General features: G+C 36.7%; 3 protein-coding genes and 5 long non-coding RNA genes across 21 annotated transcripts in view; 5 read left to right on the forward strand and 3 right to left on the reverse strand.

The window, feature by feature from the left end:
- Positions 1-7,089: 7,089 nt before the first annotated feature.
- On the forward strand, positions 7,090-8,744 carry LOC141631466 (uncharacterized). The gene is made up of 4 exons (XR_012537637.1): positions 7,090-7,154; positions 7,325-7,418; positions 7,517-7,602; positions 8,394-8,744. It is a non-coding gene; the product is annotated as an uncharacterized LOC141631466 (long non-coding RNA).
- Positions 8,745-12,577: 3,833 nt separating this feature from the next.
- On the forward strand, positions 12,578-21,580 carry LOC141630866 (uncharacterized). Its single transcript, XR_012537558.1, has 3 exons — positions 12,578-12,610; positions 21,261-21,393; positions 21,470-21,580. It is a non-coding gene; the product is annotated as an uncharacterized LOC141630866 (long non-coding RNA).
- A 2,553-nt stretch (positions 21,581-24,133) lies between these two features.
- On the forward strand, positions 24,134-107,888 carry LOC141633909 (vacuolar fusion protein MON1 homolog). Of its 3 annotated transcripts, none has more exons than XM_074446253.1 (5): positions 24,134-24,192; positions 105,731-106,018; positions 106,106-106,197; positions 106,286-106,350; positions 107,433-107,888. In XM_074446253.1, exons 1-5 carry the CDS (start codon positions 24,143-24,145, stop codon positions 107,526-107,528), a joined length of 591 nt encoding a protein of 196 aa, XP_074302354.1. In that variant the 5' UTR covers positions 24,134-24,142; the 3' UTR covers positions 107,529-107,888. The 3 variants fall into 3 exon arrangements, with proteins under 3 accessions (XP_074302354.1, XP_074302355.1, XP_074302356.1); XM_074446254.1 differs by lacking the exon at positions 24,134-24,192 and adding an exon at positions 86,975-87,054; XM_074446255.1 differs by lacking the exon at positions 24,134-24,192 and adding an exon at positions 93,130-93,197.
- On the reverse strand, positions 25,348-27,522 carry LOC141633911 (uncharacterized). The gene is made up of 3 exons (XR_012538664.1): positions 27,099-27,522; positions 26,638-26,711; positions 25,348-25,580 (listed from the first exon to the last, which is right to left on the reverse strand). It is a non-coding gene; the product is annotated as an uncharacterized LOC141633911 (long non-coding RNA).
- On the forward strand, positions 56,726-59,187 carry LOC141633908 (vacuolar fusion protein MON1 homolog). Its single transcript, XM_074446251.1, has 6 exons — positions 56,726-57,208; positions 57,304-57,383; positions 57,460-57,531; positions 57,635-57,674; positions 58,838-58,939; positions 59,035-59,187. The coding sequence occupies exons 1-6, from the start codon at positions 56,789-56,791 to the stop codon at positions 59,170-59,172; spliced, it is 852 nt and encodes a 283-aa protein (XP_074302352.1). The 5' UTR covers positions 56,726-56,788; the 3' UTR covers positions 59,173-59,187.
- On the forward strand, positions 63,837-66,149 carry LOC141633910 (uncharacterized). The gene is made up of 3 exons (XR_012538663.1): positions 63,837-63,955; positions 64,032-64,123; positions 66,061-66,149. It is a non-coding gene; the product is annotated as an uncharacterized LOC141633910 (long non-coding RNA).
- Positions 73,741-94,175, reverse strand: LOC141633913 (uncharacterized). The gene is made up of 3 exons (XR_012538665.1): positions 93,796-94,175; positions 86,848-86,992; positions 73,741-73,814 (listed from the first exon to the last, which is right to left on the reverse strand). It is a non-coding gene; the product is annotated as an uncharacterized LOC141633913 (long non-coding RNA).
- Positions 107,889-142,299: 34,411 nt separating the features above from the next.
- Positions 142,300-144,179, reverse strand: part of LOC141633388 (uncharacterized) — a 9,141-nt gene continuing 7,261 nt past the window's right edge. For 4 of the 12 annotated variants that reach the window (XR_012538168.1, XR_012538167.1, XR_012538166.1 and 1 more), the window contains 2 exons: positions 143,005-143,114; positions 142,300-142,546 (listed from right to left, as the gene is read on the reverse strand). Coding sequence is in view for 6 of the 12 variants with exons in the window: in XM_074445874.1 (XP_074301975.1) it covers positions 142,427-142,546; positions 143,005-143,133 (249 nt within the window). In the remaining 6 variants the exon portion in view is untranslated. Of the gene's footprint in view, positions 142,809-143,004; positions 143,134-144,179 lie in introns of all 12 variants that reach the window. The other 8 variants (XM_074445874.1, XM_074445873.1, XM_074445872.1 and 5 more) reach the window with 5 other exon arrangements.

Here is a 144,179-nt window from a genome sequence, read left to right on the forward strand (position 1 = left end):
CGGGTTCAAGATTGTCAACATTGAGTTCAGCTGGCAAGGTCAAGGGTATTCGAAAAATGACTGTGGTGTTTTCATGATGCTACATATAATGTTCTACCTCGGAAGCCCTTTTCAATGTGACCTCGGGAAAGAGGATGCTATGAGTTTGTACCGTCTTGAGATTGCCGCAACACTCGTCCTCCTCCTGTGACATTAACGCTCGGAGAAGATATCCTGACGAGGTTGGTTTTTTCAAAACGATTGCTGGACATCCGTTGACAAGAAAGTTGAATGCTGTTAAGAGGAAAACAGATGGTGACATAGGGCCGGAGTCCACAAAACGTGCTCGCGTAACTGAATTTGAAGAGCCCGTTATGGAGGTGACGCCTGTTGCCATGCGCATTCCATCTGGTAAAGCGCTATCCTCTGTTAAGAGCCATCCCCGTGGAAAGGGGGACGGGTTGGGCTGCTCTCTCGACTGTGGTAGAGGTGGTCTCAACACAAATGTGGTGTCGAAGCTGCTCCGGGGCAATCAAGCGTTAATCAAGGATATTAAAAATAGGAGGAAGCATGTTGCCGACTATTGCTTCTTAGATGACCACACTTATGATGAACGGTATGTCAAGCTGGCTTAATTAACTACTTCTTTATTCAAGGATACTCAGATTATTTTTGACATTTATTTTACTTTAATTAACGACTTCTTTAATATTACGAGTGCAGTGAACAAATGTCCGGTACACCGTCACGCAACGCTTCGGAGAAAAGACATTATGTCCTTGATGCCTGAAAACCTTATGTCGTTAAATGTGATCGAGTGCTGGTCGATTTTGATGAACCATTTGGAGAAGGAGGAATATGGCGACCAAAAGAGGATGTCATTCTTTGGTATACGTCACATGGTAATTCCATTTATCATTGCATAATATTTATGTCCACTTCTATTACACCTTTGTTACTTAGAATGACACTTTTCTTAATTACGTTGTTTTAATGTGAATGTTTCACTTTAGTTCTTTTAATCCACAAAAGTGTCATTCTAACCTTGTGAAGTGTAATTTTAAGGGACAATAGTGTAATTTTGGGTGACAATGTAAACACATTAATCATGTTCACTATTGCCTTTTCAAGGATTTCTTATTCACGTATGCTCGGGACGTTTGAGCAACCAGGCACACAATCGACAAAGAACTATGACGACTGTACGGATCCGGGACACCTTCATCGCCGATGCTGACCGCACCGTTAACTTGAAAACAGACTTGCTATTTGTCCCGTTCTGCATTGACGACCATTTTGCATGCGTATGTATCAATCACAAATCAAATACAACGACTTCGGACGGCAAAGGCATTCTGACTTGAAGAAGTCGCAGTTTGGCAAATCAGCGCGTTTAATTGTAAGTTATTGTCGATCGCTTTCTTCCGAATGCTATCTTTTTTGTTCAATCGGTTTTATAAGGTAATTATGTACATTTGCGGTCTAAGCGCGGTGAGTGATTATTTAGAATCACGGGAGAAGGAAAAGAAGAACACTAGGGCACGGGAAATTCCTAATTATGTGTTGCGCCAGATACCTTTCACCGGGATGTCACCAACTCTCAACCAACCGTAGTCCGGTCCTGCTCACCATGATGGCGATGCTCTTATACGAGGGTCTTCCTTTTCAACATGAAGATCTCGAGAAGAAGAAATCACGGCGCTATTTGGTGATCCAGGTTTGGTAGCTACCCTCGTTCGGGCGGACATGAACATTTTGCGCGAAGGTGTGCTCGAGAAGGTCAAAGCTTTTGTTAGCACGAAGGACAAACTGTGGAAGGTATTACAACAGAAGCGTAGACAGCCCCGTGCCAATGTGAAAAAATAACAACCTTAATTTAGTAGTTCTGTTTTTGTGGGAATATTCCCTTGGCTATTTAAACACTTATTTCATACTTTGTATTATTTGCAGATGTTAGCAAACTTAATGTAGACAGTTAGTTTTTGTGTAAATAATCTTACGACATTCTATAAAAGAATGCCTTTTCCTCTCAAGCAAGATGCAGCCACAACTGTCTTTCAATGTATCTACTTCAACAATATAGAGTAATATGTTAGTTAAATCAGTCAGAAGAAAGTGTGACTGTAATACACAAAAGTGTAATTCTAACAGGCCATATCAGTGACAGATTTACCTTACATTACATAAAATATAAATGTAATTTTAAAAGGCAAAAGTGTCATTTTAGTAGTTTTATTTATGAAAAGACAGTAATGTTGTTTTACCTATCTGAAAGATGTTGCAATAATAACTATGTGTACTTTGAAGAACATAATTTGTCATAATAGTCAAGAGTGAAAATTTCAATGTTCTGAATTTGCACATTATAACTGTGTCGTCTAATAAAGAATACTTCATCAAAATACATTCTAATACCAACGGCGACCGCTTGTCTTCTGGCGGTTTGATGTCTAAACACAATACGAAACATCATGTTGTAGCTCGTATTTTGTGTAGACATCCCAAAAAATTGTACTACTTATTACGTCTTAAATTGATTATTCTAAGATGCCTTCTTCTTCTTCTTCTTCTTCTTCTTTGTCTTCTTCTCCTTCTTCTTCGTCTTCTCCATCTTCTTCTTCTTCCGACGAGGTTTCTGACGATTGCGAGACTGGCGGGTGCTCTGCGAATGGGTTAGGGCAGTTCCTTTTGTCATGGTTAGCTAATCGCTTGCAATTTTTACACATGCGTTTTGGCTTCCTTGCCAAAGCAACTGCTTTTTCCTTTTTCGACAACATTCTCTTTCCGCTCCCTTTGTTCTTGGATTTCTTAGGCGGCAAAATGGTTATCTCCTCACTAGGAGAACATCCAAGAATTTTCTCCAACTGTTGTCATTTATTCAATGGTGATCCTAATGGTGAGAGTTTCTCCTTAAACTGTCTAATTAGACAAGAGAAGTTCTCGACATCATTTTTCAATTTGCCCATGAGCAACCCAACTGTCTGATGAATCTCCGACCACATTACTGACATCGCAATCTGTTTTCCATCTATTATATCAACGTCCTCAGTTGCTTCACCATTACAATCGAACATTTTAGACAACCTTGCATCTTTACACCATCTTTTAAAAATACATTATTCTGGAATAATCTTCACTCCGTTTGATGAGTAAATCCATATGACATGCCGGCAAATAATGCCTTTCCTCTCAAGCATTCTGCAGCTACAAGTGGCTTTCAGTGTATCTAGTTCAACATTATAAAGTAATATGTTAGTTAAATCAGTCAGATGAAAGTGTTACTGTAATACACAAAAGTAGCATTTTAATCAATAAAAGTGTGATTGTAACGGATAAAAGTATAACTTTAATCAATTTGTAATTTTAACTACCCAAAGTGTAATACTAATCAATAAAAGTGTAATTTTAACGGATTAAAGTATAACTTTAGCAACCCAACGTATTATTTTAACAACCCAACGTATAATTCTAACAACCCTAGGTGTAAATCTAATCAACAAAAGTATAATTTTAACGGATAAAAGTATAATTTTAGTAAACAAATGCTCTGAGAATGATACCTGGGCAGTATGTGACCTCATAATTTCTCTCCCTGCTTGCATCTCTTACAGTGGTCACTTCTAAAGAGCCACACTCAGTGAATCCTCTACTTTTACAAGTACCAATTGAGCACTTGGCCTCTTCTTTAAATTCCTCGAATACTTTATGACCGTACACTTCCGCCCGTGCACTTCAATAGCTAGATGCGTTGATATTTCAGGAAATTGTGGTCTCATTACAGTTGTCAACTCTGTTTACGTGTGTGTCTTTCTTTGGTCCATCGCAATGTCAAAACGCATCGTAAACTCAACTAATGTTCCCGACTTACTCTCAAATCTCTTAAAAAAACTATTTTCGCTCTCTGATCTTTGGATTGTCCTCATAACACCTCCCATATCTAGGTCCCTACAATGAGCCATAACCCACTGCCTCCTTTTAGCGTACATTTCTTGGAACCAGTCAATGTTATTAACATTGTGTTCCCTGCCAATTTCTTCCCATTTTGCATCGAATTCTGCCGCTTCAATGTCTTCATCCCATATTATGGCATTCAATTTCTTTAGAAACACTGAATAATCATCTCTCGCCATTCCATACTTGCTTGGAACCTTGTTCATGATATGCCACATACAATAGCGGTGGCGTGCACTGTCTTGACACCAATGGCACCGCTTTAAGAATACCAAGATCATCTGATCGGTGATAATGTACTTAGGCTCTTTGCCACCCATCGCACCCGAAAAACGGGTGAACACCCATTTAAACGAGTCCGCATCTTCATGAGCAACAAGCGCTCCACGAAAGTGACCGACCGTTTATGATTATCAACCCCCGTGAAAGGTGTGAATGACATGTCATACTTATTGGTGGAATACGTCGGATCGAATGACACCGCATCCCCAAAACCGAGTAGTTCCTTCTAGCGATCCCGTCGGCCCATATAGCTTTACTAAGGCTACCGTCAGAATCAACATCATAGTCAAAGAAGAACCCTGGTCTAGTAACAGCCAATTCCTTAAAGTGGTCCACGAACATCTGACCGTCCCGTTCATGAATGTAGCATTTCACATCCCTGTGAAAGTTCTTAAAAGAATTCAAACTAGCACCGATGTTTTCAAACCCATTAACATGTTCCTTCGAATTTTGTAAGTCTTCGTAGCTCCTATCTTCAGCTGTTGATTAATGACAATCTTTTAGATGTACAGATTTTAATCATCAAAAACATAATTAAAACAGATACAAATATATCAGTTCAAAAAAAGAAAAGTGTAATTTTAACAATAGAAAATGTAATTGTAGACTCAAAAAGTGTCATTTTAGATGACAAAAGTGTAATTCTAACAAAATAAAGTGAAATTATAACATAAACAAGTGTAATTTTAATCAAGAAAAGTGTAATTCCAATCAACTCAGCCTTGAATTATAAAGGATTATCATTTTGTGATAGTCTGTTATGTTGCATGACAACTTTTGAAACTCTCTATCTCTTACTGATAGAGAAAACAGATACAAATGTATAAGTTCCAAAAAAGAAAAGTGTTCTTTTAACAAGAAAAAATGTCTTTGTAGACGCAAGAAGTGTCATTTTAGTTGACAAAAGTGTAATTCTAACAAATTAAAGTGAAATTATAACATAAACAAGTGTAATTTCAATCAAGACAAGTGTAATTTTAATTAACTCACCCTTGAATTATAAAGGATTATCATTTTATGATAGTCTACATGTTGCATGCCAACTTTTGGAACTCTCTATCTCCTCGGGCGATACGAGTTCATGGTTGTGCCCACTGTGGAATCTATCAATTCGTAATTCCCCCTTCATCAAGAACAGCCTAATCCTCGCTTTGCAACCAACACGCCTGACTTTGTGTCTCCTACCTGAGTCCTGCCCGCCACTATACTCCAATTGTCCCTTCTGTTTGAACCCCTCCCGGTTGCAAACCAACAGTTTAGATTTGATCTCCCCTCCATGCCATCTCTTAGTCGTGTACTTACGCACATCAAAACCACAAGCAACAGCATAAATTCTATAAAATGTCACTGCTTCCTCTATTTCCAGGAATTCCTGACCAACATAGGGGGTGAACTTAGCTTCAACATCTTTGCAAAATTCTTCTTCGTTCGGCTTTTGTTTTCCATTGTGCTCAATATTATCTGACAATAGCGTAATAATTATCAATTGTTTTCATAACAACTTAAAGTAACCCAAATTATATATTTCTTAAAATTACACTTTTCGTAGTTATAATTACACTTTTGCCTGTTAGAATTATACTTTCTACTATTACAATTATAGTTTATAAACTTGCAGCTTTTCTGTTACAATCAACCCTTTGGTTGTTAAAATTACACTTTTCTGTGTTACAATTATACTTGTTTCTATTAGAATTACAGTTTGAAAACTTACAGAAATTGTCTTTTGCAATCACACTTTTGCCTGTTAAAATTACAGTCCAATCTGTTAGAATTATGCTTTTTATTATTACAATTACAGTTTCAAAACTTGCTTTTCTGTTACAATAAACCATTTGGTTGTTATAATTACACTTTTGTATGTTACAATTATACTTGTAATTATTACAATTACAAATTGAAAACTGACATATTTTGTCTCTTACAATAACACTTTTACCTGTTAAAATTATACTTTTATCAGATATAATTACAGTTTTATAAGTTATACTTACGATATTGACAATTTCAATTTAAGATACAAATATTACACTTTTGAAATTCAATTCTACCATAATAATTACAATAATACTTTGGTGGCTTACATTCACACCTTTTGCAGTTAAAATTACAATTTCATCGAATTCACTGTTATAAATTTCAAGCCTGACACTATGATGTTGAACTTATTATTCACAGAGTTTAACTTCCATCATGGAGAAGTTTAACTTATTATTCACAGAGTTGATATTGAACTCCATAATGATGGAGTTCATGATAAAACAGTGGATTTACAGATTTTACATAATAAAAAACAAGCTTAAAAAATAACCTAAAATACACTTCCTCATCATATTTAAAGAACTGTTAATATCTAACCTAATGTTTTCATAACAATATGATATATAAACTAACATGAAGAAAATAAAAAAAAACAATCCAATAATTACCATGGCCAAATGGAACCATTTGCAAATCCGTCATTTTTTACGTTGGACGTTGGTCTTGTTGTTTGTTTCTCAGCTTCGAGGATAATAATGGAAGATGCTCAAGGATAATAATGGAAGATGATCAAGGAAGCTGATAAAGGAAGATGGGAAATGAAGAAAGTAGGATTTGCTCTCAATTTTCGCCAGTCTGATGAGTTTTTTTTTGCAAATTGTGTTTTGGTGGAGTATGTCTAAGAAATGTGTTGAGGAAGGTTGTTGAGTGATTATGCATGTGTTTGTGTGTGCACAGTGGGTAATAGCAAATTGTACTAACACAGCCCTTCTCTCTCCTGCTCACCCTATTTCCTTTTTTTTTCACGCCTATAATGGGCTTAAAGTGGGCAAATCTCCACTCTCCATTCTTCTAATCCAAGGGCCCACAATTTTCTCATACTTAATTGAGTTTTCAGATGTTACTTCGGATGATGAATTAGCTTCTTTTTTGTTGATATTATTACCCAAATGGCTCTTGATGTGAATTTCTTAATTTGTTTGATTTTGCCCAAAATTGTGCTTTCGCCGTAATTATTGTTTTTAGTATGGGCTAGTTATATAATATTTTCAAAACATTTTGACGGCTTTCTGAAATGGTTTTCTCTGATAGTTTATTATGGAGGTTTTGAAATGTAAATTTTGAATGCCAGGATGAGCTAGAAAACATGGCATGGAAGATGCCTGGTTGCCACCATGGAGGTTCTGCTTTGTTCAAACTGATGGTGGATGCTACTTAATCACAAGGTACGGACCTGTATCTTAAATGGTCCTTTTGCTTTGTTAATTTTGTTGGAGACAGTCATGAGTGTGGGAGTGAGCTCATGAATTATTTTTTTTTGCAGTATAGAGGACATCTTTTAAAGGATGGCGGTGCAAGTCAAATATAAAACTGTCATCTTCATTTGCACCTTGGTTTGACGGGTTACAGGTTACTCTCCTTCTCTCTAGCTAGCTTTATGCCAATTGCTTTGCATATTGAGTACAATTTTAAGTTTCAAACGTTCATGTGAATTGTGTTGTGTATGGACATTCCAGGATACGCTTAGTTGATTGTTGAATGACATCAGTTAAATGAATATGTGATGGTATATCCTTATCATTAGATGTGTGTGTGGTGTTTACATCCGACGAGTAGAGCCGTTGAGTGTCTATCGACTACTGTGTCAATTTACATTTCGCCTTCTTCAGTTTATTGTATTTATACCCTCTCTAGATGATGAAGGACTAAGAGTATACGATATCACTTGTTCTCTTTCTTGTTGATACCACATTCAGTACTAGAATTGTTTCAGCTGACAAACTGGCTGAGGTTTCAGCCTTTACGTCTGTACTATAGGTAGTTAAATTGCCTCCCATGTTTCTGTAGTGTTCTCTTAGTGAGTGGTATTGTTTTGAGGGCTGTTCTTCTACTAACAAATGCTCTTATTTAATTCATATAGGACATTCATGGGGACCAATCTAAATGTGTTATGGAAAAAATTTCTAGTTCAATCAGAAGGTAGCTTATCAATGGTTCTTTTATTTGATGCTCCTGCTGTTAGGACTAATGTGAAAATTTTGCACATGTTTGTAGTTCTATACTTCTGATTGTTACATCTTATAGTCTTGTTTAATTATTCTAATTTGGTTTCAAGATTAGTTTAATTTGAAACTGGGACTTCCCATTTTTTTCATACACTAACATGCCCTTGCTTGTTTGCTGAATCCATCTCCCCATAGGTTATTACTCGGTTAAAGAAAAAGGTGATGGCCTCAAAGACCTTGCACATTTCTCACGTCGAGGCTCTTCAAAATTAATGGTGTACGTTTGCACAAAGCAAGCACTGATATTACATGGGAAGAGATGTCGACTTTAACATCTAACAATCCCCGGTGCATTGAAGAGGTGTATGTGAACAAGGGTTTTATATTCTTGATCTTCATAATACATCACGTCCCCGCATTCATTTTTCAACCATGTATATGAATTTGGCTAGAGAAGTTTCGGCTAGTAGATGTTTAGAGATCATTTAGTATAGATTAGCTTAGTAACTAAGACGTTTGTGAGATTTTGTATACATTGGATTGTATTTGGAAAGTTGTTGGGTTGAATGAAATTTAATGTTACTTTACATGTTATGTATTGGTGGCTGGTTGGATTATTGTTGTAGGTTTTCAAGCTTTTGTATTCGAATTGTTAGTTTTACGGGATTTTCGGCAACAATTTTTTGTATATAAAAAAAACATTAATTGCATCCGTTTACGATGACAAATGCGCAAATGGTTCTTAAAACAATTTATCAATTGCATCGCTTTTTTGGTAGAACTCGACGCAAAAATAAAAGCAAATGCATCGGTTATGTGAAGAACTGACACAAATAACAACTATTTGCGTCGGTTGTAAGAGTCTATTGCGTCAATTCTACTAATACAATCGACGCAAATGACACCTTTTTGCGTCGGTTTTAAGACACAATCGACGCAAATGTTAACTTTTTGTCGGTTCCAAAATAGACGCATATCAAATACGACCCCTCGATATACGTCAGTCAAAAACAGACGCAAAAGGCCTTTTACAACTGACGCAATAGGGGTTTTTTCCATTAGTGTAATATGTCCTCATCTAAATCAATTGGTGAAAATTTTGTTTGCTTCCATTGTTAGCATAATTTGACTTTTTGTTAAATTTAATAGTTTTCTATTACCATACCATGGTAACGTAAAACAACGTTTTCAGCGGTGCAATAAAATATATACTACTAACTGACATTATTATACTAACTTGGTAACCCAACTATTTTAAAATATGACATAAACTACTAACTGATGTTGTCACAGATAATACTACTAGGTGCCCGTGCATTCTATGTAATAGAATCAGAGATATTGCGAGATGTCTATAAGGAGCAAATACTCTTAATTGTAAATAGTCAAGATAAAATTATGTTGTAAGAGATCTAACATTTTCTTTCAACGCACTAAATATATATAATTATGATACCTGCTGTTTTTTTTGTAACATCATTCAGTTTTACGTAGTTGTAAGATAATTTGCAAAACTCATAAAGATATGTCTCCGTTATTAAGGGTTCATATTGGTGAGCTCCACCATGTTTATAAAGAAAGCGTTTTGTATTTAATTAAAAACTGGTTGTGCCTGTGACAATGAAAAAGCTAGCGACATACTTAGGGGTTGTTTGGTTACCCCTTCTAAAACACATGAATTGTAAAATAAGTGGGTTGTTTGTTTACCCAAAATCCCATGAATTAAAGTTCCATAGGAATTCTAATTCCTCCATAATTGAGGAAGTTGCTTACTTAGCTCCCCCTAGGTAAGTGGTAATTCCTATGAAATTCACTTCCCACATTCCAACCAAACAAATTTCCTCAATTTCATAGAAATTGCAAAAACATGTGAATTAGTATTTTCTTGGAACTCCAATTCCGGTTGTGAACCAAATGACCCCTTAAACTATATCACTTGATGTTATAATATTTGATGACAAAACTTTTATACTAAAAGTACTAATAATTTATCGGTTATCATCTATATCAATCACGATTTTTTTTCCATCAATGACAATATAATAGGACTTTTCTATCAACTTAAAATATATTTTTACAGATAATCCTGCCCCGTGCATCGCACCGATGTAAACCCTAATTTGTCTTCTCTCTCCTTAACCCCCAATCATCAGCACCAACCAGCACCACCACCACCACAACAATCTGATGTTGTTGATGAAGCCACGGCATTGCGCGATCAAACTTCAATTGAGGAGACTGATCATGAATCGGTACCGAGTAGGGCGTTGAATTATCCTGCGAGTCCTACTAGTAGCGGATACGCTGCCGAGAGAGGTAGCAGTAGTAGTCCTGCTAGTACCGCTGGTGAGATTGAACAAGAAGACGGCGATGATGATGATGATGATGATAATGATAATGGCGTTGTTAATGGCGGTGTTGATTCGGGATCACACTCTTGGACTCCTGGTAAAAGACATCAACATGAGGTATCAAATTAGTACTACTATTCTATTGTTTATATCTCAAATGTTGAGGTCAACAACACTAATTGTATTGATTGTTGTGTGCGTTATGACAATCAGGATGATGCTTCGCTTTCCTGGAGGAAAAGGAAAAAACACTTTTTTGTTCTTAGTCATTCTGCAAACCTATTTATTCCGGTTTTCCTACTTTTCGACTACTACTTCTTTTGAGTTTTGCAACTCCGGAGCTACTCTTAAGAATTTTATTGGTGTAGGTATGGGGATGAACATAAGTCTGGCGGCTTTTTCCGAACTTTGCAGGCTATCATTTCCTTTGTTGAAAATGGGTCAGCTTTACTAACTAACTAACTTCTCAATGTCTCAAATTGTATTTGTATAAACTTAATTAATCTGCTCTTTCTAACTCATATCATACCATTTCCTTTTCTTAGGGTGATCGTGTTAAGTTGGTTCTACTGAAACCACCGATTTCTCTCTTCTCATCTCCACTGCTTTTTTCTACTCTATGCTTCTTTTTATTCTTTCGGTTTCGTATAAAAAAAATGGAGGGAGGATTCATCACTACTTGTAAGAAAATAAACTCAGAATCGGACTCTTCCCTCATCATGACTTACCTTGTCTACCACACCATTTTTCACCTGCTATGCAGTCTATATATCAAGTGGAAAACACAAACTCACCATCGCTTTTAAATATAAAAAAAATGGAGGGAGGATTCATCACTACTTGTAAGAAAATAAATCTGAATCGGATTCTTCCCTCATCATGACTTACCTTGTCTACCACACCATTTTTCACCTGCTATGCAGTCTATATATCAAGTGGGAAAACACAAACTCACCACTGCTTTTGCATCTACTCACGGTTTTTCTTTCCGGATGTTTTGAGTTGTGGTTACTGGTTACTATTGCTATTTGCTACAATGTGTTACACCTGTTTAGGACACATGTATGATTTGAGATTTCCTTGGTACGTAGTGTCATAGTGATGTGTGAATGTTTCCTTTGACAATTTGGTGGCATATCTAGAAGGATGGGGAGCTTACATAGTATTTAAGGAATTAAGGGCAAAGTGTTCTTGTCGAATTTAGGTCTTCTTTTCTAAAACATTGTATGGTTGAGGTGTAGCAATATGGTTACTTCCCGTTGTGCTAAAAATGATGTATCATAGTGCAAGGAATCATGTATTTGTTTCTGCACTTCTTTTGTAATTAGGTTGCCACCTTTCTTTACCTGTAAAGGGTCAGCTACTTTATGTACTCACTTCATTACTCATCAACAAGAAGTTGAATTTCCAATAAAAGGCACTTGTCCAAATTCTTCTACCGTGTATCATTTAATTGGACTTAATTGTTTTTTTATATCTTTGCCCGAGAATAAATTAAAATCGTGATGCATGAGCTCAAATTTGTTATGGAGTTTTTGTACCAAAATATCTATACTTTTTCACATAGAAACTTAGGTCGTACTTAGAGTCTTAAAGTTTGATATAGGCATATAGCCAAGCCAAGTGACGTTAATGACATTAACAGTTCTGATGGGTTTGGAAAGAAACCTTTTGTTCATAGCATGTTTCATTTACGGCCTCATTGAATCATGCCTAAGTCCTAACCTTATACAACCTGTTCGGTAGTTTTTCTTGTTAAGGGACCTATCTATTTGGTCCAGATTAGGCTGTCACAGGAGCCATATGATTCTTTGAGGGGGCAATTGGAGCTACTTTATGGTCAGGTAAGTTTCCTTTCCTCCTTTTACTAACCTCATATTGCTCATTCTATTTATCATGGATTTGGAGTCGAGTTAAGCCTCGACATTTTCTCGGGATGATGATTCTTATTTTGACAAAGTCAGTGAATAGATGTTTTGAGAAGAATCCAAAGTTTGATATGACGCCTTTGCTTGGTGGAATGATCTTTGTTTTCTCATCTCTCATCCATTCTTTCAGTTGGTATGTTAGCTCCTAGTTATTTTCATCTTAATATTTTACTCATGCAACATAACTTATGTGTGATTCCTCTTTCAATTTAGTCGTTAATTAGGCACACGATATATTATGGAAATTATGGAGCTTTCTCTGGTATGTGCCGGCAGTGACCGATATTAAATGACGTACTTGAAATGGGTGTCGATTTTGGTGTTAATTAGCCATCAAACTTCTTTTAATTCTTTGTATTCATAGATCCGTTTCTTTTTATTTCTTTTTGTCCTAATACCTTTTGAAGTATGGATTATGACCGACTTTGAACGTGATCTTTGGAAAGTTGAAATTCTTGATACATCGAAAATGAATCACTAAAAAGCTTAAAACTAAGAGTTGTCATCTTCTAGAATAGAGCCCCATTTGCGCTTTCGACGTATACACAGTGAGTTCATCGAATGAGCTTGTCCCCCAAAACAGATTATATTATTTTGTTGGCAAACAGTACTTTCAGTTATTTTTATGAATTTTATGAACATTGTTGGAGTCATACCAGAAATTTATGGATCCAACCGACTAGTATGGGCGTTGGGCTTTTCTTTAAACCAATTGAGTCTCATTTTTATTGCAGTTTCTTGATTCTAAAGCTTTTTACAGTTTTTATTTTGTTTGTAAACTAGTTGAAAAGCCCGTGCGATGCACGGGGCTCTCATTAGGATTAGCCCTCATTAGGATTATCTGTAAAAATATATTCTTAAGTTGATAGAAAAGTCCTACATTGTCATTGATGGAAAAAAAAATCGTGATTGATATAGATGATAACCGATAAATTATTAGTGCTTTTAGTATAAAAGTTTTGCCATCAATTATTATAACATCAAGTGATATAGTTTAAGGGGTCCTTTGGTTCACAACCGGAATTGGAGTTCCAAGAAAATACCAATTCACATGTTTTTGCAATTTCCATGAAATTGAGGAAATTTGTTTGGTTGGAATGTGGGAAGTGAATTTCATAGGAATTACCACTTACCTAGGGGGAGCTAAGTAAGCAACTTCCTCAATTATGGAGGAATTAGAATTCCTATGGAACTTTAATTCATGGGATTTTGGGTAAACAAACAACCCACTTATTTTACAATTCATGTGTTTTAGAAGGGGTAACCAAACAACCCCTAAGTATGTCGCTAGCTTTTTCATTGTCACAGGCACAACCAGTTTTTAATTAAATACAAAACGCTTTCTTTATAAACATGGTGGAGCTCACCAATATGAACCCTTAATAACGGAGACATATCTTTATGAGTTTTGCAAATTATCTTACAACTACGTAAAACTGAATGATGTTACAAAAAAACAGCAGGTATCATAATTATATATATTTAGTGCGTTGAAAGAAAATGTTAGATCTCTTACAACATAATTTTATCTTGACTATTTACAATTAAGAGTATTTGCTCCTTATAGACATCTCGCAATATCTCTGATTCTATTACATAGAATGCACAGGCACCTAGTAGTATTATCTGTGACAACATCAGTTAGTAGTTTATGTCATATTTTAAAATAGTTGGGTTACCAAGTTAGTATAATAATGTCAGTTAGTAGTATATATTTTATTGCACCGCTGAAAACGTTGTTTTACGTTATCATGGTGTGGTAATAGAAAACTATTAAATTTAACAAAAAGTCAAATTATGCTAACAATGGAAGCAAACAAAATTTTCACCAATTGATTTAGACGAGGACAGATTAATCATCAGTTCCTATAACAAAAAAGCAACAAAAGCATTCTGGCATTTGGTATTTAACTATATCAGTTGTATACTAACATTCAGAGATATAGTTGAATTATAGAGTTGCCGTTCTTATTGTCTTAGCACCATCTATTTTTTACCGAAATAGTCTTTGACTACTTATCCTTAAAAACTCCATGCAAAATATATAATATAACATCTTAATTTGGTAAATTATGAAAACTTCTTTGTAAACAATGTCCTTCTTGTGGCCTTGATACATTTGGTCTCTATCATCGATGTAGAACCTTAATCTCTCGTATTACGTTGTTCTTAAAACTACATAAAGGTGGCCATTAATAAAAATTGGTTTCAAGTAGGTAAATTTCAACATGATTTAGTGACTGTCCCTAACTCTTGTTTATTGTTATAGCGTAGTATTAGAGCCGACAAACAATGACACGACACGAAAACACGACAAGAATCCGACACGAAATTAACGGGTTTGAGTTGACATTTAACAACCCATTTATGTAAGTTTGTCGACAAGGACACGACACGAGATTTAATTGGGCTAAGTTTGGGTTGAGCACTCTAGACACGAACCCGACACGAATAACCTATTTACTAAATTAATCCCAAATTTTCTTGATCCTCACATAAATATACTTACACTTTCCAAATATGACATGACACGAAAATACGACACGAAATTAACGGGTTAGGGTTGAGGTTTGATGACCTATTAATGTAACTGGATTGACACGATCACGACACGAGATTTAATTGGGTTGGGTTTGGGTTAAAGAGTTCGTGATCCGTTTAAATGTGACACCTCAACCCGACACGACCTGATCTATTTGTCACATCTATGTAGCATGGCCTCAACGTATATTGCCTCTGCTTAAAAACGAAAAAAATCTTTGTATCTGAGGAAGTCATTACTATCCTCGGGTTTAGTACCTTTTGCCGACTTTGGAACCCGTAAGTATCTTCCCTTCTACTATGAATTTTCCAGGGCGATTGATAATAAGACAGGTCCCGTTAGAAAATTCTCTTACGGAGTTAATGTTCCGCTACAACGTAACCGACATACCACACTTGGTAGAGCATACTATTATGAGTTATATTAAAAAAATTCATCATGTATACTCTCTCCCCTTCTTAAACTCTTCCGCCTTGCTTCTTAGAGGTCAAACTTTTATAACTTTGACCATTAATATGTCGAAAATTATGATCAAACTTCCGCATTAACAATTGTGTGGAAGCAATACTAAGATCATTGCGAAGAGGATGAAATACATTTAGTGTGAAATTCCTAAAAGATAATGAATCTTACTCTCAAAGTCTACACCAACTAAAATACCCGACCAAATCTCGCATAATGAAAACAAAAGCGACACCTAAAAGTAAGGATGCCAAATGGGGGATAAGACATGACGAATGTAGGCCTTCTCATACCCGTATTTAATAGAAAAATTACATGCCCCTACTTGTCGCAAGTAAAAATTTCAAAACCATAACCGCTTTCGTTCCATTTAAATGTCATATACTCGTCTATTCTATAACTTTCTCAAATAATTCTGATATTATTTTCCCCATATATAACACCCATGGTTGGCACGATTTAAAATTCAGTTTGAGTCTAAAACTTTATTTATATTCGATACATTCAAGATAAATGCGATATAGTTGGGCACTTGTGATAGATTTTCCTTTTTTATCAAATTAATTTGCTTTTTCTTATTGTAGAGTTAACAATCATTTTTATTCTTATGTAGAAAGCTAACATTTAACTCCGCCTGTGAGTGTTTTCGGGCATTCGCTGCCGGTCCCAAGCCCGGATAAAGGAGGAGGGTTGCGGTAGGCTTGTGGCAGCCAGCATAAAAACTTAGTCACATTTTATGGACATGAATCGGAATTTGAACATCGTTGGGCGTCTCCTCGAAGCGGCCGCACTTCTTAGACCCTGGTGTAGTGAAAAGTATGTGAGGGTTGCTAGGTCGTCGCCCGGAAGCGACGCGCCATCTTTACATCTGGGGGTGGTGTCAAATAGGCAAGGGTGCGCTACATCTTCTAGACCCCGGTGTAGTGAAAAATATGCAAGGGTTGTTAAGTCGTCGCCCAAAAGCGGCGCGCCACCTCGAAGTATGGGTGTGGTGTCAAATAGGTTTGGATCTAGGAAGCATGGTCAAGAGCGGGTAAAGAAATCAGGACATGTCTTTAGGAAGGGTAGTAGGTTACGGTTTGGTACTTGGAATGTTGGCTCTTTGACAGGGAGATTAGCTGAGGTAGGGGAGGTTATGAAAAGGAGGAGAGTGCATATAATGTGTCTACAAGAGACAAAGTGGGTCGGAGATAAAGCAAGGGTGATAGCGCCTTGGGGTTATAAGCTTTGGTACACGGGTAAAGACAAAAGTCGTAATGGAGTGGGTATTGTCATTGATAAAGATTACATTGATGATGTGGTAGAAGTATCGAGAAAGAGTGATAGGATTATGAGTATTAAGCTTGTAGTCGGGGATGAGGTGGTGACGGTTATAAGTGCTTACGCACCTCAAGTAGGTTTGGATGCTTCGTTTCGACGAGCCTTCTGGGAAGATTTGGAAGAGGTTGTAGAACGAGTCCCTATTGGAGAGAAATTGATCATTGGTGGTGACCTCAATGGGCATGTGGGTACTAGTCGAGTTGGCTTTGAGAACATTCATGGGGGTTTTGGGTTCGGGGAGAGAAATGAAGCAGGAAGTGACATATTGGATTTTGCTTTGGCATATGACTTGGGTATAATGAACACTTGGTTCGAGAAAAGACATTCTCATTTGGTGACTTATAGAAGTGGAGGTAATGCTAGTCAAATTGACTTCCTTTTGGTAAGGAATGTGTGGAGGAAAGAGTACACCGATTGCAAGGTCATACCCGGGGAAAGTGCCGTAACACAACATAGACTAGTGGTTCTTGATTTTCGGGGTAAGAGAGACTTGAGGAAGAGAAAGATAATCGGTGAGGCACGGATCAAGTGGTGGAAGCTAAAGGGGGTTTGGATAAGGTTGGAAGTAGCGATATTTGGTCGGATTGCGAGGAGAAAGATATTGATGCAACGTGGGATAAATTGGAGCACGTTGTAAAGGATTTGGCGAGGGAGGTGTTAGGGGAAGCTAAAGGGAATAGACCATCAAGTAAGGACACATCTTGGTGGAACGATGTGGTGAGACAAGCGATAAAGACTAAACGTGAATGCTATAAGGTTCCGGGGAAATGCATGAGTGATGAGAACTTTGAAAAATACAAGGAGGCTAGACGAGCCGCTAAAAAGGCCGTACGGGATGCGAGGGCAAAAGTTAACCAAGAAGTGTATGCCAGGTTGGACACGAGAGAAGGAGAGAAGGATATATATAAACTGGCTCGCATAAGAGACCGAAAGACGAGAGATATTGGGAGAGTTAGGTGTGTGAAAGATATGGACGACAAGGTTCTGGTTCAGGATAACGAGATAAAGGCTAGATGGAGTTCTTACTTTGATAATTTATTCAATGGACATCAGGAACAAGGTTTTGGGGATGTAGAGGTAACACAAAGCATGGTTAATCGGGAATTTGTGCGTAGAATACAAAAGAGTGAAGTTAGAAAGGCGTTAAGGAAGATGGGGTCAAAGAAAGCTGAGGGACCGGATGGTATACCCATAGAAGTTTGGAGGTGCTTCGGGGAGAAAGGGATTGAATGGGTGACCATGCTCTTCAACAAGATTTGGAGGAGCAACAAGATGTCATCGGCTTGGAGGAAAAGCACTCTTGTCCCTTTGTACAAGAACAAAGGTGATGTCCAAGAGTGTTCCAATTATCGGGGAATTAAACTTATGAGTCATACAATGAAGTTATGGGAGCGGGTAATCGAGCAAAGGCTTAGGAGATATGTAGACATCTCGAAAAACCAATTTGGATTTATGCCCGGGAGATCGACTATGGATGCGATTTTTATCATGAGACAGTTGATGGAATACCATCGGGACAAGAAGAAGGATTTGCATATGGTTTTTATTGACTTGGAAAAGGCATATGATAGGGTACCAAGAGAAGTACTTTGGTGGGCTTTGGCAAGAAAGGGTGTGTCGCGAAAATATATTGACCTCATAAAGGACATGTATGAGGGGGCTAGTGCAAGTGTTCGCACTAATGTTGGGAGAACGGAAGAATTTCCTATTACCATCGGGGTGCATCAAGGTTCCGCACTTAGTCCTTTTCTCTTTGCTATAGTTATGGATGAGTTGACAAGGGATATTCAGGACGACATCCCTTGGTGTATGATGTTTGCTGATGATATTGTGTTGATTGATGAGACAAAAGAGGGGTGGAGAGAAAGTTGGAATTGTGGAGGCGGACTTTAGAGACTCGTGGGTTCAGGTGAGCGGGGAGTAAGACTGAGTATTTGAGGTGTCAGTTCACTAAGGTGGCGGGGTTGAGATCGACAGAGGCGGGGAGTATTATTTTCGATGGGAATGTTGTTGAGGGTTCGGATTTCTTCAGATATCTAGGATCTATTATTCAAAAAGATGGGGAGTTAGACGGAGATGTGGCTCACAGAATTAAAGCGGGATGGTTGAAATGGAAGAGTGCTTCAGGATTTCTATGCGATAAAGATATGCCCCAAAGATTAAAGGGAAAATTTTATCGCACGGCAATTAGGCCCGCCCTACTTTACGGCTCCGAGTGTTGGGCCGTGAAACATTGTCACATTCAAAAGATGAGTGTGGCGGAGATGCGCATGTTGAGGTGGATGTGCGGACATACAAGGAAAGATCGGTTAAGGAATGAGGTGATTAGAGAAAAGGTAAAAGTGGCGCCAATAGAGGACAAGATGATGGAAAACCGACTAAGATGGTTTGGCCATGTAAGAAGAAGGCCTATGGACGCACCAGTTAGGAGGCTGGAGACTTGGAGAACAGAAAAGGTCCCTAGAGGCAGGGAAGACCGAGATACATGGCCGAGAGTGATAGAGCACGATATGAGAGTTCTGGGGCTTGAGGAGAGTATGGTGACGGAGAGGGCACAATGGAGGGAAAGGATACATGTGGATTTTTAGTATTTGATGTTTTTTTGACAGATTTAGTGTTTTTTTATTTATTTAATTTCAAGAAATTAATTTATTTATTTTTCTCTCCTTTATTACACACTTTTTCAACAACCACTTTCTTATAGATTTTACCTGGTTCATTCCGGATCCTTAACTCTATTTCGGTTTTTAAAAATCGTTTTAATCTTTTCTCTCGATTTAAATTTTAAGTTTTTATAAAAGAAAGACGGAATTCGTTTTTAAAACCCCTAAGTTCAGCTTGACTTTCCATTACATTTTCGTTCTCCCTTTTTGTGTTTCATCTTCCCTTTTTTTTATTCGCATTTTGAGGCGTGCGTTCACCCATGGACGGTTCGAAAGGATGATTCATGTCAGCCGACCCCAAATCATTTTGGGATTAAGGCTCTGATGTTGTTGTTGTTGTAGAAAGCTAACATTTATTTTGAACCAATTACTTATTTATTCCGTTCCTCGTGATTTTGGAGTATATATGTACCTTGTGTTACAATGCCTAATTGTTAATATTTATTCTGAACCAATAGCTATAATGGAGATTATAATATTAAAAATGGAACTTGAGATCAACTACTAACAATAAGGTCAAAATAAGTAAATATTGGCAAAAAAAACATCAAGAAGTAATTAATTAGATATGAGGTAAGGTCGAGAGATCATGAAAAATCACATATTTAGGCTTTATTTCAAAGAAATTAGCTTTTGAGCAAAATTTGATTTATCTTAATTTTTTGTAACTATTTGATATATAAATTATTTACCAAAATAAGAGGAGCATTTGAGAAATAAGTTACCTGTTTTTTTATTAATTCAATTTATAATATTAAATACAGAGAACTTATTATGTCCTTTTATATCATTTTACCAAAAAAATAGCTACCTTTCGGGCACTTTGGCTTAATCAATTAAATTATGATCTCTTAATTTTCGATTACCTTTTAAGATACATTTTTAGGTTTCATTAACTGTTCGATTAGTATGACAAATGAAATTTAAGATATAGTAGAATTAATTATATTTTACTCCTTTTTGAAATCCACATTTTAAAAATTATTCCCTTTTGAATTTTTTTGCTAAAATTACTCCATTAAGTTGCATTTTTTTCTAAAACTGCTTTAAAATTTCAATTTATGACTTATTTTCCCTATTTTGAACTCTCCCTCCATTTGTCAACATAGTTATACCTTTCAAAGTATAAATTGGCTAAGGCACAATTGGAATAAGTTCAAAAACAGACGAAATAGGTCACTTAAATTGGAATTTTGAAGTAATTTTAGGAAAAATGCATTTTCGAGTAATTTTAGCAAAAAAATTTCAAAAGGGAGTACGGTAATTTTAAAAATGTGAATTTCAAAAGGGAGTAAAATATAATTAACTCGATATAATATATGAATAATGTATATAATAATTAATAATTAATATATCATAAAATTGGTTACATTGTGTATTTTGAGTATCACCTATTTATATTAGAATAATCTTATTATTAAAATAAATTTAATCTACTTGTATTAGGATAACTTTATTAAAATATTAAGAAATCTACTTTTATTAGGATAATTTTATTAAATGTGTTTCGAAATCTAGTCTTGTTAGGAATTCTAAAAAAGTTGGACTCTCTAATATCGCTTGAAAAGTTTCTGCTTTATATATATATATTGATGATTGATTGATGTATTGATTGATTGTTTATTTATTTATTTATTTATTATACATGCAGAGTGTTTCCCTCCCCCTACATGGCTACATGTCAACTTTTCATCACTAATTTGTTCCTTCTACTAATATAAGAAGAAAGAATCAATGCATAGTCCCCTCTATAGTCTATCTTTGAAATCCCTTATTTTGCGCGCTTCATTATCTAGGAACCCTGCTACTTTTCTTCATGCCTACACTTGCCTACCTCTAGCTTATCCTACACGGCAAGCTGCAGGTGCTATCTTGCAAGATGTTGCTGATTCAGAGGTCTTATTTGCAATATTTATGTGCAAACACAAGGTTTGCTATATTCCTTGACTACTAGCTCTTTTAACATAGATTTCACTACCATAGAACTTACTATTTGAGGTTGCAGGTCGTTAGCCTCGTTGGAGCACAGAAGGCATCTCTTCATCCAGATGATATGCTGCTTTTGTCGAACTTTGTGATGTCATCCGAATCATTTAAGTAAGCACCTCTCAGATGTGATACATTATCGTTTGAATGTGCATGTTGCTTAAAGAATTAAATTAGCTATATCTTAAAGTAAAAATGGAGGGTGAGGAAGAAGAGGGAAGGAGGGAGGGTGAGGGGGAACCAACAACTTACTTTTTTCCAACCAAATGACTTGTGGAAAATCTGAATTATTAATAGGGTAGGAAAGAACCATGCTTCAAATCATTTCCTCCCCTTATCCCAAGTTTTAACCCATATCTAAAATAATGAAAGGTGGTTCCCCCCCCCCTCTTCTCTCTCTCTTTATTCCGTCTCTCCAGGCACGCCTGTCGTATTTGGTTCAGAGTTTTCAAGAAACAAAATATCTAGGATTCTAGGTTACCAGGTTCGCTTAGTTACCTACAAAGTCGTGAATTGATTTGCACGAGTTACGAATCCTAATTGCGTTGAGTTATGGTGTTTGTTTATGTTTTTAGCCTATGTTACTTCGACTCTTCACTTTTCGAATCGTACCCGTGTCGACACGACATGGATATGTGTATGGATTACATACTCCAACACTTCTCCCAATTACCCAGGCTCGCACCACAAAAGTAGAGGAAGAGAGTCTTATAAGGCATTTAATAGTATATTTAATTATTTTAAGTCTTGTTCGTCAAACTTCTTTCATTTATGCTCGGAGATATTGGAATATTTCTGATTTGGAAGTGTCTTTGCATTATAGACGTGTCCCCGCACCGGTATCCTCGTTTTTAGGACAGGGTCCTCGTGTCTTAAAATTGTAGTCATGCCGAACTCGATACTTGGATATGTACTCGTGTCCGACACTTGTAGCCAAGTCAGAGTAACATAGCTTTTACCAAATTATGCTCCATTTTGAGGGAATCGCATACGCCCTCTGTTTCTTTGAAATTTCCCCATTTTCTAGTTTTGAACTATGCTTAGAATTGCCCATTTCTATTTTGAGTATGGTTATTAGGGGTGTAAATGATTCGAGCCGGCTCGACAAGCCCTCGGAATCGGCTCGGTCAAAGCTCGGCTCGTGCTCGGTCAAAACGAGCTTGAGCCGAGCTTGGCTAAATTTATAGGCGAGCCCGAGCTTAGCTTTCGGCTCGGAAGCTCGTTTAGGCTCGTTTATAATTTATTTTTGTAAAATTTGTAAAATTTAATATTAATGTTATTTTAAATTATATGTTATTTAGCCATTTATAACATAATATTTTTTAGTATTTTATAATCTTATTTGTTTTTTAAAAATATTTATATTTAGTTAGATTCAAAAAGCGAAAATGTGAATGTGAAAATAATATAAAGACAAAACAAGCTCGATTCGAACTCGAGCGGAGCTCGAGCTTTTTCCGAGCCGATCTCGAGCTTCAATTTTTTAGGCTCAACGAGTTTTGAGCCGAGCCCGAGCTAAAAACTTCGAGCCGAGCCCGAGCCCACCCGAGCTCGAGCTCAGTTCGGCTCGTTTACAACCCTAATGGTTATGTCATGTACTCATGTGGGTAAAATGTCAAAATTGTGCCACTCACTCACATTCCATAATACTTGGCCAAGATTATATGGTTAGAGGAGGAGCTCTAATAGTTTTTGATTTATACCGAATGGGTGGAATATGCTCATCACCGAGTTAAGTCCGAATCTGTGCTTTGAGATCCCTTATGTAAAAATGCTAGAGTTTTGTTATAGCATAGATTAATCTATTTGACATAGTCTAAATTGAAAGGACTTGTCATGCACTCATGCTTACTCCTCACCTTTTCACGGCTGATGGTAATCTGAAGTTTAGTGTTTTTTTGTCCATTGATTTAGCCTGTAGCCTTCACAAAAATGGACATCCCGACCCGAGTGAGATATGTCTAAGGTCTGCTTTTCGTTACATGTTGAATAAGAAATTTTCATTTGTTATTTTTAACCTTCTAAGTGTTTACATTTTCTTCGACCGTGCGGGACATCGAGTCTTTCTCTCAATTTCCACGCCAAGATATAATCCTATGGCCTTTCTATATGCATATGTCCATTATTTGGATGTGAGTAGCTTACTTGTTTAAGTGAAGGCTTGATTGTTTGCTTACATTCACAATGTGTTCTGTGTTTATGATAAAAAAAATTGAGGTTTGCATATCCCATGGTCTGGATAGTTTTAATTAATATGTTCTTTTGTTTCCAAAAAAGTTGACTCTTGGATGAAATACCACATAACATAATGATCGATAGAATCATGTCATGTTTTTGCCCATTAAATTAGCTTAATTTTCTAGTATCCTGTTCTGACGTGTAGTCAGTTGCCTGTTTGATTGTTTTTGTATCTTGGTCTCTTGGATATTGTTTACTCAGGCAAAATACTAGACACAGTTCAGCAACAACTAGAACATTACCCCAATGCCTCAATGACTCCCGCAAATTGTGGAGTAAGGGTTTGGATGTACGCAACCTTACCCTTGTGTAAGCTACACGAAGACGTTAAAATAATTCAACTGTCAAATTTGAATTCTCTCATTAGCACGTAGTAACGTTTTTGACAGGTGATTTTCTTCTACGTTGACAGTAATTCTATCGCACTGGCTTGTGGCTGGTCAATACATACTTGATGTTGCTTACAACCAGTTCTGATGCCTTTTATCATCTTAAAGAATGCAGGTATGTCTGCTGTAAATCTTATATGTAGTTGTGATTGTGATGTCCACAAATTTCAAGTACATCCAGATAGAGTCGTTATATGGAACATGACTTTTGTGCTAATTTTCAGTTTTATTGCTATTGCTATGGCTCATAGGGGGTGCCTCTCGATTTATGCTATTTGACCGAGGCCTTCTCTCTAATTTTATGTACAATCCATATTTTTTTGGTCTCTGTTGATTGATGAGACGAAAGAGGGGGTGGAGAGAAAGTTGGAATTGTGGAGGCATACTTTAGAGATTCGTGGGTTTAGGCTGAGCAGGAGTAAGACTGAGTATTTGAGGTGTGTCACTAGAGTGGCAGGAGGCGGGGAGTATTATTTTCGATGGGAATATTGTTGAGGGGTCAGATATCTAGGATCTATTATTCAAAAAGATGGGGAGTTAGACGGAGATGTGGCTCACAGAATTAAAGCGGGATGGTTAATATGGAAGAGTGCTTCAGGGTTTTTATGCGATAAAGATATGCCCCAAAGATTAAAGGGAAAATTTTATCGCACGACAATTAGGCCTGCCTTACTTAACGGTTCCGAGTGTCGGGCCGTGAAACATTGTCACATTCAAAAGATGAGTGGCGGAGATGCGTATGTTGAGGTGGATGTGTGGACATACAAGAAAAGATCGATTAAGAAATAAAGTGATTCGGGAAAAGGTAAACGTGGCGCCAATAGATGACAAGATGATGGAAAATCGACTAAGATGGTTTGGCCATGTGAGAAGGAGACCTATGGACGCACCAGTTAGTTAGGAGGCTAGGAGGCTGGAAAACAGAAAAGGTCCCTAGAGGTAGAGGGAGACCGAGACAGACATTGTTGAGAGTGATAGAACACGATATGAGATTTTTGGGGCTTGAGGGGTGACGGAGAGGGCACAATAGAGGGAAAGGATACATGTGAATTTTTAGTATTTGATGTTTTTTTTACATACTAGTTGTTGTCTCGCGCGCTTCGCGCACGATACCCCAAGATATTATTACTTGGGAAGTATTTGTCCGACAAAGTAGATTGAAATTAGTAATTTTTGGGTAACACCATAATTAATTTGAAACTGGTAGAGCGTGGAACAGTAATAGGAGAAGAAAAACTCGGTTGATGGCTTATAAGCACATAATAAACAAACGGTTTTAATTGCATAACAAGGATTATAACCCATTAATCTCCTGAGAAAACAAAAGCGTCACAACAAACTAAAGCCAACAAATGAAAATATATTTATTTACATCCAACAACAAATTTTTTATCTAATCTCTGACCAAGAAGTAACAACAGGGGTCTTCTATCTTCAAGCTATAGAACTTCCAAAACTGTTGATCTTGTGCGTAGGAGGATAAAAGTACATCGAGCATGACTACTGCATTTATGAAAGAAAAAAAAAATTAGTAAAAAACAGAATATCAATCGATTAAAATCTGGCAAAATCATCATAAGCAAATCTATAACTAACGTTACCGCTTCAATTAACGATTGAACAAAGAGATTAAAATGTGAATTATTGTCAAGGAAACAAGAGTTAAAATACTTAATCGCTCCTTAATTTGGTAAAAACTCTCTCTCTCTCTCTCTCTCTCTCTCTCTCTCTCTCTCTCTCTCTCTCTCTCTCTCTCTCTCTCTCTCTCTCTCTCTGCCATGAGTTTCACACATTCACCCTTTTCCTCTTCCTCTTGCTCCTCTCCATCTTAGTCGCATATGCTCACTTATTTATCGTTCTTCCCTCGTCTCCTCTCTTACTCTTCCCCTCTCCTCATTTGTTCACAAATTCATCCCTTCTCTCCTAATCACTCCCCCTCTCCATTCTCCCTCTCACTTAATGATTCACATATTCACCCATTCCTTTCTTTCTCACTTAATGATTCACATTCACCAATTCCTTTCTCCCTCCTCCCTCCATATTCTTCTCCTTCTTTTGTTTACTTTATCGTTTTATCTTTCTTCCTCCGTTCCTCCTCCCTCATATCCTCCTCCCTTTCCTTCTCCTACCGCTTTTAAGTATTTTTACTATTTAGCTTAAAAGTATAATATGCAAAGGCTCCCTAGTTAGGTGAGAGGTATGTTAAGAGTGTATTCAGAAGGAAATATCAAACAAGGTAAAGAACCACAAAAAGTTACAAGAGTACTGATCTGGACAGCAGAGAGCAAGTAAGCAGCTATGGTAAAACAGACATGTTTACAGCATATTAAAAAAAATGTCAGGATGATTTACTATGTCAAAATCTAAATCGGTAAGGACTAACAAAGCATAATCAAAAACGTGATTCTCGCTGGTTAAAATACTCCTCACAAAATGCAACATTATACTCCCTACGTCGCAAGCATTTGTTGACCTTTGATTAAAATACTCCTCACAAACAATAGAAAAGGTAACAAAATGATTGGGACGGAGGGAGTATCTCAAGTAGAGTAGGCAATACCTCTGTAAGCACTCTTACAAACTTCTGCAATTTCACACGAGAGTAGCATGGTCTTCATGCAAGATGAAATGTTTCTACAAAAGATATAAAATTGGCTTAAAGATTTTGTTATCCATACATGCCATAATCCATTCACATTTAACACATATCGAATCAAATATCCTGAACACAACACTTACATTACTCGAATGTCTATTCAAACTCTTACCACCCCAAATTAAGGAATACAGGTGATTTCAATCAAACCTAAAGACAACATCCAAAAAATCACTTCTCCGACTCAGTTAATAATATTTATAAAGTAGTTCATATCTCCTCGGAGATAGACACTAAATGGTGGATGTTCATGCAATGGACTCTTTAGTTCATATCTCCGACTCAGAATGATGCCTCATGCTCACCTCCTCGCCATTAGTGAAATAAAAAATAGTCATGCCAAACTCAGAGCTAAAGTTACATACTTTTTGCAACATCTGGTGAAAGCGGTAGAGGCTTTTTCTCAACGACAGTGATAAACTGCTCAGTCTTGTGGTCTTGTGTTTATGCAGAGAAGCGACAATTTCTCTACTTTCAGCATCACCTGTTGGAGCCTTTCAAGCCAACCATCTGTTAAAGTATGCAAAATAAATGAGAAGGCCCAATTCAAATATTGTCGATCAACTACAAAGGTTAAGCTCCTTTTTCTTTGTTCCCTCATATTCTAAAGAAAAAATGAACCCCCTTGCCCCAATCGTCAGAAATATGCAGAAATATGCAGGTGCTAACAATGAACAAAAGGTTTACAGTCTATAGCTCAACGGAGCAATCTTAAGCACAATACATTGCCCTTTCATTGTAACAAAACAAAAAAAAGAATCTGCATAGATTCTTTAACCGCGAAAGTAGTAATTGACCCCCATAACTTTGCCTAATCATGAGATTAAGCCCCTTAAGTTTTAATTGGAGTGATTAGGCCCCTTAACTTAGATACAAAGTGAAATCAACCCCCTACCCAAAATCTCATGAGAAATTGATATCTCATACCACAAATACAAATATTTAACCTACTACATAATCAAATTACGGAAAATAATACAAATAAAAAATTATAATATTATTTAGAAAAAAAATCATATCATGGAGAAAATGCTAAAAATTTAGAAAATAAAATGAAAATTCTAAAACCTCTGAAAAAAGTTATATATATAATATATATATATATATATATATATATATATATATATATATATATATATATATATATATATATAGAGAGAGAGAGAGAGAGAGAGAGGGGGGGGTTCTCATGTGTCCCTCATATCATATGAGTCCCTAAGTCCTTATATGGGCCTTTGGATGGAAGGGATGGAGGGATGAGATTACATCTCATTGAAGGGTCACAAATCTCCCTCCCTAATCCTTGTATAACTCCTTCTAATCTTGTATAACTCCTTCCTTATTCTATCCTCCCTACTCACTTCCTCATTATTCATTTTCTCACACTTCTCTCCTCCCTCATTCTCACTCATTTTTTTTCTCTCATCCTCTCAAAACAAAAACAAATAAAAAAAAAACCAAAACAACTCCCACATCCCTCCACCACGACCCTCCCTCAACCACCCCGCACACACGCCGCCACCTCCTCCCTCCTTCATGCCTCACTGCCGCCGCCGTCTTCTTCTCCTCCATTCAATTTTTTTTTCTTTTTTCTTCACAGATCCGCCGCCACCTCCTCCCTCCTTCATGCCTCACTGCCGCCACCTCGTTCTTCTCCTCCATTCAATTTTTTTTTCTTTTTTCTTCACAGATCTGGGCCATGCGTTTTTCTGTTTTTTTTTCTTTTTTCTTCAAATAGTACTGTTGTGTACAAGGTGGGTGCTTGTTAATTTTTGTAGTAGATGCTAAAAATCATATCATGGAGAAAATGCTAAAAATTTAGAAAATAAAATGAAAATTCTAAAACCTCTGAAAAAAGTTATATATATATATATATATATATATATATATATATATATATATATATATATATAGTATAAGGATCACTAGAGTCCTCTTAGATAGTTTGAGTCTCTAAGTCCTAATATGCACCGTTGGATATGCTTGATGAATGGCTGAGATATCATCCAAAAAGTAGAAAATAGTACACTAGTAATAAATCATAGTAATTACCTCTCTCCTAAAACCCACTCTCCCACGCCACTTTTACTGCAACACCGCCAACATGCAATCAAACATCAGTTATCAAACAGTAAACAGCTGAAACTCCTCTTTTCCCACAATAATTCAAAATCCATCTTCTCTCTAAAACCTCCCTATTTCCTCTCTATTTTATTTTCATCTCATTAATCTTCATCTCGCCATAATCCAAAATCTTCATCTGCTTATTCATATCGCCATCCGTGCTTTGATTTGTTTCCCTGCAACATCCACGTTTATAAGGTATTTTTTAGTCAGTTACTCGTTAATCTTCATTGATTTCTGCAATTTTTTATTCAGCTTTACTCGATTTATTAGCTAATTTGTTGCTTTTATTTTATTTAAATTCATGTTTATTTATGCTTAAAATTTGATTTCAACTTTTCAACATGCAATATCTCATTGCTTGATTTACCCACATTATCAAGATTAATGTTTAATGATTGATATTTGTTTTTTGCAATTTATTAATTTTGTTTTATATTTTGTTTATACGATATTTTTGAATAGTGTAATTTACAAGATCAATGTTTTATGATTGATACTTTTTTTTTATGCTATTTATTAATTTTGTTTTATATTTGGTTTATTGATATTTTGGAATAGTTTGATTTTATCTTTTTGTTTGTCTAATTACAAGGGGAAATTGTCATTCAGTCTCACTTTTCATTGTTTTATTCAGTACGAATATGTGATTTTATTCATTTGTAATTTGTAACTCTGCTTCTTTGTTACTGTAACTTCAGCTGGTATTTGTGTAACTTCAAATGTTCATTCACAATTGTAACTTTCCTGCTTAGTTTCTGTAACTCTAGCTGTATTTAGTGCAACCTTGATTAATGTTTTATGATTGATCCTTTTTTTTGGGTTTATTCATTAATTTTGTTTTATATTTAATTTATTGATATTTTGGTATAGTTTGATTTTAACTCTTTGTTTGTCTAAGTACAAGGGGAATTTGTCATTCAGTCTCACTTCCATTGTTTTATTCATACAAATTTGTAACTCTGCTACTTTTTTACTGTAACTTCAGCTGGTATTTGTGTAACTTCAATTAGAACATCCTCTATTTACTATCTGTAACTCTACTGCTTGTTTTATGTAACTTCAAATGTTCATTACACTGTGATTATTAACTTCAAATGTTCATTTACAATTGTAACTCTCCTGCTTAGTTTCTGTAACTCCAGCTGTATTTAGTGCAACTTTGAACTCCCCATTGTTTCATTTTAAATAAATGATCTGTGTAACTTCACTTATATTGTCCATAATTTCAATTCATTATAGTAATGAACAATTGTTGTAATTGTAACTGTAATGTGTAACTGCACCAGTTAATTGACAATCTGTAACTTCAATGCTTTGCGACTGTAACTTCAGCAGGATTTTGTGCAACTTCTATATTCACATGCTCTATTTTTTAATTGGCAATCACACAGTGTAACTTTACTGAACAATATTTGTAATTTCAACTGTGTAATGTGTAACTGCACAACTTAATTGACAATCTCTAACTTCATTGCTTTGTGACTGTAACTTCAGAAGGATTTTGTGCAACTTCTATATTCACATGCTCTATTTTTTAATTGGCAATCACACAGTGTAACTTTACAGAACAATATTTGTAATTTCAACTGTGTAATGTGTAACTGCACAACTTAATTGACAATCTCTAACTTCATTGCTTTGTGACTGTAACTTCAGAAGGATTTTGTGCAACTTCTTCATTCACATGCTTTATATATTAACAAATGCTTTGTTTTGCAATTTAAGGACACAATTTCGCTGATTTTAGTCACTCTTTTCTGCAGATGTCTAGTGATGAGGAAGAACACGATGGTGAAAGTGAGGACGAGGAAGAACAAATCATCACGGTCGCCTGCCGCCCGTCGAGGCTTGCAAAAATAATTGGGAAGCTGAATGCAGCTCAGATAGGTGCGGTGAAGAGAATTGGATTTGGTGGTTTGCTCGAGCTTAAGTTCAAGAATTTCCCACTAGCAGGAGTTCTGGAATTTATCGATGCCTTCAATGATGGCTCATATGTGTTTAGGGCCTCCCAAACCAAAGAGTTTATGTTGTCGAAGCATGATGTTCATGATTGTTTTTTGCTGCCGTCCGGACCCAATCCTCTGCCCTTAGTGCCTACTGGTTCACAGAAGGGGTCAAAGTCCCCTGAGAATAAGGCGTTGAAAGCTCGTTGGCGAGAAGCTTACAATGTCAAGAAAGCTTCGAGTTCAATTCCTTTAGGCAAGGTATTCGCTCAGCTTATGGCTATGACATACGCCGACGACAATTTCTGTAGACTATTTGTTCTGTTCAGTATGTCCTCATTCCTTGCCCCGACCTCAAACAATGGTATTGATCTAAAGCTTCTGAGGGCCACTGAAGACGTTAGCGCTTTCCAGCAGTATGATTGGTGTTCGTACGTGTTACAGAACATGGTGAAAGCCGGGGAAGATTCCAAAAAGGAGCGTACCAAATTGATTGGGTGTATCCCATTCCTGATGATCACATACTTCCAGCGTTTTGATTTCCGGGGCGATATTTGCAAGCATGATCTCCCACTCATCAAGCACTGGGATGAGAAAAGGATTACGGATAGGTTAAGTGGTGAATTGCTCTTTGGTGGTTTGGGGCGTCGGACCTTATCTAAGGTGAAGTATCCGCGATGTACGAACTCCGTCCATTGTTGCACCCCAACTTCAGTTGGGTTCGACATCCTACTCATCACTTGAAAAGAACTTTATTCAGATACAAGTCCCCCCAAGAGTTGAGGATGATCAACAATTGAAAGTTCGGGCTGTGGACGTAAGTTTTTTTTGTATGCTATTTGTAACTTTAGTTCACATATTGTGTAACTTTAATCAGTGACAGTATAACTTCACTTCTGCCCCCTACTATTACCATTTCTTACTGCCTTGAAAGAATCATTATATTAGCACCTAACACATGCAAGCTTTTCAAATGTAGGATATACACGAGGTTTATTTAAAGTTGCAAAGGAACTCTATGGTGTTCTATTCATGGTTCGCAGATGCAATTTCAACGATCAAAAGCGCAACTACCGAACCCATTGGCCCAGTCCCATCAAATTCAACTCAAGAATTCTTTTGCGGTGAAAATATTCACTTGTACATCGATGAAGTAGAAGAAATTGCTCGACGACTGAAAAAAAGTGTTGCTAATGCACCTGTATTTCATGAGCATCGGTCAGAAACCCAAAAGAAGCCTGTCGAATTTGATGTTTCTACGCGGCAAGTAAGTGAAGTACTTCGTGATCTCGCTAATGAAGGAGGTTCGGGAGATTTAGTTGTATCTGCTGATAAGGATAGTGCCATTGAAAATAATGAAACTGATGTTAATGTTGCTGGAGAGTTGATGGTGGGAGTGGTACGTGATAATACTGCTGAAAAGGTTGAAGATTCTGCTGGTTTAGTTCAATCCAAACCGCCTAGCATAGATTTGGAGCAATCAGGAACTGAGTTTATGGCCTGGACTGATCGCCAGCTGTTGGAGGAGACGCAGTACACTGCGGCGGAATTGGACGAGGCTTTCCGTATAGCTGATGGAGCTGCAAGTAGACATGCGCAAGACGATCAACCTCCTAATCTTGGCCCTACCCCTGATGATGTCTTGGCAACGGAGTCTAAAGTTCCTGGAGAGGCTGAAGATGCGGCTGTGAAGTCGTCGCAATTTTCTTTAGAAGAAATGGAGGATGCCTTATACTCCACAGCAGAAATTGTAGATGTTTTAAATGGTGCGAGGGCGGCAGAACTGCACGAAGAACCAATTCCATCTGATGTACACTCTGCCACGGCTACTCCTCATGTAGTTACAGATAAGGAACTTGATGGCGTGACTGCTGAAAATGTCGATGCGCCTGTCACCGTCCCAGAATGGTCTGTATCTCAAATCCCAATGACTTCAACTGAATGAGGCGCTTTGTGGAGTAAACGAGACTGGAACTGTTGTGGTGAAAAAGGGAGTCGTAGTGGATAATAATGATGGAATTAGAGGGGAGCATGGTGATACGTCTGCCAGCAAGAGAAAAGTTGATTCCGACATTTCGACTAGGACTGCTAAACGACACTGTACAGGACAGACCTCTGTGAATACCCCTGAAATCATGGTCTCTGTAAGCCAATCCCCTGTCATAGCGGGGGCGTCATCTGTTGTTAGGAGTCGGTCTCGTGGTAAGGGTGATGGGCTCGGCTGCTCCATGTGGTGTGGGGAGTCTGAAGTTACAGTCGTGGTTGTCTCCAAGTTTCTACGCGCTAACCAGGCATTAATCAAGGATCTGACGGAGTTGCGTAAGCATGTGGCAGACTACTGCTTCTTAGACGACTACAAACTGGAACATAAGTAAGTTCTCTTAACTATGTTTAAATTAATAAAAAAAGGCAAAGTACACTAATGGTTTCTATATCTGATATATAATAATGGGTGTTAATTGATTATATTATGTGTTACACACAGTGAACCACTAGTGTGCTATACGGATCTTACTCAGCTTAACCGGGCCGATATCTTGTCCATGCTATCTGAGACACCAATGTCAGATGCGGTTATCGAGTGCTGGCCCATGTTGCTGAACCGGTTGGAGGCAGAGGACAATGAGCTCCAAAGGATGTCTTTCTTCGGCCTACGTCATATGGTACGACATTAGTTTTCAATTTTCATATACATGAGTTGTTATGATCGCATTTATCAATTGTCCGTGTAACTTGATAAATAATCAGCTCTAATTCTATTTGAAATACATCTACAGGGCATTATCAACGAACAGTTGGAAGCATGTGATTCTGACACACAGATCAATACAGTGGCTGATAGGATGTATGAGGTGTGGGACGTTTTCATTCAAGATTGTGGAAACGTATTCAGTTTCAACGCGAATTTACTGTTCCTACCTCTAAAGGTTCACGGTCATTTCGCTGTGTATGCATCAACTACAAATCGAAATGTTGATTTGCTTGACCATAAATTTTACCCTGATTGGACGAAGTCTGACGTCTGCAAAGCTTGTAAACTAATTGTAAGTTGACTTTCAGTTTACGACTTTTTAATATTTAAGTCTATTTTGATAAAATAATTTGCTTATATCAAGGTTCTTTGTGGCAGGCTGCCCACATCAGTGACTATATGGATTCTAGAGGTGTTGCTCGAGGAATTGATATTGCTAATTTTGAATACCGCCAGATCAAATTTGTTTGGCAGGAGAAGCCGATAAACACGACTGAATCTGGTAATCCAGTTCGCTGCATCCCTCATACTAGCGGATATCAACGACCTCAGAGAGGGAATCATTACGAAGGTGAATGCTTTTATTAGAGACAAGGAAGATATATGGAATGATTTGCACCTCTCCCGTCGAATTCAGAAGTGTTTGACCAGGAAATAGAACTACCTGAATATGGGGTATTGTGAATAACTGAATAAATCAAGCTTTGATGAGGTTCAAGAATATTTAGCCTGTGTTTGTATTTTGTTCATTTTGTGTGACTTTGATTCACAGGCTGTGTAACTTTTTGTCAGGAAGTTTTAGTGAACAATTATGTAACTTCAACTCTTAACCTCTGTAACTCCAAGCTGATCCAGTGTAACTCCCAACTGAAGTTGTAATTTGAACCTTCAAAAGTTTTAACTGAAATATGTTTATCTTTACTTTGTGTTTTTTTGGTATAACTTCAAGTATAAAATGGCTTACTTTGGTCTGTAACTTGTAACAAATTTTTGAATCAAAACCTCGTCATCTGTGACCTAAAATCTACTAACTTTCATTCGGGGCTTTTGGTGTAACTTTACCTCACAAATGTATAACTTTTGTCGCATTTTATGTAACTTCACCTCACAGTTTGTATAAAATTAGTGAAATATGGTAGTCCAGTGTACATGATAAAATAGAACAAAAATCAAGCGTGTCAAATATAACACCAACTCGTTCAATGTAACTCCAACTAATTGTTTTAGCATTTAGCCACTGAATGTTGATTAAAGTTCAATACTGCTATAGCTGGATTACAAACAAAATGTCTTTCCCCATTGTTCATTCTCCTTCCGTCTCACCATATTGTTTACCTTTTATCAAAATACTCCTCAACAATAAGGCTAAAAAGTGCAAAAAATTTGTTGAGACGGAGGTATTACTTCATTCACTACACTACGGACTGCCCCTCTTCTTCTTCCTCTTCTTCTTCTTCTTCTTCTTCTTCTTCTTCATTAGATGTATCCTCAGATGGTGATGATGGGGGATGCTCTGCGAACGGGTTTGGGCAGTTTCTTTTGTCGTGGTGAGCCATTAACTTGCAGTTATTACACATTCGTTTCGGCTTACTTGCTTTTGCAATTGCTTTCGTCTTACTTGACAACATCCTTCTGCCGCTCCCCTTGTTTTTGGATTTTTTAGGTGGAAATATTGTTATCTCGTCACTGGCCGGACAACCAAGTAATTTTACCATTTCCTGTTGCTTATTCAATGTCTCCTTGCATGGTAATAACTTATCCCTAAATTCCCGAATTAAGCTGCACATACTCTCAACTTCAGCTTTGCCCAGTCCACGAAGTAATCCAACTGTGTCGTGTATTTCTGACCACAACTTCGTCATCTCAATTTGCTTTGCATCAATGATATCAATATCATCGATGAGTTTACCACCATAGTCTAACATGTTGAAGCGAAGGGCATCACTCGTCCATCTTTGAGCAACATAATCCTGTGGTATTGTTTGCAACCCGTTGGATGAATAAATCCATATTATATGTCGACATAATAATCCTTTTCTTTCAAAGTTTCTGCAGGTGCAGCATGCTACAAAATTTTCTGTCGAGTTCAAACAATTGTCACATAAATATTAATATGTGTAACTTCTAAGGCAATATGTGTAATTTCATAGTCTATAGTGTGTAACTTCAGTACTCAATATCCTCTGAAACTTATCTTTTCTATTAAACGATTACTGCAACTATATTAATACCTGGGTTGTACTGAACCTGATCGCTCCTTCTATTGCACGCATCTTTAACGATGGTCACCTCTAGCCCATCCTTCTCGGTGTAACCCCCGGTCTTACATGTGTCGATAGAGTACTTCACCTCTTCCTGAAATTCTTTGAAAGTCGCATGTGTGTACACTTCTGCCCCGTGACGCTCTAAAGGCACATGGGTAGCAATTTTTGGAGACGAGTGTCGGTTATCATTGTCAAGTTTCTTTTGTGTATGTCGTTGTTGGTCCATAGCGCTCTCAAAACGCATCCAGAACTCAACGATCGTACCTGACTTTGACTCAAACCTCTTAAAATAACTATTTGTGCTCTCTGATCGTTGTGTCGTTCTCATGACAGCCCCCATGTTCAAGTCCCTGCAATGCGCCATTACCCACTGGCTCCTTTTACTAAACGTTTCCGTAAACCAATCATCGTTGACAAGCCCATGTGTTTCCATTAATGCTGACCAACCAATGTCAAACTCTGTGGCTTCTAAATCGTCGTCCCATATGATGTCATTCAATTTCTTTAGAAAATCCTTATAATCTACCCTGGTTACCCCGAACTTTGACGGCACCTTGTTCATGATATGCCACATACAAAACCGATGGCGCGCTCTCTTGAAAACAATGGGGACAGCCTTAATAATGCCCGCATCTTGATCGGTTATAATGTACTCGGGTTCCTTCCCTGCCATAGCAATTAGGAAACGCTTGAAAACCCACTCAAATGATTCATGGTCTTCATGCGCAATAAGCGCCCCACAAAATGTAACCGACCGTTTATGGTGATCTACACCCGTGAAAGGTGTGAAAATCATATCATACTTGTTCGTGGAGTAAGTGGGGTCGTACGATACTGCATCACCAAACATGGCATAGTTCCTTCTAGCTTCTCCGTCAGCCCAAATAACTCTGCTAAGGCTACCATCAACATCAAGATCATAATCAAAGTAGAAACCCGCCCTAGTTTCTGCCATCTCTTTGAATCGGTCTATGAACAATTGTCCGTCCCTTTCATGTATGAAGCATTTAATATCTCGGTGAAAGTTCTTGAAATCAGTTAGAGTTGCACCAATATTCTCGAAACCATTTAAGTGTTCCTTACACATATTGTACGTCCTAGTTGCTCCCAGCTTCAACTGTAAAAAAACAATACTATTACTTAATATTGTAACTGTACTGCATATCTGTCCAGTTAAGCTATCTCCATATATGTAAACTATGCACAAAAAATTGAGTACTAACCCTTGAGTTATATAGGATCAGGTGCTTGTGGTAATCTGATATGTTTCGCGACAACTTCTGAAACTCTCTATCATTAACCGAGATTAGCTCGTGATTGTGCCCCTCGTGAAATCGGTCTATTAATAATATACCATTCTTCATAAATAGTCTAATTCGCGCCTTGCACCCGACCCTCCTAATTTTGTTATTCCTGTTTGTTGTAACCGTAACACACTCGCTGCTTTTCCCCTTGCTATGTTTCTCAGTACACTCCTTCAGTCCATGTGTGAATCCCTCTCGGTTACAAACTACTAGCTTAGACTTTATTGCACCATCGCGCCACCTCTTTGTTGTGTACCTCCTCACATCAAACCCACAAGTAAGTGCGTATATTTTATAAAAGGTCACGGCCTCCTCGATCTCAATAAACTCTTGACCGACGTATGGTGTGAATTTGTTTTCCACTTGCCTACAGAATTCATTCTCCTTGTCATATTGTGTTCTTTCACCAGTAGAGGAATCTGTGAAAAAACAAGAATAAGCTAAAAGTTGTACAATAATGTCAACTAAAAGTTGTACAATAATGTCAGCTAAAAGTTGTACAATAATGTAAGTTGAACATTAATGTAACTTCTGTTTACAGAGTCTGTAACTTCATTTACTGTATATTCAGTTCTACGACATTTTCTGAAACTGTGATTCGAAGTTACAGTCAAATTTCTTAATTTGTGTAACTTCAATTACAGAGGTCTGTAACTCTAACACTATATTCACCAAATTCAGTGAAATCTTGCCTGGTGTTGCACTAAGTTATGCGAAACCTGTTACTGCAACTATGTTTTTCAATGCCTATCACAGACTTTTAATAAAACTGTGTAACTTCATTACACTTTCTGGGTAACTTCAATTATCTTATGTGTAAGTTCAACCATGACAATGTACAGCATTAGATTAGCACAACATTCATCTAATAATAACGCCTACCTTTATTCAAAAACCACAAACATAACTCAATTTTAAGCAACGTCGTCTTCAAATCCATAGTCAAAACTCAATATCAAAATAAATAAAAATATTGATTAATTTGCAAAACAACTCAATAAATACAAAAAAATAACATGTTGATGAAACAAATAATCTGATTTTATTAAACTCAATTCAGTTACATAAAAAACCTACGAAAAACATACCATTGACGACTTTAACTATCTGCATATCCGTCATTCTTATCGACTTGAGGAAATTAAAGATTAAAGTGGTTCGTTATGTGTAATGAAATACGACTTCTCTGATTTTTAAGAAGTTTTCTTGGTTTTTCATGATGAATTTGATGTGATTTTCTAATGCTTTGAAATGAGAGAGAATGAGGGAGCCATGCAGAAGAAAAGAAAGTTTGGAATGAACACAAAAGCCAGTACAACACCGTTGTCTAACAAAAAATAATACCCTGGACATTTCTTTTATCCATCGACAATAGAACGTAGGTGTACCAGGTTTTCTACTTGGGGAAGAGTAATATATAAGTTGCTTGCTTCTCTCCTACAATCACACTTTTCCTTTTTTTTTTTCCAATAAAACTCCACTTTTTCCCCTTCATCTCAACCATTGATTCTCCTAATCCAATGGCATATAGAAGGACTTAGGGCCTCAATATATATGAGGGACTCATTTGAACCTTGCTATATATATATATATATATATATATATATATATATATATATATATATATATATATATATATATATATATATATATATATATATATAGTAATAAGATCATCTAAGTCCATGTCTTACACTTGAGTCCATGAGTTCCATTGTCTACCCTTAGATCATGTTATTGAATGGCTTAGATTAAAAGTAAAAAACAACTAATAATATTATTCTAATGGCTAAAATAATTACCTCTCTCCTCCTACCACTCATAGGGTATTAGCATGCATGCAGGTTGTCAATCAAAGCCATCACTCACACACGTCCTACAAACTTCCCCCCACTTCTCATCTCTCTATTATTCAAAATTAATTTTCCCCAAAACAATTCCCCCAATTAAACGCCATTCATTTCAAGATTTAAATCGCTCTAAAAATCCCCCAAATTTATCGCTTTTTTGCTACCTTATTATCGTTTTTTTTCTCCATTTTCTTTGCTCACTTGCAAACTGCCATTGTCGTCCTTTCAATCACTTCAGAAGGTAATTTTTTTTTGGGGTTTTTATAGTTTTATGATTTTTTTCTGGGTTTTTAGAGTTTTATTATTTGTTCTCTTCATTTATTTAGACGTTTTTTTAATTTATTGGACATTGTTATGCTATTGGATCAGTATTTGATCACAAGATACTTTGTCACCATTGTTGATGTCTTTGTTCTATTTGATCACTATTTTTGGTTTCTTCATTTTGATTAGCCAGTTATTTTTAGCACATTTAGGACATGTAGGACAGTTATTTTTTATCACTGTATTTTGTCAACTAACGTTTTGAGCATATATGTTCATATTCATTAAGATTAGTCATATTTTTTGGAAAAATCCTACTTTTGTTGCTTACAATTACTCTTTCTTTGTTAAAATTACGCTTTATCCATTTTTTGTTGGAGAAATCCCACTTTTGATTACCCTTTTGTTAGAATTACACTTTTGATGCTAAAATAACACTTTATCTTTCTTTGCAATCACACTTTTCTTTGCTAAAATTACAATGTAGTCTATTAAAATAACACTTTATCTTGTTAGAATTACACTTTTCTCATAAAATCACACTCTTTTAACGTAAAAATGTCATCATTTGCTGTTAAAATAACACTGTATTTTGTTAGAATTACACTTTTGTAAGCTAAAATAACACTTTATTCTACAAATCCCACTTTTGACCCTTTTGTTAGAATCACACTTTTGTTGCTAAAATAACACTTTATCTTTGCTACAATTAGACTTTTGTCACTAAAATCACACTTTTTTCTGTTAAAATGTCACATTTGTTTTTGTTAAAATAACACTTTATTTTGTTAGAATTACACTTTCCTCTGCTACAATTACACTTTTGTTTGTTAAAATAACACTTTGTCTTTGCTACAATCACACTTTTCTTTTCTTTGATAGTTTTACATTTGCTGTTAAAATAACCATTTATTTTATTAGAATTACACTTGTGGCTGCTATAATTACACTTTATCTTTGCTACAATTTTAAATTTTCTTTTTGTCTTATTTTTTTTTTGTATGTAACAATTAATTTTGAGTAATGTTAACGGATGTCGGGTGGAAATGAGGGTAAATCGTGCAAGTCCAAAAAGCAAAGGTGGCTGTTAAGTTGAGTAAGGAGCTTGTTGTTGCCAAACCAGCCAAACCAAACCAAACCAAATGAAACCGGACCACGAAGAAAATAGCAAAGGTGGTACATCAAGTCTTGTGCCGAAGTGAAGCAGCGGTTGAGCTCGTTGAAAAGCTTAATGATGCACAATGAGATGCGATCGGAGGATTGGTTTCGGTGGTATTCTGGAGCTTAAGCTCAAAACATATCCGATGGGTTATGTTAAAGATTTTAAAGCATTCGATGATGAATCGTATATTTTTCGGGCCAAGGATAAGGAGTTCATGGTCACCAAGCATGACGTGTATGAAGTATTTTTATGTTACCACTTGGTCCTAAAACTCTTGATCTAGTACCTACGGGCCGAAAAAGGATTCTCAAGCGCCGGAGAACAAACAATTGAAAGATAAATGGCGAAAAGCGTACAACATAAAAGGGGTTAATGAAGGCATTAATTTAGGAATTGTCTTCCAAGATATTTTAAAAAAATATACAAAAAGGAGGTTCGCACTTCTGCAGTGTTTGTTTGTTCTCGCTCGCAATGTCATCATTCCTAACTCCAACATCATACGATGGGGTTGACTTCAAGCTTTTGAGAGTGTTGAAGATGTGGACTCGATTACGCAATCACGATTGGTGTACTTATGTCTTTGGAAAATTTGGTGAAGGTCACGGAATCTTGGTGAAAATAAAAAGACGCTGCCGGGTGTATCCCTTCTTAATGATTACGTACTTTCAACGTTTCGATTTCCGTGGTAAGAGTTGTCGCCACACCGCCCCTCATTAAGCACCTTTGGGACCGTGGCAGACGCTTTCGACGACTACATGGTGAGCTTGACAAGAACCGTTTGGGTCGGCTAACTTGGTCCGTGGTCAAGTATCCTCGGTGCCTTCAAAAAGAACTGTTAAGCATTGGTGGGGTGCCTAATGACGGTAAGTGTTGGCCATTGGAAATGTGGTTAGTGATGCGGCATTACAAGTGACTTCAACTTCAGACAGGAAGAAGTTCATCGAGATTGAACTCCCTTCTGGTGTTGATGATGACGAGGAGTTGAAAGCTCGGGCTGTAGATGTAAGTGCTATTTTAATGTTTTAAAGTTACTTTTTTTTCACTACAATTGTAATTGCAATATTAATCAGTAATTGCTTAAATTACAAGGTTGTCAGTTAAAATTATACTTTTTAAAGTTAAAATTATACTTTTGTATGTTACAATTACACTTTTGTCCGTTAAAATAATACTTTTTAAAGTTAATATTTTACTGTTGTAGCTTACAATTACACTTTCGTCCGTTAGAATTATACTTTTTGACCTTAGAATTACAGTTGTTAAGGTTAAAATTATACTTTTGAATGAACACTTTTGACTGAACAATTGTCCAATTATCTGTATTTTAATGTAGGATGTGCATGAGCTTTACTTGAAGATGCAAAGGAATGCTCATCTTCTATTCATGGTATGCGGATGCGACCATGACGCTCAAAAGGTTAACAGGAGGGATGAACCATCCTAGTGACCTGTCAATAAGCTACACAATGCACGCAATCATTCTTTCAAAGCCAAAGGATGAAGGATTATCTTTGTGGAAATGCGGGTGATAGGCTGAGCGAATAAATCGTTAAGTGAAATCGGACTGTTCGCAATAAAGTCCAGGTGATCGATGTCGAATGATGAGGTAGATGACGACGGTCTGCAGCGACATGTTGATGACGATGATGAAGAGGAGGACAATGGTGATGAGGACGAGGGAGATGACGAGGATGTTGATAATGTTGACGATGAGGAGGATGGTGATGATATGGAGGATGATGGATCCGATAATGAGAAAGAGGTGATTTGTAGATGTTGGTACAGAATAGTGAAGGCACGGTGGCCGCCTCAATTGTTTCGGATGAAGCAGCTAGTGAGAAAGCACTGGAGGTGTCTACACAACAGATAATGGAGGCCGTGCAATTTTACGGCTCGGCTGAATTTACGGACTCTGCTCACGGAGGCGAGTACGATAAGGACACCGACGTGGATGTTGGTAGTACTCGTGAGATTTCCGTTATTTACAGAAGGAGGAAGGTAGATAGAAAGCAGGTGGTTGTTAAAGAACCACCAAAATTTGACCGGGAAAGTCTGGAAGATATATATTCAAAAGAAGAGCTTGATGAGGCTGAGAAGAAGTTCTATGCGAATCTGCGGTACACCAAAGGAAGAAGAGCAGGCGATGGATCTGGACGTGCATGTGGCCGGGGATAGTGAGATAGCTGACAATAAGAATGAGGCCGAAGAAGAAGCGGCGATGGATCTGGACGTGCATGTGGCCGGGGATAGTGAGATAGCTGACAATAAAAATGAGGACGATGGGCCCACCGACGCTGATCCACCCGTCACTCAACTGCTGATTTCGTCTGCGGAGATTATTGAAGCAGACCGCCGAGCAGAAATGTCGGCCAGAGAAGACCATGGAATTGGAGAGGTAAGAGAATTGGTGAATGTGGCCTCCGACGCTACGGGAGCGGTTGTGCATGTGAGTGAAGTTACGAATGCCGAGGCGGACAAGGATGATGACAAGATTGGGAAGGGTAATGCTGAACCTGGTCTCCAATGTTCAAGTTCAATAGTGGTTTCTGCAACACTAGACGATGCTGTACAAGTGGACTCTAAATCTTTGGAATTTAGTGGGCACGATGCTGGGAGACCGAGAAGGCGGATAATGCTTTGGCGGAAGTTCGAGAACACGGAGTTCCCCCCCCCCCGCCACTCGGTTCTGTTCTCTCTTCTTGAGATATGTGATGCGGAGCGCGCAGCCGAACAACATTATCAAGAGGGTGCGGAAACGGCGGAGGCGCAACCACCGACGAGCGGTTGTTAAAGGAAAACGAGCAAAGCGGAATATGTATATGCGTTGCGGCAAAGGAATTTATGGACGTAGAATGGACAAGTCTGTATATTCTTCTCGCGGACGTAAACGCTATTCGAGGAGCACCCAATATCTGTGTCCCATTTGTAAATAAGGAGGGTTGGAATAATGATGAGCCAAATTTGGATATAAGTTCTCGGACAGGTGGTAGAGAAGGTGGTGGATGGGGCTGCCTTTGAAGGATCACGGAGGTAATGCCGTGGATGAAGTTATTTAGTTAGAATTACATTTTTCTCTTTTAAAGTTACACTTTTGTTATTTACTGATAACACTTTTTTGGCTTAGAATGACACTTTTCTCTGCTGCAATTAGACAATTGTTAGTTAAAATCACACTTTATTCGGTTAGAATTACAATTTTCTCTACTAAAACTACACTTTTTAAGTTAAAATTATACTTTTGTAGCTTACAATTACACTTTTGTCTTCTAGAATTAGACTATTTTTAGTTAAAATTACACTAATTTGTGATAAAATAACACTCTATTTTGTTTGAATTATAATTTTGTCTACTAAATTATACTTTCTTCTCGCCACGATTACACTTACTTACCGATGATGAAATAACACTATTTTTATTACGGATCGGCGATTGAGGATGTTGCCGGAAGTCTTCGGAAGGACTATCGAGAGAAGAGAGGTAACTTGGTGACGTAGTACCGAGGCGGAGAGAACGCCGACATTCCTATCCGGTCCGTCGTCGTCCTCACGGTGATCTGAGCTACCATCCTTTTTTACTTCACTCGAGTGAGCCCTTACCATGCATGGATCACGTCATTGAGAACCTTGGGTGTTCTCTTGATTGTGGGGCACCTAATCCTGATTTGTGCTTTGCGGCGAGAAACCTAGCATTGATCGGGAGCTCCTAGTGCCAATGTTCATGTGACGAAATATGTGATTGACTATCGTTCAATCGATCGGACGCGTTTAACGAGTTGTAAGTGTATTATTCTTTACAAGAGGCTCTTAACATTGCTAATTATATATATATTTGTTGGCTAATTACATTTTTTTGTTGTAGGGAACGATTGGTCCAATTCAGCGAGTTTTATTTCATTACCCGGGAAGATATTGCAACTTTGAACCCTCGGGAGCAAATCATGACCAATGTTATTGATGGTTGGTGCTTGCTACTCAACCACATCATGAAACCTTCGGACATATCCCGTTCTTTCTTTGGACTAAGTCACACTATAAGTTAAAATGTTACCTTTGTGTGTTAAAATTACACATTTGTCCGTTAGAATTATACTTTTTAAAGTTAAAAAGTTGGTTTTGTATGTTAAAATTGCACATTTGTCCGTTAAAATGATACTTTTTGCCGTTAGAATTACACTTTTGATTGTTTAAATTATACTTTTACCATCTCCCTTCTGAGTTTATTCTAACACTTTTTTTGGTTAAAGGTTCACTTTATTTTTATAAAATAGCTCTTTTAATTATCTGTTCACGCATTTAACACTTTTCAAATTACGATTGCCCCGAAGGTATATTTGGGACGCTCAAAAGCTTGGGAAAGTGTTGAACAAAGACGAAGACATTTATGGTGGGTTGGGATGCCTCTACTGAAACACATCGTGCACCATTCCAGCAATCTGATACGGACATGGTAGGTAACAAAACATGTAATCTTGTCTCATGGTTTTTAAGTTTTCCTTGTTACGATCTTAGCGACACACGGTGCATCTTTCTCCCGTTTTATCGGCGGCGACGGTGATCACTACAACTGCGTGTGCATCAACTTTCTCACCGAGCAGATTGACTACCTCGACAACCGCAAGTACGATGACCCAATAGAAACGCTCCCTTACGGAGGGATAGCGCGTATTTCCGTAAGTGTCCGATATCCAAAAGTCAACGAATTTTAGTGGGTCGTACTACGTTAACTCACAGCGTTTTTTCATGTCCTGGCAAATATAATGGGGAAGTATTTGGTGTCTAAAGGGTGTCTAAGGGGCAAAGGTCAGCGGGTTCAAGATTGTCAACATTGAGTTAATTTGGCAAGGTCAAGGGTATTCGAAAAATGACTGTGGTGTTTTCATGATGCTACATATAATGTTCTACCTCGGAAGCCCTTTTCAATGTGACCTCGGGAAAGAGGATGCTATGAGTTTGTACCGTCTTTGAGATTGCTTTGCAACACTCGTCCTCTCGTGACATTAACGATGATCGAGAGAAGATATCCTGGCGAGGGTTGGTTTTTTCAAAACATTCTTTGGACATCCGTTGACAAGAAAGTTGAATCTTGTTAAGAGGAAAAACAGATGGTGACATAGGGGTAGGAGTCCACAAAACGTGCTCGCGTAATTGAATTTGAAGAGCCCGTTATGGAGGTGGCGCTGTTGCCATGCGCATTCCATCCGTAAAGCGCTATCCTCTGTTAAGAGCCATCCCCGTGGAAAGGGGGACGGGTTGGGGCTGCTCTCTCGACCCCGTGGTAGAGGTGGTCTCAACACAAATGTGGTGTCGAAGTCGCTCCGGGCAATCAGCGTTAATCAAGGATATTAAAAACAGGAGGAAGCATGTTGCCGACTATTGCTTGTTAGATGACCACACTTACGATGAACGGTCTGTCAAGGTGGCTTAATTAACTACTTCTTTATTCAAGGATACTCAGATTATTTTTGACATTTATTTTACTTTAATTAACGACTTCTTTAATATTACGGAGTGCGGTGAGCAATGATGCGGTACACCCGAATCACGCAACGCTTCGGAGAAAAGACATTATGTCCTTGATGCTGAAAACCTTATGTCGTTAAATGTGATCGAGTCTTTGGTCGATTTTGATGAACCATTTGGAGAAGGAGGAATATGGCGACCAAAAGAGGATGTCATTCTTTGGTATACGTCACATGGTAATTCCATTTATCATTGCATAATATTTATGTCCACTTCTATTACACCTTTGTTACTTAGAATGACACTTTTCTTAATTACAGTGTTTTAATGTGAATGTTTCACTTTAATTCTTTTAATCCACAAAAGTGTCATTCTAACCGTGTGAAGTGTAATTTTAAGGGACAATAGTGTAATTTTGGGTGACAATGTAAACACATTAATCATGTTCACTATTGCCTTTTCAAGGATTTCTTGTTGCGTATGCTCGGGACGTTTGAGCAACCAGGCACACAATCGAGGCAAGAACTATGACGACTGTACGGATCAGGACACCTTCATCGCCGTCGGCGTGACCGCACCGTTAACTTGAAAACGGACTTGCTATTTGTCCCGTTACGCATTGACGACCATTTTGCATGCGTATGTATCAATCACAAATCAAATACTGATCGACTTGCTGGGGCGGGCAAAGGCATTCGACTTGAAGAAGTCGCATTTGGCAAAGCGGTAGCGTTTAATTGTAAGTTATTGTCGATCGCTTTCTTCCGAATGCTATCTTTTTGTTCAATCGGTTTTTATAAGGTAATTATGTACATTTGCGAGTCTAAGCGCGGTGAGTGATTATTTAGAATCACGGGATAAGGAAAAGAAGAACACTAGGGCACGGAAATTCCTAATTATGTGTTGCGCCAGATACCTTTCAATGGGATGTCACCAACTCTCGACCAACCAGTCGGGTCATTCACCATGATGGCGATGCTCTTATACGAGGGTCTTCCTTTTCAGCATGAAGATCTCGAGAAGAAGAAATCACGGCGCTATTTGGTGATCCGTGGTAGCTACCCTCGTTAAGCGGAGACATGAACATTTTGCGCGAAGGTGTGCTCGAGAAGGTCAAAGCTTTTGTTAGCACGAAGGACAAACTGTGGAAGGTATTACAACGAGCGTAAAGCATTTAGTGCCAATGTGAAAAATAACAACCTTAATTTAGTAGTTACATTTTTGTGGGAATATTCCCTTGGCTATTTAAACACTTATTTCATACTTTGTATTATTTGCAGATGTTAGCAAACTTAATGTAGACAGTTAGTTTTTGTGTAAATAATCTTACGACATTCTATAAAAGAATGTCTTTTCCTCTCAAGCAAGATGCGACCACAAGCGTCTTTCAATGTATCTACTTCAACAATATAGAGTAATATGTTAGTTAAATCGATCGGAAGAAAGTGTGACTGTAATACACAAAAGTGTAATTCTAACGAGGCCATATCGGATGTGATTTACCTTACATTACATAAAATATAAATGTAATTTTAAAAGGCAAAAGTGTCATTTTAGTAGTTTTATTTATGAAAAGACAGTAATGTTGTTTTACCTATCTGAAAGATGTTGCAATAATAACTATGTGTACTTTGAAGAACATAATTTGTCATAATAGTCAAGAGTGAAAATTTCAATGTTACGAATTTGCACATTATAATCGTAATAGTCTAATAAAGAATACTTCATCAAAATACATTCTAATACCAACGGCGACAGTTGTCTTCTGGCGATTTGATGTCTAAACACAATACGAAACATCATGTTGTACCTCGTATTTTGTGTAGACATCCCAAAAAAATTGTACTACTTATTACGTCTTAAATTGATTATTCTAAGATGCCTTCTTCTTCTCCTTCTTCTTCTTCTTCTTCTTCTCCTTCTTCTTCGTCTTCTCCATCTTCTTCTTCTTCCGACGAGGTTTCTGACGATTGCGAGACTGGCGGGTGCTCTGCGAATGGGTTAGGCGGTTCCTTTTGTCATGGTTAGCTAATCGCTTGCAATTTTTACACATGCGTTTTGGCTTCCTTGCCAAAGCAACTGCTTTTTCCTTTTTCGACAACATTCTCTTTCCGCTCCCTTTGTTCTTGGATTTCTTAGGCGGCAAAATGGTTATCTCCTCACTAGGAGAACATCCAAGAATTTTCTCCAACTGTTGTCGTTTATTCAATGGTGATCCTAATGGTGAGAGTTTCTCCTTAAACTGTCTAATTAGACAAGAGAAGTTCTCGACATCATTTTTCAATTTGCCCATGAGCAACCCAACTGTCGATGAATCTCCGAGCCACATTCCCGACATTTGCAATCTGTTTTCCATCTATTATATCAACGTCCTCAGTTGCTTCACCATTACAATCGAACATTTTAGACAACCTTGCATCTTTACACCATCTTTTAAAAATACATTATTCTGGAATAATCTTCACTCCGTTTGATGAGTAAATCCATATGACATGCTTACGCAAATAATGCCTTTCCTCTCAAGCATTAAACTACAAGTGGCTTTGATGTATCTAGTTCAACATTATAAAGTAATATGTTAGTTAAATCGTCAGATGAAAGTGTTCTTTGTAATACACAAAAGTAGCATTTTAATCAATAAAAGTGTGATTGTAACGGATAAAAGTATAACTTTAATCAATTTGTAATTTTAACTACCCAAAGTGTAATACTAATCAATAAAAGTGTAATTTTAACGTATTAAAGTATAACTTTAGCAACCCAACGTATTATTTTAACAACCCAACGTATAATTCTAACAACCCTAGGTGTAAATCTAATCAACAAAAGTATAATTTTAACGGATAAAAGTATAATTTTAGTAAACAAATGCTACTGAGAATGATACAGGCGTATGTGACCTCATAATTTCTCTCCCTGCTTGCATCTCTTACAGTGGTCACTTCTAAAGAGCCACACTCAGTGAATCCTCTACTTTTACAAGTACCAATTGAGCACTTGGCCTCTTCTTTAAATTCCTCGAATACTTTATGACCGTACACTTCCGCCCGTGCACTTCAATAGCTAGATGCGTTGATATTTCGAAGCGTATGCATTACGATTGTCAATCTGTTTGTGTGTGTCTTTCTTTGGTCCATCGTGTTGTCAAAACGCATCGTAAACTCAACTAATGTTTCTGACTTACTCTCAAATCTCTTAAAAAAACTATTTTCGCTCTCTGATCTTTGGGTTGTCCTCATAACACCTCCCATATCTAGGTCCCTACAATGAGCCATAACCCACTGCCTCCTTTTAGCGTACATTTCTTGGAACCAATCAATGTTATTAACATTGTGTTCCCTGCCAATTTCTTCCCATTTTGCATCGAACTCTGCCGCTTCAATGTCTTCATCCCATATTATGGCATTCAATTTCTTTAGAAACACTGAATAATCATCTCTCGCCATTCCATACTTGCTTGGAACCTTGTTCATGATATGCCACATACAATAAGCGGTGGCGTGCTTCTTGAACACCAATGGCACCGCTTTAAGAATACCGACATCCCGATCGGTGATAATGTACTTAGGCTCTTTGCCACCCATCGCACCCAAACGGGTGAACACCCATTTAAACGAGTCGCATCTTCATGAGCAACAAGCGCTCCACAGAGAAAGTGTGACCGTTTATGATTATCAACCCCCGTGAAAGGTGTGAATGACATGTCATACTTATTGGTGGAATACGTCGGATCGAATGACACCGCATCCCCAAAAACCGAGTAGTCCTTCTAGCGATCCCGTCGGCCCATATAGTTTTACTAAGGCTACCGTCAGAATCAACATCATAGTCAAAGAAGAACCCTGGTCTAGTAATGACCAATTCCTTAAAGTGGTCCACGAACATCCGACCGTCCGTTCATGAATGTAGCATTTCACATCCCTGTGAAAGTTCTTAAAAGAATTCAAACTAGCACCGATGTTTTCAAACCCATTAACATGTTCCTTGAAATTTTGTAAGTCTTCGTAGCTCTATCTCCAAATTTTGATTAATGACAATCTTTTAGATGTCTGATTTTAATCATCAAAAACATAATTAAAAGATACAAATATATCGAGTTCAAAAAAGAAAAGTGTAATTTTAACAATAGAAAATGTAATTGTAGACTCAAAAAGTGTCATTTTAGATGACAAAAGTGTAATTCTAACAAAATAAAGTGAAATTATAACATAAACAAGTGTAATTTTAATCAAGAAAAGTGTAATTCCAATCAACTCGGCCTTGAATTATAAAGGATTATCATTTTGTGATAGTACATGTATGTTGCATGACAACTTTTGAAACTCTCTATCTCTTTTGATAGAGAAAACAGATACAAATGTATAAGTTCCAAAAAAGAAAAGTGTTCTTTTAACAAGAAAAAATGTCTTTGTAGACGCCTTGAAAGTGTCATTTTAGTTGACAAAAGTGTAATTCTAACAAATTAAAGTGAAATTATAACATAAACAAGTGTAATTTCAATCAAGACAAGTGTAATTTTAATTAACTCACCCTTGAATTATAAAGGATTATCATTTTGTGATAGTCTGTTATGTTGCATGCCAACTTTTGGAACTCTCTATCTCTCGGCGTACGAGTTCATGGTTGTGCCCACTGTGGAATCATCAATTCGTAATTCCCTCTTCATCAAGAAACGACCTAATCCTCGCTTTGCAACCAACACGCCCGACTTTGTGTCTCCTACCCGAGTCCTGCCCCACTACACTCCAATTGTCCCTACATTTTGAACCCCTCCCGGTTGCAAACCAACGGTTTAGATTTGATCTCCCCTCCACGCCATCTCTTAGTCGTGTACTTACGCACATCAAAACCACAAGCAACGACATAAATTCTATAAAATGTCAACTGCTTCCTCTATTTCCAGAATTCGACCAACATAGGGGTGAACTTAGCTTCAACATCTTTGCAAAATTCTTCTTCGTTCGGCTTTTGTTTTCCATTGTGCTCAATATTATCTGACAATAGCGTAATAATTATCAATTGTTTTCATAACAACTTAAAGTAACCCAAATTATATATTTCTTAAAATTACACTTTTCGTAGTTATAATTACACTTTTGCCTGTTAGAATTATACTTTCTACTATTACAATTATAGTTTATAAACTTGCGACTTTTACCATTACAATCAACCCTTTGGTTGTTAAAATTACACTTTTCTCGTGTTACAATTATACTTGTTTCTATTAGAATTACAGGTTTGAAAACTTACGAGAAATTGTCTTTTGCAATCACACTTTTACTGTTAAAATTACAATCCAATCTGTTAGAATTATGCTTTTTATTATTACAATTACGATTTCAAAACTTGCTTTTATTTACAATAAACCATTTGGTTGTTATAATTACACTTTTGTATGTTACAATTATACTTGTAATTATTACAATTCTGTTTAAAACTGACATATTTTGTCTCTTACAATAACACTTTTACCATTAAAATTATACTTTTATCGGATATAATTACGTTTATAAGTTATACTTACGATATTGACAATTTCAATTTAAGATACAAATATTACACTTTTGAAATTCAATTCTACCATAATAATTACAATAATACTTTGGTGGCTTACATTCACACCTTTTGCGATTAAAATTACAATTTCATCGAATTCACATTTATAAATTTCAAGCTTGACACTATGATGTTGAACTTATTATTCACAGAGTTTAACTTCCATCATGGAGAAGTTTAACTTATTATTCACAGAGTTGATATTGAACTCCATAATGATGGAGTTCATGATAAAACAGTGGATTTACAGATTTTACATAATAAAAAACAAGCTTCAAAAATAACCTAAAATACACTTCCTCATCATATTTAAAGAACTGTTAATATCTAACCTAATGTTTTCATAACAATATGATATATAAACTAACATGAAGAAAATAAAAAAAAAACAATCCAATAATTACCATGGCCAAATGGAACCATTTGCAAATCCGTCATTTTTTACGTTGGACGTTGGTCTTGTTGTTTGTTTCTCGGCCGAGGATAATAATGGAAGATGCTCAAGGATAATAATGGAAGATGATCAAGGAAGGCGATAAAGGAAGATGGGAAATGAAGAAAGTAGGATTTGCTCTCAATTTTCGCCATCATGATGAGTTTTTTCAAATTGTGTTTTGGTGGAGTATGTCTAAGAAATGTGTTGAGGAAGGTTGTTGAGTGATTATGCATGTGTTTGTGTGTGCACAGTGGGTAATAGCAAATTGTACTAACACATCCCTTCTCTCTCCTGCTCACCCTATTTCCTTTTTTTTTTCACGCCTATAATGGGCTTAAAGTAGGCAAATCTCCACTCTCCATTCTTCTAATCCAAGGGCCCTAATAAAGACTTAGGGACTCAAAAGATATTAAGGACTTAGAAGAACTTATCACTATATATATATATATATATATATATATATATATATATATATATATAGAGAGAGAGAGAGAGAGAGAGAGAGAGGGGGGGTTCTCATGTGTCCCTCATATCATATGAGTCCCTAAGTCCTTATATGGGCCTTTGGATGGAAGGGATGGAGGGATGAGATTACATCTCATTGAAGGGTCACAAATCTCCCTCCCTAATCCTTGTATAACTCCTTCTAATCTTGTATAACTCCTTCCTTATTCTATCCTCCCTACTCACTTCCTCATTATTCATTTTCTCACACTTCTCTCCTCCCTCATTCTCTCCCATTTTTTTTCTCTCATCCTCTCAAAACAAAAACAAATAAAAAAAAACCAAAACAACTCCCACATCCCTCCACCACGACCCTCCCTCAACCACCCCGCACACACGCCGCCACCTCCTCCCTCCTTCACAGATCCGCCGCCACCTCCTCCCTCCTTCATGCCTCACTGCCGCCGCCGTCTTCTTCTCCTCCATTCAATTTTATTTTCTTTTTTCTTCACAGATCCGCCGCCACCTCCTCCCTCCTTCATGCCTCACTGCCGCCACCTCGATCTTCTCCTCCATTCAATTTTTTTTTCTTTTTTCTTCACAGATCTGGGCCATGCGTTTTTCTGTTTTTTTTTTTCTTTTTTCTTCAAATAGTACTGTTGTGTACAAGGTGGGTGCTTGTTAATTTTTGTAGTAGATGAAGCAAACTGAATCATAGAACTCTCTATGCCCTTATCGTAGTCAATTGATGCAATTTCCATTCACGAGTACATGCTTTTTGTGTGTTATTTTTGGTTTTGGCCGGTTTTTCGAGTTTTTCAAATGTTTTCATTGTTATTTGTTTTATATTGTTATTGTATTTTCAGATCTGGGTATGGTAGGTTGTTATTGTTATTTGTTTTATATTGTTATTGTATTTTCTAATGTTTTCATATTAGATTTGTTGGTTTTTAGTTTTTATCCGTTGGTGGTGGTTGATTTGTGACGGTTTTTTAAAATTTTTGATTTACATTTTTTATTGTTCTTAAATCTGGGTTTTTTTTATTTTAGAATTTTTAATTTACAATTTTCTCATACTTAATTGAGTTTTCAGATGTTACTTCGGATGATGAATTAGCTTCTTTTTTGTTGATATTATTACCCAAATGGCTCTTGATGTGAATTTCTTAATTTGTTTGATTTTGCCCAAAATTGTGCTTTCGCCGTAATTATTGTTTTTAGTATGGGCTAGTTATATAATATTTTCAAAACATTTTGACGGCTTTCTGAAATGGTTTTCTCTGATAGTTTATTATGGAGGTTTTGAAATGTAAATTTTGAATGCCAGGATGAGCTAGAAAACATGGCATGGAAGATGCCCTGCCACCATGGAGGTTCTGCTTTGTTCAAACTGATGGTGGATGCTACTTAATCACAAGGTACGGACCTGTATCTTAAATGGTCCTTTTGCTTTGTTAATTTTGTTGGAGACAGTCATGAGTGTGGGAGTGAGCTCATGAATTATTTTTTTTTGCAGTATAGAGGACATCTTTTAAAGGATGGCGGTGCAAGTCAAATACAAAACTGTCATCTTCATTTGCACCTTGGTTTGACGGGTTACGTTCTTACTCTCCTTCTCTCTAGCTAGCTTTATGCCAATTGCTTTGCATATTGAGTACAATTTTAAGTTTCAAACGTTCATGTGAATTGTGTTGTGTATGGACATTCCAGGATACGCTTAGTTGATTGTTGAATGACATCAATTAAATGAATATGTGATGGTATATCCTTATCATTAGATGTGTGTGTGGTGTTTACATCCGAAGCGAGTAGAGCCGTTGAGTGTCTATCGACCATCGTGTCAATTTACATTTCGCCTTCTTGATTTATTGTATTTATACCCTCTCTAGATGATGAAGGACTAAGAGTATACGATATCACTTGTTCTCTTTCTTGTTGATACCACATTCGCACTAGAATTGTTTCAATGACAAATCGGCCGAGGTTTCACCTTTACGTCCATGTACTATAGGTAGTTAAATTGCCTCCCATGTTTTCTGGTGTTCTCTTAGTGAGTGGTATTGTTTTGAGGGCTGTTCTTCTACTAACAAATGCTCTTATTTAATTCATAAAGGACATTCATGGGGACCAATCTAAATGTGTTATGGAAAAAATTTCTAGTTCAATCAGAAGGTAGCTTATCAATGGTTCTTTTATTTGATGCTCCTGCTGTTAGGACTAATGTGAAAATTTTGCACATGTTTGTAGTTCTATACTTCTGATTGTTACATCTTATAGTCTTGTTTAATTATTCTAATTTGGTTTCAAGATTAGTTTAATTTGAAACTGGGACTTCCCATTTTTTTCATACACTAACATGCCCTTGCTTGTTTGCTGAATCCATCTCCCCATAGGTTATTACTCGGTTAAAGAAAAAGGTGATGGCCTCAAAGACCTTGCACATTTCTCACGTCGAGGCTCTTCAAAATTAATGGTGTACGTTTGCACAAAGCAAGCACTGATATTACATGGGAAGAGATGTCGACTTTAACATCTAACAATCCCCGGTGCATTGAAGAGGTGTATGTGAACAAGGGTTTTATATTCTTGATCTTCATAATACATCACGTCCCCGCATTCATTTTTCAACCATGTATATGAATTTGGCTAGAGAAGTTTCGGCTAGTAGATGTTTAGAGATCATTTAGTATAGATTAGCTTAGTAACTAAGACGTTTGTGAGATTTTGTATACATTGGATTGTATTTGGAACGTTGTTGGGTTTAATGTTACTTTACATGTTATGTATTGGTGGCTGGTTGGATTATTGTTGTAGGTTTTCAAGCTTTTGTATTCGAATTGTTAGTTTTACGGGATTTTCGGCAACAATTTTTTGTATATAAAAAAAACATTAATTGCATCCGTTTCTGATGACAAATGCGCAAATGGTTCTTAAAACAATTTATCAATTGCATCAGTTTTTTTGGTAGAACTGACGCAAAAAATAAAAGCAAATGCATCGGTTATGTGAAGAACTGACACAAATAACAACTATTTGCGTCGGTTGTAAGAGTCTATTGCGTCAATTCTACTAATACAACTGACGCAAATGACACCTTTTTGCGTCGGTTTTTAAGACACAACTGACGCAAATGTTAACTTTTTGCGTCGGTTCCAAAACAGACGCATATCAAATACGACCCCTCGATATACGTCAGTCAAAAACAGACGCAAAAGGCCTTTTACAACTGACGCAATAGGGGTTTTTTCCATTAGTGTAATCTGTCCTCATCTAAATCAATTGGTGAAAATTTTGTTTGCTTCCATTGTTAGCATAATTTGACTTTTTGTTAAATTTAATAGTTTTCTATTACCATACCATGGTAACGTAAAACAACGTTTTCAGCGGTGCAATAAAATATATACTACTAACTGACATTATTATACTAACTTGGTAACCCAACTATTTTAAAATATGACATAAACTACTAACTGATGTTGTCACAGATAATACTACTAGGTGCCCGTGCATTCTATGTAATAGAATCAGAGATATTGCGAGATGTCTATAAGGAGCAAATACTCTTAATTGTAAATAGTCAAGATAAAATTATGTTGTAAGAGATCTAACATTTTCTTTCAACGCACTAATTATATATAATTATGATACCTGCTGTTTTTTTGTAACATCATTCAGTTTTACGTAGTTGTAAGATAATTTGCAAAACTCATAAAGATATGTCTCCGTTATTAAGGGTTCATATTGGTGAGCTCCACCATGTTTATAAAGAAAGCGTTTTGTATTTAATTAAAAACTGGTTGTGCCTGTGACAATGAAAAAGCTAGCGACATACTTAGGGGTTGTTTGGTTACCCCTTCTAAAACACATGAATTGTAAAATAAGTGGGTTGTTTGTTTACCCAAAATCCCATGAATTAAAGTTCCATAGGAATTCTAATTCCTCCATAATTGAGGAAGTTGCTTACTTAGCTCCCCCTAGGTAGTGGTAATTCCTATGAAATTCACTTCCCACATTCCAACCAAACAAATTTCCTCAATTTCATGGAAATTGCAAAAACATGTGAATTGGTATTTTCTTGGAACTCCAATTCCGGTTGTGAACCAAAGGACCCCTTAAACTATATCACTTGATGTTATAATAATTGATGACAAAACTTTTATACTAAAAGTACTAATAATTTATCGGTTATCATCTATATCAATCACGATTTTTTTTCCATCAATGACAATATAATAGGACTTTTCTATCAACTTAAAATATATTTTTACAGATAATCCTGCACCGTGCATCGCACGGGTTTTTCAACTAGTTTTTTATTATAATGCTCAGAAAATATGAACCAGTGGTAGTTCATCGAATGTAAACCCTAATTTGTCTTGACAGTAAAAAGAAAACGGAATTAATCTGGGAAAACGACTGAAATACTCTAACCATTACAATACAGTAAATACCCCTAAAAAAACTCCCCGGAATTAGTCAGCCCACTTACTACAATGTCCTCCGATGATGACTCACCTTCACCAAACGCCGCAGCCGCCACCACCACCGATGTAAACCCTAATTTGTCTTCTCTCTCCTTAACCCCCAATCATCAGCACCAACCAGCACCACCACCACCACCACCACAACAATCTGATGTTGTTGATGAAGCCACGGCATTGCGCGATCAAACTTCAACTGAGGAGACTGATCATGAATCGGTACCGAGTAGGGCGTTGAATTATCCTGCGAGTCCTACTAGTAGCGGATACGCTGCCGAGAGAGGTAGCAGTAGTAGTCCTGCTAGTACCGCTGGTGAGATTGAACAAGAAGACGGCGATGATGATGATGATGATGATGATAATGGCGTTGTTAATGGCGGTGTTGATTCGGGATCACACTCTTGGACTCCTGGTAAAAGACATCAACATGAGGTATCAAATTAGTACTACTATTCTATTGTTTATATCTGTGTGTTGAGGTCAACAACACTAATTGTATTGATTGTTGTGTGCGTTATGACAATCAGGATGATGCTTCGCTTTCCTGGAGGAAAAGGAAAAAACACTTTTTTGTTCTTAGTCATTCTGGCAAACCTATTTATTCCAGGTTTCCTACTTTTCGACTACTACTTCTTTTGAGTTTTGCAACTCCGGAGCTACTCTTAAGAATTTTATTGGTGTAGGTATGGGGATGAACATAAGCTGGCTGGCTTTTCCGCAACTTTGCAGGCTATCATTTCCTTTGTTGAAAATGGGTCAGCTTTACTAACTAACTAACTTCTCAATGTCTCAAATTGTATGTATAAACTTAATTAATCTGCTCTTTCTAACTCATATCATACCATTTCCTTTTCTTAGGGGTGATCGTGTTAAGTTGGTTCGCGCTGGAAACCACCAGGTTTCTCTCTTCTCATCTCCACTGCTTTTTTCTACTCTATGCTTCTTTTTATTCTTTCGGTTTCGTATAAAAAAAAATGGAGGGAGGATTCATCAGCTACTTGTAAGAAAATAAACTGTAACTGGACTCTTCCCTCATCATGACTTACCTTGTCTACCACACCATTTTTCACCTGCTATGCAGTCTATATATCAAGTGGGAAAACACAAACTCACCACTGCTTTTCGTATAAAAAAAAATGGAGGGAGGATTCATCAGCTACTTGTAAGAAAATAAACTGTAACTGGATTCTTCCCTCATCATGACTTACCTTGTCTACCACACCATTTTTCACCTGCTATGCAGTCTATATATCAAGTGGGAAAACACAAACTCACCACTGCTTTTGCATCTACTCACGGTTTTTCTTTCCGGATGTTTTGAGTTGTGGTTACTGGTTACTATTGCTATTTGCTACAATGTGTTACACCTGTTTAGGACACATGTATGATTTGAGATTTCCTTGGTACGTAGTGTCATAGTGATGTGTGAATGTTTCCTTTGACAATTTGGTGGCATATCTAGAAGGATGGGGAGCTTACATAGTATTTAAGGAATTAAGGGCAAAGTGTTCTTGTCAGGAATTTAGGTCTTCTTTTCGGAAACATTGTATGGTTGAGGTGTAGCAATATGGTTACTTCCCGTTGTGCTAAAAATGATGTATCATAGTGCAAGGAATCATGTATTTGTTTCTGCACTTCTTTTGTAATTAGGTTGCCACCTTTCTTTACCTGTAAAGGGTCAGCTACTTTATGTACTCACTTCATTACTCATCAACAAGAAGTTGAATTTCCAATAAAAGGCACTTGTCCAAATTCTTCTACCGTGTATCATTTAATTGGACTTAATTGTTTTTTTATATGCTGCCAGAATAAATTAAAATCGTGATGCATGAGCTCAATTTTGTTATGGAGTTTTTGTACCAAAATATCTATACTTTTTCACATAGAAACTTATGCTGTACTTAGAGTCTTAAAGTTTGATATAGGCATATAGCCAAGCCAAGTGACGTTAATGACATTAACAGTTCTGATGGGTTTGGAAAGAAACCTTTTGTTCATAGCATGTTTCATTTACGGCCTCATTGAATCATGCCTAAGTCCTAACCTTATACAACTGTTCAGGTAGTTTTTCTTGTTAAGGGACCTATCTATTTGGTCTGTATTAGCTGTACAGAGGAGCCATATGATTCTTTGAGGGGGCAATTGGAGCTACTTTATGGTCAGGTAAGTTTCCTTTCCTCCTTTTACTAACCTCATATTGCTCATTCTATTTATCATGGATTTGGAGTCAGAGTTAAGCCTCGACATTTTCTGGACAGATGATTCTTATTTTGACAAAGTCAGTGAATAGATGTTTTGAGAAGAATCCAAAGTTTGATATGACGCCTTTGCTTGGTGGAACAGATGCTGTTTTCTCATCTCTCATCCATTCTTTCAGTTGGTATGTTAGCTCCTAGTTATTTTCATCTTAATATTTTACTCATGCAACATAACTTATGTGTGATTCCTCTTTCAATTTAGTCGTTAATTAGGCACACGATATATTATGGAAATTATGGAGCTTTCTGGTATGTGCTAGCTTGACTGATATTAAATGACGTACTTGAAATGGGTGTCAGCATTTTGGTGTTAATTAGCCATCAAACTTCTTTTAATTCTTTGTATTCATAGATCCGTTTCTTTTTATTTCTTTTTGTCCGGTAATACCTTTTGAAGTATGGATTATGACTGACTTTGAACGTGATGCTGGAAAGTTGAAATTCTTGATACTGAAAATGAATCACTAAAAAGCTTAAAACTAAGAGTTGTCATCTTCTAGAATAGAGCCCCTGTTTGCAGTTTCTGACGTATACACAGGCTGGAGTTCATCGAATGAGCTTGTCCCCCAAAACAGATTATATTATTTTGTTGGCAAACAGTACTTTCAGTTATTTTTATGAATTTTATGAACATTGTTGGAGTCATACCAGAAATTTATGGATCCAACCGACTAGTATGGGTGTTGGGCTTTTCTTTAAACCAATTGAGTCTCATTTTTATTGCAGTTTCTTGATTCTAAAGCTTTTTACAGTTTTTATTTTGTTTGTAAACTAGTTGAAAAGCCCGTGCGATGCACGGGGCTCTCATTAGGATTAGCCCTCATTAGAATTATCTGTAAAAATATATTCTTAAGTTGATAGAAAAGTCCTATATTGTCATTGATGGAAAAAAAATCGTGATTGATATAGATGATAACCGATAAATTATTAGTGCTTTTAGTATAAAAGTTTTGCCATCAATTATTATAACATCAAGTGATATAGTTTAAGGGGTCCTTTGGTTCACAACCTAATTGGAGTTCAGTACCAATTCACATGTTTTTGCAATTTACATGAAATTGAGGAAATTTGTTTGGTTGGAATGTGGGAAGTGAATTTCATAGGAATTACCACTTACCTAGGGGGAGCTAAGTAAGCAACTTCCTCAATTATGGAGGAATTAGAATTCCTATGGAACTTTAATTCATGGGATTTTGGGTAAACAAACAACCCACTTATTTTACAATTCATGTGTTTTAGAAGGGGTAACCAAACAACCCCTAAGTATGTCGCTAGCTTTTTCATTGTCACAGGCACAACCAGTTTTTAATTAAATACAAAACGCTTTCTTTATAAACATGGTGGAGCTCACCAATATGAACCCTTAATAACGGAGACATATCTTTATGAGTTTTGCAAATTATCTTACAACTACGTAAAACTGAATGATGTTACTATATTTAGTGCGTTGAAAGAAAATGTTAGATCTCTTACAACATAATTTTATCTTGACTATTTACAATTAAGAGTATTTGCTCCTTATAGACATCTCGCAATATCTCACCAATTGATTTAGACGAGGACAGATTAATCATCAGTTCCTATAACAAAAAAGCAACAAAAGCATTCTGGCATTTGGTATTTAACTATATCAGTTGTATACTAACATTCAGAGATATAGTTGAATTATAGAGTTGTCGTTCTTATTGTCTTAGCACCATCTATTTTTTTACCGAAATAGTCTTTGACTACTTATCCTTAAAAACTCCATGCAAAATATATAATATAACATCTTAATTTGGTAAATTATGAAAACTTCTTTGTAAACAATGTCCTTCTTGTGGCCTTGATACATTTGGTCTCTATCATCGATGTAGAACCTTAATCTCTCGTATTACGTTGTTCTTAAAACTACATAAAGGTGGCCATTAATAAAAATTGGTTTCGGCAGGTAAATTTCAACATGATTTAGTGACTGTCCCTAACTCTTGTTTATTGTTATAGCGTAGTATTAGAGCCGACAAACAATGACACGACACGAAAACACGACAAGAATCCGACACGAAATTAACGGGTTTGAGTTGACATTTAACAACCCATTTATGTAAGTTTGTCGACAAGGACACGACACGAGATTTAATTGGGCTAGTTTGGGTTGAGCACTCTAGACACGAACCCGACACGAATAACCTATTTACTAAATTAATCCCAAATTTTCTTGATCCTCACATAAATATACTTACACTTTCCAAATATGACATGACACGAAAATACGACACGAAATTAACGGGTTAGGGTTGAGGTTTGATGACCTATTAATGTAACTGGATCGACACGATCACGACACGAGATTTAATTGGGTTGGGTTTGGGTTAAAGAGTTCGTGATCCGTTTAAATGTGACACCTCAACCCGACACGACCTGATCTATTTGTCACATCTATGTAGCATGGCCTCAACGTATATTGCCTCGCTTAAAAACGAAAAAATCTTTGTATCCGAGGAAGTCATTACTATCCTCGGGTTTAGTACCTTTTGCCGACTTTGGAACCCGTAAGTATCTTCCCTTCTACTATGAATTTTCCAGGGCGATTGATAATAAGACAGGTCCCGTTAGAAAATTCTCTTACGGAGTTAATGTTCCGCTACAACGTAACCGACATACCACACTTGGTAGAGCATACTATTATGAGTTATATTAAAAAAATTCATCATGTATACTCTCTCCCCTTCTTAAACTCTTCCGCCTTGCTTCTTAGAGGTCAAACTTTTATAACTTTGACCATTAATATGTCGAAAATTATGATCAAACTTCCGCATTAACAATTGTGTGGAAGCAATACGGAAGATCATTGCGAAGAGGATGAAATACATTTAGTGTGAAATTCCTAAAAGATAATGAATCTTACTCCCAAAGTCTACACCAACTAAAATACCCGACCAAATCTCGCATAATGAAAACAAAAGCGACACCTAAAAGTAAGGATGCCAAATGGGGGATAAGACATGACGAATGTAGGCCTTCTCATACCCGTATTTAATAGAAAAATTACATGCCCCTACTTGTCGCAAGTAAAAATTTCAAAACCATAACCGCTTTCGTTCCATTTAAATGTCATATACTCGTCTATTCTATAACTTTCTCAAATAATTACGATATTATTTTCCCCATATATAACACCATGGTTGTACGATTTAAAATTCAGTTTGAGTCTAAAACTTTATTTATATTCGATACATTCAAGATAAATGCGATATAGTTGGGCACTTGTGATAGATTTTCCTTTTTTATCAAATTAATTTGCTTTTTCTTATTGTAGAGTTAACAATCATTTTTATTCTTATGTAGAAAGCTAACATTTATTTTGAACCAATTACTTATTTATTCCGTTCCTCGTGATTTTGGAGTATATATGTACCTTGTGTTACAATGCCTAATTGTTAATATTTATTCTGAACCAATAGCTATAATGGAGATTATAATATTAAAAATGGAACTTGAGATCAACTACTAACAATAAGGTCAAAATAAGTAAATATTGGCAAAAAAAACATCAAGAAGTAATTAATTAGATATGAGGTAAGGTCGAGAGATCATGAAAAATCACATATTTAGGCTTTATTTCAAAGAAATTAGCTTTTGAGCAAAATTTGATTTATCTTAATTTTTTGTAACTATTTGATATATAAATTATTTACCAAAATAAGAGGAGCATTTGAGAAATAAGTTACCTGTTTTTTTATTAATTCAATTTATAATATTAAATACAGAGAACTTATTATGTCCTTTTATATCATTTTACCAAAAAAATAGCTACCTTTCGAGCACTTTGGCTTAATCAATTAAATTATGATCTCTTAATTTTCAGTTACCTTTTAAGATACATTTTTAGGTTTCAGTTAACTGTTCAGTTAGTATGACAAATGAAATTTAAGATATAGTAGAATTAATTATATTTTACTCCTTTTTGAAATCCACATTTTAAAAATTATTCCCTTTTGAATTTTTTTGCTAAAATTACTCCATTAAGTTGCATTTTTTTCTAAAACTGCTTTAAAATTTCAATTTATGACTTATTTTCCCTATTTTGAACTCTCCCTCCATTTGTCAACATAGTTATACCTTTCAAAGTATAAATTGGCTAAGGCACAATTGGAATAAGTTCAAAAACAGACGAAATAGGTCACTTAAATTGGAATTTTGAAGTAATTTTAGGAAAAAATGCATTTTCAGAGTAATTTTAGCAAAAAATTTCAAAAGGGAGTACGGTAATTTTAAAAATGTGAATTTCAAAAGGGAGTAAAATATAATTAACTCGATATAATATATGAATAATGTATATAATAATTAATAATTAATATATCATAAAATTGGTTACATTGTGTATTTTGAGTATCACCTATTTATATTAGAATAATCTTATTATTAAAATAAATTTAATCTACTTATATTAGGATAACTTTATTAAAATATTAAGAAATCTACTTTTATTAGGATAATTTTATTAAATGTGTTTCGAAATCTAGTCTTGTTAGGAATTCTAAAAAAGTTGGACTCTCTAATATCGCTTGAAAAGTTTCTGCTTTATATATATGTATTGATTGATGATTGATTGATGTATTGATTGATTGTTTATTTATTTATTTATTTATTTATTATACATGCAGAGTGTTTCCCTCCCCCTACCTGGCTACATGTCAACTTTTCATCACTAATTTGTTCCTTCTACTAATATAAGAAGAAAGAATCAATGCATAGTCCCCTCTATAGTCTATCTTTGAAATCCCTTATTTTACGCTTCATTATCTAGGAACCACCTACTTTTCTTCATGCCTACACTTGCCTACCTCTAGCTTATCCTACACGGCAAGCTGCAGGTGCTATCTTGCAAGATGTTGCTGATTCAGAGGTCTTATTTGCAATATTTATGTGCAAACACAAGGTTTGCTATATTCCTTGACTACTAGCTCTTTTAACATAGATTTCACCACCATAGAACTTACTATTTGAGGTTGCAGGTCGTTAGCCTCGTTGGAGCACAGAAGGCATCTCTTCATCCAGATGATATGCTGCTTTTGTCGAACTTTGTGATGTCATCCGAATCATTTAAGTAAGCACCTCTCAGATGTGATACATTATCGTTTGAATGTGCATGTTGCTTAAAGAATTAAATTAGCTATATCTTAAAGTAAAAATGGAGGGTGAGGAAGAAGAGGGAAGGAGGGAGGGTGAGGGGGAACCAACAACTTACTTTTTTCCAACCAAATGACTTGTGGAAAATCTGAATTATTAATAGGGTAGGAAAGAACCATGCTTCAAATCATTTCCTCCCCTTATCCCAAGTTTTAACCCATATCTAAAATAATGAAAGGTGGTTCCCCCCCCCTCTCTTCTGTTCTCTCTTATTCCGTCTCTCCAGGCACGCTAGTGTCGTATTTGGTTCAGAGTTTTCAAGAAACAAAATATCTAGGATTCTAGGTTACCAGGTTCGCTTAGTTACCTACAAAGTCGTGAATTGATTTGCACGAGTTACGAATCCTAATTGCGTTGAGTTATGGTGTTTGTTTATGTTTTTAGCCTATGTTACTTCGACTCTTCACTTTTCGAATCGTACCCGTGTCGACACGACATGGATATGTGTATGGATTACATACTCCAACACTTCTCCCAATTACCCAGGCTCGCACCACAAAAGTAGAGGAAGAGAGTCTTATAAGGCATTTAATAGTATATTTAATGATTTTAAGTCTTGTTCGTCAAACTTCTTTCATTTATGCTCGGAGATATTGGAATATTTCTGATTTGGAAGTGTCTTTGCATTATAAACGTGTCCCCGCACCGGTATCCTCGTTTTTAGGACAGGGTCCTCGTGTCTTAAAATTGTAGTCATGCCGAACTCGATACTTGGATATGTACTCGTGTCCGACACTTGTAGCCAAGTCAGAGTAACATAGCTTTTACCAAATTATGCTCCATTTTGAGGGAATCGCATACGCCTTCTGTTTCTTTGAAATTTCCCCATTTTCTAGTTTTGAACTATGCTTAGAATTGCCCATTTCTATTTTGAGTATGGTTATTAGGGGTGTAAATGATTCGAGCCGGCTCGACAAGCCCTCGGAATCGGCTCGGTCAAAGCTCGGCTCGTGCTCGGTCAAAACGAGCTTGAGTCGAGCTTGGCTAAATACGAGGCGAGCCCGAGCTTAGCTTTCGGCTCGGAAGCTCGTTTAGGCTCGTTTATAATTTATTTTTGTAAAATTTGTAAAATTTAATATTAATGTTATTTTAAATTATATGTTATTTAGCCATTTATAACATAATATTTTTTAGTATTTTATAATCTTATTTGTTTTTTAAAAATATTTATATTTAGTTAGATTCAAAAAGCGAAAATGTGAATGTGAAAATAATATAAAGACAAAACAAGCTCGATTCGAACTCGAGCGGAGCTCGAGCTTTTTCCGAGCCGATCTCGAGCTTCAATTTTTTAGGCTCAACGAGTTTTGAGCCGAGCCCGAGCTAAAAACTTCGAGCCGAGCCCGAGCCCACCCGAGCTCGAGCTCAGTTCGGCTCGTTTACAGCCCTAATGGTTATGTCATGTACTCATGTGGGTAAAATGTCAAAATTGTGCCACTCACTCACATTCCATAATACTTGGCCAAGACTATATGGTTAGAGGAGGAGCTCTAATAGTTTTTGATTTATACCAGAATGGCTGGAATATGCTCATCACTGACTTAAGTCTGAACTGGGGCTGGAGATCCCTTATGTAAAAATGCTAGAGTTTTGTTATAGCATAGATTAATCTATTTGACATAGTCTAAATTCAAAGGACTTGTCATGCACTCATGCTTACTCCTCACCTTTTCACGGCTGATGGTAATCTGAAGTTTAGTGTTTTTTTGTCCATTGATTTAGCCTGTAGCCTTCACAAAAATGGACATCCTGACCAGTGAGACATGTCTAAGGCTGCTTTCGTTACATGTTGAATAAGAAATTTTCATTTGTTATTTTTAACCTTCTAAGTGTTTACATTTTCTGACTGTGCAGGACATCAGAGTCTTTCTCTCCAATTTGCCTGCCAAGATATAATCCTATGGCCTTTCTATATGCATATGTCCATTATTTGGATGTGAGTAGCTTACTTGTTTAAGTGAAGGCTTGATTGTTTGCTTACATTCACAATGTGTTCTGTGTTTATGATAAAAAAAATTGAGGTTTGCATATCCCATGGTCTGGATAGTTTTAATTAATATGTTCTTTTGTTTCCAAAAAAGTTGACTCTTGGATTAAATACCACATAACATAATGATCGATAGAATCATGTCATGTTTTTGCCCATTAAATTAGCTTAATTTTCTAGTATCCTGTTCTGACGTGTAGTCGATTGCTGTTTGATTGTTTTTGTATCTTGGTCTCTTGGATATTGTTTACTCAGGCAAAATACTAGACACAGTTCAGCAACAACTAGAACATTACCCCAATGCCTCAATGACTCCCGCAAATTGTGGAGTAAGGGTTTGGATGTACGCAACCTTACCCTTGTGTAAGCTACACGAAGACGTTAAAATAATTCAACTGTCAAATTTGAATTCTCTCATTAGCACGTAGTAACGTTTTTGACAGGTGATTTTCTTCTACGTTGACAAGAATTTATCGCACCGGCTTGTGGCGGTCAATACATACTTGATGTTGCTTACAACCGCTTCCGATGCCTTTTATCATCTTAAAGAATGCGGTATATACTGCTTTGTAAATCTTATATGTAGTTGTGATTGTGATGTCCACAAATTTCAAGTACATCCAGATAGAGTCGTTATATGGAACATGACTTTTGTGCTAATTTTCGGTTTTATTGCTATTCTTTATGGCTCATAGGGTGCCTCTCGATTTATGCTATTTGACCGAGGCCTTCTCTCTAATTTTATGTACAATCCATATTTTTTGGTCTCTTGTTGATTGATGAGACGAAAGAGGGGTGGAGAGAAAGTTCGAATGTGTGGAGGCATACTTTAGAGACTCGTGGGTTTAGGGTGAGCGGGAGTAAGACGAGTATTTGAGGTGTGTCACTAGAGTGGCGGGGAGGCGGGGAGTATTATTTTCGATGGGAATGTTGTTGAGGGTTCGGATATCTAGGATCTATTATTCAAAAAGATGGGGAGTTAGACGGAGATGTGGCTCACAGAATTAAAGCGGGATGGTTAATATGGAAGAGTGCTTCAGGGTTTTTATGCGATAAAGATATGCCCCAAAGATTAAAGGGAAAATTTTATCGCACGACAATTAGGCCTGCCTTACTTAACGGTTCCGAGTGTCGGGCCGTGAAACATTGTCACATTCAAAAGATGAGTGTGGCGGAGATGCGTATGTTGAGGTGGATGTGCGGACATACAAGAAAAGATCTAAAGGAAGATAATGCTTGATCTTCTCATTGATAATTAGTCAGTATAAATACAAGACTACAAAGATATTCTAGGCTACAAACTAGGAAACCATATACACTAATATAGGTAACAAATAACAAACTTATTACTAAAATATTTACATATATTCTATCACACCCCCACAATCGAAACGGGAGGGTCACGGACATTGAGACTGTCTCGAAAATCATCAAAAAGAACCAACGGAAGGCCCTTCGTGAAGATATCCGCGATTTGATGACGGGATGGAATATGACGAACGCGAACTTCACCTCGTTCGACCTTCTCTCGGACAAAATGAATGTCCATTTCAATGTGCTTTGTCCTTTGATGTTGCACGGGATTGCCCGAGAGATAGACAGCACTCACGTTGTCGCAATAGACGAGAGTAGCCTTAGAAATAGGAACTTGTAAATCAACAAGAAGGTTACGTAACCAGCATGATTCGGAGACCACGTTGGCGACGCCTCGATACTCGGCTTCAACACTAGATCGAGATAAAGTAGGTTGGCGTTTGGACGCCCATGAGATTAAATTGTCACCTAAGTAAACACAATAACCGGAAGTGGACCGCCTTGTATCAGGACACCCACCCCAATCGGCATCCGTGTACGCCGTCAGAGAAGTGAGAGACGAAGGACGAATCCATAACCCACGAGCATGAGTGCCACGAATGTAGCGAATAACACGCTTAAGAGCATTCGTGACGATCCATCGGATTGTGCATAAATAAGCAACTGTTGCACGGCGTAAGAAATATCCTACGTGTGAATGTGAGATATTGTAATGCACCAAAGAGATCGGTATAGAGAGGGGTCCGAACACGGATTAGATGACACAAAGACTAAGTTTAGACTTAGTGTCCACGGGTGTGCTACTGGGGCTTGCAGAAGCCATCCCAGTAGCGTTGATAATTTCCTCGATATTTGGATTGAGATAATAGCGGACCCTCGAATGATGAGTAATCGATATCCCCAAAAATAATGAAGAGACCCCAAATCCTTCATGGGAATTCGAATGCGATTGTCCCATAAGAGTGGCGCGGAAAGTAGTAGACGAACATGTCAAAATAATATCATCAACATAAAGTAACAAATAAGCCGTGTCGTTACCTTGTCGATAGACAAATAGAGAATGATCGACCTTACTATGACAAAAGCCAATGGAAGCAACATAATCTGCAAAACGCCTGTACCAAGCACGAGGTGCTTGTTTGAGACCGTATAGCGATTTCCGAAGTAAGCAAACATGATCAGGTTTCCTTTTATCTCGATATCCAAGCGGTTGGTGCATGTAAACTGTTTCATTGAGAGCCCCGTGAAGAAAAGCATTTTTAACATCGAGCTGATTAATGACCCATTTCTTCGAAAGAGCAAGACACAAAACAGTACGAATTGTGGCTGGTTTGACCACAGGACTGAAGGTTTTCCCACAATCAATGCCAACCTGCTGAGTTTTCCCGTCACCTACAAGACGAGCTTTATACCTCTCAAAAGAACCGTCGGCGTTAAATTTATGACGAAATATCCACATAGACCGTATGACATTAACATTTTGTGGACGAGGAACTAACTCCCACGTCTTATTGTTAATTAGAGCGGTATATTCATCATCCATAGCCATTTTCCGATTATGATCCCGTAGCGCATACACGGGGTTGCGAGGTAAGGGTGAAATAGCAACCGTATGGTTGAGACATTGGGTCGTAGGAGGTTTTTGGTATTTAGGATTAGGTTTGTAAATACCATGGTCACTACGTGTCACGGGTTTGGAAATAGGTGGCTCGGATGTGGAAGCACCGGGATGGTCATTGTGGGTAACTGACGGGTTGGGGGTATGAGGAGTGGCTGGTCGACGCGTGTAGACACTCAGTTGGGCAGGCCAAGTGCGGGTGGGCACGGGTGGGTTACCGTGGGGTTGTTGAGGTCTGGGTTGGGCAGACGGGTTAGGAGCTGGCCGAGAGGGCTGGGCATGAGTCATGTGTTGAAGGACATACGGAGAGAGCCCATCATCCAAGAACTTATAAGTGTGCGAGTCGGGGCAATGAACCTTAGAGAAAGGAAAGCTAGACTCATCGAAGATAACATGACGACTAATAATGACTTTGTTAGACGACATGTCAAAACACTTATACCCTCTATGATTTGGCGGATAGCCAAGAAAGACACAAGGACTAGAACGAGGTTGTAGTTTGTGTATAGTGGTGGAGGGAACCAGTGGAAAACACAGACACCCAAATACTCGTAGATGAGAGTAAGTGGGAGTGCGGCGAAATAAAATGGAGAAAGGTGTACGAAAGGCAATAATTTTACTTGGAAGAATGTTCGATAAATAAGTGGCCATTTCTAAAGCGTGATGCCAATATTTTGCAGGAATAGATGCATGAAACAAGAGTGTGCGAACAATGTTGTTGACGGACCGAATTTTGCGCTCAGCCTTACCATTTTGGGATGATGTATGAGGACAGGAAAGGCGAAAAACCAAACCTTGATCGTCACAAAATTTTCGAAAAGGGCCATTGACAAATTCTGTACCATTATCACATTGGAGCGATTTAATCTTGCGTTCAAATTGAGTTTGGATATAAACATGTAATTTGACTAATGTGGGATAGACACTGGATTTATTAGCAATTGGAAAAGTCCACAAGAAATTACTGAAATCATCCAAAACAAGCAAATAATATTTATGACCAGCTGAACTAAGAACTGGTGAAGTCCAAAGATCGCAATGCAAAATATCAAATGGCAACTGTGTACGCGTAATAGAATTAGCAAACGATAAACGAACGTGTTTTCCAAGAGGACAAGAATGACAAAGAGAATTTTTTGAATTCAAATTACATTCAATGAAATTATTTCGCCTAAGAGAATTAAACACCGGTTCCCCTGGGTGACCCAGACGGTCATGCCAAAGAGATGGGGCGATGGCAGACAAAGCCAAAGCCGTAGGACTGGACTCGACGGTGGAAGGAGTGGAAATGGGATACAGGTTGCCGCGACTGTTACACCTCATCAGATGTGTCCCCGTCCGTAAATCCTTCACACAAAAGCCAAAAGGGTCAAATTCAACGGTGACCGAATTATCGGTGGTAAACTTGCGAACGGATATTAAATTTTTGACTATCTTGGGTGCGTGTAAGACATTTTTAAGGACAAAGGGTGGATGGGGTGTGGGTAGTGTAGCATTTCCGTAACCATTAACTGGGATAGAATGACCATTTCCGACTAAAATACCATTTTGAGCACTCGAATTAACAAAAGACGAGAGAGTACCTTGGTTTGCGATCGTGAGATGTTGCGCCCGTGTCCATGAACCAAGACGGGTCCGGAGGAGTCAAACCGAGAGTGAGCATAGCGGCTTCAATATCGGTGTGACTAGGAGTAGACCCATCCGCGACTACGTAGCCCGAGCGGCCGTGGTCCAAGAATTCCCTCGTTGGGAACGAGCGACACCGGTCGAAACCGGGGACTAGATGGGTGCGGGCCGGGTGGATATCCCCAAGGAGAGGAGGCCACCCCACCGACCGTACATAGCGAGCCAAGGTCACGACCGAAGCGAAAGCGCATGGGAGCAAAGCGAGGAAGATGCAGTCGTTTAGAGCCTTTCCCGCCTTTGTGACCACCATTCTTCTTCTTACCATTTGAGCCGCGGTTGTTTTTGTTGGTATTGGTGGCAGGAGACTTAGCCCCGGAGGTTCCTCCGACACCCCCTCCGTTTTGAACGAAAAGGGCAGTCGAGGAAGTGGTGGCTGCCTCCTTAGCAAAGCCGGCTTCTTCTAGAGTTAACATGGAGCGAGCTTGATAGAAAGGAGGCAAAGGATCTCGCTGCCTAATGATAGTACCAACGTTGCGATAGGCATCGGTGAGACCCGATACCATCTGTAACACCAACCGTGTCTCCGACACCGGAGATCCAACATTCTTCAACTGATCTGCAAGAGACTTAAGGCGCTGACAATAGGCCGAAACGGATGGGAAATCCGCCATGGAAATATGCGAAAACTCCTGTTCAAGGGTCACCGCCCTAGAGTTTTTGTTGTCCTGGAAAATATTTTGAATCCGTTTCCATGTTTCCATGGCAGTAGTGTCGGCTTCAACAATCGTTTCCAGAAGATCTGTGGTGACGGTGGAATAAATCCATTGTAAAACCGTAGCATCGAGAGTTTCCCAGAGCTCTTTCTCGTCCGCGGTAGAAGGAGCCTTCGAGCCACCTGTCGGTTCAACAATATGGTGAAGCACGCGGTTGGATTTCGCGTGGTTCGTGAAAAGAATAACCCAAAGTGGGTACTGATCGTTGTCCATGCCAAGTTCGACAGTGACATGGTTCTTGATGTTATTCACGGCAAGAGCAGGATGGAAACCGGACTTGGTGTTGTCGGGTGCCATTGATGTTGTCGTGAGGACAGAGAAGAAGAGAGAAGAGAGAAGGAGAGAGGCAGGCCGTGAAGAAGACGGCTGCTAGGGTTGCTTGCGGAAGCGTTTCAGGATTTTTTTTTTTTACCCTAGGAAGCTGATACCATAAAGGAAGATAATGCTTGATCTTCTCATTGATAATTAGTCAGTATAAATACAAGACTACAAAGATATTCTAGGCTACAAACTAGGAAACCATATACACTAATATAGGTAACAAATAACAAACTTATTACTAAAATATTTACATATATTCTATCAAGATCGATTAAGAAATAAAGTGATTCGGGAAAAGGTAAACGTGGCGCCAATAGAGGACAAGATGATGGAAAATCGACTAAGATGGTTTGGCCATGTGAGAAGGAGACCTATGGACGCACCAGTTAGTTAGGAGGCTAGGAGGCTGGAAAACAGAAAAGGTCCCTAGAGGTAGAGGGAGACCGAGACAGACATGGTTGAGAGTGATAGAACACGATATGAGATTTTTGGGGGTTGAGGGGTGACGGAGAGGGCACAATAGAGGGAAAGGATACATGTGGATTTTTAGTATTTGATGTTTTTTTTACATACTAGTTGTTGTATCGCGCGCTTCGCGCACGATACCCGAAGATATTATTACTTGGGAAGTATTTGCCCGACAAAGTAGATTGAAATTAGTAATTTTTGGGTAACACCATAATTAATTTGAAACTGGTAGAGCGTGGAACAGTAATAGGAGAAGAAAAACTCGGTTGATGACTTATAAGCACGTAATAAACAAACGGTTTTAATTGCATAACAAGGATTATAACCCATTAATCTCCTGAGAAAACAAAAGCGTCACAACAAACTAAAGCCAACAAATGAAAATATATTTATTTACATCCAACAACAAATTTTTTATCTAATCTCTGACCAAGAAGTAACAACAGGGGTCTTCTATCTTCAAGCTATAGAACTTCCAAAACTGTTGATCTTGTGCGTAGGAGTTAAAATACTTAATCGCTCCTTAATTTGGTAAAAACTCTCTCTCTCTCTCTCTCTCTCTCTCTCTCTCTCTCTCTCTCTCTCTCTCTCTCTCTCTCTCTCTCTCTCTCTCTCTCTCTCTCTCTCTGCCATGAGTTTCACACATTCACCCTTTTCCTCTTCCTCTTGCTCCTCTCCATCTTAGTCGCATATGCTCACTTATTTATCGTTCTTCCCTCGTCTCCTCTCTTACTCTTCCCCTCTCCTCATTTGTTCACAAATTCATCCCTTCTCTCCTAATCACTCCCCCTCTCCATTCTCCCTCTCACTTAATGATTCACATATTCACCCATTCCTTTCTTTCTCACTTAATGATTCACATTCACCAATTCCTTTCTCCCTCCTCCCTCCATATTCTTCTCCTTCTTTTGTTTACTTTATCGTTTTATCTTTCTTCCTCCGTTCCTCCTCCCTCCTATCCTCCTCCCTTTCCTTCTCCTACCGCTTTTAAGTATCTTTACTATTTAGCTTAAAAGTATAATATGCAAAGGCTCCCTAGTTAGGTGAGAGGTATGTTAAGAGTGTATTCAGAAGGAAATATCAAACAGGGTAAAGAACCACAAAAAGTTACAAGAGTACTGATCTGGACAGCAGAGAGCAAGTAAACAGCTATGGTAAAACAGACATGTTTACAGCATATTAAAAAAAATGTCAGGATGATTTACTATGTCAAAATCTAAATCGGTAAGGACTAACAGGCGACAATCTGAAAACGTGATTCTCAGTTGGTTAAAATACTCCTCACAAAATGCAACATTATACTCCCTACGTCGCAAGCATTTGTTGACCTTTGATTAAAATACTCCTCACAAACAATAGAAAAGGTAACAAAATGATTGGGACGGAGGGAGTATCTCAAGTAGAGTAGGCAATAGAGTAGGCAATACCTCTGTAAGCACTCTTACAAACTTCTGCAATTTCACACGAGAGTAGCATGGTCTTCATGCAAGATGAAATGTTTCTACAAAAGATATAAAATTGGCTTAAAGATTTTGTTATCCATACATGCCATAATCCATTCACATTTAACACATATCGAATCAAATATCCTGAACACAACACTTACATTACTCGAATGTCTATTCAAACTCTTACCACCCCAAATTAAGGAATACAGGTGATTTCAATCAAACCTAAAGACAACATCCAAAAAATCACTTCTCCGACTCAGTTAATAATATTTATAAAGTAGTTCATATCTCCTCGGAGATAGACACTAAATGGTGGATGTTCATGCAATGGACTCTTTAGTTCATTGATGTGGCTAAAGTCGTATTACCAAATCAAAGTAAAACTATCTCAGGACTAACAAGAATAGCTAGTGATAAGACAGGTATCGAATCCACAGGGAGGCGGTGAAAGCTAAGTCTAAAGGTATTTAAGCTGTCTAGAAGTAACCGATTTCGGGGGTTTTGTTTTGAGTTGATACTAACAAACTAATTGCAATGTAATTAAATGATGAATAACAATAATATTAAAAGTCTAGGAATTAGGTTCACTAGGTCAATCAGTCGGGGATTATCAATCAATTACTAAATCTATCAAGTTGTTTAAGGTCATAAGATCGGTCGACTCCATTATGCCCTTTAGATCGATTCTAATATGCGGTCGCTATGATTAGATACTCTCTATTTGATTGTCGCGAACCTATATCAATTCTAACCCTACGGCGATAGGATCGGTTCGCTACACTAATTAATAACTCAGGCCTCAAGTGATTAACTAGAAGAATTACAACAATCAAACAACAACTTTAATGATATCAATAGCAATTAATTGACTTTCCCTTTTAATTAACCTAGATCCCCTTCATCCTAGATGAGGGGATTAGCTACTCATGATTGTAATAACAACAACAAACTTAATTAAAGATGAAAACATAATTGCAAGATGAAAACAATAATCAAGAACATAAACAATGATTAAATTAATGGGGAAAGATTAGTACCATACAAGAGAAGATTAGGGTTCTTAAGAGAGTTTCCAAAGAAGATTAGCAAAAATATAACGTAATTCCACAATAAAACCCGAGTTTCCAATTTATAATAAAAGATAAGTGTTTTAGGAAATTCCTAAAAAAGCCCGTCGAGAGGATCCTCGATCGAGTCGAGGTGACTCGATCGAAATCAAAGTGCTCGACCGAGTCGTGAGCGACTCGATCGAGGAACTAGCTCACAGGTTCCTTCTTCTCTTCTTTGACTTCCGTCTTCATGATTCCTCGTTTCCGTGCCATGCTTCGTGTATTCCTCTCTACGCCGTCTCCGCCATGCTAATCTTAGCTTGATCACACTCATAACGAGTCATTTCGCATCAAAACATAAAATAGCGGCAGATTTCGACAATTCATTGAAATAAAGCATATAAATGATATAATAGGCACGAAACGGTATGAAATACGACGTAAAGGGAGCTATAAAAGTATATATGAAAGTGATACATCAAACTCCCCCAAACCAAACCTTTGCTTGTCCTCAAGCAAAGCAATCGACAAAACAAAGGACAACAAACATATGGTGAATGAATAACTCGGAGCAAATGTCTAGGCACATACAAGACTCAGCTGTCCATATCTATAACAAAGTAATGACCTAAGTTGTGCTAATAAAACAAATTCAAAAGCACGGGTAATAGACTCACGCAGCTCTTACTCAAGATGTGACATGATGCCGAGACTCAACCAAATGCCTTTCAACCTTGCAAGACCATTTTGTCGGATTCTCGCGGTTTCACTCATGCACTCATAATGGGTGAGATAAATGTAAGATAGAAAGAAGTAAGACTCTCACTCAACTTATGAGATATGCATGCAATCTAATGTGATAAGAGATTCTCCAACTAATACGCATTCACGAAATGTACCAAGTACATGTATCAAGGACAGAATGGTGGTAAAGTGGCATGGGTATAGAAGTGGCTTGTGCAAAAACACGTATGGATATGTGGGGCTCAGACGGTAGTCGCAGCGCTAAACCAATAGCCAAACCTAATAAATAAAACAAAACATCCAACTGGAGAAATAATCTCAACTTTGACAACATATGAGAGAAATGAGGAAGCTCTCCAAATGTGCATTAGACTCGTAAATTACCACACACGACCTCCTAACATAAATCAACGAAGCAAACATTATTCAACTTTTCTTCTCGTTTTTTTTCTTTCTTCTTTTTTTCGAAGCCTTTTTCTCTTTTCTTTTTCTGTCTCTTTTTTTTTTCTTTTTTTTCTTCTTTTCTTTCTTTCGAGACTTTCATTCATCTTTTTTTTTTTTTTTTTAGTCTTCATAATACTTCTCCTTTTTTCAACATAAGAGGTCACGCAATTATTACAAAAAGATAGCTACTACCCACATGACAATAAAGTCCCAACCCAACCAAAGTAGCTATAAAAATAAGGCTCAAACAATCATGATCGTCCCGAAAAGGGTAGGCAAATTCTAGAATGTAGCTAAGAAATAGGATATAAAGTGGCTACATGGTTCAAACGGGCTAACAAAACTGGGTAATGTAAGGCTTATTTGAACGATAAGAATCGCCTATCCACATGTACTTAATCAAATGAACGCGCAAAAGCTAAGAAACTAATGTCACACTTATGCGCTTTGATATTACATATACCACAAGGAGACCACACTCATTAGCCTAAATAACAATGAGACCGGTTTATTAATGTTCCCGGCCTAGGAAGCTCTAAAGACCTCAGAAATTTAAGTGGTTTACCAACAAAATAAAGTCAAGTCTACTCGGCATAAGGTATATTGTGACGGTCAAGACTTGAGTAAAGAGCTTTGGTCATCATAGCTAACAGGTCAAAACAATGTACATGGACAACTAGATGAGACTCAAATGCAAAGACAAAGCAAGTTATCATCATTGCTATACAATTCACCAAGACTCGACTCAAAATAAACAAAAATAAATAAAAGACATGTTTTTGGATTTTATAATTTTTCAATTTTTTTTGATTTTTTTGATTTTTTTCACACAACAATAAATAAAAGCACACAAATGTAAATAAACACACTCCCCCAAACCTAAATGTCACAAAGAAACTCATTGTGACGCCTACAAAGATAAAGATCACACAAAAACCAAAGAACCTATAGACACTACTAATAAAGGAAAGAGGGTAAAAAGGAAATGCAATAAAACAAAACAAGAAAGATAATACCAAATGAATGCAAGAGCCTCCCCAAACCAGCTGGAAAGAGAGGGATGTAGTGACCAGCTGTCACTACTGGGCTCCAGAACCATCATCAAAACCATCAATATCAGCATATAAGGACATAAGCTCAGGATCAGGAACGGCGCTGCGGCCACGGCCTCTACCACGAGTGGGTCTCCGAACACGGCCTCGACCACGAGTGCCTCCAGGAGCAGCAGCAGTGGAAGTAGAAGCAGCAAACTGGCCGAATGGGCCTCTCTGGGAACAAGGGATGCGGTGTCCTCCCGAAAAAGTATAGGGTGAGGGGGGAGGGACTGAGTGTAGAAAGGACGGCCTAACGCACCAAACTCGGTGCTAAATCGTCCAAACTCCGTAGGAGTCACCCCGTAAAGATGAAACACACTACTGCGTCACCAGGAGTAGTGTAGTAAGAAGGTGACACACCGCCATACATCGTCCCCCGTGGCTAAAGTCATAGCCTCCATCTCTGCTCCCACATCCTCCTCTCTCACAAAGCAAGTGTTGATGCCGATGCATCCTCACTTCCCGCTCAACGACGGATCAAAATGGTAACCGGAGCATAGCCTCGTGGGATAGTCAAGAAGGTGGAGGAGGAGCGGGCCGGTAGAACCTGGCAAATGGGTAGTAGGTGCACGACGTCTCCGCGCCGCCGGTGGTAGTAGTAGTACTAGACCCGGGAAAAGTAATCAAAAGATCCTGAATCGGATAAAGTAACGGTGGTGGCCGCACCACGCCCGTACTCTCCTCGAGGGGGTCAACAAAGAGGCAAACGGGCGCGAGGAAGAAGCATGTACGACTCACCCGGACCCTCCAAGAATGGTCCTTCCCATTCTTAATATCAATATAGGAAATGTCATAAATAAGTTGGTCATCATCAACAAGTGGCTCATAGTCGACCATGGGCTCATACATGGTCATCACCCTCAAAGTCACAAACAAACCCCTAAGAATCTTGGTTATGAGAGCACCACGCCAAGGTTCCCGCATCGCCCAATCGCCCTATCAAATGCGAGCGACAAGAGCAGGGGAGAGAATTGGAATGTCTCCTCCCTATAAGGATTCAAGTAACTAGCAAGTATTAAGACCTCATAGTGGAGGTCTTGCTCTTATCGCTCCGACCATACAATGATAACTCAAATATCTCAAAAACATACGAAGGCAAACATGTTGGACATCTAACAAAGCCATGGCACCGACATCCGCATCCATGTAACCAAGAAAACAATGGAAAATAACGAGTGGCGGACAACCCACCAACACCATACAAGTCCCCTTCAAGATGCTTATCCAACTCCAAGATTTCGTAAATACGGCCAAAGGTTAACGACCGTTCAACGTTAAGCAAACGAAATCTAATTAGGTGATCACTGGGAAATAAGTAAAAGAACTCGAAATTCAAGAGTCGGGCGGGGGTAAGACAACTCGTGAAGCGTGAAGAGACCCTGCAACCCGATTTCATTAAACATCCCAAACATAATGTCGTCTATCTTCAGAGTGCGTAAAATTTCCCTATCAACACAACGAGTGGCACTCATAGACTTGGATAACAGATACACAAACCTGTCCTTTTGCACTTTGTCACGAAATTCAATAAATGGATAATCGTCTAAGGGAGACAAATCATCCTCCGAAGACACAACCTCCTCAGGAATTACTTCGGGTTGTTGAACCGGTGCTCTCCTTTCTCTAGTCCGCTTATTCCCTTGCCTAGAAGTCGACATTATCTACATAAGAACAAGTAGAAAATTAAACTCCAACAATGTCACAAAAACAGTCCCGGTTTTGGCATGTATGGGTCCGAAAAATCAATTTTTAAGACTCCAAATGACAATGAAAGCATCCAAAAACTTAGGGGAACATGAGTATATATCAAATATTGAAGATTCCAAGCAATAGAATACAATTCTAACCAATTTAATGCAAAATTTCTACCCGGATTTTGAAGAACCCTAATTCCCAAATTAGCAAATTAGGCAGAAATTTCAACAAATAAGGGGCTAGAAAGCAAGGAAATAGCAATTGTATACTAGCAAGGGAATATTTAACACAATAAACTCAAGATTTAAGCAACAAAAATCAGAATTTTCGAGCCAAATAAGAGCAATTTCGTGACTTACCTGAGTAATTCAAGCAATGGAATTGAGAAAATAAGCACAAGAGAATGATTCAATCAATTAATAAGCAAGAAAGCACAAAGTTTTAGTGAGTTTTGATGATGATTATGATGAACAAAGAGAGAATGAGTAGTAGAGGAGGAAGGAATGCAGGAAGTATGTCGAAAAAGGAAGAAGAAAAGTGAAGGAAATAAGAGCAATTAAACACAAAACCGCAAAAAAAGAAAAACGCGAATCGGGTTTATTTTGGTTCCTCGATCGAGTCGCAGTGACTCTTGGCGAGGATCCACCAGACTACCCAACTCTCGCTTTAAACTTTTTGAATTCGAGCGCAGTTCCTCGATCGAGTCGCAAGTGACTCGATCGAGTCAATAGGTTCCTCGATCGAGTCGCCATTGACTCGATCGAGGAAGCAGTCCAGCTCCTTTCTTCGTCATTTGTTACTCATAACTTCAAATCCCGTCAAATTTCCTGCAAAAGACACTTGAAAGCACATCAAGTACCCTCTCCTCGTCTCTCCAAGTTCAACGAAACAAAAAAACAAAAGCAATATGTGAATTTAAATCCTAATTACAAACTAATGATTTACAAAATCCGAGCTGCCTCTCGGTAGCGGCTGGTTTTTGCATGGCCCCGCACGACCTTAATTCTTCATCAGTGAGAAGAATCAATGGGGAAGAGGTCAAGAGCCTCTATGATCCCCACGAAAGCACCTTCATAAGACGTCTTCAAGCGTTGCCCATTCACTTTGAAGGTCTCTCCTGTGTCGAACGCATGCGGAATCGACCCAAATTTGTTCACATCGAAGAATGTGAACGGTCCGGACCATCTACTCTTCAATTTACCTGAAACAAGCGCAACGAGAGTTAAACAAGAGAACTTTCTCACCAACATGAAATTCTCTTTGCAAAATATGCTTGTCATGCCACTTCTTCGTTCGCTCCTTGTAAACTTGAGCACTATCATAGGCATGCAATCAAATTCATCTAGCTCATTCAATCGCATCGCCGTTTCTCACCCGCCAGTGAGGGATCCATATTCAGCTCCTTAATGGCCCACATAGCCCTATACTCAAGCTCCACAGGTAAATGACAAGACTTGCCATAGACAAGTCGGTAAGGTGAGGTGCCAATCGGCGTTTTGAAGGCGACGGTAAGCCCACAAAGTATCATCGAGCTTCCGACTCCAATCCTTTCTATTCTTGCTTACCACCTTTTCCAAGATCTGTTTCACTCTCTGGAAACTTCTACTTGTCCACCGGGTTTGAGGATGATAAGCCAGTCCTCTTCGGTGTGTAACGCCATACTTCTTCATGAGGGAATTGAGATGACGCTCATCAAGTGCGTGCCTCCATCACTAATCATGCGCGAGGCACTCCAAACCGTGGAAAGATAGTCTTCAAACAACTTAACAACATTTAGCATCACAAGTGGGGGTGGCAATTGCCTCCACCCATTTAGAAACATAATCTACAAATGACTACTAATATGTATTGGTTCCCAAAAGATGTAGGAACGGCCCTTGTAATCAATGCCCCAAACATCAAAAATCTCTACTTCTGAGATTCCAACAGGAGGCATCTCATGCCTTTGCGAGATATTGCGCGCTCTTTGACAAGCATCACAAGAACGGACAAAGTTAGTAGATCCTTAAGGATAGTAGGCAATAAAAACCCGATCGCATTACCTTAGCAAATGTCCTGAGGACCATGATGACCACCATATGAAGAAGAGTGACAATGAGAAAGGATGGCACGTACCTCACCCTCCGGGATACATCGTCAGATATACCATCACATTCTCGGAATGCAGATAGGGATCGTCCCGTAAGTACCTCTTCACATCATGCATGAACCTCTTCTTCTCGATAAGATAAGTCAAGAGGAAGTGTTCCTCCTACCAAATAATTGGCATAATCTGCAAAACCACGGTATTTGCGCTACAGCAAGAAGATGGTCGTCCTGGAAAAGAATCATCGATGGGCAAAATCTCTTCCCGAGAATCTCAATCTGACAAATGATCTGCAACAACATTTTTCAAGACTGGACTTATCACGGATTTCCAAATCAAATTCTTACATAATAAAATCCATCTAATAAGTCTAGGTTTAGCTTCTTGTTTGGTTAAAAGATACTTTAAAGTGCATGGTCGGTGTGTACAATAACTTTAACCAACAAGATAAGCTCTAAATTTGTCTAAAGAATAGATTAACCGCAAGAAGCTCCTTCTCTGTAGTAGCATAGTTGATTTGTGCATCGTCGAGAGTCTTGCTTGCATAGTAAATGGCATGTAACACCTTATCCTTTCACCCCAAAATGCTCCAATCGCATAGTCACCGGCATCGCACATAATCTCAAAAGGAAGGCTCCAATCCGTGGACCTGATAATAGGAGCCGAGATAAGTGCTTGTTTAATCCTGTCAAAGGCTTGAATACACTTGTCAGAAAACACAAAAGGAGCATCTTTATGAAGAAGCTGAGTTAGAGGTTGAGCAATTTTAGAAAAATCCTTAATAAAGCGGCGATAGAACCTGCATGACCAAGAAAACTACGCACACTTTTAACATTAACCGGATGCACGGAGTTGCTCAATTACCTCAACCTTAGCTTTATCCACTTGAATGCCCTTACCGACACCAAATGACCGAGTACCACTCCTTCAAGAACCATGAAGTGGCACTTTTCCCGATTGAGAACAAGGTTGCTCTCCTCACAAATAAAAAAACCTTAGTCAAGTTTCTCAAGCAAACATCAAAATCGCACCATATACACCGAAATCATCCATAAAGACTTCCATGATGACTACATGTAATCGTAAAAATATGGCCATCATACAACGCCGAAAGGTAAGCAGAGCATTACATAAACCAAAGGGCATCCTCCTATAAGCAAATACACCATATGGACAAGTGAAAGTGGTCTTTTCCTGATCCTCGGGATGAATGGGTATCTGAAAGAAACCGGAGTAGCCATCTAGGTAACAAAAATAACTATGACATGCTAATCTCTCTAACATTTGGTCAATGTAAGGAAGTGGGAAATGGTCCTTTTTAGTGGCCGTGTTCAACTTCCTATAGTCAATGCACATCCTCCATCCTCGTGACAAGTCTAGTAGAATCAATTCATTTTTATCATTCTTTACTACCGTGGTACCTCCTTCTTAGGTACAACTTGACAGATCGACCCATTTAGAATCGAAATGAGAAAATAATACCAAAGATCAAGTAATTTCGTACTCTTTTCTTACCACCTCCTGCATTAGAGGATTTAGTCGTCTCTGACCTTGTGCACTAGGCTTGTGGCCTTCTTCCAAGTGAATTCTATGCATACAAAAGTCGGGACTAATACCTTTGAGATCGTCAATGCTATACCCAATCGCCTTTTTATGAGTTTTCAAAACAATCGACAAAGCGGATAGTTGACCTTGATTAGGTTAGCATTGACAATCACCGGTTCATCTCACACGATCATCAAGAAATTCATATTTGAGATGAGAGGGAAGGGTTTCAATTCGTGTTTCTTTACCTCGCTTACCTTAGGTGTGACACCCAAATCCGTATACCTTCCGATGTGGGCATTCCTCTCCGCTTAGAAGCTTCTCAATTCGATGAACTTCTGACTCCATGAACCCGTCTCGATCACCGGGATCGAAAACCGGGCAATCTCCGTAGGATCCTCACAAAACACATAGGAAGACACTCATCAATAGTAAAATCAACAACATCTATACTATGACAAGTCTCTTCTATCATGGGGTTTTTCAATGCTTTTTCTAAGTTGAAAATAATCATATCATCCCCACACAACTAAGGTCAATCTCCCCGCTTAACATCTATAACCGCCCCCAGCAGATGTAGGAACGGGCAGTCGCCAAGATGATAGGGATTTGGTTGTCTTCGGCCATGTCCATGACAACAAAATCAACGGGATGAAAAACTTCCTATTCGAACGGAACATCCTCTAACACCCCCGAGGGTGTTTAACGATTCTATCGGCCATCTGCAGTGTCATATTAGTAATCACAACGGACCCATATTTAACTTTTTACAGATAGAATACGGCATAACACCGACACTAGCTCCCAAATCACAAAGAGCTTTACTAATAGAAAGATGACCAATTTGACAAGGGATAGAAAAACTTCCCGGATCCTTTAATTTCGGTGGTGAGTTAATTGGCAACACGGCACCGCACTTCGAGTGTAAGCAATAGTTTCCACCGCGTCAAAGGATCTCTTCCTTGTCAAAATCTCCTTCATGAACTTTGCGTAAGCGCACTTCGAGTAATCAATTCAAGAAAAGGGACACTTACCCGTAGATTCTTCACGACCTCCATAAACTTACCGAATCGCTTATCCAACTTGGATTTTTGTTGTCGGTGAGGAAAAGGTAGAGAAATAGTTATGGGCTCGCTTGCTTATCCTTAAACGACTTTTGAAACACCGTCTGCCGGGTCAATATCGGATCCTCGATCGAGTCGGGGGTGACTCGATCGAGTCAGTGGATCCTCGATCGAGTCGCTTTGTGACTCGGTCGAGAACCTCGCAGTTCAACTTTCTCGCCTTTTTTACTTTTATCGTCAGCTCGTGTTTCAACTTCGTCAGGCTCTTTCTCATCATCACTAAGCTCCAAATTACCCAATCCTTTGGGATGCATGTAAGGGACTTCATCAACAAAAGAATGGGCACTTCATTTTCAAGACTTTGCGGTGCCGGGATTCGTATAAGAAGTACCGCTCCTCACCGAATAACATTAGCTTGCTCACGAGCTTGCTTGCCTTGAGGAGGAAGACCTCCTACTGTTTTGATGGGTTTTGAAGTGCCATCCGAGCCACTTGATTATCTAGCATCTTGTTATGGGCAATCAACTCGTAAATCGAGCCGTCCGCCTGCTGCGTTGACAAAGTTTGTTGCAAAAGATCGCGCAACTCGCCATATCATTATTCGGAGCTTGTTGAGGAATTTGTTGAGGAGTTTCTTTGAGGAGGTCATTGATATTGATTGTTGAACTATTCGGCCTCCTTGATTTTGCCTTTGATATCCCCCTTGTTGTTGATTACCGCGATTGTTAGGAGGGATATAAGTATTCTTTCTTGCGGTTGTAGATTGCTGGGGTTTTGCACATTCTCAAGCTGAGACCATCAAGGAACGGATGCTCCTTCGTTCTTTCATCAGAGAAATTAGAGAAAGGTGTACCTTGTGCACCTTGTCGTAAGCCCGAAAGGCAAAGAACCCGCTCAAATGTGCTCATACAATCACCGCACCATGACCATCCAAACCGCATCTAAGACAAGTCTCCTCTACTTGCCGACTCATAAAGATGAACTCTCTCTTTACTACCCAATGATTGGGTAGTCTTCATCTCAAAGAATCAACTGCGTAATAGCCTCCACCGTGCCGCTAAAGCACTATCAACCCCAATTACCTCGCGTGCTTCCCTAGATTTCCATACCTCGCGGTATGGGTAGCAATTTGATCAATCAACTTCCACGCGTCACCATCTAGTGTGTTATCTTGAAACCTCCCATTAGCAGATGAATCCAAAAGGGCACGATGATCGTCGAACAACCCGTTATAAAACTGGTTGCAAAGAAACCACTTTGGGAAACCATGATGGGAACTCGATCGAACTAAACGCTTGAAGCGAGTCCAAGCTTCATTCAAATCTTCAGTGGCCGCTTGCTTGAAACTAGTAATTTGATTCCTCAAAGCATTAGTCTTCTGAGGCGGGAAGTACCTCTTGTAGAAAGCAAGAGCCAAGGAATTCCAACAGAACTCCTTCGTATCCATATCCATATCTCTTAACCACTCAAACAGACTCCATCTTTCGGAGAGAAAGGAAAGAGCACCCGCTTAACTGATCTTGTGTCACTCCAAACCGTAATGGGATTGAACAAGCAAGTGACAAACTTTTCCATACGCGTTGCGGGGTCCTCGACTGTCCCTCCAAACATGTTTCGTTCCACCAAATTAATGTAAGATGGCCGAATCTCGAATGTTCCATTGGTAGAAGTGGGCGACTTGAAACCTTGCGGAATAGAATCTAAGGTTGGCTCGTAGTGACCGCTAGGGTAGACATGATGATATTTTCGAGAACAGGAGTTTCAGGAATAGGAATATCAGAGATAGGAATTTCTTCCTCTTCCTCTTCGTAGGACCGATCGGCTGTCTCTGTAGGGATCGCCGTGTCGACGTCAAGTATACTCAAGTCTTCTACTTGACTCACTTCTTGATTAAATTTCCGTCTGTAGCGAAAAGTCTTCTCGGGTTCGGGATCAAAAGGAATAATCTCGGACCTATTAGACACAGGGCATAAACAGAACTAACAAGAAAGCGTGAGAGCGGTCTCGAGAACTGGGTTCCCTGAGACAAAAGACAAAATAAACACAAAAAGACTAAACAATTGTTGCCTCCCCGAACGGCGCAAATTTGATGTGGCTAAAGTCGTATTACCAAATCAAAGTAAAACTATCTCAGACTAACAAGAATAGCTAGTGATAAGACAGTATCGAATCCACAGGAGGCGGTGAAAGCTAAGTCTAAAGGTATTTAAGTCATTTTGAAGTAACCGATTTCGGGGGTTTTGTTTTGAGTTGATACTAACAAACTAATTGCAATGTAATTAAATGATGAATAACAATAATATTAAAAGTCTAGAATTAGGTTCACTAGGTCAATCAATTCAGGATTATCAATCAATTACTAAATCTATCAAGTTGTTTAAGGTCATAAGATCGGTCGACTCCATTATGCCCTTTAGATCGATTCTAATATGCGGTCGCTATGATTAGATACTCTCTATTTGATTGTCGCACCTATATCAATTCTAACCCTATTTACGATAGGATCGGTTCGCTACACTAATTAATAACTCAGGCCTCAAGTGATTAACTAGAAGAATTACAACAATCAAACAACAACTTTAATGATATCAATAGCAATTAATTGACTTTCCCTTTTAATTAACCTAGATCCCCTTCATCCTAGATGAGGGGATTAGCTACTCATGATTGTAATAACAACAACAAACTTAATTAAAGATGAAAACATAATTGCAAGATGAAAACAATAATTGAAGAACATAAACAATGATTAAATTAATGGGGAAAGATTAGTACCATACAAGAGAAGATTAGGGTTCTTAAGAGAGTTTCCAAAAAGATTAGCAAAAATATAACGTAATTCCACAATAAAACCCGAGTTTCCAATTTATAATAAAAGATAAGTGTTTTAGGAAATTCTAAAAAAGCCCGTCAGAGAGGATCCTCGATCGAGTCGAGGTGACTCGATCGAGTCAAGTGCTCGACCGAGTCAAGAAGTGACTCGATCGAGGAACTAGCTCACAGTTCCTTCTTCTCTTCTTTGACTTCCAGTCTTCATGATTCCTCGTTTCCCGTGCCATGCTTCGTGTATTCCTCTATGCCGTCTCCGCCATGCTAATCTTAGCTTGATCACACTCATAACGAGTCATTTCTGCATCAAAACATAAAATAGCGGCAGTATCGACAATTCATTGAAATAAAGCATATAAATGATATAATAGGCACGAAACGGTATGAAATACGACGTAAAGGGAGCTATAAAAGTATATATGAAAGTGATACATCATTCATATCTCCGACTCAGAATGATGCCTCATGCTCACCTCCTCGCCATTAATGAAATAAAAAATAGTCATGCCAAACTCAGAGCTAAAGTTACATACTTTTTGCAACATCTGGTGAAAGCGGTAGAGGCTTTTTCTCAACGACAGTGATAAACTGCTCAGTCTTGTGGTCTTGTGTTTATGCAGAGAAGCGACAACTTCTCTACTTTCAGCATCACCTGTTGGAGCCTTTCAAGCCAACCATCTGTTAAAGTATGCAAAATAAATGAGAAGGCCCAATTCAAATATTGTCGATCAACTACAAAGGTTAAGCTCCTTTTTCTTTGTTCCCTCATATTCTAAAGAAAAAATGAACCCCCATGGCCCAATCGTCAGAAATATGCAGAAATATGCAGGTGCTAACAATGAACAAAAGGTTTACAGTCTATAGCTCAACGGAGCAATCTTAAGCACAATACATTGCCCTTTCATTGTAACAAAACAAAAAAAAGAATCTGCATAGATTCTTTAACCGCGAAAGTAGTAATTGACCCCCATAACTTTGCCTAATCATGAGATTAAGCCCCTTAAGTTTTAATTGGAGTGATTAGGCCCCTTAACTTAGATACAAAGTGAAATCAACCCCCTACCCAAAATCTCATGAGAAATTGATATCTCATACCACAAATACAAATATTTAACCTACTACATAATCAAATTACGGAAAATAATACAAATAACAAATTATATTATTATTTAGAAAAAAAATCATATCATGGAGAAAATGCTAAAAATTTAGAAAATAAAATGAAAATTCTAAAACCTCTGAAAAAAGTTATATATATATATATATATATATATATATATATATATATATATATAGAGAGAGAGAGAGAGAGAGTCCCTAAGTCCTTATATGGGCCTTTGGATGGAGGGATGAGATTACATCTCATTGAAGGGTCACAAATCTCCCTCCCTAATCCTTGTATAACTCCTTCCTTATTCTATCCTCCCTACTCACTTCCTCATTATTCATTTTCTCACACTTCTCTCCTCCCTCATTCTCTCATTTTTTTTCTCTCATCCTCTCAAAACAAAAACAAATAAAAAAAAAAAAAACCAAAACAACTCCCACATCCCTCCACCACGACCCTCCCTCAACCACCCCGCACACACGCCGCCACCTCCTCCCTCCTTCACAGATCCGCCGCCACCTCCTCCCTCCTTCATGCCTCACTGCCGCCGCCGTCTTCTTCTCCTCCATTCAATTTTTTTTTCTTTTTTCTTCACAGATCCGCCGCCACCTCCTCCCTCCTTCATGCCTCACTGCTGCCACCTCGTTCTTCTCCTCCATTCAATTTTTTTTTCTTTTTTCTTCACAGATCTGGGCCATGCGTTTTTCTGTTTTTTTTTTCTTTTTTTCTTCAAATAGTACTGTTGTGTACAAGGTGGGTGCTTGTTAATTTTTGTAGTAGATGAAGCAAACTGAATCATAGAACTCTCTATGCCCTTATCGTAGTCAATTGATGCAATTTCCATTACTGAGTACATGCTTTTTTGTGTGTTATTTTTGGTTTTGGCCGGTTTTTCGAGTTTTTCAAATGTTTTCATTGTTATTTGTTTTATATTGTTATTGTATTTTCAGATCTGGGTATGGTAGGTTGTTATTGTTATTTGTTTTATATTGTTATTGTATTTTCTAATGTTTTCATATTAGATTTGTTGGTTTTTAGTTTTTATCCGTTGGTGGTGGTTGATTTGTGACGGTTTTTTAAAATTTTTGATTTACATTTTTTATTGTTCTTAAATCTGGTTTTTTTTTTATTTTAGAATTTTTAATTTACAATTTTCTCATACTTAATTGTGACGGTTTATCACATATTTTTATTATTCATTAAGCACCATTTTTTTTTTCAGATTTAGCTCTTTTTCTCATTTTTCAGATTATTTCTTTATTTTTATTTGTTAATTTTCGTAATGATATTTGAAATTTTTGAGATCTATATGTGAAAAAGAAAAGTTACATTATTTACAACTGAAGTTATACCCTTGACATGTTAAAGTTATACTCTTTACGACTAAAGTTATACGCATAAAATACAAAAGTTATACGGTTTTTTAATTTGGTATTTATAAAAGTTACCAGTTACGACTAAAGTTATACCCTTATAACATTAAAGTTATACTATATACGACTAAAGTTATACCATTAAAACATTAAATTTACATTATTTACGACTAAAGTTATACTATTTACGACTAAAGTTGTACCTTTGAACTAGACGAAAAAATGAGTTGGTATTCCAAATCTGATTACTTGTGATTTAAAATCTTGTCTAGTTTTATATATTTCTTTTAATTCAAATGTGTCTTATTTTATATTTTGATAATTAAATAATGGCTTTTTTTTTTTCCGGATTTAGTATTGTTGGTTTAAAGTTAGTATTAATGGTTTTTAGGATTTCGGTTATATATTGGACTAAAGTTATAAGTTTGTTGGACTAAAGTTATATGGTTTTGGACTAAAGTTATACAATCTTGGACCAAAGTTATACGATTTTCTACTAAAGTTACATAATTTTGGACTAAAGTTACACTTGTAAAACAAAATTAGACTAAAGTTATGCAAAAATGATTAAAGTTATACAAAAATGGACTAAAATTATACAAAAATGGACTAAAATTATACAAAAATGGACAAATATGGACTAAAGTTATACAAATAAGGACTAAAGTTATACAAAAATGGATAAAATTATATAATTTTGGACTAAATAGTGTAACTTTATGGACTAGAGTTATTTGGACTAAATAGTGTAACTTTATGGACTAGAGTTATTTGGACTAAAAGTTATACAAATATGGACGGGAGTTATTTAAATTTGGACTAAAGTTATACAAAAAATGACTAAAGTTATACTATTATTGGACTATAAGTTATACTATTATTGGACTAAAGTTGTACCCTTTAAATACTAAAGTTTCAATATTTAAGATAAAAGTTATATCTTTATGGACTAAAGTTATACAAAAATGGACTAGAGTTATACAAAAATGGACTAAAATTATACAAATATGGACTAAAGTTATACAAAATGGACTAAAGTTATACAAAAATGGACTAAAATTATACAAATATGGACTAAAGTTATACAAATATGGACTAAATTCATACAAATATTATTTATATAAATTCAAATTTGTAGTGTTGGTTTTATTTGTTATTATATAAAACTTGTCATGTAAATTTACGTATAGTATAACTTTAGTCCTTTTCTCTATAACTTTAGTCCAAAATTGTGTAACTTTAGTCAATAATAGTATAACTTTAATCCTTTTTTGTATAATTTTGGTCCATAATAGTATAACTTTAGTCATTTTTTGTATAACTTTAGTCCAACATTGTGTAACTTTAGTCCATAATAGTATAACTTTAGTCCTTTTTTGTATAACTTTAGTCCAAAAACGTGTAACTTTAATCCATAATAGTATAACTTTTGTCCAAATGTAATTTAGATTTGAAACTAACACAATGTCATTGTTGTACATAATGTAAGTTAAAGTTATACATAATGTCAGTGAAGTTATACATAATGTCAGTGGAGTTATACATAATAACAGTGAAGTTATACTTAATGTTGATTGAAGTTATACATAATATCGGTGAAGTTGCACACAATATCATTAAAGTTGTACATAATGTAAATTAAAATTTAAATACTAAACTGAAAAATTTATATAACACAACGAATTTTAACGAGACGAGATTTGAAAAAATAAAAAACAAGACGATTTTTGAAATGTCAAAATATGAATTATAGTAACTTTAATATATTTTAGATCAATATTAACAAATAGAAATAAAACAACTCCAAATAACAAATTTAATACAAAATCTGAAAAAAAAAAAAAAAACGTTAACTTACTCGCGGTGCGGCGGTGGTGGTGGTGAGTGGTGGTGTCGGGTGGGGTGGTGGTGTATAGGAAGAGAACTTTTTTATTTGTTTGGATTTTTTATTTTTTGGGTTTTTGAATTTTTTTTGGGTGTTTTGGTTTTTTTTATTTATTTGGATTTTTGGGTTTTTTATTTATTTGGATTTTTTTGGGTTTTTTTTTTATTTATTTGGTTTTTTTTTTTTGAGAGTTTGGGAGAAGAGAGAAATGAAATGTATAAGATGAGAGAGAAATGGATGAGTGGAAAACAAATATATAGTAAATTAGTGATTAATTAGAGTGAATTAGTGAAGGAGGAGAGAGATGGTGAGATTAGCTATTAAACACACTTTTTTGGGATTGATCTTGGCCATCCATTTTCACCATCCAATGGCTCTTAATAGAACTTATGGACTCAATACATATACATGGCCTTAGTTGATCTCTTCTCTCTCTCTCTCTCTCTATATATATATATATATATATATATATATTTTACATGTTATTTATGTTTTATACCGTCAACTTTTTTTTTAATATATATATTTTCCATAGAAAGATGGTTATTTTTTTTTCCAAAACAGTTAAACCAAAAAAGAAAAACTTTTGTAATCGAAATAAAGTTTATTATAAGGGGCTTTCGAGTTTTGGCAAATTTAATTAATCCTTTTTTTTTTTTTTTTTACAATTTTTGAGAATTGCTAAAAAATTTAGAAGAAAAACTCATTACTTACAAAAGAAAGACATTTTTTAAGAAAGACATTTTTTTTTTTATAAAAAATTATATGTTGTGAATTAGTTTCAAATATATATTTTTGCATTATTTATTAATTTTTTTTCCGGAACTGTTAATTTTAAATTAAAAAATATATATATTTCCCAAAATTTGATTATATTTTAGGTTAAGTATTTGTTTTGTAGTATGAGATATTCAATTTCTCATGATATTTTGGATAAGGGGTTGGATTACACCTTTTGTCAAACTAATGGGGCTTAATTACACTTTTTGTCAAACTAATGGGGCTTAATTACTCCATTTGAAACTTAAGGGGCTTAATCTCACGATTAGACAAAGTTATGGGGGTCAATTGCTACTTTCGCCATTCTTTAACTAACTACATAGACAACATAAGAATCAGAGCCTATCTTCACTTTGAAAAGGGACTCACCAGTCACCACCTACTATCACACTTAGCCGCAGTTTAGAGACATTAACAGAATAATAGTCCTCCATGTTCATAATAGCTATATGAAAAAAAGGCATGCCAATCAAAGAATGTTTACTCAATTGTATGAAACCAATGCAAGGAAACAACACACACAAAAATTTGTTGTTTACCAATGGGATGAACCTGTCAAACTGGTTCATACCATTGGTTCTTTGGACACTATCATATCTTTTAGAATCGCCTAGGTGTTCTACAGATTACTCATGTCAGATTACTCATGTCATTGTTGTTTACCAATGGGATGAACCTGTCAAACTCGAAGTAACCATACGAAATTAACATAAATCAAGACTCGATACAACAATAGACCAGCTTAAGTCGAATCAAAGATCTCATTCAAAACACACCTGTACAAAATAGTCGCCATATAGGCAACGACAATCGCTAGAACCTAAAAAGTAAATAAATACATATTCTTGCTCTAAGCCAAAGCTCTCTGTTAATTTGCCAAAAGGAAGAGACAAAAGAAGGCAATGACAGTTAAAAAAAAAAAGTGATTTCATGGCAAAATAAAAAACTAAAAAAAAAGCTACCTATCCATCGTATCTTGGAAAAAAGTGAGTCACTCGCCTACTATTTAAGATAATGACGGGGGACATATATCTAGATGTCGCGGTCGCTTAGACTACTTGTGTTTTTTACATATATTACTCTTAAAAGTGATACTTCGTTTATAAAATTTTAAACCATCGGGCTTATCGTGGATTGGACTATAGTCTATGTATTGTTTGTGTTTTTCAAAACATGTTTAAATAGAAGGCAAGCAAAAGCAATCTTATTAAAAAATCTAATCGAAACCCTAACTTACTCCATTTCCATCTCGTGTCCCTTTTCCTCTTTAAAATGTTTCCAAACAAGCTCTTAAAATTGATGGTCTGAGATAAACTCGGTCCAAGTGACCCAAACCCCACAAAAAAAAAAATAGAAAAGGAAATAGAGAACATAGCATCTTTCACTCTAAATATGTACTGTACACATAACACGTAACTAATCTTATAAACTTCCTTCACTAAAATGAATCTGAGATGCTCAAATCAGTTGCCTTAATTGTAATTTTTAGTATCTTGTGCCAAAGACACCTTTAAATTTGGAGTGTGTGGTAGTAGGCTTGGTCTGGTTACTCTGGTTAATGAAGTCCTAGGGTCTAAGCCTAGCCCAGAATGTTGCATCCAACTGAAAGGCATTGCAGATCTCGAGGCAGCAGCGTGTCTATGCACCGCAGTCGATGCTAACGCGTTGGGTCTAGTCAAGGTGAATATGTCTATTGCTCCGAGTCTCCTACTAAATGGCCGTGGAAAGAAGGTTCAAGTATGTTACAAATGCTAAAACTTAATATATGATGCTCGAGGTTTATTTCATGTGCGACGATGTAAGGCTTGCTGCTTAGTTTAAGATTTCCTTGTGTGTTGTTTGTCTATGATTTTTCACTTCCGAATTTGAATGACAATGCATTGTGTTTTAAAATTTACGAAGTGTGCACTACTCAAAGTCGTAAGTATCAAAAGGGCAAGAAGGAAGGTCCTAAATCGCCCCATGTTTGCCCAAACAAACATCAATCATTAAAATAGAACCCTCGACAAGGTCAACTATAATCAAATAAAACTGAGAAGAAATCCGTGCATGAATTGATACAAAAACGACGGTGCTATGCTAATTCATCAAATCATTTCATAAAAACAGTGACGCCGGAACTAAGACTTGAGATTTATAAGTTATGAGATTATGTTCCTGCCAAGGGCTAATCATTTGCATCCCTGGTAATAAGCTAATATGACATGCACCAAATCATTCAATAGGCAAGATAAATCAAAGGCCGCAGTTGGGTTTTCCTCCCTAAACCACTAATAGAGAATAAAACATGTTCAACTATTTCAACATGTAACAAGGTGAAATAGCAACAACAGACCTCGAGCAAGGAAGGTAATAGGAGCAGCCAGCTACCTGCACCAACTACCTGCATCAACTGTGAATTAATACAAATTGCGACTAATTAGAATCGTGAAATTTATTTATAGTTTATTTGTACCAATGCATAGATCAGCTCATTCTATCATTAGCAAGTCGAATCAAATGCACATAATCAAAACCCTCACAAATTCATTAATCCTTTTCCTTTATAATCCACTTACAAAATCTCGACAAAGAACACACTAAATCAGATGAAATTCAATTTTCACAATCTACTCATATCCGGGATAAGCAAGCCGAAATGAATTCACCTAATTAAAACCCTCACAAATTCATAATTTCATTTCCCCTAAAATGCAAAAAAAAAAAAAAAAAAACAACAAAGGATATATCACACTCGTAATCAATTAAAATTCAGATTTCATAACTGAAAAAAAATTAGAACTTATTTTCTTCTTTGAGTCAAAAAGTATATACCGGCGATGAAACCAACACCGTAAAAATGCTGAAAGTATAATTTCTTCTTTGAGTCTGAAAGTAAGTTATAAAAAATCATTGTTTCTCACCTTTACACTTAACACCTATGTTACTCAGACACGTGAGAGGAGTGTCGTATCCGATACGTATCGGCGTATCGGACACGCGATTATGAAAAATCAATGATACGGCGACACGGTCAAAGGAGTGTCTTGACCAACTTTGTAGATACTGATACGACACCGCATTGCTAAATTTCGAGGGAGAAGTGAAGTAATTGTAAGGAGTTTGGGTTCTTTGAAGTGGGACCTATAAAATATTTCTTATGTTTATAATTAATTAATTGTGGGAAATGAAAAGTTTTGACTTTTCAGCATCTCAATAGTGTATACAACAAGGCACCACCCACGTGAAAGTGAAACAGCTTTCAAAGAAAGAGAAAGTGTAAATATAATTAAATAGCAGTGTGGAAAGGCCCTACTTTTTCCCTCGTACAATCTTCTCTCTCTATCTACGCCTCTACCCTTTCTCGTCTTCAATCTCCAGCGAAATCTGGCGACGCATTGCCGGTTTTCGATGATAGTTTTTCGAAAAAGCAACAACCAGTGTCACACTGTCACGTCATCTTCAACATTATACCAGTGTCGTGTCTGTCGTGTCCTTTTCTAGCGTATCTGGTACGTACCACGTGTCGTATTACGTATCGTGTCGTATCGACACACGACACACCCGTAAGCTGCCGTGTTGGAGTATCACAGCTTAACACACAACATTCTACCCCACCACCGCTCTACGTCCAAACCAATACCGCAAAATGCGAATTATCCATACTAAAAAATGATCACTAATCTGAGTATTACTCATTATCCATTCATTTCCTCTACATAAAATCTACTTAAATTCACCTCCAAAAAGCATGAAACTCAAACAATCAAAACCATAGCTCATATGATAACACTAAAAATGGAAGGTCCCAAAAGAGCAGTCAATTCAATTCTCAGAAAGTGAATTGTAGTATAACATCAAAACTATAACACTAATCTACTAATATCTCACCAAAAATTAACCCAATACAATTACGAGTTCATGTCAAATTTTAATAAAGTTCCAATATGTTCAAAATATTAGACAAATTCCAAACATAAATGTTCATAACTTATATTCCCTCCGCTCCAATCATTTGCTTACCCTATTATTCTTTGTTAGGGGTATTTTAATCAAAAGTAAAGAAATGACTAGGATGGAGGGAGTACTTCATACATAGAAAACCCGAAATTCACAACTGAAACAAACATTATAACATTATACAGCTAGAGAAAAACTGAGAAACCCAACAACAATAAAGAGATTATTAAAGAAGTAAGGAAGAAGGATTAGGATATAACTATAAATCCCAGAAAAGGGCAAGGATTTTCCAAACTTTGTCAAAGACATTGCCTTTTTCTGGACGTGTTTACAGCTTCTGTAAGATACTTTGCCATAGGCGCGAACTTGCCTCTTATATTTCAGCGTTGCTTATTCCTTTTGGCTGAATACTACAAATCCACCACCAAATCAAATCAAACAATTAAAACTAAGTGAATTCATTCCTGTCAAAATTGTAACTACCCAGATTCACAAAGTTCAAGGTTCACCATGTAAGTTGTTTCTCGATTTTCGAAAGAGTCTCAAGCTTGTTGGATGTTAAAACTAACCCAATTTATTCCATTCAAATCAAATATAAAGAAAAGCTCTTCAATTAAGCAAAATATAACTCGATCTGTGTTTGCTTAGATGAAACCAAAAATATAAAGCATAGAGTGCAAGAATAGTACTTTTCTTAATGAATCAAGCTGCCTAATCAACTCTGTATTAAGCATTCACATATGAACCATTTAATCAACTTATTTGATTTGATAATCCCATTTAATCAACAGGTTTTCCCGCACTACCGTGCTCCAAATGTCACGAAAACGGCATTCATAACCGATATAAGTAATGATAAAAGAAAAGGGGGTTCTGAAACATCAAACCCTTGTGAAGGTCGCAAGCAAAATTATATGACGGCGAATATCTTAAGAAATCAAACAACATTTAGTTACGTGACTGTGAACATTTAAAGCAATCAATGCCAGCAAAATTACTCGGTTTTGGTATAATTCATGGAATTAAACAAACCAAACGATAAAGTACCTCATCGTCTTGTTGTGTAAATCCTCTTGTTGTTGTTTCATTACTTCCCTGCTCTTACCTGAAATGATGACATCAAACATAAACCCTAAATTAACTAATCATCACCATCAAACTCAGACAAAGAAACAAACTAATAAAAATTAGGAAACAAATCGGTGAAAAGGAGAACCTAATTTTAGATTGACAGTAAACTTGAATCGAATCAGAAAAAAGGGAGCAGTAATTGAGGTAAAAAAATGATGACAGTGATCGAGATAGTGAGGTAATAGCAGAAGAAAGGAGAAAGGAGAAGAAAAATAAGGGACATAATTGAGATTGTGAGATAGGGCAAAATGTGTGGCTGTAAATGAATAACAAAGGGAAAGGGTGAAACGATAGAAATACTCCAAAACAACGCAAGAAGTTGCGTTTAAAACTGTTCATTTGAACAGTAGACAGCCTTCGTGACTTTTATGTTAAGGTGAAAGGATTTAGTGTTTTTATTTAATTTTAAAAAAAAAAATTATTTGTTCTTCTTTCCTTTATTACACCTTTTTTACCAACCACTTTCTTATATATTTTACTTGGTTTACTTTTAAGGCATTCCGGATCCTTAGTTCTATTTTGGTTTTCAAAATCGTTTAATCTTTTATCTCGATTTAAATTTTAAGTTTTTATAAAAGAAATCCGGAATTCGATTTTAAAACCTGTAAGTTTACCTTGACTTTGTATTACATTTTCGCTCTCCCTTTTGTTTTTCATTTTTCCCTTTTCTATTCGCTTTTTGAGGGTTGCGTTCACCCATGGACGGTTCTAAAGGTGGGATTAAGGCTCTGTTGTTGTTGTTGTTGTTGTTGTTGTCGTCGTCGTCGTCGTCGTCGTCGTCGTCGTCGAAACAACCTCTTTCCTAAATAGGCGTACGGGCGCTCATTGGACGCCCTACATCTTAGATTAGTGGGATCCTACATCTTAGATTAGTGGGATTATATGTAGGGTGTTGTTGAACTTGTTGCTCTATTTTGGTGAGGGCAGGAGCAGTAGAAAACTAAATATGACTAGCTTAACTAGGATTTATCTGTCACTCGGACTCGCAGACACGCGTTGAATGGAACATGGTGTTGAGTATGTCACTTGGTTCTCAAATTAAGCAACAAACAGATGTATGGTAAAAACACAAGCATATTGACCCGTTAATATTTCCGTTAAAATGAAGCATTTTGTAAAATACTCCGTCCATATCTTCATGAGATACCCTTATCAAAATGGTATAATTCCTTAGGAAAAGTATTATAATACTCATAAGTGGGGCACAACTGCAGAATCGGGTCAACTTAAAATTAATAAAGTTACTTAATCTCCTGGCCCAAAAGTCAAAGTCACCTGCCATATCTAAACATCACCATCAAGCCAAATTTTCCGATGAATCCTAAAATCAAGTTAATTATGAAATTTCTATTATTTTTCCTTTAGTTCTTTCATTAAGCCCTTGTGTATGTCACATTAACCCTAGCGTTTCCTCTTTTATATGTTAGCCTTTGATAAAGTTTTCAAAAAAGAGATGGTAATAGTAGAAGAATTAACCAATGAAGATTATTGAAAAGTGAAAGAAGATTTCAAGCAATGAAGCATTCAAGAAAAGTGTCATTGTTTTGCAAACCAATCACTTGCAAGCACCAGAAAAAAATGAAAAAAAAAATCCCTTTGTGAGAATTCGCATACCTATCACACGCAATGACTTCTACATCATGGAACCGTTGGACTAACAATTATAAGGGGCATTAATAAGAAACCTTCTGCATTTCTACCATTGTTTATACTTGGATGCCTTGAAACTGGAACCAGTTTACCCGCTCACCCCTCACATGGACTTAGACAGCCCTCGCAGGCGCGAGTTTTGTGTTCTTTATTCAAAAACCATAAATATTGATTTTAGAAAGTCAGTGGTACCACTTATTATTGATTATGTATTCTGATAAGGTTATTTTCAGTCGTTTCGCCTTAATCAAAATACTAACAAAATAGCTAGCGGTAAGTCAGGGTCGAATCCACCGGGAGGCGAGGTAATTATTTTAGTTTGTTTATATTTAGATCGTCTTAAAGTAACCAATTTTATGGGGTTTTGATTGTGTGTATGCTAACAACTAATCGCAAGTAAATAAAGATTGTAAACAATAATATTAAAGAAGTCTAGGGTTTAGGTTCACTAGGTAGTTATTCGGGGGTGAGTCTTAACTTATTGATAAAGCTAATTATGTTGTTTAAGATTATATGATCGGTCGATTCAATATTCTTTTAGATCTAATTTAACATGCTATCGCTGTCATTAAATTATTTCTATTCAGTTATCCCAGCCTATATTGATTCTAACCCAGTCAGTGAAAATCTCAATTTGCTATACTAATCAATTAACCCTGGCCAGTAATTAACTAACTAGATAAAAGAACAATAAACTGAACAACAACGAATAAGCAATTTTAACTATCAATTCATTAATTAATTCCCTCTTCTAACAACCTAGATCCCCGTTCACCCTAGATAAAAGATTTAGCTACTCATATTAAAAGGGAAGAACAACAATAAAATTAATAAGAAACATGATGAACAATAATAAAAGATGAATAACAATTCAATAATAATAATAATTGATGAAAGATTAAAGAGTATCGTAATTAAAGGCAATAGATCCGAAGTGAATAATAAATAAAACAAACTAAGAGTATTCTAAGAGAGTTTTAGAGAAGTTCTACGAAACTACGAAAAATAAGACGTCCATAAATTAGGGTACGACTTTGGGTATTTATAATAAAACATAACCGACTCAAGAAAAATTGCGGAAATTATAGAATAAAGTGGTTCCTCGATCGAGCCCCAATGTACTCGATCGAGTCACCAATATCCTCGATCAAGCCTTGGCCTAGTTGATCGAGGAACCATCCCTTTTAAGCTCCTTTCTTCGTGTTGTCTTCTTAACTTCTGTTCCTTTATTCTTATGGATTCCCGTGCCATACTTCGTGTATTCTTTCATGCCTACTCCGCGATGCCCATTTCATTTCTTTGCTCTTCAAATGCATCATTCCTGCATTAAACATCAAAAAGCGGAAGTATCGACATTCTAACATAAAAGGCTTGTAATTAATATAATTTAGCACGAAAACCGTATCAAAAGCAATTAAGGGGTGACATAAATATGTATATAATTATGACTCATCAAACTCCCCAAACCATCTCATTGCTTGTCCTCAAGCAAAGCAACACACAATTACAAAAGGCAATCATACAAATGGCGAATAAACAACTCAGAGCTAATGTTTAATGCATACAAATCCCAAGCTATCCATATCTGTAACAAAGCAATGACCAAAGTGTACCAATAAAACAAATTCAAAGGTTCGGGAAATAGAAAACGTAGACAAATGCCAAATACCTTTCGATTCTGCAAGACAAATTAGTCGGATTCTCGCGGATTTCACTCATGCACTCATAAGTATGTAAGGGTGAGTTATATGTGAAGATAGAAGGAAGTAGAAACACTCACTCAACTTATGAAACATTCATGCAATCTTATGTGATAGCGATTTCCCCAACTAATATGCATTCACAATGTGTAGACAAAAGTACATGTATCAAGGACAATAAGGGTGGCTAATGGGTTAAAGGGATAGAAATGGTTTGTGCCAAAGTACGTTATGGATATGTGGAGCTAAGACGGTAGTCGCAGCGCTAAACCAAAACCAAATCTTAAAATAACAAATGAACCCAACTTAGAGAAATGATCTCAACTTTACAACATATGAGAGCAAATGAAATACCCTCCAAAAATGCATTAAGACTCTACAACCATCCTTTTGATCCTTGACAAACCCAAATGACGCAATCTCTTTTCTTTTCTTTTCTTCTTTCCATTCTCTTTTTTTCGATTTTTTTCTTTCTTTTTCTTTTTTTTTTCTTTCTTTTCTTTTTGCTTCATATTTTCTTCTTTTTTTTAACACAAGGATACAACACAATTGCTAAATAATTCTACTACACCCACAATTGACAATAATAGTCTCAATCCCATCCATAGTAATAAAATAGACGTGATAAGCAAGCAACTGCGACTGTCCCGATAAGGTAGGCAAATTCTGGATTGTAGCTAATAAATGTAGGATATAGAACGGCTACAAGGGTTCAAATGGGCTAAACAAAAGGTAATGTAAGGCTTATTTGAACGATGAGAACTGCCTGTCCACATGTACTTAGTCAAATGAAAGCAATAAAAGTATCAAGAAATCAATGTCACACTTATGCAGTTTGATATTACATATTCCACAAGGAGAAACCACACTCAAGCCTAATTGACAAATGAGACCAGTTTATTGATGTTCCTGGCCTAGGAAGCTCTATAGACCTCAGAATTTGAAGTAGTTTACCAACATAATATTGTCAAATCTAATTAGCATAAGGCATGTCAATACGGTTAAGACTTGAATTAAGAGCTTTGTTTTCATGGATAACGGGTCAAAACAATGTACATGGACAATTATATGAGATTCAAATGCAAAAATAATGCAATTTGACATCATTGTTATTTAATTCACCAAGACTCGACCTAAAACAAAGGAAAAACATGATTTTTTTGTATTTTTGAAATTTTTTAATTTTTATGGATTTTTGAAATAAATGCACACAACAATAAGTAAATCACAACATAATTAAAGACTCCTCCCTCAAACCTAAATGTCACAGTGTCCTTATTGTGACGCCTACATCATAGCAATCACACAAAATTCCAGCAACCTAATAGGGAAAAATAACCAACCGTGCAATTCCTATCATCGTCTGGCTACGTTTCTGACCCAACGAGCAAGGTTACTCGATCGAGCCAGCCAGCACTCGATCGAGTCACCATCTGGCGAACACAAATTCTGCGTTTAAAACAAATGCGCACGCAAATCACAATCAATACAACTTAAAGCTCAATCAATACAACTTAAAGCTCGTAACAGTAAATCAAAAAGTAGCGCATGTGCTACACACAAGCATAAGTAGCACCCATAAAAAGTCCAAGAGAAAATAAATGACAAATAAAGTTCTTGCTCATCAAACTCACAGTCTAATGCAAAATATGAGCAATGTTCATCATTCTTCAAGTAATCATCACTTGGTAGGAGATAGGGCACATCATCCGTCATGGGAGCTTCATCAAAAACTTTGACTAGCTCCTCTCTGAAAATCAGCTTCCAAAGCATCCAACTTGGCTTCTATGTCAACACTCTCATCACAGTTATAAATTGGCTCAGGATGAGGCTCATCTCCATATATCAATTTCTCTATCTCATCAACTTCCTTACTCCATGGATATGACGCAACAACAGGGGCGTCAGGTGGATTCCTGTCAAAACAAAAAGCAAAGGAATCATGAGTAAGTGGATCGATAGCATTAAGCATATAACATGGAGCTACTGAGTGGGGACGCTTTATAGTGTTATCAAGAACAAACTTAACAGTATCATCCCCCACTCTTAGTGTCAAACTACCATCCCTAACATCTATGAGTGTTCCTGCATTGTGGAGGAACGATCTTCCTAGAATAATAGGGACTTGAGAGTCCTTAGCCATATCCATAACAATAAAGTCAATTGGAATAAAATACTTCCCTACTCTAACTGGCACATCCTCTAAGACACCCATAGGTTTCTTTAAAGATCTATCGGCCATTTGCAAGGTCATATTAGTGACACGTAGTTGACCCATATTTAACTTTTTGCATATTGAATACGGCATGACACTAACACTAGCCCCTAAATCACAAAGGGCTTTATCAATAGCTACACTACCAATATGACTAGGAATAGAAAAACTCTCTGGATCCTTAAGCTTTGGTGGTGAGTTAGCTTGTAATGTGGCCGTGCACTCTTGAGTGAATGCTACCGTCTCAACTTTATCAAAAGACCGCTTCTTTGATAAGATCTCTTTCAAAAACTTAGCATATGCCGGCACTTGAGTTACCAATTCAGTAAATGGCACTGTCACTTGAAGATTCTTTACTACCTCCATGAACCTTCCAAACTGTTGTTCAAGTTCGGATTTCTGTAGTCTTTGAGGAAAAGGTAGTTGAATTTTGATTGGCTCGGCATCTTTTGCATTAGGAGTACGTTTGGAAGCATCATCGTTAGTTTAAGGGGTGACTCGATCGAGTCCAGTTGTCACTCGATCGAGGAACCTATTTTTTTCCAATGCCGTAGCTGAAACACACGAAAAATCACTGTCAGAGGGGGTGCCTCGATCAAGCCTATGGTGTACTCGATCGAGTACGGGTGATCCTCGATGGAGCCCATGCTTACTCGATCGAGGAACCATGCTTTGCTTCGTCTTTTCACTTTTTTTCAAATACCGTGTTTTAGTTTCGTCAATTTCTTTTTCATCGTCACATAGCTCCAAATTTCCCAATCCCTTAGGATGCATGTAGGGAACTTCATCATCATTAATGGGCATGTTCAGACCTTGATAAGAAGTACCGCTCCTCAAAGAAATAGAATTGACTTGCACATGCGCTTGTTTACCTGAGGAGGAAGACAGGACTGTTTTGAAGGATTGTGAGCCGCCATTTGAGCAACTTGAGTATCCAACATCTTGTGTGAGCCATAAGTTCGGAAATCTGAGCCGTTTGCTTTTGTTGCATTGACAAAGTTTATTGTAAGAGAGCTCTCAACTCGGCCATCTCATTATTAGGAGCTTGAGGAGGAGGTTGCATTTGTTGAAAACCTCCTTGATTTTGCCGAACAAAGCTTCCTTGTGGTTGGTTACCACGATTAGGAGGAATAATATAAGTATTTTGCGGCGGGGCTTCAGCATAACCATTCTGACTCCTTTCAGGGAAGAAGTTAGAATAAGGAGTACCTTGCTTAAAAGATTGGAAGGCATGAACTTGCTCAATGGCTCATACACTTCGCCGCATTGTGGCCATCTATCCTACATCTCTCGCAAGGCACCTTTTGTTGAACCATGTGAACCGTTTCCTGCTTACCCAAAGACTAAGACTGAATGAATAGTCTTCAATTCGGCTATTTGAGCAAGTATGGTACAACACTATCTGAACTGCTTCCTCTCTTGGGGTTACCATACTCAGCTTTGTGAGTAGCTATCTGATCAATCAACTTCCAAGCATTACCGTCATTAGTATTATAATCAAGCAAGACTTTATGATCGTCATATAACCCGTTGTAAAACTGGTTGCAAAGGAACCAAATTTCGAAACCATGGTGAGGGACGGACCGAACTAGCCGTTTGAAACGAGTCCAAACTTCATTAAAGTCTTCAGTGGGACTGGGACCTTGCTTGAAACTTGTAATCTGACTTCTAAGAGCATTAGTTTTCTGTGATGGAAAATTCCTCTTGTAGAATGCAAGAGCTAGAGAAGTCCAATTAGTAATTGCGTCGGTCTCCGTTCGAAGTCCCGTAACCACTGAGCTGCATCATCTCTCAAAGAGAGAGGAAATAAAGTCTGTTTCACTTGATCTTGAGTCACCCCAGCTCTTAAAGGAATAGAATAGCAATAAGTAAAAAACTTCTCCATATGCTTTGCGGGGTCCTCTCTAACTTTCCTCCAAACATATTTCTCTCTACTAAGCTTATATAGGAAGGTTTGATCTCAAAAGTCCCTTTATCAGTGGTAGGGAACTTGAAGCCTTTAGAAATAGAAGCAACCGTAGGTTCGGAGTGACTGGCTAATGTCGGCATTTTTGGTGTTGTAGGAGTAACGGGTAGAAATAAGTGTGTCCTCTTTAAAGGACGAATCTTCTGCGAAAGTAAACCACTCGTAGTCAAGTGTACTCAAGTCTTCCACCTGACTTAGTTCTCTTTGAAATTTTCGTCTGTAGCGAAAAGTCTTTTCTGGCTTGGGATCAAAAGGTATAATCTCTAACCTGTTAGACCTAGGCATACACGAAAACAAGAAAAGATAAAACTGTCTCAAGGAACTGATACTGATACTCCCCGAGACAAAAGACAAAAATAAACAAAAACAAACAAGAAAATTGTTGCCTCCCCGGCAACGGCGCCAAATTTGATAAGGTTATTTTCAGTCATTTGGCCTTAATCAAAATAAATCACGGCTTAGTACTAACAAAATTGCTAACGGTAAGTGAGTATGTTTATATTTAGATCATCTTAAAGTAACCAATTTTATGGGGGTTTTGATTGTTTGTATGCTAACAACTAATCGCAAGTAAATAAAGATGGTAAACAATAATATTAAAGAAGTCTAGGGTTTAGGTTCACTAGGTAGTTATTCGGGGGTGAGTCTTAACTTATTGATAGAGTTAATTATGTTGTTTAAGATTATATAATCGGCCGATTCAATATTCCTTTAGATCTAATTTAACATGCTATCGCTATCATTAAATTATCTCTATTCAGTTATCGCAGCCTATATTGATTCTAACCCAGTCGGTGAAAGTCTCAATTTGCTATACTAGTCAATTAACCCTGGCCAGTAATTAACTAACTAGATGAAAGAACAATAAACTGAACAACAACGAATAAGCAATTTTAACTATAAATTCATTAATTAATTCCCCCTTCTAACAACCTAGATCCCGGTTCACCCTAGATAAAAGATTTAGCTACTCATATTAAAAGGGAAGAACAACAATAAAATTAATAAGAAACATGATGAACAATAATAAAAGATGAATAACAATTCAATAATAATAATAATTGATGAAAGATTAAAGAGTATCGAAATTAAAGGCAATAGATCCGAAGTGAATAATAAATAAAACAAGCTAAGAGTATTCTAAGAGAGTTTTAGAGAAGTTCTACGAAACTACGAAAAATAAGACGTCCATAAATTAGGGTACGACTTTGGGTATTTATAATAAAACATAACCGACTTAAGAAAAATTGCGAAAATTATAGAATAAAGTGGTTCCTCGATCGAGCCCCAATGTACTCGATCGAGTCACCAATATCCTCGATCGAGCCTTGGCCTAGTTGATCGAGGAACCATCCCTTTTAAGCTCCTTTCTTCGTGTTGTCTTCTTAACTTCTGTTCCTTTATTCTTATGGATTCCCGTGCCATACTTCGTGTATTCTTTCATGCCTACTCCGCGATGCCCATTTCATTTCTTTGCTCCTCAAATGCATCATTCCTGCATTAAACATCAAAAAGCGGAAGTATCGACATTCTAACCTAAAAGGCTTGTAATTAATATAATTTAGCACGAAAACCGTATCAAAAGCAATTAAGGGGAGGCATAAATATGTATGTAATTATGACTCATCATATTCTTAAGTATCTGATGAAGAAATTAATTGATTCACAGGATTAATATTGAAGCTGTTTTTCTAAAATCGAATGTACTTAGCGAAGTTCAAAGGTCTATGCTAGATGGTGGTTTGCATGTTGAGGATTTACCTATGGATCTATCTTCTCGTGCTGGTTCTGCTTCTCCTCATTTAGGTCAACATTCTCCGTTGAGAATCAGGGAAGCATGTGCTGGAATTGGTGGTCCTTGTGGTCTCTGGCATTTCGTTTATCGCAGTATTTGTTTGGATCAGTATGTATCTTCTGAGTTCTCATCTCCAATCAATACGCCACCACAGCAGAAAAGGTCAGATCCATAACTTTGTGAGATAAAATGCGTTTTCTCCTCTGAATTTCTTGCATGACTAGTTTAACAAATATCACTGTGATGCAGATTGTATAGGGCATACCAGAAAATCTATTCTTCAATGCATGATAAGGGGTTTGGGCCTCATAGGACACAATTTAGAAGAGATGGAAATTATGGTGATTAATCTTTGGATCTGTTGATATCAGCATATCTTGATACACATCTTTGCTATTTTTTGTGCTTATAATTTGTCATTCATTGCAGTCTTACTTTGCTGGGTCACTCAAGATTTTGAACTATATGCGGCATTTGACCCGCTTGCCGACAAGGTATAGTTTCTATTTAGTACAGGGTTGCCTATGCATTTATAATTATGTTTCAAGTTTGTAAGCAGATTGACGAGTTAACTTGGTTATCTTTTGCTTGATGCTGGATTTGGATGGACCAACTGATTAATTCATACAAGTCTACTTGGTGGTTTATTGAAACCACTGTGTTCTGAAGTTCTGTTTATGCCTCATGCTGTCATGCATTTCTTCTAAGAGATTTTGCTGCCACTGCTGCCTATTAACCGGGTGGTTTATGGTTATGAAGTTTGACAGCATAAACACGGATCTCTGACAGATTAATTACAATTTTTTGTTAAAAGACTTAAATTGAGAGCAATGCCCATATCTTTTTGCTTGAGATTCAGCCTGTTCCTCGTATCTTTAAATGTTTTTCTTTTTTGCTTAAAATTCAGCCTGTTCCTTATATGGGTTAACACGTCGTTGCCTTCCCTGCTTTTGTATTATATTCCTCCAATTCTTTTCCTTATTATACTCATTTGACTAGAGGTCAAATATAAGTTACACTGTTACAGACTTATAGTTACCCGAACCATTATTTCACCTCGACTAAAAAGAATTTACATGTAAAGACACCCACGATACCCTTATTACCACCATTATTTTACTAAACTAGGGATACAGAGAGGAGCTTATTATTTTGTCATGGACCAAAAAGTAAATTGGGACAATACCTTACCACATGACCCTAATCAATCTCTTGCCATTGTGTCAATGGGAAGGAGGAAGTATGTTACGGAGTACATAACTAGGGATTGTGTGAATATTACTTACACGGGGTTAAGGTCATCTAGAAATAGTTTCTCTATGTTGCTAACACGGGGTTAAGGTTGCGTACATTTGAACCCCCTTATCTCGCCGAATACGGGAGCTTTTAAGGCACTAGAATTTTGCCGGTTAATTTGGTTTGGCAGAAAGGGAAATTGGCCGGTAATTATGGGATGGACAAAAAGGGAAATGGGGACAATTTACATTGGATGAAGGGAGAGAGAGTAAGAAAGAATAGAAAGCGTGGATTTTTCGATATTCTTGATTTACTAATCCTTGATAACATGGTTTTGCAGGCCTTGGCAATTAAGACTTGCAATCGTGTTTGCCAGTGGGTAAAAGATGTGGAGAACGAGATTTTCTTGTTGGGTGGGAGTCCTTTCTCTTGGTAAATTATTCCCATAACCAAAAAATTTGGCCTAAATCCTCCCCCATCTTTTGTTTTTTCTTCCTCTTTTTTTTTTTTTTTTTTTTTTCCTCGTCCTGCTTGAGTCTTGCCTATTGAAAGGCCAAGGATAATAAAGTAATACACTGTTGTTATTTCCCTCGTATCCCCCCTCTCCTCACGCATGTAGTTTCTAGTTCGATTTAGTTTCCAGTATGTAGATCGTTAATGTGCATTGAAGATGATATGCTGTAATTTGTTCTGCACAGTGGTGTAGCAATTGCTTTGTAGTTTCTTAAGAATCAATGATGTATTGTAGACATTTATTTGAAGTATGTTTTGTATTGATTGTTGAGATTCCTTCGAACTTGAGTGTTGAGATCAAGGTCATAATCTGGGTGATTTCATGTTCACCTCTCAAAATCCGTGTCCGAGTTGATTATTCAAAAATTAGAATAATTTGTGACCAAGGTTATTTTTGTTGGCGACTTGAATTGGTGGGAATCGTGGGATTGTAGTTTCTCTTGGTTGTGCTCTCACATTTGCAAATCATGCACGGGCACTTTCGAAATATGCTGCGCAATGCCAAGTGCTTCCAAAAATTTCTGAGCATACCAAAACTAACTTGTATGGGGTAATTGTATATTCAAATCTTTGCTTTGTAGGAAAATGCAGAATAGTTGAAAAAAACTGCTAAATAAAGATCATCGTTTGGTTCACAAGTTCTTCAATAGAGTGGATTTAACAAGAAAACTTGCTTAATCCATAACTCATTAAGCCTTTCCCCTTTCCCTTGAAAGCATATCCTCTATCCAATTTTTTTTGTTTCATCTTGTGTCCAATTGTGTTTAACTTTTGCTGTATCATTTATTTAAGCAGAATTACTTAAAGACAATTTTATACAAATTTATCGTACGGGATCTTTTGGTAATCCTTTCACCTATTAAAGGTTGTGTTTGGATTCGTTTTACAACTATATTAGTGTAAAATCGTTTTAGGTAAGACAAAACTCTGATTTAAAATGGATGGATTTTCATTTTTCTCAATCTTTTTTGTGATTTAGGATGATAGGACGACAGGATTTATAAGATACAAATAAGAGATGCCACACTCATTTCCTCCCTCTTCTTTCCCTTTTTTTTTTCCTCCAATAACCATAGGCAGACTTACAATTTTTAAAATAGAAATTATATTAGGAACACAAATTCTATCAAATTCTTTAATAAACATAATAAACACAATTGAAAAATCTTAAGCTCCATCGCATATCATCTGAAGTACGGAGTTGCTCGGAATTAGCATATTAGTAATTTTTTTCACCCCTAAAAAAGGTGTAAAAATAAAGGTAGTTCTATTTCCACTGTAAAATTGGCATGGTAAAACATAATGAATTGGTTTCTGAGCACGGAGCGATAAGAATTACCTTAAACAATGGATGACGTTACCTCTAATAACTTTCTTTTAGTATATTACTAGATTTAATGCCCGTGCGATGCACGGGCCGGTTTGTAATATTCTATAGTTCATCATTCAAGAGTAATCTCTGTACCTACAAACTTATAAAATTAAAAATATCAATTGCTTTTGCTTTTGTCGTATGATCTTTCAGATCTTTCATTTAAATAAAGTAACTGATCCAACTCTCTTTTAGTTGTCTTTTATTTTTCACCGTTATATATAAAATAACAGTTTCATTTATTTACACAAACTAACTTTTTATTAATCAACCTCCTGTCAAGCCCAACTTTAATTTCATGTGATCAATATGTTTAACCAACAAATTTAGAGGTTATTTTCCTTTTGTAAATAGGACGGTAAGACTTTCCAGGTTCCTAAGGAGTGCAATAGTGCATTGCGTGCTTTCATACTCCAACCTCTCGCTCAAACACCTTACTAAGTTCAATTTAATGGTTACCTTACAAATTAAGAAAATAACATATCATACATCATATATTGTATATGTAATACATATATGATGTATTAAAATATATGCATATGCTTATGCTTTAGTTTCATACAAATTCCCTTTCCATTTACACACGTAAAAACTAAACTTCAAAGTAGTAAGTAGTCTTGGAACGAACTTCAGTTACTGTGTTAGTACTTATACGCTTTCGCAGAGAACAAATTTGTTCTTTAGTTTTAATCCGAGAAAGCTTTTGTTCAGCTTCATAGATAACTACATAATTTGAGCAAGACAAATACTATGAATAATTGGATACTAATTTTATAACACAAACAACTAACTAATGCTACTCCGTATTACACAAACAACTATGAGAACATTGGTCTTTCTGTTACTCGCTCTTAATTTGATTATTCGTATGTTTTTCTACTCTCTTTATATTATATGATGTTAAGCATTTGAATGGTGTGAAATTTCCTTGTACTCTAATTTCGAATTTATTTACTCGTATTTTCTTTTGTACTCTAATATCGAACTTGCCTTTTTCCACTCACACACTTTTATGTTATCCGAAAAGAATAACTAAAAGCAACAAAAATATACCCCGTATTAATTGGACTACAAACTCAATGTGAGGAATAAAATTTGTGTAACTTCTTTAAAGAAGTCTAATATGACTCAAATATGTCTACCTCCATTGTTATACTCCGTATATATATATATATATATATATATATATATATATATATATATATATATATATATATATATATATATATATATATATATATATATATATAGAGAAGGGTTCTTATAAGGTCCTCATACCATATAAGGCCCTAAGTCCTTATAAGAGCCCTTGGATGGAAGGGATGGAGGGATGAGATTACATCTCATTGAAGGGTCACAATTCTCCCTCCCTAATCTCCTTCCCTAATTGTGTATAACTCTACCTAATTGTGTATAACTCTACCACCAATCTAATCTCCCAACTCACTTCCTCATTCACTCATCCTCTCTCATTTCTCACATTCACTCTTTCTCTCTCATTTTCTCCCACCCTCTCTAAACAAAAAAAAAAAACCAAGTTGATAAAAAAAAAACCCAAACTAAAATAAAACAAAAAAAAACCACAAAAATCACTCCACCACCACCCCACCACCCGACACCACCACCACCCTATCACTGTCACCACCAGCCGACACACCGACAACCCCATCCACGACGACCTCCACTCCGTCCACCGCCACAACCCCTCCTTCCTCCACCACACCCGCCTGCCACAACCCCTCCGTCATCCCCCGCACCTCCTGCCGTCACCCTCCTCTCCTCCACCCCCCGCACCTCCTGCCGTCACCCTCCTCTCCTCCTCCCGTCACCCTCCTCTGCTGCCGCCGCTCCAGATCCCGACCTCCCTGCCGCCACACGCCCTCCTTCGGCCTTCCCCTTGCCTCCCTATCCCGACCTCCCCACAACCGCACAACCACCTGCCACAACCCACTTTCACCACGACTGGCCACTAAAACCACCCACCCGACACCCCTCACCAACCCCGCCGTCCCGCCGTCTTCCTTCCTCCCCTTTTCATCTTCCTTTCTCTTTTTTTTTTCAGTCATTGTTTTCTTGATTTTCGATTTTGTTTATATTTTGTTGGTTTGTTTTTTTCGGTTTCTCAGATCTCTTCCATTTTGTTGTTGTTTTTTTGGTTTTTTTTTTTTTTTTTTTTTTTTTTTTGGTGTTTATTGTCAGTGATCTGTTTTTGTATGGGTTTTTGTTGGTTTGTTTATTGTACATTTTTTAAATTTTTCAGATTTACTATATTTGGTTCTTTGGTTTTTGTTATTTTGTTTTTTTTGTTGGTTATTAATATTTTGTTGGTTATTGATGGTTGGTATTTAATTTTTTTTTCAGATTTAATATTTGTTATTGTTATTTGATTTTTTGGTCTAAAGTTATACATCTTGTCTATTAAAGTTATACACTGCGTGCATTAGAGTTATACACACGATATTTAAATTTGGTTTTGTTATTTGGTTTTTTTTTTAGATTTTATATTTGGTTTTTTTAGATTTTATATTTGGTTTTTTGTTTTATTATTGTTATTATTGTTATTTGGTTTTTATTATTGTTATTCAAGTTTTTTTATTTGTTTGATTTTATGATTTGTGTTATGTTTTGATTTTATTTTTTTTATTGTTTGATTTTTTTACTATTTACGACTAAAGTTATACATTTTATGACTAAAGTTATACATTTTATGACCAAAGTTATACAAAAAAAGACTAAAGTTATACAAAAATTGGACTAAAGTTATACAAAAAATTGGACTAAAATTATACAAAAATGAACCAAAGTTATACAAAAATGGACCAGAGTTATACAAAAATGGACCAGAGTTATACAAGAAATTGGACAAAAGTTATACAAAAAATGAACCAAAGTTATACAAAAATGAACCAAAGTTATTCAAAAATCGACCAGAGTTATACAAAAATACACCAAAGTTATACAAAAATTGGACTAAAGTCATACAACAATGGACTAAAGTTATACAAAAAATTGGACTAAAGTTATACAAAAATGAACCAAAGTTATACAAAAATGAACCAAAGTAATACAAAAATGGACCAGAGTTATACAAAAATGCACCAGAGTTATACAAAAAATTGGACTAAAGTTATACAAAAAATGAACCAAAGTTATACAAAAATGAACCAAAGTTATACAAAAATGGACCAGAGTTATACAAAAATGCACCAGAGTTATAAAAAAGTTAGTCCATTTTTGTATAACTTTAGTCCATTTTTGTATAAGTTTGGTTCATTTTTGTAAAACTCTGGTTCGTTTTTGTATAACTCTGGTTCATTTTTGTATAACTCTGGTTCATTTTTGTATAACTTTAGTCCATTTTTTGTATAACTTTGGTGCATTTTTGTATAACTCTGATGCATTTTTGTATAACTTTGGTTCATTTTTGTATAACTCTGGTTCATTTTTGTATAACTTTGGTCCATTTTTGTATAACTTTAGTCCTTATTTGTATATCTTTAGCCCATATTTGTATAACTTTAATCCATATTTGTATAACTTTAGTCCATTTTTGTATAACTTTGGTTCATTTTTGTATAACTTTGGTTCATTTTTTGTATAACTTTAGTCCAATTTTTGTATAACTTTAGTCCAATTTTTTGTATAACTTTAGTCCAATTTTTGTATAACTTTGGTCTATTTTTGTATAACTTTGGTTCATTTTTGTATAACTTTAGTCCATTATTGTCTTAGATGAAAAAAAGTATCTCACAAAAAAAAAACGAGATTTAAAACACGAAATCGAAAAAAAAAAAAAAAAAAAAAAAAAAAAAAAAAGTGACGAAATAAACCGAGACGCAAAATCTGGAAAAAAAAAAAAAAAACGAGTTTATATAATTACGGCGGTGGTGGAGGTGGCGGTGGATGTGGGCGGTGGGTGGTGTCGGTTGGGATAGTGGTGGGTGGTGGTGAATGACGAAGAGAGAAATGAATGATTTATTTGGTTTTTTGATTTATTTGGATTTTTTGGGTTTTTTTATTTATTTGGATTTTTTGGGTTTTTTTTATTTATTTGGATTTTTTGGGTTTTTTATTTATTTGGATTTTTTGGGTTTTTTTTTGAGGTTTTGAGAGAAGAGAAGAGTGAAATGTGTGAGATGAGAGAGAAATAGGTGGGTAGAAAACAAATATATAGTAAATTAGTGGTTAATTGGGGTGGATTAGTAAAGTGTGTTAATTTGCTTGTATAATGACTTTTGGTGGGTTCATCTCATCCCTCCATCTCCCTCCATCCAATGGCTCACAAAAGACCTTATGGACTCAAATATATAATGGACCTTAGTTGATCCTTCCTCTATATATATATATATATATATATATATATATATATAGAGGAAGGATCAAGTGAGTCCACCCAAAAGCATTGAGTCCCTAAGTCCTATTTGGAGCCATTAAAAAGATGGGATGGAGGGTTGAGATTGAAGAGGAAAAACAAGGGATTAGTGCAAAAAGTAGGGGATAAATGCTAATTAAACACTTCCTCTCACTACCATCACTAATCAACCCTTAATTTCACTATATAACCTTTCTTTTTCCACTCACTTCTCCCCCCTATCACACAAATATCATCCCTCCATCTCTCTAAAAACCAAAAAAATCCAAAAAACCAAAAAATTCAAAAAACCAAAAAAAAAAACTCCCTCCTCTCATCCTCACCAGTCACCACCACCAACCACCACACCCTACTACCCCGACCTATCAGCCGCCACCACCACCACGAAATTCAAAAAACCCAAAAAAATTTCCTCCTCTCCACCCACCACACGCCCACCAACCAACCCTACCGACACCCACCACGCACGCCCACATTCACCCACGACCACCCCTCATGTCCTTCTTGGTCCCACATCCGCAGCCACCAACCACCAGCATCCCGCCATAGCAAAAAAAAAAAAAAAGTCGGATCTGAGAAGATCCCGTCCTTTCTCCACCACTACCCTCATCTTCTTCCTCCCCCAACACCATCGTCGGCTCCAACAGCAACAACAAGACAACAACTTCCTCACTTCCTCCTCTAAAAACTTCCCCAGCCCACCACAAACGCCAACGACAACCACCAAAACCCGACTACCTCATCTGAAAAAAAATAAAAGTGAAATAAAAAGAGGCGGTAGGAGGGAGGCAGATCTGAAGAGGCGACCACCACAACCCGACAGCCTCCTCTCCTCCCCTCCTATCCCGACCTCAACCCGACGACCACCCACCACAATCCGACACTACTCGCACCACCACGCCTCACGCCACTCCCATTGCACCTTTTACTCAAATTTTTTTTAAAAAAAAATTCAGATCTGAAATAACACGGTTGAATTCCTTGTTTTTTTTTTATTTGGTTTGTTATTGTGTTCACGGTTGGTTTCGTTTGTTTGTTTCTGTGTTGTTGGTTGAGTCGATTTTTGTTTTATACGAGTAATTTTTAATTGCGTATCTCGTCTTTTTTTGTTTTTCTTTTTTAGATCTATAAAGTTACACTCTGGTGATTTCAGATCTATTTATTTTTTTGTGTTATTTTAAAGTTACACTCGTTTTTCTTTAAATTTACACTTGTATTTCCTCACATTTACACTCGCATTTCTTTACCTTTACACTCTTATGAAGTGTAATAAATTGTTGATCTTATTCGTAGATCTAATAAATATATAGTAGATTTTTGAAAAAAAAAATCGTATTAACATGATTTTTATTCTTAGATCTAATAAATATATTAATTTTACTCATATTTTTTTACATTTACAATCGTATTTTGTTACATTTACACTCATATTTCTTTACATTTACACTTATATTTCTTTACATTTACGCTCATATTTTTACATTTACACTCATATTTCCTTACATTTACACTTTTATTTCTTTACATTTACACTCCTTAAAAATATATAGATTTGCACTCACATTTACACTGGTTTTTCTTCACATTTACACTCATATTTCTTTACATTTACACCCTTATTTCTTTACATTTACACGCATTTTTCACATTTACACTCATATTTCTTTAAATTTACACTTGTATTTCCTCACATTTACACTCGTATTTCTCTTATATTTACACTTGTATCTCCTCACATTTACACTCGTATTTCTTTAAATTTACACTCATATATTCTTAACATTTACAGACGTATTTCTTAACATTTACACTCGTATTTCTTTACATTTACACTTGTATTTCTTTACATTTACACTCGTTAAAATTATATAAATTTGCACTCATATTTTTTGTGGATATGAGTTGGTGGGGAAGGACGACGATGGTGACATTTTTTGGTAGTCGGACTAAAGTTTTACTCGTAAAGGACAAAGTTGATGGTGACATTTTTTGGTAGTCGGACTAAAGTTTTACTCGTAAAGGACAAAGTTACACTTATAAAGGACCAAATTCACACTCAAAGGACAAAATTTACAATCTAAAACCTTCAAATTGACTAAAAAATCAAATTTACACTCTTAAAATGTTACATTTACACTCGTAAAACTTCACATTTACACTTGTAAAATGTTAAAATTATATAAATTCAAAATTTCCGTCACAAAAAAATCAAATTTACACCCTTAAAATGTTACATTTACACTCGTAAAACTTCACATTTACACTTGTAAAATGTTAAAATTATATAAATTCAAAATTTTCGTCACAAAAAAATTAAATTTACACTCTAAAAATGTTACATTTACACTCGTAAAACTTCACATTTACACTTGTAAAATGTTAAAATTATATAAATTCAAAATTTCCGTCACAAAAAATCAAATTTACACTCTAAAAATGTTACATTTACACTCGTAAAACTTCACATTTACACTTGTAAAATGTTAAAATTATATAAATTCAAAATTTCCGTCACAAAAAATCAAATTTACACTCTAAAAATGTTACATTTACACTCGTAAAACATCACATTTACACTTGTAAACTGTTAAAATTATATAAATTCAAAATTTCCGTCACAAAAAATAAATTTTACACTCTTAAAATGTTACATTTACACTCGTAAAACATCACATTTACACTTGTAAACTGTTAAAATTATATAAATTCAAAATTTTCGTCACATTTACACTTGTAAAACTCATACAACATTACATTTACACTTCTGAAATCTAAAACTCAAAACTGATTAATTAGGGGCTAGAGAGAGAAAGAAAAATTAATTAGTGTATAGAAATTTGATTAGTGGTAATTTGTTTTGGTAATTTTCAATCTCAACCACCCATCTCAATCCAACCATCCACATTTTTTTCCTTTTCTTTTTAATGGCCTTTACTCAAATTAATCTCAACCATCCATTGAGGCCATCCAATGGCCCTTAGAGGGACTTATGGACTCAATTTGAGAGGAGGACTCATTAGATCTTACCTCTATATATATATATATATATATATATATATATATATATATATATATATATATATAGAGTAAGGATCAAGTGAGTCCACCTCCAACCTTTGAGTCCCTAAGTCCTCTTTGGAGCCATTAAAAAGATGGGATGAAGGGTTGAGATTGAAGGGGAAAAGTGGGGGATTAAGGCTAAAATTAGTGATTAATGCTAATTTAAGACTCACTCTCTCTCTACCTCACTAATCAACCTAATTAAAAATTAATTCACTAGATATCAATTATTTTCACATCAACTTCTCTCTCATCTCACAAATTTCATTACTCTCATCTCTCTAAAAACCCAAATAACTCAAAATCCAAAAAAATAAAAAATCTCACCCAAATAATTCAAAACCCAAATAATTCAAAACTCAATTATTTCCCCCACCATTTCCGCGACTCGACCACCACGGCCACCACTCAACCACCACAACACCACCAGCCACACCCCACGTCTTCTCCAACACCACCGTCAACAAGAACCACCACCATACCCCCAGCCCCGCCGCCACACCCACCACCAACAAAAAAAAACCGCAGCCCCCGCCACCACCACGCGCACCATCACCGTCACGAACAAAAAAAAAAAACAGACCACTACCAAACCGACCACCAGATCTTTCCGCCACCTTGCTCACCACCATACACCAACACCGAATCTACAACCACCAACCCCCGCTTCTTCTCTTACCGCACACAAGCCACCAAAGACCAACCACCTCCAACTTTTTTTTTAAAAAAAAAATTCAGATCTGAAAAAATGACAACACCAACCGACACCACCACCACGAACCACCATGACGCCACCACACATCATCACAACCCGACATCCGCAAACAACCATCTTTCTCACTGCCTCTATCCTCTACTCTTTCTCGCTGCCATCAACAACCACCTTCAACTTTTTTTTTAAAAAAAAATCCAGATCTGAAAATAAAAGTTGTTCCAGATCTGGCTTTTTACATACGTTTTATTATGTTTTGTTGTTTAAAATTTGGTCAATGATGTTCGTATGATTTGAAGAAATGAAAAGTTGTTGTCTTTGTTGATGTATACGTTGTGTTTCTTTTTAATTTTCTCGTTTTGCTTTTTTTTTTTTTTTTTTTTTTCACAAACACAAACCCTTGTTCTTGACTTTGTTTTGTTTTGTTTTATAAGAAATTTTAAACGGTGGGGTGGGGCTGGGTGAAGAAATGAAAATTTGGTGATTGTTTTGTTTTGTTTTGTTTTATAAGGGTTTGTGTTTGTGTCACGGTTTTTGTGTTTAATTTTTTTTTTTTTTTTTTTTTTTTTTTTTTAATTTGGCGCGTTTTCTTTAGCTTAAATATCGTCTTGTTTTAGATTTTAAAATCGTATTATTATGATATTTATTCTTAGATCTAATAAATATATTTATTATACTCATATTTCTTTACCTTTACACTCATATTTCTTTACATTTACACTAATATTTCTTTACATTTACACTCATTTTCAGATTTACACTCGTATTTCTTTACATTTACACTCATTTTTCAGATTTACACTCGTATTTCTTTACATTTACACTTATATTACTTTACATTTACACGCATTTCTCAGATTTACACTCGTATTTCTTTACATTTACACTCGTATTTCTTTACATTTACACTCATATTTCTTTACATTTACACGCATATTTCAGATTTACACCCTTATTTCTTTACATTTACACTCGTATTTCTTTACATTTACACTCATATTTTTTACATTTACACTCGTATATCTGTACATTTACACTCGTTAAATTTATATAGATTTGCACTCATATATTTTTGTGGATATGAGTTGGTGGTGGAGGACGACGGTGGTGGTGTTTTTTGGTAGTCGGACTAAAGTTTTACCCGTAAAGGACAAAAGTTCCACTTATAAAGGACCAAAGTTACACTCAAAGGACCAATTTACTCTTAAAATACTACATTTACACTCGTAAAAGATCACATTTACACTTGTAAAATGTTAAAATTATGTAAATTCAAAATTTCATCTACAAAAATCAAATTTACACTCTTAAAAAGTTACATTTACACTCGTAAAACATCACATTTACACTTCTAAAATGTTAAAATTATATAAATTCAAAATTTCCGTCACAAAAAACCAAATTTACACTCTTAAAATGTTACATTTACACTCGTAAAACATCAGATTTACACTTGTAAAATGTTAAAATTATATAAATTTAAAATTTCCGTCACAAAAAATCGAATTTACACTCTAAAAATGTTACATTTACACTCGTAAAACTTCACATTTACACTTGTAAAATGTTAAAATTATATAAATTCAAAATTTCCGTCACAAAAATCAAATTTACACTCTTAAAATGTTACATTTACACTCGTAAAACTTCACATTTACACTTGTAAAATGTTAAAATTATATAAATTCAAAATTTCCGTCACAAAAAAATCAAATTTACACTCTTAAAATGTTACATTTACACTCGTAAAACTTCACATTTACACTTGTAAAATGTTAAAATTATATAAATTCAAAATTTCCGTCACAAAAAATCAAATTTACACTCTTAAAATGTTACATTTACACTCGTAAAACATCACATTTACACTTGTAAACTGTTAAAATTATATAAATTCAAAATTTCCGTCACAAAAAATAAATTTTACACTTTTAAAATGTTACATTTACACTCGTAAAACATCACATTTACACTTGTAAACTGTTAAAATTATATAAATTCAAAATTTCCGTCACATTTACACTTGTAAAACTCATACAACATTACATTTACACTTCTGAAATCTAAAACTCAAAACTGAATAATTAGGGGCTAGAGAGAGAAAGAAAAATTAATTAGTGTATAGAAATTTGATTAGTGGTAATTTTTTTTTGGTAATTTTCAATCTCAACCACCCATCTCAATCCAACCATCCACATTTTTTTCTTTTTCTTTTTAATGGCCTTTAATCAAATTAATCTCAACCATCCATTGAGGCCATCCAATGGCCCTTAGAGGGACTTATGGACTTAAATGAGGTAAGGACTCATTAGATCTTACCTCTATATATATATATATATATATATATATATATATATATATATATATATATATATATATATATATATAGCATATTCAATGGCTCAATGATGGCCCTGCTTCTTCATCTTCCTTTAGTTGGTTTTCCACGTTTTTTTATTTGTACATTGATTGATAATTTCTTAGTTTGTTTTCTTTTATTTTTGCAGCAGAATTACGTTTACATCATAGATAATGGACTACTTGCATTGTTATGGTGTTTGTGTGTCTCGATCTAGACAAAAAAAAGGTAACTAATGTCACGAAAGGTAAGAGATTGTTGCTTTATCTTTATCAAAAGATATACGCACATAGCTGTTCTTTAACCGTAGAGTTAGTTCAAGTGATAAGAGCTCTCTTACCTTAATCATGAAGTTGAGGGTTTGATTTCCACCGGCTACAGGTTGCGCGCTCATTTGAACAAAAAATAAATAAAATATTTTTACTTGCTCAACTTTAGTTAGAAGACGAAAATAATATGCAAAAAACCCTTATTTGCTCAACGATCCATTAACGATTTTCATTAAAAAACCAAATTTTACGTGATTCCTCGTGTAAATATCAATTCGTTAGTTAGATTTCACCAAAAAAAACAAAGCTCAAATGTATCCATGTGTGATAACAATAATTATAACTTGCTATTAACAACAAGCTTTATGCCAATTTCATATGATGAAATTAAACCTGCATTCGTAGATTTGTATCATTGTACTAAACTTGTGTATAAACATGAGTACGGATGGTAATACTAAACTTGTGTATAAACATGAGTACGGATGGTAATAGTTAATCTAACTTTCGAAGGTGACTAATATGCAAATTTATTTACAGTATCACAAATTCAAAACGAATAAATTATTGCTCATCTAAACTTCTAGAGAAGTATGAGTTAATAAAAAACAACCATTAAATGAATTTAAGTCAACAAAAACTTTATAAATTATTATATAAAGTGATTATTAAGAACGAATGTATAGAACTAAGATTTGGAACTACTGTATAAAGTAATAGAGCATAATATTAGAAAGTATATAGTCAAATTTAATTTGAAGTATAAGTCTTTCATCTTACCTTATTCATGCTACATACTATAACAAAGTCTCTAAATTTTCTTGTCACTTCGGCCTTTACTAACATCAAATATGTATATGATTCTCACTATATTCTTCATAAAACAATTTATCATTAACCTGCATCATATATACAAATAATGAATGTCAGTCAAAATAACATTGGAAAAAATATTATTCATTATTGATCAAAACGAACAAAGCACAAACACAGTCAATCTATCTATCTATATTAATAAAGGAAGCTTTTTTCGAGCGATTACAAAGTCTCCAAATTTAGTGAAACACTTACATTAATTTATATATTTTAAGTTGACTAAAAGACAGGATAATAATTTATGAAGCTTTCCGACTAATAGACGGATGTTTCTTTGCATTAGTGAATGATTATACGGATGTTAATTAAGCATAGACTTCTAAGAGGTAAAGGTTACTTCACCTATATATGTTGATGATCTCATCAGGTACCAAGTCTTATAATTAATTACTTGCATGTTATTTGGTTGCTTTTATATTAATTTTTAATTTAATTTATTATTTTTAATTTATTTGTGATGGTTGTACGGTATTTGTCATTGATTTTATGAAAAAATTCGTCTAATTGTACATTGATCTAATGTGATTGTTGAATTACTATCACAAAGTTTTTATTAGCTTTTATTGCCATAAATATCATGATCTCTTAACATTATGTAATTAATCAAAAGCTTATATTTTTATAGCTGATTAGTTATCTTATGGCATCTGCAGGAATCAAGATTATCAGCTAAAGACTTGAGTACAGTGATTGAAATTTCTACAAAGGTTAGTATATATACTTCTTGAGTTATTGTTTGGATTGACGTGGGAGAGTAGCTTTTTAAAACATTTCAAAAATGAATTTAATTGGTTTTAAATTTTTAAATAAGACCTGAAGGAAATTGATAAATTTTGCTGCTATTGTAGTATTATGTATGTATTGTTATGATATCTTCCGATAGTAGCTATTATAACACGAATTTTCTAATTTTGCCTCATAATTTTTTTTTTTCGTTTTAACTTAAAACTTACTTGATATTGATATTGATCTGTTTATTCTTTTTTCTAATTATAGATTTGATATTAATTTATGTATTTTTTTGTAGAATAAATTTGTTAATTAGTATGGAGATATTTTTTTTTTTTTTTTTTTTTTTGGCAACGGTAAAGAAAGGTTCATTACATAGTGCTTAGCCGACTCTCGGAGCCAGCCTTTATTAGTACATTATCTGAAATAGAAAATAAACTAAGAGTGGGGTTAGCAAAAAGAAAAGGCTTCTTGAGGGGACGATCCGGGATTGCCAAATGAGCGAATTCTTCTTTTCTCTTCTTCGTCAGCTGGGCTTCAGAGGAGTACCTGCAACAAGACACACTTACGCCTCGAGGACGTAGAGATTTACGGGAGAAAGACCTACTTGTAGAGCAAGTAGATACATTGTGTCTCGGAGATTCATCCCCTAGCCTATGATTCTTCTTGATGTTAAAAATTCTCTTTGTCTCACTCACTTGACGATTACTTGAGGGATTCCTGCAAACCCTACGTGTAGGCGAGGCACGTGACTGTTTACCAAAGAGAGGAATCTTGCACTTCTTACTTGGATCTTTATGGGCTTGGAAACAAAAAGAGGTGTTGGTCGTGTCATGCACCAAAGAAACAGGTAAGCAGAAATTAGAGGCGACAACCGTATGGTCTCCTTGGAGGATTTGAGAACCAGAAGGAGATAAGTCGTCACAAATAGAGGAGGAGCTCGAGTTAACCACCCCAATAAAGGACTCCCTCGAATTAACAACATGAATCCCATTGATGGCTCCAGAACAAGAAACCGTGTCTTCAATTACCGTGTCTTCATTTACCACCTCCGTCTTCGGCTTCGGTTTCCGCTTTTTAGAGCGTCTCCTCCTCTTTTTTCCCTTATAATGATCTCTTGCAATTCCTCCCTCCTTTGTGACGTTGTTATTAAGGATCCGAATTGTCATAGTAGACAAGTCTCTTTTACTGTAAAAGTTCACCTTACTACCTTGAAGCATTTTTTGATAAGCTTGTCCGGAGATCCTTAGCCTTGAATTTCCTCCACCCTTTCTTGAGAACTCATGAACCGAGTTTTTAGGAATATACTCGTTTTCACCTATTTGAGAGTCTTTATGATTGTGATCCAACTCAAAAATAGGAGAAGAATTTCCTTCGAGATTTATAGGATTATCATCGTCCGAAATGCAGGTATCCATGACAGTGGAGTCAGAAAGTGGAGAAACACAAGAGCCACAAGAAGACCCCCCATTATCCTTAACTAAGGTGTCCACCGTATTTTCATCAGGGATAGGTCTTTTACTTTCCCTAGCCACCTCACATGACAACTGGCCCTCTATACTTCTCTTACCGTTATGATTAATAGCCCGTAAATTCTTGACAACATTCAGTTCTCTAAGGATATCTTTATTCTTAGGTTCAAGCATTAACGCAGTTTCAAGATCAGTTTGCGCTTCCATGAGCATATTAGTCTTCATACAAGCTATAGCTCGACGAAAAAGAGCCTTTACATTTTTTGGGAAGGACGACAAAACCAAAGAGGAGAAGTTTATAGCCGCCTCATACTCATGGAGTTTATTAGCGCAAGCCGCTAGATTCAAATTTAAAGATATTGCTAATTGCAATACAGAATCAGCGTCATAGTCCTCCATCGATTCCAAAACCAAACATAAAAGTCGACATGCCATTTCATAGCAGCCGCCAGCAGAGTCAAACATATTTTGCTTAAAAAAATCGTTACCCCTCTCCTTAAGAAATTTAACCTTAGTCAAATGGGTTCCTTCCTTTGGTAAGAAAGAACTAAAAAGTGACCAATCATCCTCCTTAAATTCATCATTTCCATGTGCAATAACAAAGTGTTTTAGGAAAATTGCATTAATAGAAATGGCAGCCATAACTTTTCACAAAAAACAACCCCAATTCAGAAAGCTAAGATAGAAAACTTTTAAGAAGTGAAAATTAATGCAAATACTCTTCTAAGAGTAGATTATTTTAAAAAAGAAAACCAAGGAAAACGTATAAAACAAGAGCTCGCACACAAGTAATTTCGGAAAAGCCACTGCACCCTACCCAACCCACCACACCGTAAAAACCCATCCCAAGCCCACCCAACTCCCACTCCTCTAAGAAAAACCCAAAGAAGACCATGTTCCAAACACCCAAAACCCAAGAAAGACCATGTTCCCTTCAACACCAACCTCGGACAAAACCCGTCAACACAAACAATGACCACCAACGAAAGCCAAAGCAAATGACCACCCCCGAGACAAAGCCAAGCTCGGACAACAGCACACAACCACGACAAAGATGAAGGGAAGCCAACCTGGGAAAGGGGGACACTCACCAGGACGCAATCAAAACGATTAAAAATTACGAAATCGAAAAAGAAGCATCAAACATAGACATCAGTACCAGAACCCTGGGACGCCCCCTACGCACAGACCTGCACTTCGTATCACCTGCAACGCGCAATAATTTCCCAAAACCTAGAAAGTCAATAAAAAAACCTCCCTCAAATCCCCAAAATTCAAAACCAGATTGCAAAAACCGTCGAGCAATTGAAATCAGATAAAAAAACGGCATTGGATTGATTCAGAGAACATCAACCACAACAAGAATTGCTAAACGGATGAAGGAAGAAGACGATGGTGAACCTTAAAGACAAACCACAGTCAGAAATGAAGCCGATCAAAAAACGAAGGGAACAATGGAACGAAAAGGGTGAATGGAACCGGGTTAAAGAAGATGAAAGAAAATAGGAGTGGGAGTTCGCCGGAGATAGAGCATCGAAGACGGCCCCATCTCAGGCGAACGCGTGAGGCTCAAGAAGGACGGTGGGTGGAATGGGGTTGCAGTAGCTTCAAGATTGGGATTTTAGGGGGTTTTTTTTAGAGAGAGAAAAAGAGGGGAAATCGCCTTCTTAAGCTTTAGAAAAAAAGTATGGAGATATTGAATGTTTGAATTGCATGCAGTTGACACTACACAAATACGAGTACTAAACAATAATGGCCAACGTACAAGAAATTCATATGTTATTGTGATCTTTTTTTTTTTTTTTTTAATATGGTTTTATATGATATGATCCCTGATCCCTCTGAGGGATGATATTACGTTTCTTTTCGTTGCCCTTTGCATGCCAAGGACGACAGAGTAAACAGATCATTCGTGTCGGTTTTAGAGAGATCAACCCAAATTCAACCCAATTAAATGTTGTGTCGTGTTCGTGTCAACCCACTTACATAAATGAGTCATTAAGCTTCAACCCAAACCCGTTAATTTCGTGTCGGGTTCGTATCCGGTTTTCGTGTTGTGTCATTGTTTGCCTACTGAACACATGTACGTATCATTATCCTATACGTGCAGTTATAGAGTTATACTAAATTACCAATTCTTATGCAAATCAAATATGACAGATGCTATGAACTTTCTTCAAAGCTTAGAGATACTAAGCGAAGATACATATCTCGGAACTTTCCGAAAGGCGAAAACAACAAACATTTTTTGATATTAGTGATATATATTTACAATTATATTTTTGTATTGAACGAAATATAATCAAGATTAAAATTTATCAACTTTGACTTCAAATTGGGAATGATTGTTTGGAGTAGATGGGAATTAGTATGAGTATAATTTAGAAAGGAAGTAACCAACGAATAAATATATAATTGAGTGCAAATATACAAATATTACTCTACGTATTAGTGTTTGTCCTGTTTGATATGCATGTTAATCTATAATACTTAGCATAGACATTTGGCTCTATTAATTATAGAGTTTATGTAGCATTTAGTTACACAAGTCGAAAAAATACACACGATATTACATGAAACCAAACCCAGGCTTGAGCGGGTAAGTCTATGTGGGAGACTGGGAGGGTTAAAAAGGGGGTTTTCGATTGTGCTCATATACCTGTTACTTTTTAGGGTAATTACCTAATATGTAGTATGAATTTGGAGTAAACCATTAAAATTGACAAAAGATATTTTTTAATAGAATATTTGCTATTAAGTGATATAATAGCTTAGTGCAAACTTTGCGAGATAATGAATAAACTTAGAATTAACTTTTAAAAAAAAACGTGTGACTAATTCCACTATTTATATAACAAAAACCATAATAACGTCATTTTCATTGTCGTTCAGTATAAAAACTCGTTATTTTTTTCCATAATTGGGACATAATATATTTTAGTTAATATACAACAATCTCAAACTAATATAGAAAACTTTACACGAGGGAGAGTACTCATTATCTTATTAAGGCTCAATTCTTTTTGCTTAATTTCAAATAGGTTTTATTCGATTCAATTCAATTATGTTCAAATTCATTCGATTCAAATTTCGACTTAGCTAACCCTTTTCAAAAATTTACTCTTAATTCCATTCAATTCAGTTCCTTCACAAATTTACTCTTAATTCCATTCAATTTCAGTTGAAACTCAACTTAGCTTCATTCATTCAACTTCATTCAGTTCATTTCAACTCTTATCATCTAAAAAGTTGAACTCTTATCATCTAAAAAGAACAGCGCCTAAGATTCTTAAGTTAAAGCTAAAACATAATAAAATATATAATAGATTTACAATTAGTTGATAAAAAAATCAATTTATTCGTGGGTAGAACATCACTAAAAAAAGTAGCATATAATTTAATTGTGACTGTGAAAACATTCTTTAGCTACTATATTGTACATGACAGAGCACTACAAATAGGCCCGTGCATCGCACGGGCATTAAATCTAGTTAAAAATAAAAATAGACTATTTCATGAGGGAATAGTTATCGACATTTAAGATGAAAAGGCTATATATATATAACGTATAGTGTTGTAATTGCATTGAAATTGTCTTCACGTAATCTATGATTAAAGATTAATATTTTGTGTTTTAGAGCTTATATAAATACTAAAACCATGGAATTTTAGCGGTTTGACTTCTATGCAATTTGTATAATAGGACTCTTACTCAGCAATGTGACGTATAACATATGAACATGTTATACGAAGTAGTATTGTAGTTCTAGGATTGTTATAATTATATTATTATATTATAATATCATATATCCTAGTGTAGTATTGTTATTCTAGGATTGTTATAATCTAAAGCAATTACTTATTATTCAAATGTCAATCGCAAATCAAATTGTATTTGAGCTAAGACATAGGATACGGATAATAATAATTTATTATCTTCTAGAATATTTATTTCATTATTAACAATTGTTGTAAAATATAAGTGTTTTGCAAAGATTGGAGTCTCTATAATCGCTCGAAAAAAGCTTCCTTTAATAATATAGATAGATATATTTCTCTTACCCCATCACCATCCATTATTTAAAATTTTGACCGTTGGATCGTTTTGGGATAATATCTAGAGTTAAATAAGAGGAATGGAGAAGATTCAAATTGAAACAGGACCTTTAAATCCCGGTAGATTAGTGAAGTCCACCATAGAATTAGGCTTTATAAAAAAAATTGGGGACATTTTTGTGGAGTTTTTCTTTCACATAAAATCTCTATGGGACCATTTCATTCCAAAAAATGACCACTTTTGATTATTAATAATAAAAAATGATCACTTATTAACTAAACATAAAATGATCATTTTTTATCAGTTTTTCTTGTATAAAGGTGGCGATAAGGGTGATTGTGATTATGACGAGACTCAAATCCATGTCATAAGTAGTACCACTCATAACTTTAAAATCTAAGTTGGTGATATCTGTTCACTTTTTATCATACTAGTTGGTTTACGGCGCGCTTCGCGCACCGTATCCCAAGATATTTATATCATTGCAGTTTTATTTTTTGAGTGTAGCAAACTCACGAAAGTCACTATAAGAAATACACGCAATTGAAATCATTTTTATCGTGAGACAGTGTATGAAAGGTTGGATCCACATTTATCAAGGATGTAACAAATCCATTACACACCCGAGTTTAATTTTTTTGTATTGATATAGTTGGGATAAAAATGAAAAAATTCCTAAGATTTTATCATGGTTTGAAAAAGCTTAAATGTGATATTTGATCATATCAATAAGTGGACGTGAACATGTCCTATACCTGATGTTCGTTTCTTTGAATAATGTAATCGATCCAAGATTAGTGATTAAGTTGAATTACATCATAAATTGTAGTCCATATATATGTTATAGCTACCGTGCAAAATAAAACTAAATGAACGTCCAACTAAAAGATGCAAAATTTGTTAATTGCAATCCCTACATCTTTTGCTTCTAATCAGTTGTGTTTGAGCTCCAAATCTTCAATGATTTCTCTTATTTTTGCCTAATCTTCAACCGATCTGCGTTTATATTATGTTATTTTATAATGGGTACTTTTGTTTGAGTCCCAAATCTATAATGGGTTATATGGTTTATCGTAAGATTGGCTTGACATTACTTTGAAAATTGCTTTTAGGAGTGACAATTTAAGAAATGATATACGAGTCATTGTGCAAGTGGTATTGAGTGAAGCAAATTAATTTCACGATATTTCACATTTTTGTTGGTATTTTTTTATTCGACTTTTAGCACGGTTGATTTATAGAATCTATCCTTTAGCTTTTACTCACTCTCAGTTTTAAGTTTTTCCGATCTTCGTTTATGAGTTGATTTGGGCGAGCTTGGGAGGAATTTGATTAATATGCTTGTACTATAAATAGGGGTGCTTGGTACTTGCCATAACCAAGCTAAGCCTAAGTATGATCTCTCTCTAAAACATCTCTCATAAAACCTTCCTTGTAAAATATATCCATTTCTTATAATATAAGCTATCCCTTATTCATAGTCTTGTCTTACAACTTCATAATAATCTTGTTAAAAATATATTGATCCTACGGACACATAGTGAGTACAACCACAAAGGAGGTTATACAGGATCAATATATTTTTAACAAGATTATTATGTTGTAAGACAAGAATATGAATAAGGAAAAGCTTATATTATAAGAAGTGGATATATTTTATAAGGAAGGTTTTATGAGAGATGTTTTAGAGAGAGATCACACTTAGGCTTAGCTTGGTTATGACAAGTACCAAGCACCCCTATTTATAGTACAAGTTAGAGAGAATATTACAAGCATATGCCAATCACATCACACAATATACACCATAAAATTAGAGCTTATATTATACACTATTCCTTTATTTAGACTACTATTTAGCTATCACTTCATGTCTTCCATTATTGTCTTTTTCCCCTATCTCCAAAAGAGGAGGTTGTTTCTTTGGGCTCTTCATTATCACTGTCATCACTACTTGAAATCACGTCATCCAAATATATCTTCAGTCCTGCAATATATTTCTTTATCTTGTAGGCCACACCTTCAACTCTATAGATTGGATGGTCACAGTCGCTTTTGGGCCAAGAGTACTGGTCATGAAAACTCAGGAGTTTTTCTCGGACTTCTTAGATAAAATCTTGGGGGTACGTGTCCGGATCGTGTCAATTAGCCACAAGAGGACAAAACAGGTTTTCATTTATACCAGATTCCTTTATTCCATTTAAAGCCGGCAAGCTACGAGCCCTTTGTTTAAAATAAATTTCTTCAAAAGGTGAATCATTCTAACCTGTCTTTATCTGGCCCTCAAATCTTCTATGAATTTGGATGCCATCTTTTTCCTGTACCTGATCAGTAGGAATTTTGAATACAACGAACACGGAATGACCTTCCTGCCTTCGAATATTTGTTTGCCACCACGTTGCATCGTGAAACAATGTCAGCCACTTGTACAGGATCTTGTAATGCGGTTTTCTCCGGTTCATGAGACATTTTGCCAAATACTGCAACATTGGGCTTTTTTCAATTAGAACGCCAATGGTGTATGACTCAGCAAGGTACCATAGCAACAGATAAGCTTCTGGTGGAAAATTTCGGTAGTGATTTGGATTCATGTTGATGGTGGTGAGGAAGGGATATCTTGGGTGGTAAGGCAGCCCAAGAAGTGGACCTTGGTCAAGGCCATACCGATGTATGTACAACATGAGGAACTTGTGTAGAGTGCTAACCCCCTGGTGCTCAAAACATTCTTAAGAATTTCTTCTTGTAAGACTTGTGGAACATGACTGATCAATGCTCTGATTGACTTGTCTGTTGGTTGTGCTGGATTGATCGTGTATATCACCGGGAATATTGAGGAGATTTCTCTCTGAGTTCTCGAAAGAAAATTAGGGAAAAAGTTGTCTTTTCCTTTTATGTGCTTAACATCAAACTTCCATTGTGAGAACCAAACACCCACCTAAGTAATTGTGCCTGGGGAAGATTTTTTTGCTTGAACTGTATCATTTTTGGGAAAGATGACATGTCCATTTCTATGAGAAAATGTTGTCCAACTAGGTGGAATTCAAATTTCTCAATTCCTCTTTTTACTGCAAGAATCTCTTTGTAGGTGGAGTGATAGTGTTTTTCACTTTCCTTGAAAGCTCCACTCTTATATCCACATATGTGCCTTTCTCCTTTCTCGTCTTCTTCTAATAGGACCGCTCCCCAGAAACAATCACTTGCATCTGTTTGTAAAACTCTTTTGCCTTTGGATGGGATTTTTAATGTTGGCAAAGATTTTGCAATTTTATTTAATTCTTTGACTGCTTCTGTGCATGTCTGGTTCCACGGAGATGCATCTTTATTTAATTGTGCTGAAAGTGTGGACCTATGCTTGGCTATACCATGAATGAAATCTGCCATGTAATTGACAATGCCGAGAAATTGTTGCACCTGTTTATATGAGAGTTTTTCATCTGGAAGCGCTTCTAGCTAGGTGGCAATGTGAGGTTGAAGATGATACTGCCCTTTAGAAATGTGCATCCCCAATAAATCTATTTGTGTTTCTTCAACGACCATTTTCTTTTCAGAGAGCCTTATTCCATATTGTAGGACAATCTTATGGAACTTCTCTAATAATGCAGTGTGAGATTCAATGTCGGGAGAAAACAGAAGAATATCATCAATGTAGATCAAAGCATTTGCGAGGATTGGCTCAAAAATCTTTATCATTGCCTTTTGGAATAAGGACGGAGATGTCTTTAAACCAAATGGCATGACTTTCCATTGGTAATGGTGATCTGGTATGCAAAAACCTGTTTTTGGTCTTTCGTCAGGTTTAATGCGCCTAACTGCCAAAACCCGGCTTTAAGATCAAACTTTGAGAAGATTTGGGCTTGAGGTAGTTTGGTGAACAACACTTCCCTTTTTGGCAAGGGGAATTTATCATCAGCAAGGAAATGATTTAGTGGTTGGTAGTTGATTACTAACCTTAATTTTCCACGAACTTGTTCTGCCCTTTTATTAACATAAAATGCTTCGCAAGCCCAAGGTGATTTTGTTGGTTCAATGAGTCCCTCCTTCTGGAGTTGTTCCACCTCTTGAAGAGCCAGAGTGTAATGATCTGGATTGATTCCCATATGGCTGGCTTTTGTGGGGTTTATATCTTCATTTTTCTTGAAGGGTAGACTGATGAAGAATTCTGGATTTTGCCATAAAGGTGAGTTGCATTTTTTAAGGAACTCGGAATGAGAGTCAGCACATGAGGTGATGACTATCTTTTCTTTGATAGGATTAAGAACCTCCAAAGAATAAATATAAGAGGCCTTTGTCCAGGGCAACAGGTGATTTTTATGTTTAAGACCTTTTGGATGCCATGACACCCTTTTGAGGGTGTGAAGAACATCAAATCCCAGTATGAAATCCTTTCCGGTGAGATCTGATCCAAATACTTTGTATCTTATCATGTATCCTGGAAAAAGCTGGATGTAGATAGGCTTGCTCTTAAGGGATATGCGAAATATTTGTCCATTGGCAGTTCTGAACCCTACTTAGCATGGCTCCCAGTGAGATGATGGGAGTAAATCCGGCTTCATGATGGAGTATGAGGCACCAGTGTCAAAATATGCAACAACCGGGATCGGCTTGTCATATTTATCTGGAAAGATATAGATTTTGGCTTCTGGAGATGCTTGTGCTAAGTAAGCCGCCAGTGTTTCATCTTCTTTCTCGGCTTTGCAGATATCGATGGTGTATGCATCAAACAGCATGAATTGTTCATCTGCACTTTCTTTTTCATCTGAATCATCATCGGAATCTGATGAATCACTGATGGGTTCTATTATCATTGCAAGAATGGTATCATCTGTAGGTTCATCATCAAGAGAAAAGACGGATTCGATATCCGCATCATCAATGTCTCCAACACGGGCAAGATAACCAATAAGATTATCTCTTTTCTTCTTATTTGGACATTGTTTTACGTAGTGCCCTTTGTTTTTGCAGATGTAACATCGATCAGACTTTTTAAAACCTCTCCGCTTTTTCTTCCTGGAGAATCTCCATTTTTTGTCTCCCGATAGTTTTGGGAAACGTTTCTTCCACCTTTTCTTGTACTTTTTATCTCCCACGGAAGACGAACAACCACACTTCTTTGATTTGCATTTTATAGAGAGTTCTGGGTGGTCACACGCTCTTCCCAAAAGTTTCCCTTGTTCTTGTAGTTGTTTGAAAAACTTTTGGTGATTACATAGCTTTTCTAGAGCCGCAAGGGAGGTTTGATATATTTCTCCAAAGGTAGCATTGCTGAGAGAAATGTTCTTGAGAGAAAACTGCCTAGATGTTTCATTCCCCAGAGGTTCTGGAAGGGAATTTAAGTAGGCTTGTTTCAGGTTTACGTCATCCATGCCACCAAGAGCATAAAATCTCTTTGACATTCTCTCATAGTGGCGCTCTAGATCTTTGTGCTTAAAAGAGCAACACTTCATGCTGAGGAATTCTTCTCGTGCTTGTGTAGTGTAATGATCCCAAGCACCTAGGAATTCATTGTGGATATGCCCAATAAAGGTATCCACAGTTGGGGATTGCCGCATCTGAATTTGCCGGTAAGCTCTAAGACTGATCCACCATTGTCGTAGTCTCCCATAGAATCTTCATACCAACCTGTCAATTACTGAGGACAGACTGCTTTCTGGGTGTAGCATTTGTTCCGTGCACCATGCGTGCATTTCATAGACTTTGTCTCTCCATTTAGAAGGAGGAATATTATCAAACGAAAAATCATGTCCAGGTTCAGTGTGGGTTTTTGGATGCCAATCTGGTGGAGGGTACGTTCTGGGTTGTCCCTGTCCTGCATCTGATGGGTTCTCCGTTTCACTTTCAACTTCTTCCTCAACAGTGGATGGCATCACCATCATGAATTCAGGGATTCTATCCTTATCACTAGAATCCTTTGGTGACCTTTTTTTCTTTTTCCAGGTCTTGAAAGATCTCTTTATCCTTTTTTGGGTTTGCTATCTCTTTCAATAAGTAAGAAATAGGATTATTGTATTCAACCATGAACTGTGAACCACCTTCTGGAGGTAGAGTGTCTGATGGTTCTGATTGGGTTACTGTTGATGCCCTTTTTCCATCCTTTGTTGTAGACTGTCTCTTTTTCGAGACATGTTGTTCTTCAAGCACCCTTGTTGGTAAGAATGAGGATGCTCCGAAAGGGCTTGGATCTTGGGGTAGTGGAGGAATAGGTTGTGGACTAGTTATTAATGGTGGTGTGGTATATATTGGATAAGGAGTGAATATATCATATGGCATGTGAGGTGGTGAGGTTGATTTGTTTTGTAAGGAGTGTAGTTGTGCTTTTAGAGATTTTAATTCAGACTCCTTTTCCAACATGAGTGGTGAAGTTATGGACACAGTAGTTGTAACACCCCCATACCCCAAGTGCCTAACCAGGACCACCCAGTTATAAAGATGCTACCATCTCGGTTGCCCGAGGAATGATAATCATAAGACAATAACGAAACAGTATTTAAATAGTATAAGTTTAGTGAATAAGATACATTCCAAAACCAAATACCAAAAATACGGTTACATGTTCTCAAAACCAACTGTCTACTCAACTAAATGAAATGTTTAACAAACTACTCAGGCTACAGCGGAAGACTCTATCATCTGAAAGTGGCACATCCCAGCTATCCCATGTAACTCGACTCATACCTGCTCAACAACTGCTCACCATCCCCGAATGGATCACCACGCTTTTTAAAACAATAAACGGGGTCGATTAATCACACAATTTATATAATCCAACAACACAACAAACAACACAACTCAATCATCACGGATATACTCCGAACTCCATTCCCAACTCCACAATCATCGACTACACACTAAAGTGTGTAGCCCTGCCAGAGTGCCCATCGCAACAGGTCACTCCACGCCGCCAGTGGGGGACCGCAGCCGTTCCCACCTAATCCCCGCTCATCTCCGTTGAGCGATAAACACAAATTCCTTAATGTGCACATCCCTTCTGTGGCGGGTTCCACAGAAGGCGAATAATGGGCGTGAAGCCACTCCCGCAAGTGACTCCACTCAGCCAGGGACGCGCCCCGAAGAACACAGACAGATACAACAATCACAACTACTAAACAACAATCAACACCAACAACCGTCACAATACTCGTATGATAACAATCAACAAACACAAACTACCACCAACACATTATGGGACTAATACTGAGTAGGGAAACCCTACCTGGAAAGCAACACAATGACGATCTCATCTCAATAAATGTTATCAAAAGGCCTCTTCTACGAATCCTCCTCCTAACATACAATCATACAATTACTACCAATCAAGAAACACAACAAAACCCCCAAATCCCCAAATTAGGGTTTAACTAACTTTAACGAAATATCATAAAAACAGTACGTAGATCTTACCCTCGACGCAAGGATCACAAAGGTATAAAGAAAGACGAATTCCGACCTTCCAAGCTCCGAGATTTGCCAATAATGCGATTGATGCGAAGAAGGTAGATTGTTTTCTCTTTTGAAAGTAATTAGGTTTATAAAAGTGTATTAAGAAAGTGACGGAAGTGTTTATATATTAAATCGCATTATTAACAAAACCCGACAAATCATCCCCCCAAAACCGCTTACTCGATCGAGTAGTGACATACTACGATCGAGTGCTGCCTACTCGATCGAGTATCAAGGTTACTCGATCGAGTACCCAACAGGTCAGAAACTGTTTTAAATCGTAAAACACCCTTACTCGACAGAGTAAGGCCCGCTCGATAGAGTACCGAGAGGCTCATAAAACCGTAGTATTACAGTCTTCCCTCCTTAAAAAGAACTTCGTCCCCGAAGTTCAAACCACAACAAAACAAAGACACACACTACTACACTCCCGACTCAACAACCAAAACAAAACTCAACATAAAACATGTTACTAACCCAAACTCAACCCGACTCAACCACAACAAACATACCGACACAATATAAAAAGGTATAAAAACTCTTAAAAACTCTTCGCGATCATCTCCTACCCCCCTAAAAGAAACGAGGTTACGTCCCCGTAACCATACAAACCTGATCAAAAAGTAAAGGGTAACGCTCTCTCATAGCCTCATCTGCCTCCCATGTAGCTTCCTCAGTCTCGTGGTTAGACCAAAGGATCTTAAGCAAAACTGTCTCACCACTCCTAGTCTTCCTTATCTTCCGGTCAAGAATCTGCTTAGGCACCTCAAGATATGACAAAGACTCATCTAGCTCTAAGCTCTCTGCCTCTAACACATGTGACGGATCACTCACATACTTCCGCAGCTGAGATACATGAAACACATTATGCACCCTCTCTAACGCAGCTGGCAAAGCCAAACGATATGCAACCTCTCCAACCCGCTCTAAGATCTCATAAGGCCCTATGAACTTCTGACTCAGCTTGCCTTTCTTCCCAAATCTCATAACCCCACGCATAGGAGACACTTTCAGAAGGACCTTATCCCCAACCTGAAACTCTATATCCCGGCGATGTAGATCTGCATAACTCTTTTGCCTATCCTAAGCCGCTCTCATCCTTTCTCTGATCATCTTAATCTGTTCAACCATCTCATGTACCATCTCTAGTCCTAGGACCACTGCCTCAGCACTGTCGTCCCAACAAATCGAACTCCTACATCTCCTCCCATATAAGGCCTCGAACGGTGTCATACCAATACTAGTGTGATAGCTGTTGTTGTAAGAAAACTCTATCAAATCCAACTTCTGTTCCCAGCTACCACCAAAGTCCATCACACAAGCTTGCAACATATCCTCAAGAGTCTTGATAGTTCTCTCAGTCTGACTGTCTGTCGCAAGATGAAATGCCGTACTCATCTTCAAAGTTGTTCCCAAAGATTCCTGCAACTCTTTCCAAAACCTTGAGATAAATCTCGCATCTCTGTCAGATACTATGTCCTTAGGGACTCCATGTAACTTAAGCACATTCTTCCGATAAGCCATAGCTAATTGTGCCTTAGTCCATGTATCTTTCATTGGCACAAAGTGAGCTGACTTGGTCAGTCGATCCACTATTACCCATATCATATTGTTACTCTATTGACTCTTTGGCAAACCCACGATAAAATCCATAGAAATGGATTCCCTCTTCCACTCAGGTACCTCTAAAGACTGAATCTTACCTTGTGGTCGTCGATGTTCCCCTTTAACTCTCTGGCATATCAAACAACGGGCCACAAACTCAGCTGTTTCTTTCTTCATCCCAGGCCACCAGAACGTGTTCTTTAAATCTTTGTACAGCTTGTCACCACCTGGATGTACTGAATACGGTGTACAATGTGCCTCTATCATGATTGTCTTTTTCAGCTCCTCATCATTAGGGACACACCACCTACCATCAAACCTCAAACTACCATCTATATGAATAGAGAATCGAGACACTGTCCCTTTCTCTACTCCAGCTCTCCACTCAACTATCTTAGGGTCCAACGCCTGTTTACCTCGAATATCGTCATAAAGATCAGGCTGCACTGTCAAATCTCCCATGGCATCCCCTCCCTGCATCATATGTATCCAAAACCTCCCCACCTCATCTCTCAACCTCATCAAAGATAAAGTTGTACACAAAGAATGTACACTCTTCCTACTCAAAGCATCTGCAACAACATTGGCTTTCTCTTCATGGTAGATAATATCCATGTCATAATCGCCAATCAGCTCCATCCACCTCCTCTGTCTCATGTTCAACTCCTTTTAAGTGAAGATGTACTTGAGACTCTTGTGATCAGAAAATACCTTAAAGGTCGCCCTATAAAGGTAATGTCTCCAAATCTTAAGAGCAAACACCACTGCACCCAACTCTAGATCATGTGTAGGATAGTTCTCCTCATAAGGCTTCAATTGCCTAGAAGCATAGGCAATCACCTTCTCGTTCTGCATCAACACACATCCCAACCCATTCTTTGAGGCATCTGTATAAACCTCAAAGTTCTCGATCCCTTCAGGCAATGCTAAGATAGGAGCTGTGGTCAAACGCTCCTTTAATGTTTGGAACGCCGTCTCACAACTCTCATCCCAACGAAACCTGTTCTCTTTCCTCATCAAAGCTGTCATAGGTCTAGCAATCTTGGAGAAATCTTTCACGAACCGTCTGTAGTATCCAGCTAAACCCAAGAAACTCCTGATCTCAGTAAAATTCTTTGGTGCTTCCCACTTTGTCACTGCCTCAATCTTTGCCGAATCTACAGCTACCCCATCCTTAGAGATCACATGCCCCTGAAAAGCAACTTTCTCTAACCAGAACTCACACTTGGACAAAGCATAGCATATAACTCATGCTCCCTCAAGGTCCGCAACACATTATGGGACTAATACGAGTAGGAAACCCTACCGAAAGCAACACAATCAGACGATCTCAACAAATTTATCAAAAGGCCTCTTCTACGAATCCTCCTCCTAACATACAATCATACAATTACTACCAATCAAGAAACACAACAAAACCCCCAAATCCCCAAATTAGGGTTTAACTAACTTTAACGAAATACCATAAAAACAGTACGTAGATCTTACCCTCGACGCAAGGATCACAAAGGTATAAAGAAAGACGAATTCCGACCTTCCAAGCTCCGGGATTTGCCAATAATGCGATTGATGCAAAGAAGGTAGATTGTTTTCTCTTTTGAAAGTAATTAGGTTTGTAAAAGTGTATTAAGAAAGTGACGAAAGTGTTTATATATTAAATCGCATTATTAACAAAACCCGACAAATCATCCCCCGTAAACCGGCTACTCGATCGAGTAGCTGACATACTCGATCGAGTGCCGCCTACTCGATCGAGTATCGAGGTTACTCGATCGAGTGCCGCCTACTCGATCGAGTATCGAGGTTACTCGATCGAGTACCCAACAGGTCAGAAACTGTTTTAAATCGTAAAACACCCTTACTCGACAGAGTAAGGCCCACTCGATAGAGTACCCAGAGGCTCATAAAACCGTAGTATTATAGTAGTCGCCAACTTGAGGATTTCGTGATGTAACGAAGAGATCTTCTGGTTGATTTCTTTGATTGGTCGATCCATGATTGTCACCTTCTTGTCAATACTTTTCAGGAAATTATTTTGGATTTGTGCGTTCTCCGATTGCCAGTTTAGTGTTGCTTCTGCAGCACTGATCTGTCTTGTTGAACCATATGGATTTTTTATGATGGGATTCTTGATTTTCCAAGAATGTGTGGAATTTTCCTTTTCAAACTCTATTGGAGTAAAATCATCTTTTTTTGAGGTAGATGGTCCAAACATGTAACAGTTTGACATTTCTCTTTTGGGGGAAGGTGATTTTCTTCTTGGATATCTGACGTAGTATTCGAAAGATTTCCCAGACGGTTCTCCTAAGAGACAAACTTCGGGATCTCCTGCTTCATAGCTTTCTTTGAGCTCTTGTTGCATAGATTTCTTCTTCCATTTCCTTCTTTTTGGAACATCATCTTCATCTGAGCTTGCCATCAGACATTTTACACAGTCACAGACATCGAAAAATTTGTGCCAAGACTCATCCGCAAATGCATATATTGGGTCTCCAAGAGAATTGAAAGACTCAACTGCCACATTTTCAAGATAGACATCTTGGGGTTTGGTTGGGATATTTAGTGGGGTTATGAGGTTGATTTATGTGGAAAAAATGGATGGGCGAGGCTTTTCAGATGGTTCCCTTTTGAAAGATATTTCCATTGTGCCATCTTTTTTTCTGTCTATTGTTGACTCTACAGATTGTATTGGAGTTGTATTTTCATGTTGTTTTTCATAATTGGTCCCCAAGATTCAGGAAGTAGTTTGATCAACTCACTTTTTGGGATCTGTCTGGGTATATGAATACATAAAGGGCTGTGTTGTGACTCTATCTGGATGAGTAAAGCATCATCTGTATCTTTTGGGATGCTGAGGTCCATGGCATGATTTTGGACCCTGTAAGCCATCTGATAATGGAGTGTTGCCGCATATGTGTTCCCAATTTGAGGTGCTCCAGTGATTTGGAGCTGGATCTGGATATTTTGAAGGATTTGGGGATCCTCTAAAGCCATGTTGAAATTTGGAAATAAGGTGACGAATATCGTACCAGCATTTAAGGTTGTTTGCAAGGTAGCTATGCAGGCATGTCTGTATTTTTTGTATCTTGTGTCTAGCAAGGCTACCCTTGCTACCACAGGAAGACCTTTTCTTCCATGAAGAGTTAAAGCTATATTGACTGCTCCATAATGAAGGTGTGTGTATCCATTGACTCACCATTGGTGAATCATAGCCTCATTGAGACGGAGTGGGATCATTTGTTCTGCTTCAGTAGAAGGAACACGATATTGTTCTAGCTGTGATGCTAGTATTAATTCTTTGACCGCATTTTTGTTGGGGCCAAAAGCATGTCTAATGACTTTTGGAAAAGATGAACTTGGTTTTGTGAAAGCTTTGTATGGATTCAATAAAGGAAGTTGAGTGATGGGGACTTTACTATCTTCATCCCTATATTCAATTTCATTAAGATAATCTATTTTATTGGCATTAGATTTTCGGTATGTAGAAGATGAGGAGGAGCGTGATAGAATATTTGATGTATTTTCCATTTTTATGATAATGGACCAGAAACCATAACAGAGTCACTTTATTTCTTATCCATCCTTTGAAATTTTTAAGAATAATGAGTCATCTCTTGTTTTTAAACATAAAGGCATGAGGATATGAAAAGATAATCCTTGGGTTCCTATGGTCATAAAACCGAGGTGATTTTTAACTAATCAATTTTCCACCTCAAGGTACCCGACACATAGAACTCCATGGTATTATTTTTCTCATATTCTTTTTCATGTGTTTAATATGGATTTCTGTTGTGGAAGATCGATCCACTAAGTGGCAACCACAGAGCATATTTTTCATTTTAAACATCTTGTAAGAGATCGCTCATTATTTACTTAAAAACTACTTAGGAGGATAAGAGCCAAAGCTTATTCTGCCATGGCTCTAATACCAAAGTTACAGACACATAGTGAGTACAACCACAAAGGAGGTTATACAGGATCAATATATTATAAGAAATGGATATATTTTACAAGGAAGGTTTTATGAGAGATATTTTAGAGAGAGATCACACTTAGGCTTAGCTTTGTTATGGCAAGTACCAAGCACCCCTATTTATAGTACAAGCTATGGAGAATATTACAAGCATATGTCAATCACATCACACAATATACACCATAAAATTAGAGCTTATATTATACACCATTCCTTTATTTAGACTACTATTTAGCTATCACTTCATGTCTTCCATTATTGTCTTTTTAGTGAAAAGGAGCAGACTAAGTGAATAGAGTCTTAGTTTAAGATGATGTGAAGGAGTTATGCTTTATGAATAGTAACATCCAAGAGCATCACCAAAAAGTATCCAATGTAAATAAAAAGCACAATTCACATGGTCTAGATTCGAGAACTAATTTACCAATAATCTCATACTCGTAACAGAAAATGAAAAGGAATTAGCAAAAAAAAAATGCTCGCAGCAACTGATGCGTGCATTTTATATAGTCTTTATAAGCCTTATTTGCACGCATTTTATGCATTTTGTGTAGTGTTTAGGTACAAATGTCCCACGAATAGTCTACTTTGGTTTGTCTTTTATTATTTGCAGATATGAACCGGAGAGGAGCATAATAAATCTTAATACATGTCCCTATGCATGCATTTAGGAGATGAGTTGAGTCGGAGCTTGGAGACTACTATTTTGAGATGCGCATAGAAGTAAGGAAGCTTAGCGGACAAAGGAAGAGCTTCATATTACTAGTGCCTACTTTGAAGAGCCGTATATCGAGTTCTACAAATGATAATCAGATGATTCCAATTGGAGATGAAAGCTTATCCTCTTAGCTTTCCAACGCCACCGAAAACGCCTTATTTTATCAAGTAACGAAGAAATGGCGGCCGTTTGAAGTTCAGTGCGTAAAGCAGGAATTTAAACCACTTGATCGAGTACTATAGTGCTCGATCGAGTACTTAATATCCTTGATCGAGAGGTGCCTTTTTGATAGTGCTTGATCGAGTACTTAATGTCCTAGATCGAGAGGTTTTTAATAAGAGTTACTCGATCGAGGAGTTCTAATGTCCTCGATCGAGTACTTTTCTATCTGACGCAAGATTTTAATATCTTGTTATCGTATCTTAGGTTTAATAATTGTCTTTCCTATAAATAGGATAGACGTAATTAATTAGGTTTAGGCATCTCTTTCATATCTCAAAAACCTTACATTATTTCTGGTTCGACATTGCTCTTCTACTTTTCCGAATCTCGTTTGTGTAATCTCTCTTACTCTCTTTCTATTTTATCTAATTCTCTTTTGCACACTTTTATACCATGTTTGTTCTTACATTATCTTTCGTTCTTGTTTTATTCATTGTTATGCGTAGCTAATTCTTAAATGTTAGGATTAGGGGAGTCATGGTAGTATAACGATGATACGATAATTGGTTTAGGAGGTTTTGTTGAGACAATTGTTTAATAGCAATATAACTGTAATTATTAGGTTGAATGCATGCAGCTGAAGTAATTAAATTGGTTAAATTCAGACCTAGATCGAGAGATTGGAATGAATAGACATGTTATGAACAATAGAATACACTACTGAGAGTGAAAGCTAAGTTAGTACTCCCTCCAAATAACAATGTTTGGCCCATTTTTCTAATAAATGCCAGAAGTATTTTATTGAAATGGGGCAAACATAGGTGTTAGGAGGGAGTAATATTTTAGGGCGGATAGCGGACCGAGAGGACCTTTCTTTTACCCTTCTCACATCAGACCGACTGACCTGCCTTTAGCTGATTTGTGTATTATCATGGTGAACCGACATCCTGACATCTCTCTCTTTTTGGACCTCAATCCTTCTTACTCTTGCTCTTTAATTGTTATTTCTTTTATTGCCCTTTAGTTTAGTCAAAATTACTCCAACCCCCAAATTGTGACCATAGACAGACTAGAATAGCGAGTAGATAGTGACCGTCTCCCTGTGGATACGATACCCGACTTGCCTCTGCTGCATTAGTTAGAGCTAGTTGGTTTTATTTTTGATAGAGTTGCGACAACCGTATCAACTACAACAGGACTTTCAGCTCCCATTTGAGGGTCAACAAGCTAGAAGAATGGTTAAATGATAACATGTGTTACAAAAGATATATCATGTGCTGTGAATCAAATCACGTCTACTCCTAAACATTAAGCAAGGAAGAAAAACATGTTTAAATATATGAGAATAACAATACTATATTTTTTGCGTGTTTTCATTGTTTCCAAAAAACCATTTGTTGCATAATACATGCATAAATTAAATAAATGAGTCCTGATTTAAGGTCTTTTGTGCCGACATAGTGCCGCAGTGTTGCACAGTTATTATATCTTGGATTTAAGGTCTTTTTTGCCAACATAGCTTGCTTTTGCATCTCAATTTAATTTAATCAAAGGGAAGTTTTCCAAATTCAGTGCAACTTGATTTCACGGCAATAAATGTTTACATCAAAGACAATCAACTCGACCGGGTTCTAAGCAGTACATCATCATCTTAGTCTATTAAATCGCAGATATAACTTGCTCCTGATTCTGCATATAACTTTCTGGTTTTTGCTCCGAAAATTTCTTCAAGAAGAGCTGCAAAGCGCACTCCACCTTGAGCTAGCCTTTTCTTCAAGATTGGAAGCCGAGAGAGGAAGTAGTCAGCTATGTACAAAGAAAATTGAATCACATTAAGAGGACCGACTAGATACGTGTTGTATTTGGCTGATTTGAGGTCATTTGCAATACACTTCATCTTACAAAGACCACGGAATCTGTTCTTAAGTCAAGTTTCATTTGTGGGAATTACCATTCAGTTGGGTTCCGTTTGTGGCATCCTTGTATGCATATTTACAGGCCAAAGAATTACTCTGAGAGTCTCAGATGAGTACCTGGACAAGTAATAAAGTCGGGGAAAGTGGCATCTAGACCTCACAAATCGGCCTTAACGCCAAGTAAGAAACGGAAGGCAAAGTAAGCAAGGAAACAAAGCACTTGTCTAACAACAAGCAGCAGATAAGAAATATATCAAAAAAATCAACAAACAGGAGATCACATTGATCAGGTACTTAATCTCAAATAAATAACCTGGGTAGGAGATAGATCAAAAGAAGGCCGAGAACCACTGTCTCTTCTCTGCATGCACACACATGAAAGACCTAGGCCTAGCCATGCTGTTGAACTGGCAACAACCTCAGCTGCAGCAAATGTAATCCGCTGATGTCAGTCAAGATAAATGTTCAGTCATTCACTCGCAATCAACATGTTCCATTACTGGACATTAAAACATTTCTTGTATGATTGACTCCACATTTTGAAATAAAAAGACGATGAGAGCTATCAATACTGACCATCACTCCATCAGCATACTCTTAACTCCTAATCTTGCTAACTTTCCAATCCAACAAATAAGTTAATATACTTCCTCCGTTTTTATATGATGTACCCATTTGTTGAATATATGAGTGGAGTATTTTAATAAAATGGGTACATCATATGAGAATGGAGGAAGTATGTGTCTTGCTTGGAATGACGGTGATTGTGTAATAGAAGTCTAAGAAACAAGAGGCACGAGGAAGAAAGATATGGTAATGGATGGTGGAAGAAGGTGATAATGGCTAACGGCGTTATTATTCCTATAATCCTATATGGGGATAATGTGTAACCCTAAGTTGGAGGTGTGTAACTATTACCCTTTCTTCTACATTTCCACCCTCCGCTATCACCTTTCCTCCATTTTCTTCTTGTTTTATGCTCTATTTCTCCCATAATAATTACATTCATCCCAAATAAGACCTTGAGAATAAAATGAACCACGAAATCATGCCAAAACACACTAAAATAGCATTCACCATTTCTGTAAATTGCAAGAGGATGCACTTGATCCATATCTTCCGCTCAAATATCTACAAACACAAGCCGACTAAATGCCACAACCACCACCCACTCTTTCAACTTCAACTCAAAGTATCAATGCAAATCACAACTATTAGGACAAGTAGCCTACCTAAATATAACTATCTTCAATCACAGGTAATATATTAATAAATTGATGACTTGGTAAACAAAAACAACAGACATTAGCACCACATTCTATACACATAAGTCAGTAGTTGCTAAACTTCCCATTCCTTCTAGCTATTCATTAGCTATTACTCCCATTAGATACATCAAAGAACATTCTTTGGTACATCTAAAATATGAAATTGAACCGCAATTTCCATGAATAAGATAATACTCCCTCCGTCCGTCTCATTTCTTTA

This window comes from Silene latifolia, chromosome Y (assembly GCF_048544455.1).
Source record: "Silene latifolia isolate original U9 population chromosome Y, ASM4854445v1, whole genome shotgun sequence".
Taxonomy (NCBI): Eukaryota; Viridiplantae; Streptophyta; class Magnoliopsida; order Caryophyllales; family Caryophyllaceae; genus Silene; species Silene latifolia.

Excerpts from the sequence above, each read along its gene's own strand:
- LOC141633908 (XM_074446251.1), top strand. The coding sequence starts at position 56,789 with ATGTCCTCCGATGATGACTCACCTTCACCAAACGCCGCAGCCGCCACC. Across the intron at positions 57,384-57,459 it reads GGCAAACCTATTTATTCCAG|GTATGGGGATGAACATAAGC; the intron begins GTTTCCTACTTT and ends TTATTGGTGTAG. Across the intron at positions 57,532-57,634 it reads ATTTCCTTTGTTGAAAATGG|GGGTGATCGTGTTAAGTTGG; the intron begins GTCAGCTTTACT and ends TCCTTTTCTTAG.
- LOC141633909 (XM_074446253.1), top strand. The coding sequence starts at position 24,143 with ATGTTGCTTACAACCAGTTCTGATGCCTTTTATCATCTTAAAGAATGC. Across the intron at positions 106,019-106,105 it reads ACGCCACCACAGCAGAAAAG|ATTGTATAGGGCATACCAGA; the intron begins GTCAGATCCATA and ends ACTGTGATGCAG. Across the intron at positions 106,351-107,432 it reads TTGACCCGCTTGCCGACAAG|GCCTTGGCAATTAAGACTTG; the intron begins GTATAGTTTCTA and ends ATGGTTTTGCAG.